This window comes from Lepisosteus platostomus, chromosome 15, assembly GCF_059453375.1.
Source record: "Lepisosteus platostomus isolate fLepPlt1 chromosome 15, fLepPlt1.hap1, whole genome shotgun sequence".
NCBI classification, from domain to species: Eukaryota; Metazoa; Chordata; class Actinopteri; order Semionotiformes; family Lepisosteidae; genus Lepisosteus; species Lepisosteus platostomus.
In genome coordinates, this window is record NC_142625.1 from 26221998 (window position 1) to 26328155 (window position 106158).

At 45.9% G+C, this 106158-nt stretch overlaps 5 protein-coding genes and 4 long non-coding RNA genes across 11 annotated transcripts; 6 read left to right on the forward strand and 3 right to left on the reverse strand.

The window, feature by feature from the left end:
* Positions 1–19549: 19549 nt before the first annotated feature.
* LOC148648400 (uncharacterized) lies at positions 19550–25162 on the reverse strand. Its single transcript, XR_015926718.1, has 3 exons — positions 24893–25162; positions 23313–23832; positions 19550–20249 (listed from the first exon to the last, which is right to left on the reverse strand). It is a non-coding gene; the product is annotated as an uncharacterized LOC148648400 (long non-coding RNA).
* A 51-nt stretch (positions 25163–25213) lies between these two features.
* Positions 25214–27288, forward strand: LOC148648401 (ciliary microtubule inner protein 1-like). Its single transcript, XM_088607846.1, has 4 exons — positions 25214–25366; positions 25781–25862; positions 26819–26917; positions 27071–27288. The coding sequence occupies exons 1-4, from the start codon at positions 25299–25301 to the stop codon at positions 27224–27226; spliced, it is 405 nt and encodes a 134-aa protein (XP_088463972.1). The 5' UTR covers positions 25214–25298; the 3' UTR covers positions 27227–27288.
* A 6737-nt stretch (positions 27289–34025) lies between these two features.
* Positions 34026–35693, reverse strand: LOC148648402 (uncharacterized). Its single transcript, XR_015926716.1, has 2 exons — positions 35531–35693; positions 34026–34470 (listed from the first exon to the last, which is right to left on the reverse strand). It is a non-coding gene; the product is annotated as an uncharacterized LOC148648402 (long non-coding RNA).
* chmp4ba (charged multivesicular body protein 4Ba) lies at positions 34470–41622 on the forward strand. The gene is made up of 5 exons (XM_088607827.1): positions 34470–34822; positions 37929–38106; positions 38880–38994; positions 39141–39267; positions 39681–41622. The coding sequence occupies exons 1-5, from the start codon at positions 34639–34641 to the stop codon at positions 39746–39748; spliced, it is 672 nt and encodes a 223-aa protein (XP_088463953.1). The 5' UTR covers positions 34470–34638; the 3' UTR covers positions 39749–41622.
* A 1616-nt stretch (positions 41623–43238) lies between these two features.
* Positions 43239–54583, forward strand: ahcy (adenosylhomocysteinase). Its single transcript, XM_088607830.1, has 10 exons — positions 43239–43397; positions 44424–44614; positions 45390–45465; positions 46792–46944; positions 47704–47816; positions 48155–48362; positions 48545–48632; positions 48953–49070; positions 50867–51061; positions 54033–54583. Exons 1-10 carry the CDS (start codon positions 43370–43372, stop codon positions 54162–54164), a joined length of 1302 nt encoding a protein of 433 aa, XP_088463956.1. The 5' UTR covers positions 43239–43369; the 3' UTR covers positions 54165–54583.
* Positions 54584–58224: 3641 nt separating this feature from the next.
* Positions 58225–85047, reverse strand: asip1 (agouti signaling protein 1). Of its 2 annotated transcripts, XM_088607849.1 has the most exons (5): positions 84919–85047; positions 71879–71963; positions 64914–65083; positions 63262–63317; positions 58225–61697 (listed from the first exon to the last, which is right to left on the reverse strand). In XM_088607849.1, exons 3-5 carry the CDS (start codon positions 65065–65067, stop codon positions 61524–61526), a joined length of 384 nt encoding a protein of 127 aa, XP_088463975.1. In that variant the 5' UTR covers positions 65068–65083; positions 71879–71963; positions 84919–85047; the 3' UTR covers positions 58225–61523. The 2 variants fall into 2 exon arrangements, with proteins under 2 accessions (XP_088463975.1, XP_088463974.1); XM_088607848.1 differs by lacking the exon at positions 84919–85047 and having other exon boundaries at positions 71879–72177.
* LOC148648406 (uncharacterized) lies at positions 63127–79592 on the forward strand. The gene is made up of 3 exons (XR_015926717.1): positions 63127–63248; positions 75996–76131; positions 79126–79592. It is a non-coding gene; the product is annotated as an uncharacterized LOC148648406 (long non-coding RNA).
* On the forward strand, positions 85030–94510 carry LOC148648407 (uncharacterized). The gene is made up of 2 exons (XR_015926719.1): positions 85030–85127; positions 90383–94510. It is a non-coding gene; the product is annotated as an uncharacterized LOC148648407 (long non-coding RNA).
* Positions 94511–94607: 97 nt separating this feature from the next.
* eif2s2 (eukaryotic translation initiation factor 2, subunit 2 beta) lies at positions 94608–102146 on the forward strand. Of its 2 annotated transcripts, none has more exons than XM_088607844.1 (9): positions 94608–94767; positions 95980–96160; positions 96621–96721; positions 97172–97316; positions 97631–97731; positions 98692–98840; positions 100271–100327; positions 100573–100658; positions 101656–102146. In XM_088607844.1, exons 1-9 carry the CDS (start codon positions 94753–94755, stop codon positions 101829–101831), a joined length of 1011 nt encoding a protein of 336 aa, XP_088463970.1. In that variant the 5' UTR covers positions 94608–94752; the 3' UTR covers positions 101832–102146. The 2 variants fall into 2 exon arrangements, with proteins under 2 accessions (XP_088463970.1, XP_088463971.1); XM_088607845.1 differs by having other exon boundaries at positions 97172–97304.
* Positions 102147–106158: the final 4012 nt, after the last annotated feature.

The following is a 106158-nucleotide window of genomic DNA, read 5'->3' on the forward strand; positions in this document are numbered from 1 at the left end:
TTCATGATTAGGTTATTTTCCAGGATCTCTATGGCTCCTGTAGTCCGAGCTGGAGTTCAGGACAGGGCTGGGGTCGTGACAGAACGACAGAGCTGGGGCTGGGGTGCTGCATGTTAGAGACACGCAGAGGCCCCCTAAGCTGCAGGAGAGAGCTGCAGACCTGAGAGAGACCCCTGAAGAGATTTTAAGCAGGCAGAAACATGCTTTGGAGACAAACAATTCCTTGACGACTGCAGCAAGAGAAGCCTATTTATCTTGAATACATTCAGCAAGAAGAGCTGTGAGTGCTGTAGTCCTGTACATACAACAGAGAATTTATCACGGTAGAACTCCAACCTGTCAGAGGTCACCGACACCTTATAAGACAATCAAATTCTTAATCCAGTTCAGGAACGTAGTACTGGTGTCCTCAGATACAAGATCAGCGATGCTGTTCTTGGCTGGTTACTGCCTTGTCCAGCAGGTGTGTCCTGTTGGTGAGGCTGTGATGACCTTCTCCACTGTTCTGGTGATCCAGGTCTGACTCCTGGAGTTCAACTGCCTCCCCTGCAGTAGTTCATCTCTGTGCAACAGAGCCCAGCCACGGTTCTGGAGACCAAACGACTTTTCATTAAAGCAGATTGCACTGCTTCTCAATTAAATCCTTAATTGAACTAACAATTTGCTTAATCAAATGACCACCCTAATTTTCTGTAACTAAAAAGCTGCAGATTATATGTTACTTGGAAGCACTTGTAAACAGAAACTCCTCAATCTCCAGAGGTTTAGGAGCTAAAACCAAGTTCCTAAATCCTAATTTAAAACCATTTCCTAAGTCCTAATTAATCAAATTATCAGTCGGAATAAAGGAGAACCCACCCTAGGTCTGTAAACTGTGTGCCTAATGATGAGTATGTGGAAAGGCAGGCTGCCATAGCTGATACTGCATTTTCAGTTTGTGTTTTTTCCAAGAAACACACAGTACATGAAGCACAAAACTTTTGGGAAGATATTTCTGATGTGCTTCAGAAAGGGGAGTTTTGCATCAACAGGGAAACAGGGAAACCAATACCTCTCTTCTCCAGAGTTTCATCTGTCTGACCGACGGGAACTCCTGGGAGATATCCAATGGCCTCTCATCTCTTGTTTTCATTTCCTTCATGGAGTTTCGGAAAACTGGACAGCTTTCAGCTCCTGGGGCGGCTGGAATGTTTTGCAATAACCTCCCTGCCTCTGCACAACAGAAAGAGGAGAGTCTGTATTTCTTGCTTCACAAGGGAAACATGCCGATCATGAAGGAAGACAGAAAACAGTGCCTGTCGCTCAGGTCGTAATTTGATCGGGAATGTGGATTTACGGTAAAAAAAAACTTTAAAAAATTCTCTTTTCAGTCCCTGATGAATTATGCAACTCTGCTGGGCTCCAGCTTACCAATTCCCATCAACAACCTTCGAAACACTTCCCTCCACTCCTACACACACACACTCCCACACAAACACACTCCCACACACACACTCCCACATACTGATTAAGCAGAAACACACTGATAGCGCTCTCACCATGGTGACAGATAACCATCCAAATATAACACTATTAGACATTTTTCTATTTTCTTGTTCTTCATTCGATACTATAGATCAGGAAACTGTGGCAGTTTTGGAACTCATATCATCGTCAGTGAAGTTCCCTGTTCTTCACAGCTCACTTCACTCAGACATGAGAGGATTATAAGAAAGGATACAAATGACGGGAGGCCATGTGGATCATCTGACCTGTTTGGTAGTTAGTAGAGAATTGATCCCAGAATCTTATCCAGCTGTTTCTTGAATGAAGCCAAAGAGTCAACTTCAACTGTATGGCTAGGTAGCTTGTTCAAACTCCCAGAACTCTTTGTGTAAAGATGTGCTGCCTGGTCTCAGCTTTAGATGCACTTCTGTGTAGTTTCCACTGGTGTCCTCTAGTTCATATTTCCCTGTGAATTCTGAAGATGTCCATTAAGTTCAATTAGTCTTCTCTGTTCAAGACAGGTGCCACCAGTGTAGGACATTCCTTTGAGCCTGGGCCACTTTTCTCTGGACTGATTCCAAAGCAGTGATACCATTTTTGCTGCATTGTAACCAACACTGGAAGCACAATATTACTGGAATCACAATACTGGGGGCACAATAAATGAAATTAGGTTCTACCAGTGAGTTTGACATTTTTAACATAATATTTCTCAATTTAAATTCTGCGCATTTACCTTTACGTTCTTGATCTTTTAGGCTACAGCCTTATGTACCACAGCATCATGCTGTCTTTATACATTTATCTAAATTAATTCTCTCTATTTTGTAGACGTTGGGGGGTAGGAGAAAGAGAAAGAGATTTCAGCTCTGCTGTGTTTAGCAGAATGGAATCTCCCCTCCGCTGAGTTGTGTGTGAGAGAGGTCTCTGTACCTGGCACATGGAAGAGTTCAACAGCTCCTGTGAGCAAAGTGCAGCTCATGGAAAAAAAAAAACGCCCTTTTCAAACCTGACTGGAACACAAATAAAGTCCCTGCCGATCTAAGCAGCCAGAAATTCTCCCCAGCAAAAACACAGCTGTAGGAAACAGAGAGCACACAGAAACTAAAGAGAGCAGGACTGTTTCCCTTGTCTTTTCCTATTGCCCTCGGTCTTTGTTCTCTGTTTTAACTCACAGACAAAAGGGAAGCCAGCTGAAGGAAGACATTTATTCTGAAGACACCCTTCCTGGGGTCCCACACAGCCGGTCTTAGGGGGTTCTGGCGACAGACAGTTCATATACATTTTCAACACCAGAAATCCCAACTGTTGATTCCCGATAGGAGAATAGGCTCATCCTGAAGGACAGGAGGCCGATCTGAACTGTTAGAGATCTAGTCTTAGATGGCCAGAAAAGAGAACAAAGTAACAGGAAATGCATGGTAAAATGTGAGGAAGATACAGGGGGGTTCCCTAAAGCTTCAGTAAGAAATCTGTAGCTCCAAATGGTGCAGTAGAAGCTCAGTAAAGAAACCATTAAACAGCAAAAGTATAGATAATTTCTTGTGCTGAGATTTGTTAGAGGAAAAGGCCAATCAGTCACCCCATCTTCAAACGTCCAGAAAAATCTCCAAATACTTCAAACAGAGTCTGTGCTTGTGATTAATATCCGAGCTGCACCAGACTCTATCCTTGGGCATGTCTGTTGAAAGATCTTAATTAAATGTTCTTTAATAAAGTTTGACACCACAATGTCTTCATGGAATGTTTCTGAGAAATTCACAGACGAGTTTTAATCAGACTCTAAAAACAGGCACTTTTGGCAAAGTCCTGAAATGCAAGCCTTCTGGAAAGATGTTCACTCCTCCTTTCTACAAATGTTAAACTTTAGATTTTGAAACAGATCTCAGACAATGACACGGGAGTCTGACTCAGAGACACTGCTGGATATTTTTGTATATTTACCCTAAAAATGACTGGTTTTGCTATGAGCTTCACAGAACTGAATTGTTATTTAGAAAGCATTAATATTTGAGCTAGCCTTGGTCTACCACAGCTAAGTAAAGATTTCTGGTGAGTGTCGTCATCTTTCGCCACTCAGTAATAGGGGTTTAATCATTTTACTTGCTATATGTAAATATCACAAATCTTTATGTTTTTATTATACTATACATTTATAGTTCAGTACAGGCAAGGGAATTCATTTAGTAATTTACGAATGTAGGTATTAATACTGTAGGTGACTTCACATGGCTGCATTCATGTACCCTTATTTATTCCACAAGATGCTGGGTTTCTCCTAAGTGAATTTGCCCCTTTGGAGGAACTTAACACCCGTGCTGGACAAACTGTATACTGTACGAACATGTACAAGAGCAACAAAGGTGAGGGAGGTGTCCTTCTTAAAAACATGAAACAGAAGAGCTCTTTTAAACTTCCCCAGAATAACCGTCAGAGTTACATGTTTTCCTGCTTTGTCTGTCTCTGAAATGACGGTGCCATAATGAAACAGGCAGACTCTCTTCCTGTTGTAGTGTATGTTTACAGTATAGAAATAGTATTGTACACATAGCTGAGCTTAGGTCTTACACACACTTTTCCAAGAGCAGAACTGTTCTGCTCTTTTCTCTCATTGTTTTTCCTTCTTTATGCAAAAATGCAAATCCTTGGGGAAGACTACTGGAAATGTGACCATTTCATGTTAAAATAACAGCTAATCCCATATTGAGTGCCTTGTAGTATGAGTAGCAGCCTTTTAGCTTTAAGGATGTGTTGAAAGGAAGAGATGAGGTTGTTGACAGGGAGTCAATTAGGCATGACTGGTACATGTGACAGATCACTTCCTGTTGACAGCTCAGGTAGAGCTTACCTTGAGCTGTTCTGATTAGTTTTTGAAGACTCTGATCAATGTGAATTGAAGATTGCTAAATGACAAACCTGGTTTCCTCTGCATTAATAACACTCCGACTTGTAATAATAGTAGATATCATTAGTGGCAGTCTTTAGGTAAATTGTTGGTGCTCATAAGATACGCGTATCGTAACTCCTAATTGTGTCTGAGATGTGTAAGACGTCTGCACATCACTGTGTACGTGGATGTTTAAATCGGAAGGCTGCTTTCTGCATGGAACTGCTGTCCCCTGGGTTTAAATGCCAGTAAGAGAGCATGTGATTAGACTGGCAACATCACAGGTGCTGCATGGAATAACAAGGGAGGCAGCAGCCACCTCTTCTCTCACAGCCCTGGTGACCTGACGACTGCTGCTGTCCCCATCCCAGATACTACATCCCTCAGCTCTCGGGCACGGCACTGGTAAACTGTTTCAAAGTACTGGATGCCCAGCATGGGCAGAAGAGCATTCATCTTAGGTTTAAATATGAAACAGCCTTGTTTTAGAAAGACAGCTTTAAATTAGTGTGATGTAAACGTTTATGAATATACTCACAACTGTGGCTTTGCATTTTCATTGAGTTTACTTTGCAGGGAGTATTCTGTGACGTCTAATTCATTATTGTATAGCACAGCAGTTCTGATTATTTCAAGCACAATATATTCTCTGTCTCTGTCACTGTGATCATTTAAACAGGTCAAGTACAACTTAGCCTGTGGGTAACAAGCCTTAATCGTCGGAATGTTGGAATTCACCCTTGCCAGGAGTAAGTGATGGACTGAACTGCTTTAGCTTAATTTTTCTTTAGTGATTCTGTTTTGACATGAGCTGTGAATCAAGAAGCAAACAGGGATTGGGTTCAAAAGCTAAACCTGCATCACATTGACTCGATGCACCTGCAGGTTCCTGATGCTCTTTTGGCCTGTTTTTTCCCTAACTTTCAAGAACATAGTGTACCGCTGCACTTCCAAAATAAAGTGAGACTCAGAACAAAGGAGAGGAAAGAGGCAACCTGCCCTGCTGCTCCCTTAATCTCTTGCAGCAGATGTGCCATCTATAGACGCGAGTGACACAGCTGTTCGACTATGCAGCTCCTCAGACTGCACAGGGCTGCTGAATGGCACCTCTCAGATATGTTTGGATACGAAAGCCAGCCGCTCTCACAGTTATCCCTTTCAACACGTCTCTCTTGAATTGTTTTTTCCTGGTCTTTCAGTTTTCTATTGGTGCTTTATAATTTTCGGAGTTCAAAGGAAATTAAGTAGCTTGAGTCTCTAATAAGAGGAGGCTCAGCATGAGGGTTACAGCTGAGAAGATTTTAATGACACTGAGCACTTCAGTGCTTGTTCCCTGCTCTCTGCGTTTCGCTGTGCAGAAGGATGTAACTTCTTCTTCTGTAGTGCCGTCGTCATCTGCAACGCTCCACACCAGCTGCACAAAGTCTTTAAAGAGCAACAGCGACAGTTCAGGGACCCGGGGACCCCGTCGGTGTCGTTCCTGGGGGTCGTGGGGGGAGGGGCATTTTTCCAGACGTTTTCCATTCGAAACGGACACGGTTCGGGAAAATAAACTGGCTGGATGTGTTCTGAAATGAGCTGCCAAGCGCTTCACTCTGGGAGCAGTCACATGAGAGCAGAGGCAGACGCTAGCATCTTCTCTTGTGATCTTTACACCTTCTTCCCTGCTGTTAAGCAAGGTGCCCCTTTCCCTGACTCTGAGAGGCGGCTGAGATGCTTGCCCATTCCGGAGGCAGATGATAATAGCTACTCCCTCATGCTCTTTTCTTGTGTTGCTGGACGTTTCAGCTTTTGAGTGCCTTAATGAGTTTTGACAAGCCTTATTACATGGTTTGTAACTGGCCTCAGTGTTTAGTACATGTAAGAAATGCCATCGTTCAGTCAGAAGTCCAGATCTTTTATTGAAGTATTATTAACAGTGTACTACTGTACAACACATCACTCTGCGTCGTATGCATGAATTCATTTTTTTGCCGTACAAAAGAGTGTTGACTTAGTCAAATTAAAAGTAAAGGAACTAGTTTTTAAGACTCCTTCTGTGAGCACAGCCACCCATCAGCAGTGCAAAAACACGGTAAATTCCCCCCAAAAAGCAGCACATTGACCATGCGAACCCTTAACGCTACACAGCATGTCAGCTTTTAATTGTGAATGTTTATCATCGCAAATCCCTCTGACAGAGTTCAGCTGGACCGGTGGGGGAGGGAAGCCCAGGGTAATTTGTAATTTTTCCAGTCATCGAGGCCAGACTTTGCAGAAAGAATGGCTCGATTTTAGAAAGATGAATAATTCATATTTATACCCTGCAATAAAAAAATAAAAGATCAGAGAAATGTACTGCTGTACATCCAGCCTCTTAGGATTTCACCCGGTTGTGAGTGATTAAAAATAAATATATTTTTGTATGGTTCAGTCTTGTACTGTGAATTCAATTTGAATGGTGATAGAGTAACAGGAGATTTCAGCATCATGAAAAATGTCCTTCTGAATTTAAGCAGGGATTAAAATATGTCTAATTATTCCCATCGCAAAAGAATATTACATTAAAAAAGATGTTAAGGTTTGAAGTGTCTTACAGCAGAAGGCTGTGCACTTTCAAGAAAAATTAGGAATTACATGAACAATTCAACTGGTCAATAAATATCTATTGTGAACCCATGGGGAGAAATACACTGTTTAGTTTTGCTTTCTATAGGTGGGAGTGCTGAGACAGTAGCATTCACACAGTGTAGTCTTGACAATATTTAATTGATCAAAACAGGAAGAGTCTAAAAATGGCTGTTGTCTTTTCCCCTGGAGACACAGAATGTCTTAAATGGCTTGATCCTCCAAGCGACCAGCTCCTTTCGTTTTCAACGGTAGGTTCCTTGCAATCTCTTTTTGCCATTTTTCACTCTTCCTCAAAAAGTCTTCTTTGTTGGCTCACTTGAGCCTTAGATCTTTTTTGCCTTGTCTCAAGATGAGCTGCCAAGCCTCAGTTTACCCCCTTTTATAATCCCCCACTGGCTTGTCTCCTCCCCCTGCCCCTCCTTGCCCCTCCTGCCCCGCCATGCCCTGACACGAAAGTGGATGCTGAAAGACGTGCAAAACCTATAGAAGGTTTGTGAAATAGTTTTTCACAATCCAGCGATTAGGGTCAATAGGCATTAGTTTAAACGCATTAGCCATGTCAACTTTGCGAGTTAAGCGTTTTGCCTTGCCGCTGTGATTAATTATGTGGTGTGTTCAATAGTTGTGGAACATTAAAAACAGTCAGCTCTACCTACATCACTGACCTGAAGGCATGGAGACTGATAGTGTGTGTCCCCACGTCAGCCGTACATGTGGAGGAAGCATCGAGGAGCTTTTGCGTCCACTGAAATTGAAGTGGAGAGGCTTTGATGCCTCCTCGGCAGACAGCGAAGCGACCTCAGGCATCCTGTGAAGTGGAAGAGGAGAGAGGAGCAACAGACGAGAAAGACTGAGGGCAGAGGCAGAGAAAACCCGGGAGGCTGGATGCAGGGAGGTGTGAGAGAAGGAGTAGTGGGGAGGGGGTGCAGAGCGATGCAGGAAACGGGTGGCAACAGAAGGTGGTGTTTACCGTCCTGGAGTGGTGGGAATGGTGCTGGGTGCCTGGAGATGACAACTGTCTGAGCTATTGGGAAAGGCAGAGCTGCCCAGTTCAAAAGGGTGAGATCAAGGAGGAACACGATGGCGTCTGCTGCAGGCAAGCAGGCTGGGAAGCCAGTGCACAAGGTGTCACAATAAGCAGAACGTGCAACGCAGAGGTTATAAGAAGCTAAAAAGAGCAGGTGTCAAACAGAGGAAGCCAGAGATGAACACATTTCTTATGTTAAGGAAGCACCTACTTCTTTTCATTACAAGCGTTTTCCATTATGTCTGGACGAGATGCAAACGAGTTAAAAAAGTTCTGAGCTGTGCTGTCTATTGTGAGGTCCACAGACATTGCTGTTGCTATTATCTTTGATTCAGTTTTGCGCCCGATGAGGAGATAACAAGACCGCTTTTAAAAAATGCTATTTTCTGTCCCCTTAAGGCCGAATTTCAAATGGAAACTGCACATTATTGGGTTTTGAATTGATTGCTTTTATTTTTTAAATCTTATAAAAATAAAAGCTTTGAAAACCCCTGTTTTGTGTTTGCTTTTTCAGCCTTAGAAATCTAATTGAAATCTCAGAAGGAGCTGGAGCTTTGTGGCATATTAGTGAAGGACTTGCCTCAAAACAAACAAACACAAGAAAAAATATTCTTTTCTTCCTGCATAAATATATATATTCTCAAGATTCATGCTTCGAGAGTCAAATCTCCTTGAAGAGGGTGACAGGGTGAGAGAGCAGCAGTCTGGCCTTTGATGAGCAAGCGTCTTCAGAATAAGCATTGAATCACTAACCCACAAGGTAGAAACTAGGTAGAAAGTGCATTTAAAACTGAGGGCAGCAGGTACTTCTTTACACAGAGGGCAGTGGGGGTATGTTGTTGAAGGCAAAACCCTGGGTTCATTCAGGAAGTGGATGAAATTCCCCAATCAATTAGCTACTAATAGCCTACCGAACTACGTGGGCCAAACGGCCTCCTCTCGTGCGTAACATTTCTTATGTCCTCTTTCTTTACCCAAAGGGTGGTGGGAGTGGGGAACAAGCGGCCCAGAAGCTTGTTGAAGCCGAATCCTTGGCTTCTTCCGAGACACTCGGTCCAGTGAATCATCTGCTAAGAACGTCAGGGGCTGGGCGGCCTCTCCTTTGTCGCTGCTCTCACGACAGCCCGCAAGGGTGTCACGCTCGCCTCACTTTCTCCAACGTCAAGCAAACCGCAGCCAATCAGGGCCGGACTCTGGTGCTCGTAGGCCCTGGGCACTTTCACTCGGAAACGTGCAAGAAGAGGGGTCGACTGACATGATGCACTTTAGACTCTTCTCATGCTAAACCACGTGATTGATGGGGCAGGTCAAGCGACCGTCACTCCGCTCCTTCTAGTCTCTAGAACAGCCGCTGGAGAGCGCGGGATTATTGATGAGGAGCACCTGCAGTCGATCGCAAGCAGGTTGTTTCAGATCGTTTGTCGTTTGTCGTTTGTCGTTTGTCGTTCGCAGGCCCCTGGCACTGTGCCTACTGAGATATCCGTCACTGCAGCCAATTTTCCCACGACCCCGTTCAAACGCATCATTTCATTATTTATTCAATTTAATTACGTCATTGGATTTCCCGTCCCCATCGTTGACTTCGAGGCGCGGGGGTAGGCGGTGCCGTGCTGTCATGTTCATTAATATTGTCCGCCGCTGAGCCCTCTCTGCTGCCGGAGCTCTCGAACCCGGGACCACCCGCGCTGCCTGTCCTCCCGAGCCGAGCCTCGATTAGTGTCTCCATCTCTGACGGGCAGAAAGACCACACTGTCTATGACAATGAACCGCTGTCGTTTTTTCTCGAGGCAGTAGCATTAGTTCAAAGCAAATCGCAAGGCCGTTTGGCAGAACTTATTAAAATACCTGACCTCTTGGGTGCCGGCTGCGTTTGCTCAGAAAAATCGCGACTGACTGCTGAAGGCGACATCTGAATGTTAATGTCTTCGTTTATGGTGGACGTTGTTGTTTTTTTTTTTCAAACAGGCTACAGTAGGTTAGTGGAACGGTCAGTTGTCTTGATGAAGTTTGGCTCTTCCTTACTGTCGTGTCCTAGCCCACAAGGAGGCATTCGGACAGTGTCAGTGTCCCCTCGGGACAGAGCTCCTGTGCGTCCCTTGGCCTGTATTTACACAACCCCCACTAAGAGGGAGCCAGCATCGCCCCCCTTTGAAGGCATCGCACATCCTGATGAACCGCAACTTGAAAGCAGAATGAATTTCTCGCACAGCTCCTCTGTAGGATTAACACCCGCGAGGCGCGACGCGCCGCGATTTCTGTCGCATTTTTGCATTTCGTTCCAAACAAAAACAATGTGCATGAATCTTTGGGTGCTCAAGGGATCCTCAGAAGCAAAGAAAGAAACTTAAAATGTTCATTCTCGTACATGAGGAAGGCAAAAGGAGATACAGCGGGTTTCAGGTACGCGCATCTTCAGAATCTCAGCTCTGCTTCCCAGAAATGTTTTGCCCTCAGTGAATGTCCACCGGTACAAATTCTGTTTAATTTGAATAAATTCGGTACAAATTCTGTTTCCTTGGCTGCAGGAATAGCGGAGAGGGGGGTGGTCTCCAGACAGTAGCCAGACATGCCAGTCCATCACACGGAGGTCCTGCAGTTTCTCTCTTCTCTATATTTAAGATCATACCGGATCTAAAACAAAAGGATAATTTTGCCAAACAAGAACATATAGCAGTTTAAAAACTATAAACTACGTAGTTGCACTAATATACTAAGCTTAAATATTTTTGGTGAGTGCATCCTTTGGCTGCGCGTAACTTGTAAAAATTGTAAAAATAACAGCACACAATTATGTTTTAGAAGGTGTGAGAGATCTTGCAAGGTGGATCTGAAGTGCGAGACGGACACCTGGACTGTCACCTCAGGAGGCAGGTGTTTCTCTCGAACCCCGAACTGAGATCCCCAACACCCGCCCGCGGACGTCGCGCTTGTGAACACGGTATCCCGCAGTCAGGCGTGTGCACCAGGGGAGAGGCGCTGCCCAGTGGTGCCCCGGACCCAGCAGAGCTGGGGTGAACACAGAGCCAACAGCCTGTTCTCACCCCGCAGCGGTGTAGCAGGGCTCCAGTGGCTGCACGGGCCTCAGGCGGCTGATCGAGCAGCTGAGGAGCTGGCTTGCAGGGTAGCAGACGTCCAGGCACATTTGCAGCCACATAGCTATGAATCAGCTTACAACCTACTAAAGAATTTACAAACACTTTTTTTTTTTAATCGGGTGTCTTTATGCAGAGGAATGCTGCTGCCCCCAGCAATGGGATCCCACAGCTATAAGCACAGACATTCCTCTGTAAATAATATTTAGCCCATATCAGTGTGTGTAATTAAAGTGCCGAGATGCAGCACCCAGAAGTCTTCCGCAAGCTATTAAAGATGTAATCACAGTAATTGCAGACACTCCTTACAATTATGGGGGCAGCGAGGGACTACAAGACTACATGAGAGGAAAGGTTTGGAAAACGCTGGATGTGGGGGGTGAGAACTGCTTGATTGCTGCAAAAAAAAATGAATGCAAGCATTGTGGCTTGTTTCATCTGCATAAAAAGGAAATCAATACTGTGTTATAACATGGGTGATTATAGGATGTTGCTCTGTCTCCACCCTCAGACCCCCTTGCATAATAACAGTGATTAAAGAAGTCAGAGGTATAACACGTTATCTGCTATCATTTCAACAGCATATTGCTTTATTTACTGAGGAAGAAACATTTCAAGCTGCAGGCATGGGGTGCTTGTGGTGGCGTGGTCCTGCAGGCTGCAGAGATGAGCTGTGGTTTATCAGGATAATTCCTGGGCCTTGAGCGGCCTGGACAGTGCGAACTTTCACACCCACAGGGCAGCGCGCTGTTTGACTCAAAAACTGGGTGATTGACCCCAGATGTCAGCTCTCTGAAATGTATTGCTGGAGGTTTTGGGAATCTGTCTGGCGTCAGTTTAAGACAATCATCAGTAAAACTGAAACAAAACAAATGTTTTCATTTCTTTGCTCTTTTCTTTTGGTACCAGCAGTGTAGCTTGTTAATAGAATTTTAAACTGGCAGTCATGTTTATCACTTAATTTCTATGTAGGGACTCCCAAATTGTTTATTAACACGCCACTGCTACGTCATGGAGAATTAGTGAAGGGTTCATGACATCTGCTGTGGTGAAAGAGCTGTCTGTGTTTCTGCCAGTCCTGGGCGTAAACGAGAGGGCACTGAGCTTACTCTCCAGGCCCGGCTCACCTGCCCCGTGTTAGTTGGGCCTTGAGCCACACGTAGGGTCCGATTCAGAAGGAAAATCGAATAGTTACTGATATAGTGGTGGGGCTCGTTTTCCTGTTGTGGGTGTAGCTCTGGTACTGGTCTACTCTTCCCCTCCACAGTGAACCAGTTTGCACTGCCAGGGGTCAGTCAGTTTGCCACTCCCCTCCTAGACATTCCCCCTCCTGGAAGGACAGAACCAAGTGAAATTGCCTGATCCTGCCAGAAGGAGAGCAGTCTCACTGGTTTGTTCCTCGTCCTCATTCCTTCTCCTTCAGACCATCATCGCCCTGATAAGGTGTTTTGTGCTTATTACCAGCAGGGGGCTTCCGCAGGGCACCCCCTGCTCAGTGCGGTGACACTGAGGGAAACTCAGTCCCTGGTCCCTGTGGACAGCTGCTGATCCCAGGCACTGCAGGAGCAGGACGTACTGTAGCTCAGCCGTAGAGTGTGGTAGCAGCCTGGGCCGGTCTGGGGTTCTGTCTCCTTGTTTAGACTGGAGGGAGGGGAGGAGTGCTGAGGGCTGTCAGACATCTGCGAACTGCACAGAAAGCTCTGATCAGCTTTCAGCGGAATGAAAATGGCTTAATTATGAAAAAGATTGAATGAATGTGACATTTGGCAGATGCGTGCAACGAAAGCAACTTATATTTGTACCCGTTAGCACAAGGAGGTGTTTTTCCTGAAGTAAGGTGCCTTCCTCAGGGGTACCAAGGCCCTCTAGTCTGGTACCCAGAGCCCTGACCCCTCCTTTCTCTTGCAGCTTCTTCTGTACTGACTTGGTGTGTATTTTCTCAAAGCAATCTTCGAGAACCACACGGCAGCCGGCAGAGCTCCTCAGCCTGGGGAGTCCTGGAGAGAGTGGGGTGCATCTGCAATCCTGACTGCGGATTCTAATTTCAGACACGCCGCAGGCAGCTAGAACGCTCCTGCTACTTGATTAATGTTCGCAATTTTGTTTCTTCTCTTTTGTGAAAATAAGCCCAGCATATTGGCAGATTCATTTTGAACACAGCCCAGAGTAAGAAAAGCCTTCTCCTCCTGCAGAGTGGCCCTGGTCACGTTGGCTGGCGACGAAGCCCTCAGCCTCCTGGGACCCAGACACTGACGGCACTGAGCCGCAGGCGGGACTGTGTGGCTTTGGCCACTGCTGCTCTCCCGTGTCTGAGGCCTGTAACAGCCCCTGTAAGACAGGGGAAAAATGGACCAGAGGGGGCCGGCATCGCGGCTCGCTCTGCGCCTGCAGGCAGACACACAGCGCGCTGTCCCGCGGGCCCGGCCGCCTGCGCTGTGCGCACGTCTGAGCGGAGGGAGGTGTCGCTTCAGGACAGAGGCTCCATCTGTCTCCCGCCCCCGGCCGGGAGCGCTCTGCGGGGCCAGGAGGGAAGAGCAGCGGAGGAGACTTCGGAGGCTCCTGGTGCAGCTCCACATGGCCTCGGAACAGCTGGGCGAAGCTGGCGGGAATCGGGAGTGACGTCGCCGTCACGGCAGTGAGCACCTCGCTTACACCCTGCCCCTCTCCTCCGGCTTTCGGGAGCTCGCGGTTGCGATCTCCTTTTCCTTCTGTTTGGATTTTCGAGTGGGGATCTGCGTCAGTGTGTTGGCTGCAGAGGACCGGGTAAAGGTCAATTCCATGCTGAAAGCTGGAAGAGAGAAACACAACGATTTCGATGTTGAGCCTTCATGTCCGAGGAAAGCTCAACAGGCGATATGGTGTGATTCTTATTTCCATTTTTCAGCATGAAATTAACCTTTACTTGCTCCAGTTAGGATATTCGTATGGGGAGACTAACCTTTTCACTGCCTCCACCAGATGCCCGACAGACACCAGGCTCTCAGCAGAGTAAGGCAGCTTGAATCCATTGAGCTCCAGTCCGGTTAGAGGCTCTCTCTGAGAACCACCTCGTTATGCACTGGAGCTCTGTGAGGAGCCTGGGTCAGCTCAGCCCTCGGCTGCTGTCCACTCAAAAGGTTAATGAGATGACTTTCAAGGCCTTTTCGCTCATGCAGAATGTGATCCACCTTTCCTAGCCTGGCTCCACATTAAAAACACACATTTTAGCAAAGTAATGTTACTTTTCATCACTGTCGTCCATTTTTGCAACTGTTTTGCATTTTTGCGACTGCCTCTATTTTACAGCTGATTTCAGAACATGGGGAGCAAATACAGTTCTGTGAAAATGTTTGAATGTCTCCCTGTTAGCTCTTCAGCTCTTTGGATTATTTAATAACCGTCCCAGTAAGCTTTTGCAAAGATCCCCTGCAGCAGACAGAGGGACTGATCAGACAATCCTACGCAACTCCCGCAAGCGATCCTGCATTGTTCCTCATCAGACTCCTGTCCTCTCCAATTCCTGCAAACGCCGTCACATTAACTAATCGACCAATCAGACATTTCCTGCATCACCGCACCCACTTCATCCCGAAATAGTTAAGCCCTCACCACCTTCTCCTCAGCGCTCAGTATTGGTTTTCACCAAGTGGAGCTCCTCAGCTCTGTCTCGAGATTTCACCTGGCTGGTGAGCCTTTGGCTTCCTGACCAGCAAGCCTGTCTTTGACCGCAGCTCTTGAACTGCTATTCGGATAAGTACACTCAAATTTTCCTTCTAACTTCCCTTTCTCTCTCTCGAGATCTATTAGTCACCGCATAAGGTCCTATAATTTAGCTGGCTAGTGCCGTAACAACCAACTTTTACATTAGTAACTGCTAGTGTTTTACACATCCCAGGCTTTCCAGAAATTAGGCTTTTATGTGTTCCACTTTCGTGGAGTTCTGGGCAGTGCTAATATACAGCAGCCAGTCATTCGTTTGTCACCAGATCTCCATGTTTTCCATTGCGGCCGTCCTGTTAAGGTTTATTTTCTTCATGTACAGCTCATTCAAGTTTTTGGCCTGTCCTCTAGACAGGACTTTCTGAGTAGCCTTCCGTCTGCTTTAGCTTCTCTCACAGCTCTAAGGACTCATTATTCTTCTGGATTGAAGTACCATGACTCAGTTTCACAGAAAATAATGCCAGAGCTTAAATGTTATATTGCCCTCTTAATGGGGGGGTTTCCATCTACAATAACCTGTTCAATAGGTTTTTCTCACATTGCAATAGAAAGAGCTTCACAGAATGTCAGGTGAGGACAGTTTCAGTGGAGAGCTGACTTCATGAGTGTGGAAAACTGTGAGCATGGGCAGTCAGCGAGCAGCCCAGACTGCAGTGGAGCAAGACAAACAAAGCCCAGAAAGAAAGAAGAAGATTGTGTGTTTAATGAACAGAGAAGATAAGTCTAGTATGGAAGCTGAAGATTTTAAGTCATCCACATCTTGAAAAGAGTTCGTTTTTATGTGGTGGTTAATTAGTCTGCCTGTCTTGTGTTTTCAAACTAATTAAGTTGTGCTTTCGTTTTCAGGCTGCCTCAGACAACATGTGCACTTTAGCATGTATTATAATTATACCTGTATACAATTACATAGATAAACTGACAGATAGTCAGGCAGGCGGAGGAATTAAATTAATAGGATCAAGTCGACTACCTCACCTCTGCATTGTAACTCCAGGGGCCGGAGAGGGAAGGAAGTCAGTCTGGGATTTATCCCTGGGGATCTGGTGAAAATCCCAGAAAGCCAGCTACAATATGTGCTCCTCCATCGTGTGTCCTCTCTGAACTCCCAGAGCCAGGCAGGCTGGTGTGGTAGTGGGAGTGGATTTAAATGAATGGGGTTTAAAACCTGTGGTGAACAGGCTGAAGTGCTCTTCAGCGTTGTGGTAATGTTCTCTCCCTCTGAGCCCTCCAAGCACGCAGGGCTCAAATGCTTCTGTGAACTCGCAGCAGTGACCTCATTGTGAGGTTTATCACCCCAGTCCAGACCTAATCTTTTAGGGGGGATTCTTTCAGGCATTTAGACCCACCCAGCTTTGTGCCATCGGGTCATCGGAAAAGCACAGAGGCCATGTGTCTGAATCTGCACTGCCTCTCGTGCTGAAAGGGGGTTCTGCTGCAGCACCTCCCTGTCAGCAGGATAAAGCTGACCTGTCTCAGGCCGAAGTGCTCTAAACTAGCTCATGCTCCCTCTTAGTGGATGAACAATGAAACGCTTGATGTAATTCTGCTTCACAAAAATAGGAAGAGCTGACATCAAAGGATCATTAAGCTTCAACGCTGAGGACGCTTGACTTCATATGAATGCTGCAAAAGCTCAGCTAATCACACCTTCACTGAAGGGGACAAAAATGAGCTTCCCTTGCCAGTTGTCAGATGATATTAATAAGCTGCATTCTTCAAAATTCTCTATAATTGATGACTGGCAGAATCTGTCAGGGGATCACTGGGGTTATGGGGAACTGCCCTGGTGCTGAGTCATCTGTATATTGAGTGTTCTCCTGACTCGGCATCCTTCCGAGATTCCAAGAGGAATGCGACAGTGAAAGATGACTCATCCTTGCCCAGGACTCCCAGTTGCATTCAAACTCCACGCAGGGAGGGACCAGCCTGGAACCATGGGCTTGGTGCTGATCCGGCCTCTGTGAAGTGGGTTTGTGCACGCTCAGGCAGGCCCAAGGTGGATGTGTGAATCTAGAGCACAGGGGCCTTCACCTCTAGTTTGCCTGATGGGTGCTGAGGTGATCATGTATGTTTGGCAGTAGAGAGTGCTAATTGTGTTTAAAGATGACTCATTTGTAAATTCTTTCATTACCAAAGGATCTGGACTGGGCTCTTGGCCTCTTCTATTTTGAAAACTTTCTCTTGTTCTTAATCTTATTCTCATGTTCTTCTTTATCGTGTCGTTAATCTCATTGTGCATTAATTCAGGAATTTATTCATCAATGAACGATGCAGTTTATCACTTCAACCAGACATTCAAGTATTAAGTCATCAGCTCATGAATGGGAAAAATGACAGTTGAAATACTCTATGAATATCCAATCTTTTTGAATTAATTTAATTTGTCAACAGATGAATGAAGTAAATGAATGGATGAATTGGCACATGGATTGATGAGTCAACAAGTGAAATAATAAATGATTTTGGCACAAAAGGTTCTCCACATGTCTGTGCTCTGATTTGTTTTGGGTTTTTTTTCCATCTTCAGGGTACGACGCGTCCGTGACTAAATCCGTACAGGAAATGAAGGCTGGCAGAAGGAATCCGGTACGTCAGGGGGACGCACACCATGCCAGCTGGGGAAAGAGGCGCCCGGGTCCCCCAGCCTGCGGACGCAGTGCATGTTGGACCAACAGTTGAAGCCCTGGTGCTGTGGAGATGACTGCTCTGTGTTGCACGCTGGTTTATACGTTAGATCTACAGAAGCCGTGTTTGGCTTTGCAGTGGTCGTGAAATCGTTCTTGTTTCCTGGCTCGTGTGCTGTTGTCAGAGACGGGAGCTGGCCTGACTCACGCCCCTTTGTCAGTGACTTTACCCACATGGTATCTGAAAGCTGATTACAGATTGTCTGTCTAAAGTACAAAAATAACAATATGCAATCTCTCAAGCCATCCATTCCTTTTCTTTCTCATTTCTTCCTCTCGCTGATGTGTACATATCTATCATGTTTGTTTCGTTTGTATTTTTTTTTTTTTTATTTTGACAGGGCATTCCAATTTCCAGACTCAAGATTAGCTGCCAGCCGGAGACTAATTTTCCATCTGAATATTTGCTCTCCGGCTTGGCACGAGGAGGGGGAGCTGCGACCTTTCAGAGAAAAGCTGTCATGATTCTGGAGCGCGGCTCTGCCAGCCCTGCGGACTCGGTGAAGGGAGGGCTGAGCAGATCCTCTGCGGCGCTTGCAGTGGGCCTGGGTGCCGCCCGCAGTGGAGAGGAGGGCTGGAGCGTGGCTGCTCTGTCGTGATGGTGTAAACTTCCTGTTGCTCTCCTCGCTTCTCAGACACACAGACCAGACGGTCCGGAACCGACTCCGCCTTGGAGGATGCTGAAAGATCACCCCGGTGATTCATTAGAAAACAAACAGACCTGGACCGGACCATAAGACAGTCCAACCAGTTATTTCTATTAGAACTCACTCGCTTGTGATCCAGGAGTCAGCTGGTGTTTTGAAGGGTCCCGGCCAACTGGTTCCAGTAGGACATCCCAGTTTCAGGTGCTGATCTCTGTCTCTGAGCCCAGTGCAGAGCTGCTCCTCCTGTAAGGCATGACTCTGTGTCCTGACCCCTCCTCTGCACAGGGAACAGGGCCCGTGGCTGCTCTGGAAGAGCTGCAGGGAACCACCTCGTTATGCACTGGAGCTCTGTGAGGAGCCTGGATCAGCTCAGCCCTCGGCTGCTGTCCACTCAAAAGGTTAATGAGATGACTTTCAAGGCCTTTTCGCTCATGCAGAATGTGATCCACCTTTGCCAGGCTGGCTCCGCGGTAAAAACGCAGATTTCAGCAAACAAAATGTTACTTTTCATCACTGTCATCCATTTTTGCTTCAATTTTACAGCTGGTTTAAGAAGATGGGAGCAAATACAAATCTGTGAAAATGTTGGAATGCCTCCCCGTTGGCTCTTCAGCTCTCACATGATGCGACTTGTATTTTCATCTTGTCTGGAAGCTTCTGTGAAAGTTCACCCCAGCAGACAGACAGTGACCAGACTGGTACCTCAGCCCCCAGACAGCCTGTGGGGAGGACAGTATCAGGAAACAGCTGAACAAACAGATCCCGTTTTTACTCGGCCTCCTGCTCCGGTCTCTGTAGCTGCATTGTAGTTCAAGAAGAGGTATGATGGGAATGAAGGCGACAAACAAGCCATGAGAAAACAAGAGAAAAGCCCGTCCCACAGACAGGCTCCTGCGCCTGATGCAAACCACACAGCTCTTGTTCGTGCTTCCTGAAGTGCTTGAGAATCTCCATTAACCAGATAAGATAAGTGATATACCAGACCAGACAGAAACGTATATTTTCTTTGTGATGATAGTAAAAAAAAACATAAAGGAGCTAAAATTGCAGGGTTGGAAGCTCAACACATCTCTGTCCTTCTGTCTCTGTGTGAGTCTCTCTGTTATGCAGTGCAATTCAAAGGGCTTCATTGGCATGACAGGTAAATTACACTATTCACCAAGTACACTAACAGACAATACACTACAGATGCAGCAGGTACATAGCACTGACAAGGGTAGAAGAAAAACCTATTCTCTCTCAGTCTCCTGTGTTTCTGTAGGAAATGGTAGAACTCTGTACAAGACACTTGGGATATTAGCAAGAGTCCACTAGGTTCAGCGACAGCTGCAGACCATCCTTGATGTTTTGTGGCTGTGCAGGACAGTGTAGCCACTGAGGAGCTAATTCAACCCATTCAAAAAGCTTTGGGTCTGAAATCATTCTGCACTTTTCAGGCTTTTTATTTTGTAATTTCTACCTATTCAGCATGGAAAATGTTACACTGCCTATGGAGGAAGAGCCTGACACTGAAACTGAGGCCTTTATGACAACTGAAAATTAGTCAAAGTTCCTTGAATTGAGAGAGCTTGGGCAGCTGATGGGAGCTGAGTACCTTTCTTTGTGTCATTCGGGAGCTGACTTCTTTGTCACAATTCATGCCATTAAGTCATTATGCAGTATACACCTCAAAAACTTTTGTGCTGCTTTCTTATAATAGCCAACTCCAGCACTAGTTACTGAATGGTAATGGAACTTAAATTATAGAGAAGGGTGAAGTTTTACCTGTGGGAGTGCTAAGACACAGTGATGTAATTCCCCGGCCATTATGAGAGACAGGAACAGAGTTATTAAAAAAGTATCTGTTCTGTTTAGCATTCGGAGTGCGGCTGTCCCTGGCAGCCCAGTCAGATTGAACCCAGCACAACGCTGTAGCCTGCCTGTCTCTCTGCTCTCGCAGAGCTCCCTGCTGTCAGCAAAAGTGCTTTTTTGTTCTTATTTTGGTTCGGTTGTTTGCTTGCCAGTGCGACGTGCTGCTCCCAGCCTGCAGAGCTGGCCTTTGCGTGCTGGAGAAATAATGACCAGCCAGGTGTTATGGCCCGCCATCGTCAGGGCTGCATTCGTACCATCGCAGCCATCCTGGGGAGAAAGAGCAAGAGGAAGGTGAGCCCTCACACCAACAAACACAAGCACGCACGCAGTACACTCACAGTTCACACACACTCACTGTACACACACAAGCACGCAGTACGCTCACTGTACACACACAAGCACACATGCAGTACGCTCACTGTTCACACACACTCACTGTACACACACACAAAAACACACACTCACTTCACACACACAAACATGCAGTATGCTCACTGTTCACACACACAAGTACACACACACATGCAGTACTCTCACTGTTCACACACACTCACTGTACACACACAAACACACGCAGAATGCTCACTGTTCACACACACTCACTGTACACACACACAAAAACACACACTCACTTCACACACACAAACATGCAGTATGCTCACTGTTCACACACACAAGTACACACACACATGCAGTACTCTCACTGTTCACACACACTCACTGTACACACACAAACACACGCAGAATGCTCACTGTTCACACACACTCACTGTACACACACAGACACACATGCAGTACGCTTACTGTTCACACACACAGATAAACATGCACACGCTATATGCTCACTGTGCCCACACACAGACCATGTCCTTGCTCATGTGGTGTGACAGCCCAGCATGCACAGGCCTGCTCCTCATCAAGGCAGTGTGCACTCAGAATGACCTTTCCCTAACTGGTCTCCATTGTGCATATCACAGCCCCAGAACCGTGCTGAGCCTGATGCTGACACTCAGATCCACCCTCGACATAGTGGACAGTTTTGTGAAGAGGGATCATCATAAGCAAACTCTTACTCACTTTAGCTGCTGCATGGAGGATGAACCCTGACAGATCACGCCCAGCTTTTCTTCTGCCTGTATTTAAAAGCTGACATGTAACATGACGGCACAGTAGTACAGTGCTTAGCATTGCTGCCTCACACTTCTGGGACTCTGGATTCAATTCCTGGGGTGGAGTTTGCATGTTATCCCCAGGTTTGCAGGGGTTTCCCCTGGGTGCCCCAGTTTTCTCCCTCAGTACAAAGACATACTGGTGGGTTCATTGGCTTCTGGGAGTAACTGGCCCTGGTGTGTGTGTGTGGCCTGCGCTGGACTGGCGTCCTGTCCTGGGTGTACCCCACCTTGCGCCCACTGTACCTAAAAGGCCCATTTGTACCTAAAAGGTCATCAAGTGCAGATAGCCAGGAGATCACAGACGCGCAGTCAGACTGGCAGTCACAAAGTACCGAGGTTGACACCACTGTCCAGAGTCTTTGTTCTTTTTGGCTTTGCTCAGGTCTGAGTGTCAGTTCCTCTTCTGACCACATGGTGGACAGTGAGAAGCTGAACCTGTGCTGTTTTTCTACAGCACAGCACGTGACCTCTCACAGAGGCCTTGTACCTCGTACCTCTGGCGGCCTGTCGCTCACCTGGGCTCTCCCACAATCCCAAACGCTCTTTGAACATAAACGCACGTCGTATCGGATTCTTCCTGGGACGGGTGGGTTTTTTCCCTCCTCTGCAATGAAACAGCTTTGGTTCCCCAGGGGTTCAAAGCGTGTTCCGCAGAGTGACGAAGGCAGGAGCCCAGCGCCCACGTCAGGGGCTTTGATCTCTCTCCACGCAGCCCTGCGCACAGGGACAGAGCCCCTGAGCCAGAGCGCACGCCGGTGTTCACCGAGACTGGGCGCAGCGATGACGCAGAGCCCTCCAGCGTCTTCAAAGACATTTCTCTGACACCCCAGTCGGAGCAGAGCCAGCGGGACCCGCACATGTCTGCTTGAATGTGGCGTGTTCATGGTCTGGCCTGCCTGTGGTCAGCTGACCTCACTGCTTCTTCCTTGAAGACCCACCTACGATTTCAATTAGCGGCCTCATGGCAATTAATCACTTGATATTGCCCTTGACGTTGGCAGATTAATAAACGCAGGCTCGACCTTCCCACAGTTTCTAGCACAGGAATTCTGACCCATCTGTCTGGCACGACTCTTCGGAGAATTAATCCTTTGCCCAGCTCCGTGCCAAAGTGGCACATTGTTGTCCAGGCCAGCACTGGGTTGGGCCCAAAGCGATGGTCTTTGACCACCCCCGCATCAAAGAAGCCTTCCATATAATAGGGCTTTTGTGTCTGCATGTTTTTTGTGAAAGCAAAAAAAAAAGTTTAAAAAAAAAAATTAAATTGGAATCTGCTGTGAGTTTGGGGGCAGACTTTCGCGTGAAAGACTGTTTGAGGAGCTGGGCCTGTCCTTTGTGGGGGGAGAGAATTGCTCTGCTCCAAGCCCAACACTGCAGCTGCAGCCAGAGGACATCCTAGCTGGAGAAGTACAACCCCCACTCCCCCCAAAAAAAACTTCATCACCCACACGGGTGCACACAGATCTGAGCCTGAGCAGAGGGAGCAGGGACTGGGCTGAGAGGCTCGAGGGCTCCCCCTGTGACGCCCATGCGGAACTGCGCGGGAAACACAGAAACCCACCGGGAGAGGCAGTCATTACCGCTAATCAGCAGAGGTGGCAAGGAGAGGAACCCCCGGGGAGCAGAGGGGGAGGGAGCTTAGGAAATGGCTTGCAGCAGCAGCAAGGCAGGAGCACAATCAGCGGCTCAGAGGTTTGAGCATGCAGACGCACGAGGGGGCTGTGCAGAAGCTGCTGAACAGACCCATCTTCCGCAGCAGTCCTCTGGGTCTCTGCGGCATCACAGGCACATTCAAGGTCATTTGCTGCACTTAAAAGCACTTGGAACCTAAATGCATTAGTTGCAGAACGTTGTATGGTGGTGCAGAATGGCCGCTGTGTGTCTCCCAGGTGGGGCTGCTGGTGCAGAATGGCCGCTGTGTGTCTCCCAGGTGGGGCTGCTGGTGCAGAATGGCCGCTGTGTGTCTCCCAGGTGGGGCTGCTGGTGCAGAATGGCCACTGTGTGTCTCCCAGGGGGGACTACTGGAGCAGAATTACTGCTGTGTGTTGCCTGTGTGGGGCTGCTGGTGCAGAATGGTTGCTGTGTGTTGCTCGTGTGGGGCTGTACCTCCCTCAATGAGGATGAGGCGGGTCCCCTTCTATGTTTGAAGTGCTCTTACCTGTCACGTGTTCCTGCTCTCCTCAGACAGCTCCCTGAACTCGCGCTGCACTCGAGAAACGGCCTCAGTGTAGCGGAGAGAAATCCCTGTCTGCCGAGGCTGGGGAGTTCACTGGGAGGTGAGCAGCCGAGGAGTGACTTTGACACACACTTAGGAGTAATAATGTGCACTAGCACTTTTCCTCCATGTCTGTCCTTGGCACATACAGTATGATTTAAAGAGCTGTCGTTCATGTTTTCAGTCTGTAAATGCATGAATATGAGATGATCCAGCTTCCCTTGTTAGCTAATTTGATCCTTTTGTAAGAGAAGTTGGTGGAGCAGTAGCCTGCTTGCCCAGGGCGGGGTTACAGAGAGGGCAGACTTCAGCACAGAGGGGCCTTGGCCCTCAGCAACGGCCGGGCCCGGGGGAGTCAGCAGGAAACCCAGACACCTGCTCTTCCCCTGGCCCCTGTGCAGAGGCTGGGCCGCGGCGTGGTGGCTGGCAGTGTGCTCCCCGGGCGCTCGCTCTTCATGAGGGTCTGTCAACCAAAGAGAAACAAAGAGACAAAAAATGAACAGCCTGTCCGTAATAAACAGGTTTTTAAAGCATCCCCTGAGGTGCACTTGAGGAACCAATAGCTGTTCAGCTGCAGCCCACATCCACAGGGCAGAGTGAAAGGAAAAACTGCCATGCTGGGTGTTTTATTATCTTCTTGAAACCCAACCTGGCAGTCAGCTTCAGTAAGGAGGTCAAGTCAAGATCCCTTCCTTTCCCTTTGCCGCGGGATGAAAGGGAACAGTTCTGGACTGCCGGGGCGCAGAGCTCCTCCGCGCTGTCCTGCAGAATCCCCACCCCGTCTGCGCAGAGGGAGCAGCCCCCACCCCACCTCGTCTGCGCAGAGGGAGCAGCCCCCACCCCACCCCACCCGGTCTGTGCTCTGGGCTTCTTGGCTACTTGTACAGCTTCCCTGTGCCTCTGCCAGCACACCTTTAACCTGAGCAGGAGAGTCAGCTCAGAGCCCTCCAGGCTGGCTTGAAATAGCGTTCCCCACACTGCACGTTACCAGAACACAGAACAGCTCAATGCAACACAGCCAAACAAGCAGGCCACCCCAGCAACCCATCCAGCCGTTTAAGAGAGAGATAGATCACTTTATTGGCCATATTCAATTTCTTGTCTTAGGAATTTGTCTTTTCGCAAACCCCAGTCTGCTCTCCATGAGACACACAGACAGGGAGAGAAGCTTGGGGTCAGAGCGCAGGGTCAGCCATTTATACGGCGCCCCTGGAGCAGTTGGGGTTCGGGGCCTTGCTCAGGGGCCCAACGGAGTAGGATTCCTCTGCCGGCCGCAGGATTCGAATCGGCAACCTTCCAGCCACGGGCGCAGATCCTGAGCCACAGAGCCACCGCTCTGTTTCTTGTAGGAAGCCAGGGGAATGGGTTTCAACAACATGGCTGGGCTGCTTGTTCCACACTCCCACCACCCATCATAAACATAACACCAGCTAATTCAGCTGAGAACAAATTCTCGTTTACATCGGCATCCTGGAGCGTACCCATGTAGCATTTACTGGAGCTACCCGAGTGAAGTGCAGTACCTGCTCACTGCTGGCTGCTATTGAGCCCTCTGCCGTCCCAGTGTAAGTGCAGTGCCCTGACCACTCCTGCACACTGCTGCCTTGAACCTTCCCACTGAGCTACGTTACCAGAGAAGGGAAGAGGTCAGATTATCATGGATGACCGTTCTGCACGTAAACATGTGCCATTACAATTGTAGCCATTACATGCTTCACACAACGTACAGCTGGCCTGTGCATGTTTGACACTCTCTGCGTCACACTCCAAGCATGGAGCAGTGCTCTGACCTTGTTACCTGGGAAACAGTAACCATAGGTAACATTAGGTGAGGTCACACAGCGTTCTGTTGCCAAGGCAGCAGTAAACAGTGCAGCTGATCTGGCCAGGAGCATGTGGGCTGATACACAGAGGGGCTGATGGACAGACATGGCTGCCACCAAAACTCCCGCAAACCCAGCAAAGGAACAGAACTTTGTGGCCCAGGATCAGATCTGGTAAAGCTATTTTCAGTCTCTCTGAAGGTATACATTAAAACTAAAGACTAAACTAAAAACTAAAGACTTGTGATAGAGCCGTCCTATCTCCAAGCATAAATAAGCAAGGGTGTAGTACAGCAATGGGGCATCTTAACTGGGTGTGTTTTTAGTCTGTTTTGTCTGTTCTGTTTGTTTGTTAGACACCTGGACAAATGTGTAGAGTAATGTGTAGAATATGCAAAGTCATGGTGAGAGCGAAGGCACTGCTGTTCTGCTGGGGACTGTGTACTCACGGTGCAGTGGGACTGACATTGCTGCGTGTGCGTGTGTACAGTGTATGTGTACAGTACAAGTATGAGCACGCGTGATTGTGCAGGGACTGTACGTGTACATGGGCACAAGGGCCACACTCTGCTTTTTCTTTTTCTTCAGGAAGTGTCACGTCAACATGGAGCTGGAGGCAGCTAAAGTCTGGCCCAGCAAGTGGGGGTTTTTAACAATGTCCTACCATGAGGTGGGTACTCAGCTGGAAAATAACAGGATCAAGATGGAGAGATTTCTCTTATCTGGCTTCAAGTAACGAAAAAAATAAACATCTCTCCCCTTGTCTCAGACTGAAACTCAGCTGTGTGGGCAGAAACAGCTGAATGTGCCCCCACTGTAAGTGAAATGATCTGTGAGAGACACTGATTGTAGTGATGTAGCCTCACCGAGTCACATCATGTAACTTCAGTAGCCCGCAAAGAATTTCCTGCACCTGCAGTAAGGTCTTAATTACTGCAGCCATTTCTAATGATCTGTAATAACAGAATAGCACTCATGAACCCCGCAGCAATTATTGACATCAGATTCATGGTTTCCCACAGTTTTCTGCTTTGGCCATGACTACACAATACCGCACAGTGTTTTGCGCTGGTTGTGCCGGGTTACACCGCAGTAGTAAAGATTTCCAGGGTCAGGACTGCCTGTGGGCATTCCCATGTGAAGGAGCAGACTTGCTCAGACTGACTGAACTCAGAGCAGGTCCCCGGTGAGGCCGGTGTGGCTTCACGAGCCCCTGACCCAGCGAGCACACACACACACACACACACACACACACACACACACACACACACACACACACACACACACACACACACACACACACGTACCGTACACGCACGCGCGCTGATCTTGAGGTCCTGCTCAGAGAGAGGTGACTGACTAACTTTCCATGCAATGTCTCCAGTCTCTCTGGTCATGAGGCCTCCCTCTCTGTTTTTACACCAACTACTGTCTCTTATCAAAGCCAATCGGCCTTGAATGTGTTGGTTTTACTAGCATTTTGACCACAGAATGTGAAGCTCTTTGTGGAGTGGGGAAGGTCCACCCCTTGTTCTGGGCTCACTATATGAGCTCAGTGTGTCTGGCCCTGAGCTCAGTGTCCCGGGGGTGCAGGGCTCACTCTGCTCTCTGTGCCGTCTCTCCCAGATGCTGCAGGATCAGACGCTAAAGAAGGAAGGAGTCAAACTAGAGCTGCCAGAGCATCTGCAGACACGCCCCACCACTTCTCCAGAGAAGTACTTCCAGGTGCCCCATCTCTGCTCCTCCAGTGTGAGACGGTCCTGACTGCCAGCCTGCTCCGCGCACCTGGCAGTGTCCCCTGTCCTGGGAAAACAGAAACCTTTACGGTCACACTGACGCCTGACCTCTAACCCCGGCTCTGCTGTGCGCTCTCCGCAGGTGGGGGCGTCTCCAGCCGTGCCCCCGACGACGCAGGGTCTGATTGGCTGGAGGTCCACTGTGCCCGAGCTGCAGCTGGAGCGTTTCGGCAAGGTGCACCACGGCAAGAGCAGCTTCCTGAAGGAGCTGGGCTGGCCAGGCGACGCCTGCGACTGAGCGCCCCCTTGTGGCACCCACTCCACCTCACGCCTGCAGTATTAAAGAGCAGTTGCACCACAGCTTGCACCTGACTTTCTGGCTGTGAGAGTGAGGGAGCTGACCGCTGTCAATTCAGTCGTCTGGTGCATGTGTGGTCTGTCCCATTTTTGGACTGCTAGCATCTTTGTTATCATTGTCTGTTTCTGATATTTATTATTATTTCATTCATCCTGCCAGACAGGGAAAATCGCCTTAATACACACATTATGTATACAGTATGTGTTTGTGTATGTTCATACTTTCTGGGGATATTCTATACCACGCATCATTCCTGCAGACCAGAGAGCTGTGACACTTCGGGATTTTACACTAGCTGTGACTGACGCTGACCTGAGGAGAGCTTCCACTGCGTGCCAAGCATGCTTATTGCTGCGATGTGTCAAAGCACGGGTTTGACCCACTGGCGGTGGGTCTGCTGTACCGCAGTACGGCAGTGGGAATTCTCTACGGGACGATACTCACCTCCACCTACGGACCTCCACAGGGAGTGTGAAGGAGGATGGGAATTTCTGGCTGGATTTCGTTCTGGTGCGCTAAGCGGCGCCAGCCAGTGTGTGGGGCTTCTGCAGCAAAGCACAGTCGCTAAAGTCACAGTGCGCCTCTTGGTGCCTGAGGCTATTTGGGAAAGGATCCCCCAGCTCTTTAAATATGAGAGGGCAGTCACAGCACCCACTATTGAAGTACAGCACCCTGCAGAGTGGCACGCAGCAGCCCCACTACAGAACAGATCTGGGTGGCAGGGTCAGTGAGGAACTGGGAGTTAAGGGGGATCCTTGTGCAAGCATGGACTGTGCAGCCATTCCATCAGAATGGAACTAGTTTAATGTTTCATCCAAAGGAAAACACCTTCTACAGCAGAGCTCCCTGCCCTGCTCCTGAAGGCCCACTCGCTGCTGGTTTTCATTCCAAGCCCAGCTGAATTGCTTACATTGTAAATAACTAAAATAATAACTTCTTTTCTGAAATGTTTTTTGAAACGCAGTAGTTAAAAGGCAACCTCTAACCAGACCAGAAACCAGTCAGTTCAAATCAATCTTATTGTTGGGCGAATTAAAGGGTTGAATTGTGTGAGAACTCAGACAGAAACAAATACGGCAGGTATGTGGTCCTTCAGGACCAGGATTGGGAACCCCTGTCCTACAGCACAGCGCCCCCTGTCACCATACTCAGGCATTGTTTTACAAACTCTGGACTAGAGGCAGGAGCACCACCCACTGGTCCACCAGCACCACTAGCAACAGCAATCTGACTTTCCCTGGTAGTCTCCCATCCCAGCACTGACCAGAACCAGCTCTGTCCTGTGCAATTTCTTTTGCTTTCTGTGGGTGTGCAGTGGGTTATACGTGTATACTTTAAATGCTGGAAGCACATCTACAAAATCTGACAACAGTGGTCTTAGGGGTCAGAAAATGATGCGTCCTTATCTTTATTCATTGTGTAAAACCCAATGTCACTTGCTCACTGTGCGCAAGATTTTTCTAGTGAGAATCGAGAGAAAGCAACAGAAGTCTGATGGTTAAAATAGTTACAACTGTGCATGACTGTCCCTAATGGTGGATGATTTCTCATTCAAAACTGTAGCTTAAAATTGCCAACCGCGAACCCCAGTTCTAGCATGCTATTTTATTTTTATCCTTGTCGTGTTTCACAGTCGTCTGCCCAGACCGCAGGGCTTGCTTCAGCGTCACAGTTTCACCGAGAGGTCATGGCCCTGCAGTCCTGCTCCTTCAGCTGTTCAAACACGCTGTCCGAGCAGTGTCACGAACCGACCCCAGACTGGGCAGTGACGTCACTGGGAGATCTGCACACAGACAGCAGGACAGAGACTGGGCAGTGACATCACTGGGAGATCTGCACACAGACAGCAGGACGGAGACTGGGCAGTGACGTCACTGGGAGATCTGCACACAGACAGCAGGACGGAGACTGGGCAGTGACGTCACTGGGAGATCTGCACACAGACAGCAGGACGGAGACTGGGCAGTGACGTCACTGGGAGATCTGCACGCAGACAGCAGGACAGAGACTGGGCAGTGACGTCACTGGGAGATCTGCACGCAGACAGTGGGCGGGGGGGGGAACGGTCACTTCTGACTTCCAGCCACGTGCTCGGGAGGACATGACATGCAGCTGCTCAAGAGAGACGCACACGTCCGTTTTTCTGTACCTGCAGCGCGAGGGCCTCCCAGTGACAGTCATTCTGTTTGCATTTCCTGAAATGTAACTCCACAGGGGGTGAAAGCAGCCCCACGACAGATAGTCTGGACGCTTTCAGATGAGTAAATATTAGGATTGGGGTTGTAAAAATGGCACAGTTTCTCGGGAGAGACCGCCTTTGAGAGCCACATTTTCTCAGACGCAGTCTTTCGGTCTTCGCGATCGCGCACACCGAGTGTGAGAGAGGGGCGTGAGTGTGTGTGCGCGACAAGCCTTGTCATGCTGACTTTAATGAGAGAGTACAGCTTCACTGACATTTACACAAACACGTGCTGCTGCGTGCAACTCAGCAGCACTTCTCGGGGGTAATCAGTGGTAAATGTGTTTCACATTGGTAAATCTACTGTTATGAAATTGGAGAGGCAGCGCTTATGGGAGGGGGAGAACAGAAGGACATTTCGGAGGAAATAAAGCCGATTCTGCAGCAGTGATGGGAATTGACACAGCTACATTGCAAGAAAAGGGAGATTTACCATCCTTAGGAATAATAAAGAACCTTTGTCTTTTCAAAGCTCTTTGTTAAATATTTAACATGGTGCTTTATGGGGAAAGTGCAGTAAAGCATTGTAAATTAACAACGGTAGATGGTACTGTAGAAGGACTTTTACCTTCTACAACTTTCATCAGGTGTCATGGACCTGACAGCTGTTAACATAACATAACATCACTCTATTGGCCATATACGATTTCTTGCATTAGGAATTTGTCTTTTCATACCCCTGCTTGCTCTCCATGAGACACACAGACAGGGAGAGAGAAGCCTGGGGTCAGAGCACAGGGTCAGCCATTGTACAGCACTCCTGGAGCAGTGGGGGTTAAGGGCCTTGCTCAGGGGCCCAACAGAGTAGGAGTCCTCTGCCGGCTGCAGGATTTGAACCAGCAACCTTCCAGCCACAGGCACAGCTAGGGCTGTCCTGGAGCAGCGCGTCCTCACTCTCACCTCACCTCACACCCCCGGGACCCCTCACCCCACACTCCGCCACCCCCGGGAGGGGCGGCAGTGCTGAGGCTCCTCCCCTCTGAGCTGCCTGAAACGTCGCCTCATGCCCAGCAAACCCAGGGCACCGGACTCTCCCTCTGATGAGCTCCTGTCCGGCCCCGCTGTGAGTCTCTCTGCCCAAGACGCGGGGGTCCGGCTGGTGAGCTAGCTCGTGACCTTCACAGCTGACGGCGAGGGAGCGCGCATCACGGGAGGTGAGTCAGCCAGCACGAGCCGGGGGCCGGGGGCCGGTCAACACGCAAATAAAGACTAACCGTCGTCTCTGAAGACAGGGACGCGAGAGCTGTCTTCGTCACGGGCTGCCTGGTGAAAAACGACCCGCGCAGATTCCCGCTCCACGTTCTTTCTGACCTTCTCGCCTTCAATGACGTGCCTGTGCAGCCTTTTACCGGGTCATTCCCGTGCTGGCCGTGCAATTCTTCAAAAAATAAGCCCATCCGGACTGGTTTGCGCCTTAATAAGAGGAATTCTAGCGCTCCCCGCAGAAAGGCCCCGGCAAACTTTCACATCCGTAAAATAGATATTTCAGACATGCAGACATAAGGAAAGCGGTTTGGAAACGGCACGGGGAGATTTGCAAAATCGCGAAAACGTGTCAGATTCAGTGTACAACTGTGATGCGAATAACAGGCCACCGCAACACAAGAAAATAAATTCATACCTGAAAACTGGAAAACGGCAAAACAAGAATTCCGTTTAAACCAGGAAAAGTGCTAAAAATAGAAAACGGGACTAAAGAACAGAGCAGATGACCTTTTAACCGGTTTACCGCGCTCCCAGTCCTGAGCGCCGGGAAGCAGTTAGTGCCGTGAGAGCAGGTCCTCTAGTGTTGTTAAATTCGTCCGAATACGTGCTCGATACGTGAAGTTAAGGAAGAGTGATGCTGCAGGCGGTGCTGTCTGGTGCCCCAGATCTCAGCGAGGTCAGGCGCCGCTCCGGTCCCGGATCTGCGTTAGTGCAGCCGCAGACGGGAGACTCGGCAGTGACGTCTCCGCTGTCGCCTGCTTGTGCACTGTAATAATAATAATAATAATAATAATAATAATAATAATAATAATAATAATTACCGGAGAAGCGGGCACCCTTATTTGTTCTGTCACGCAATGCCCTCTTCTTTTAATTTTGATGCTCTTTTTTAGAAAAGAGTAAAAGATTCTCGAGACAGAAGAACGGACAGACAGCGGTGATGTGGGCAGGTCACGCAGCGGAGGGGTGAGAGACACGGGGGCTGCGTGGGCTGACTGTCCAGAAGTCCTCCGCCGAACCCTTCGCAGCAGAGAACTTTCTTGAGGTCCGACAGTGGAACAAACTCGGGGCACCTCCGCCCCCCTGCCGGGGGAGCAGCTGCTGAGATTGAACGGCCCCCTGATCATCCGCATCAACCCGACGCCTCCCTCCCACTGCAAGGAGACTTGACTGAACTATTTAACAAGGTCCTGAAAGGTGTCGGGAAATTGACCCAGACGCGAAGAGGGAATGTGAAGACAGTGGAAAATGGAAAGTCAAGGGGTGTTAACTTAAATTTCCCTCCTGGGGGAAGAATAAAGTATTCTGAATTTGGATTTAGAACTGAAACATGAGCTACTTCTTTACACAAAGGCTGGCAGGGGTCTGAAACAAGCTACCAGGCCATTCCGGCGAATCAGATGCTCTGGTATCCTGTAGTTAAAGGCTGGCTACCTACTGTGTAACTAAATCAGCTAAACTGGCCACATGGCCTCTTATTTATTTCTAACTCTTCTTCTGTTCTTTGGAGTGTGTCCAGTGCAAGACACTGCGCCTCTCAGCTTGTCCTCTCGCTGGCCCAGAGACACAGGGATGGGAGGATCCGTTGATGCAGAAACAGGACCCTCAGGGAATAACTTGATTGTTACCTGATACATGTCTGCCATTAGGAAATTACCAGTCTGACTGGCTTGTGACCAGCTGGGCTCTTCCAGTGGGTCCAGTCCTGGTCCCCAATGGACTGTGTGTCTGCAGGTTTTCACTGCAACTCAGGTCTTCATGAGCCACAGCCACTCGTTATTGGCTTAATTGGGCATATTTTCCCATCAACTCCGGCGCTGCTGCTTTAAAATGACCTAGAAGACCAGTGTCAAGGACCAGGAGTGAACGGCTCTGCTTTGCACTGCGCAAACCCCTACAGCCGGTCGTATGGCCCCCTCTAGTGGAGAACAGGGATATAGCTCCGCACTGACAAATTGACTTTTCTCACGGCTGTGCAGCTTCAAGGCGTGAATTTCAGATACTTGTCTTTCTTACGTTTTAATCATCGTTTAAACACTAACTGTTCATTTGTCAGTGCCATTCCATTTGTTAAGTCAGACCAGAAACCTATAGCGGACTGACTCGGGCTGATATCGGGTTGTTGGTCCACTCAACACCCGCTAACGACCAGCGTTCGGGACGAAGCGGCTCGTGTCGTTGGATGGATCAGAACTCCAGTCCAGCCGTGATTCATTCTCAGGAGATTTTTCGACCAGAAACTTTCTTTTAATACTTTCTCATAATCCTCTTTTGCATCGCAGACATCCAAGCTTGTCGACACTGTAGTGCGGCGAAGACAGCTGCCAATGTTCATATTTCACCAAGGCGGATTTTAGACGCTCTGTGTCATCAGAGCATCCTCCTGGAATAAAAGACAAAGCGAGGAAAGAGAGAGCCGACAGACCCCGCTGGCTGCCGTCTGTCTGGGTGATGGCGGCGGCCCGAGCCCTCGCGGAGCCGGTGTGGAGCAGCAGCACCTGGGCGCGCGGTCGGTCCCGACCCAAGGACCCGGCACACTGGACTGCAGCAGAGCCGGGCACGACCCTCGCGGTGCGGAACCTCTGAGGTCCACTCCTTGGTGAACCCTGGGACGGAAACCATGGGCTTCGAGCGACCCGCAGAGCTGAGCCCGCTTGTTCCGGATCCGTAGTAAGGACGTGGTGTCAGTTCTGCCCCACGCACGGCTGCGGTGTACTGGCACATTCCTCTGTGTCCCCCACGCAGGACTCTGAAGAGCGCCCACTCAGAAGGTCCCGGGACAGGTTTATCGTTTTCCATCGGTTTATCGATGGAAAGGGTGGGGACTGATGGAGATGGTGACATTTCCTTCCTTCGTGAGGTGGGGAGGAATAGTGTGTATTAAACAACAGAGCGAAAAGAAACGCTGCGCCGGAGGCCCGTGGGCGGCCTGACCGCGACGCTTTCACGGGCGTCAGTGGAGCCCACGCGTGCCGCCCTCGCTGCCTTTGCCGTGGAATCGTCACAGCGCTGTCATTAACCCCAGTGGGTGCCACTTGGGCTGTTCTAGTTTCAGACCTGCCAACGTGCACGGCCCGGCGCGGGCTGCGACCTCTCGCGGCTGGGCAGATGGAGCCCCTGTACCAGCACGCCAGCAGTGGAGACGTCAACGGCCGCGAAATAAAAGTCGAGCGAATTTGTGCCGTTTTTTTTTTTTACTTTTCACCTTTCAGCGAGGAAACGAATCTCTCCCCCTGTTCCTTCAAATTAGAAATATGCTTCGCACGTCAGCTTTCAGAAGAGGCCGCCAATCCCTTCTCAAAGCAAACGTTTTTATTATAACAACAAAAATACATACAATACAAACAAGAGTTCATATAACATATCAATAACATCGTAGATACTATGATACTATATATAATACAATTACACTTTATGAAAAACAAATAAACAAGGTAAAAAAAGATAAGGTCCGCACAGCTTTCACGTTCTTACATTTCGATATAGTCTATCCACACGCCTTTACATCTATTTTGAACTGTTCAAAACATAGGAGACCATCTCACGTCGTGTATATAATCACGTGCGTGGGCAATAGTGAAGTCAGTTACAAAGCACGCCAGGCCACTTCAAAGGCACCGATCGCTCGGTCCGGAAGTGACGATCCCTCTAGGACGCTCGGGAAGCCCCGCCCCCGGGGGCCCCGCTGACGCACGCCCGCGTGACCGACGCCCCGGTGACGGCGGTGACATCACGAGGCCTGGTCAACAAGAGGAGGAAGAAATAAACACAACAGGGCGAGTGACAGGCCTGCAAGCACCGAGTCTCTCCGAGCGACCTGCGCACTCTTCTCCCTCCGTGTACAGCGCCGGGGAGGCCGCGGCTGTTTTTTTTTTCGGCGTCGTTTTAGCCCTTGTTTTGTTTAATAATGTCTTTGTTCGGGAAGATTTTCGGGAGCGGGGGGAAAGCGGGTAAGTCTCCGAGCCCGCAGGAGGCGATCCAGAGGCTTCGCGACACGGAGGAGATGTTGACCAAAAAGCAGGAGTTTCTGGAGAAGAAGATCGACCAGGAGCTGCTGACCGCTAAGAAACACGGCACTAAAAACAAGAGAGGTAAGGGGCCGGGGGAACCGGCAGTTCGGGCTCTTTCGCTCCTCGGAGCCCCACAGTTTACGTGGGTGACATGAGGGGCAGTTCTTCACTCCGTTAGTGTGGGGGGAAAAAAGTCGCGATGGGGGTGGTGAATTCGAGGGATGAACCTTTTAAATTAATGACCCTGTCTGGCTTCGGTCGCGATCCGATGAGTCCTCTGACACTTGTCGCCGTTGTGTCTTGCGGCGGCTGTCTGGGCGTCATCGGGCAGAAACTGCTCCGGGGTCGGGAGAGACTCGGGCAGAAACTGCTCCTCCCACCCCGGGGACCGACTGTGGTTTATTTTCAGAAACTTCGGGGCGTCGGCGGGAATGGACGACTAGATGAGGACTGGGGTAGAGATGCGTTTCCAACACTAGGGAGTGTGGCGACTGGGGTGGGGTGGGGTGGGGGCTCGCCCGAGGTCTTCAGGGATACTTATAAACCGGTGTGACAGAAACGAAATCTCCGAGCCAGCCGATGACATCATGGTCGTTGTTAACCAGAGCTTCCTGACTCGACCCTGCCCGGCTGCGCGCCCTCCAGCCACGGCGATGGCGGTCCGTTTCAGGCCGGAGATCGCCGGTGGGTGTACTGTAGTTGCTACCCCCTGCCCCCCCAACATTAAAACACACCTCAGCGCGACAGGAAGTGATGGACTTGCCCCCAACACCGTCCGCATTCCCTCACCTTGTTCCTGAAGTTCCCTACAGTTTCAGGAAGTAACCTTCGTGCTGGAGGTCTGTTGTGCAATGGAAGTTACGAGGAAACGCAGGTTTTAGAGGCCATTTTTATTTTACGACTCCTAAAAAGGCTGCCACCCGTCCTGTTGCTGAACACTCACAACACCAGAGTGAAGAGGGAACTCGTTTTATGTTTTGGAAAATCGAAAAATCTGCTTAATGTGTTTTATAATCCTGGTTTCCTGCCAGTAATTCAGGGCTCTGGACTCCAGACCGGAGGGTAATGGGTTCAGATTCTGTCTGTTGTGCCCTTGAGTGAGTTTTTTTTTTTACTTGGGTCACTCCAGTTAACACCCCGCTGTATCAGTGGGGCTCTGGTCGTCGGTGTACGTGACAATCTTTTTGTTATGGACGTACCTGGTCAAGGAAAAGAAATAGTTAAATGAAATGTCGGAAATAATTGCTTTTTAGATCAACAAAAGAAGAGGTACTTGCTTCCCCATTGCTGTCAGTCTTCAAGCATTCTGTGCTGAATGCATTAGAAAAATGTTAATTTTCAGTCCAGCTATATTGAGTTTTTTAAAGTTGTTTTTTAGTTCAAGAGACAAGAACAGTAGCTGATCTGAGCTGCACTCTGCAGTTCTTATGGCTGCAGTTGCATTATATTACTGGTTTTTATTTGATTAATTATCATATTCTTATATGTCTGACGCCAAGATGATGCGTGCCATGCAAATACTTCCACCGGAAAGATAGGAGGGGTGTGTTTTTCCCTCTTGAATTGCAATTATAGCGTTCCCAACCCCTCCCAGATTTAGGAGCTATACTTTCATCGAGCTCCTCTGACACAAAAAAAAAAGAAGTAAAAGCAACACTGCTCGGATCTTGCTCCTTTGTCCAGTACGGTGTACAGACCCTCTACAGGTGTCGGAAATCGGGCTGTGTGGAGGAAGGACGGTCCTGAGATCATGCCACTGGCGATTGGATAATTCTGTTCTGTGAAGAGAATCTGATACGTCTGCTTGTACTGTAAAGGTGTGGGCAGGTTACCACAGATGAGCACGTCCCCTGCGCAGTGGGCCTCAGCCGATGAGATGACTTCATGAATGTTAATGCCTCTGTACTGCCTGCGCATGTGCACAGAGTGCTGTACCTGGCATTAGCAGTTGTAATCTCTCGCAGGGGGGTCCCTCTGCACCGTTGGGGTTTCACTAAAAGGGCATGTTGGCAGAGCTGGAGCCCTGCGCGTAGCCTGTCCTGTTCCTCTGAGGGAGCTTTCTATAGCAACAGAGGGCTGGAGCAAACCAGCCAGCCGGCTTCCAATGAGCTGCAGGAACCTCCAGCTGCCTTAAACCTGTCCTGGAGGAGCCGGCTGAATGTGGGAGGGAGGAAGACGGTTCAATAATGATGATAAACTTTATTTTATATAGCGCCTTTACAGGTGGCTTCTCAAAGCGCTTTTCAGAACGACGCCAAAAAAAAAAGTACCCCAGACTTGCTCAATGAGAATACACAGTGAGAGGAGACAGCAGATGGTGGTACTGAATACAGTAGGAGCCGAGGGTTAAATAACAGAACCAGTTGAGTAAGGGCTCTTCTAACAAAGACGGTTTTGAGTCTGGAGTTGCTTCAATAAGGAAGAGTTTGGTGGTCCTCAAGTGAAGGATGATGGATTCACGAGCATGCTTGACCATTGATGTAGCTCCGTCTCCCCTTCCCACCAAGCACTGAGTGACTGATCTGATACGTTCTTCACAAATGCTTTTACAATTCATATCCAGTGTAGTTTTGGGGGTGCAGTGAACGGTGCTGTATTTTGTATTATAGCAGGGAAAGCTATAGATGGGAAAACAAAGGCCGTCCAAAATGGTGATTAGGAATATCACCCTTTCTTTTGCTGTAAATTGATATGCTCTCCTGTCAGTAATGCTGCTGCTCTGCTCTGCTCTGTGTGAGGCCAGTGAGACCTGCTTGGCAGTCACTGAAGCAAACTACCTCAGTACAGGAAGCACTGCTCTTGATGGTCACAAGGACAAAAACCAACACAAAGCCCCAAGACTTGGTGTGAGGTTTGTTACTCTAGTCATGCAGTCCGCAGGATTCTAAAGGAAGCTGATTTTCTGTTGCTGAAGGCAAATGTCGACCAAGCTTTGAAGTAACTTTAAAACTCATGCATGGGCAGCCTTATTATTTTTAAAATTGCAGACTTTTACTTTTAACTTATTTCCCTTCTCCTGAGAAATGCTGGAAAAGAAAAAGACCTCAAAGCAAAGAGATTGGGCAGGGGAAGAAATGTTGAACTGAAAACGCATGTTAATAAGGTACTGAGTGGTTTAGAGCGCTGGTGCGTCCTGCGCTGAGCATGCCTTGTGCTGATCGGCCTGTCTCCCCTCTCCGGCGTGCAGCTGCTTTGCAGGCCTTGAAGCGCAAGAAGAGGTACGAGAAGCAGCTGGCGCAGATCGACGGCACGCTGTCCACCATCGAGTTCCAGAGGGAAGCGCTGGAGAATGCGAACACCAACACCGAAGTGCTCAAGAACATGGGCTTCGCGGCCAAGGCCATGAAGGCCGCCCATGAAAACATGTAAGGGGTCCCCACCTCCAGCCTGCCGACGGGTCTTACTGAGCACCTGCACACAGCCGGTGCCTCTCTGCGCTGATGTACCGCGAGTTGTGACAGTGGGGTACAGCCCGCTTAAATCTGCAGTCAGCTGTCAGGGTTGAAGAGCGTTAAGCGGCCCCATTTAGAACGCTTGAACACTGGGGTGAGCTGTAATGTAGTGGAAACAGTACTTCAGTTAAAAAAAAAAGTTAAAAAATTAGGTTTGTCTCAGGATTGTAGACTGTAGAAGGTTTACACTTAAAAATGGTTACAGAGCAACAAGTCACAGGATTCCTTACTAGTTTTTAGAAATCAGGATGATTGTAGCAGGATGAGAGCCTGTGAGGTTGTGTATGTCTGGTGAAGATCAAGAGTTTCTCAGAGGTGGTCAGCCAACCCAGCACAACTGAACTGGGCCAATTTTATTTCTTTTTTTGTACTGTAATTTGATGTGTTGGACAAACTGAAAGGGAGAAGAATATAAAAATGTACATACTGAAAGAAATGTAGAGATAATCCAATGAAGAGTCTCCTATAAATGATAAAAACTATTGGGATAGCAGTGGGAATAGCTCTGTGTCAAGCAAAGTTCATGTTTCCAGATTCCTGGAGAAACTATACTCCAGGTTACAGAAGTTGCAGACCTGCCTGAGGGGATGTAGTGTTAGTTCTTCTGGAGTTTAGTGTTTCTGATGCACACAGTGACGAAAGAGTAGACATGGGCCTGACTGGCTGCCTGAATCGGTCTTCCTCAGGGACATCGACAAAGTCGACGACTTGATGCAGGACATCACGGAGCAGCAGGAGCTGGCTCAGGAGATCTCGGACGCGATATCCAAGCCCGTAGGATTTGGGGAGGAGTTTGACGAGGTAAGAGAGAAGATGGGATTGGGGTCACTCTTTTGTTTTTCTGAAGCCTGGGCTCTGGCACCAAGAAAGATTTAGCGCTGCACTGCTCTGATGGCCAGATGGATTGTTGTGTTGACCCTAATGGGCTCGGCTCTTCTCTTTTCCAGGATGAGCTAATGGCAGAACTGGAGGAATTAGAACAAGAGGAATTGGATAAAAACCTCCTGGAGATTGGTGGCACTGAAAATGTACCGCTGCCCAACGTACCCTCCACGTCGCTACCTGCCAGACCAGGTAAAATAACAGGCCAGCTTGGGTATCAACAGCTTTACTCTTTTTAAAGTTACGAAAAACGGATTGCCTCTTGCGTCGAAGGGTTTGAATGCAAATCTGTGTTTTACAGACACAGGTCAGGAACTAAGCATATTGAATTAACTTCAATTCTGTTCCGCTCCTCTGGAAAACATGACCTCATGGAGCATTTCCAGACCTAGATACTGATCTGTAAGAACAGATGCTGGAGGTGTAGCAGGTATTTGAGGAAGCAGACCTCCGCATCAATACTAACCAAATCGTAAAAGTTATCTGTCGGTACGTTTGTGTCCTGGTAATTGACATCTCTGTACTTCATTATCAAGTACAGTTCATGTCTGTGATATGAGAAATTTTGTGCTTGTGCTAACAGCCTTTATTAATCTGGTTTTCAGCAAAGAAGAAGGAAGAGGAAGATGAGGATGACATGAAAGACCTGGAGCGCTGGGCTGAGGCTGTGTAGTCCATCTTGGCATCGTGTCAACATCAGGCCAACGGATAAAAAGAAAAAAGAAAGAAAAGACTTTGTCAGCTGACACAGTGGTTGTATCGTGTTCTGCTGGGAGAAAAAAAATCTTAAAAAGAAAAAAAAGATTAATACTCCAATACCTGTAGCTCTTAATATCATCCCAAAGCAGTGAAGGGGTATAAAGGCTTATCTTTCAAACCATCTTCCATCTTGGGATAAAAGAACCTCTCCTTTCAGACGTCCGTGTACTCTTGCAGATCCCTGACGAATTCACTACAGTACACCAGCCCTCATGCTTCGAGACTCTTTGCTGCACTCCTCTGCTCGTTATGGAACGTCGTTGCTTTATACTGTGCACATGCGTTACTTCAGTGCACAACAGCAGTAGATTTCTCAACGCAATATCCCTGCTCCACCTGCAGCTGTCCCAGTCCGAATCGCAGGCGCTGCAGAATTGTGCCCAGCCAGCTCCCTGATTGTGTGATGTAATACCGCAGCGGTCCTCATTGCTGGTTCTGGAGAGAGAGCCCTGTGGGTATTACAGAGGAACAGGCCCACTCCATAAGTAAAGGCCTGGACGCTAGTCATAGGGGGGTTGCTTGGTGAAATGATTCAGTAGGTAAGGAGCTCAGGTGGGAGGACGGCCCTGCGGCTCTCTGTTGCCAGCAGTGAGGATCCCTGGTGTGACGGTTAAGGTGCTGGTTGTACTGGAGAGCTGCAGTGCAGTGGAACAGCAAGCTTGCACGTGACCTAATTCCTGCCTCAGACTTTCCAATATTCTTATTGTTTCTAAATCGGATTACCGGTGAGCGGGGAACTGGATGCCCACTGTTGGTAGGGTGCAGCTCTGGAGTTAAACTGGCTAATCGTGTTTCTGCATTTTCTTTGATTAGACTTTTTTTTTGTATTCCTTCAGAATATTTTTATGCTATAATAAAGTTTCAGGAAGGACGAATTTGAGATTTTCTAATTGGCTTTTTTATTAGCAAGCTTTTAAGAGTGGAATGTGGTATTTTGTCAGGTTGAAATACAGTCCTAAAAGGATTAAAGGGGCTAGGATTATTTAAATTTAGGGGTTTCAATGAATTAATGTTCCTTAACATTTATGTAGTTCCTTTTGGTATTTAATGGCAGTTTTCGTGTTTGCTTTTCTGAGAAGGAAATATCTATCAAAATATTTATAGTTTGTAAGAACCTATTACAAGAGAGGTTAGAATACAATGACATACATGCAGTAACTGTATTTAAAATGAAATGCACAGAAATACTTGAAGGTATTCCAGTATACATGCAAATTCAGGTTTTTCTTTATTCTGTCAATATTTATCTTTTCTTTTTATTTCTGTGCCCGCCTACCTTTATCGTGCTCACGGTACACCAGAATTAAACTTTTGCCAAATATGTCATTTCTTGCATTTTACTTAATCATTCTCTATGCATGCGAAGACTAAAGTTAATGGAGTTTAAATTACCTGAGCAGGTGCCCCGCACAGAGAAACCTGTCCGACCCAATCTGTCTGAATGATATTGGTTGACATGGTTACATTTTTTTGTCATTAGCTCTTAAGCTGCTTTGGGGAAAAAATGTTTTTGTAATGACAAAGTAAAAACTTGTGGTTGTTTTAACCATAGGCAAAAAAAGTTAGTTGATCAGTCAAACTGGCACGAAACTGACAAGTGTTTTCCTGCTGAATGAGAGGGATATTACTGTTGAATTAAAACAAACATGCTGTACATTTTCTACATGGGAACTGCAGTGTAAATTGATATTTGCGAGGTGTAACACAAGCAGTAGCATGTATACATTTATATGTTTTAATGATTCAGATGAATCTATTATCTGAATGGTCATTAAACTTCTTGATTAATTTTTTGTCACTGGTCTTAATTCTCAATTAAGATTCAGTTACGTGTATTTTTAAGCAGTTCGTCATCTTTATATAGCTGGAATAGCTATATAAAGAATGCAGATGGACCTTTTTTATGCTTATGGTTTTTGTGACGTACTGTGTTAAGAGATGTCCGATGGCCTCACTCTAGAAACCTTTCTTTGCTTTAAATGCACTTGCTGTCACATGCAAAAACACCACAGCCTCCCTGTTGAAAGCAGGTTCTGAAAGCGTCTTTTACATTTTCCAGGGTGGGTTTTGCATATTTAGCATGAGGTCTCAACGATGTAGCAACAGCTTGGGAGTGGAGCATTGTGGGACTGCTGCTTGGCTGCGCGGTGTTGCCCTTGGTGAGAACAGGTTTGTCTTCCTGCCTGCCATCGTCATCCAGGTAGTGCTCTTATTCTTGGAGGATTTAAAACGGGGGAAACGTCCCCAAGGGTCAACTCAGGGTAAACATGAGTGATTCGAAAGGAGAGAACTATGGGTCAGAGGAAATGAAAAACCGCATTGCTGTTGGAGAACATCAAGTTGCAACTTCCTCCAGACCATCATGAGGAGATAATTTCCCATGATGTGTCAAAACTTAGAGGAGGGTCGATACCCCCTGGTGTTCTACAGGTTGTGATACGACACTGTACAGTTTTGGTTCATTTGAACAATCTTTTCCTTTTCCCCTGATTAGAAACCAGGAGCGCAGGCTGAATTCATTTCTTGACCCTGATTTTGTGGCAGGTACTTCCAGGCTGATCTTTCAGACCTTCGGGATTGATGACTCAGGTAGGTCTTTCCAGCTCCTAAGATATATATATATTTTTTCCTTCTTCTGTTCCCGGTTTAAAATGTGTGCCAACGTTGAGTGTCTGCAGCTCAGGGTTTCTCAACACTGGCCGAGGCTGGTGTGGAGCGCCGGTCAGGCGAAGCCCTGAGCTTCCACGCCTGACGTGACTTCTGGAGGCGGGGCCGGGAGTCGCAGCCCCATCTTTGTCTGAGCTCCGCTGCTCCTCCCGGCCAGAGGCACTGCCGTCCCGACAGACTTTGCTCCCTGTTTTCACGTCTTGCCGTGTGTTACCTGTCCCTCTGTAGGGTAGCAGTAGAGTATTAGAACTATTGCCAGAGATGCCCTTATAATCAGTGGGGAGAGTATGCTTATATAACAGTAACTGTAACCGTAAGCAAATAAAATATCAATAACATTTCCCCAATCGTCACATTAATTACCAAGGTGCGTGAAAACTAAAACTATCAGAGCTAAATATATGCAATCCCAATTCTTAATATGGATCTTCTGAAAACATTTTAGTTGGAAAAAGTCTAACAGGTAAGCACTTGCAAAGAAAACGTCAGAAGCAGCTGAACCTTATTCAGCTCGGACCAAAAATACTTCACTGTACAAACCTAACTAAAATCACCTTATCAGCGACAGGAGTCTAAAGCGCACACTGGAACATCCGCCCCGCCCACTGACACGCGTGGCCGCCTATTGGCTGCGGCGGTCGCGAGTCGCGGCCTATCCCGGCGCGCTACCCGCCCCACCTCCAAGCCCCGCCCCCTCCCCGCCTTACGGAAAGATTTGAATATGCAAATGAGCTCCTCATAAATATGGAAGCAGGTGGCTGTATTTGTATCCCCGCTGGCGGCCGCCCACTCTTCCCCGCTCTGTGCAGCCGGCAGTCTGTGGCTCCTCTCCTGCTGTCTCTCGGACACCCGCGCTCCAAACACAAACATGTCTGAAAAGCTGCCGTTCAAAGTGGGTCAGTATGCGTTTAAGAATTATTTTCCTATGGCGCGGGTCTGTTTTTGTCATGCTTAACGTGTTTTCGTGGGGACAGGAGCTATGCCGCTAGACTGACGCGCAGGTGTTATGAAACATCGAAAAGCGCTTGGGTTTTTTTATTTTCATTTCAGTCCCTTCGTATGCCTGGTAAACCAAGCGATTGCGGCGTTCAGTATCCTTTCAGGCATGCGTTATGGGCACTACTGCACCGGCTATACAGAACAGATTTTTTTCAGCTTTAAAGAAACTGTCCCGGGTTCGCTCGAACAGAAGATCTTGTGCTTCTCTGGATGAAATATTTGAAGAAGTACATGTACTGCATGTCGGTGAAGCCAAGTTCATTTGATGGACTTTTCTGTGGCACTAACTCCATTCGAACAGACAGCATGGTTTCCGTGAGCCGGATCTGTCGGAACCCCAGAGCGTGTCGGCACTTGTAGTTCGGCTGATCGGCCGACGCCCTTGCTGCGTGCCGGCCTCCCCTCGCAGAAAAAACTACGTCTCCTAGAATGCAGTGCGCGCTGATTGACAGCCGCAGCAGAGATTCTATTTATGGCCGCGCGAGCGGGCGAGCAAGCCCGCGCCCACGTGGGCCGATGCAGTTGGACTTGGGACTTGAGCGAAATGACCAATATGCGTGATTTAATAACCTTGCACAACGGCAGAGAGAGGAGAGAGGAGGGAGGTGGGAGGTTATGCGAGGGCAGACTTCTGCACTGGAGCAAAGCCGTGGTATCAGCCGGTAACGTCACAGTCTGCCCCACAGTGAAATAAAGTGATTGTTTTTAATGGGGAAAAAAATCTGAGTAGCTGCTTGGCGTGTCTGTGGGCTTGGGGCTGCTGTCCCGGCCCCGTGGCCCACAGTTGGGTGGGGAGCCTGGCGGAGAGCAGGGGAGCACGATGAAGGCATTGCTCTGCAAACAGCAGTGTAACAGGAACTTGTGTGCCATGCAGAGCCAGTCTCCATTTCGGGGTCCTGACCTTCTTCTCCTCCCCCACACAGCTGACATCAGCCTGGCGGACTGGGGGCGCAAGGCCATCGAGATCGCGGAGAACGAGATGCCGGGGCTGATGAAGATGAGGGAGCTGTACGGCGAGTCCAAGCCGCTGAAGGGCGCGCGCGTCGCTGGCTGCCTCCACATGACCCTGCAGACCGCCGTGCTGATCGAGACCCTGCGTGCCCTGGGGGCCGAGGTGAGGTGCTGGCCCCCTGTCCGCAGGCTCGCCGCCCTGCGTGTGCAGCTGCCTCCTGCTCCTCCTTCCCCCCTGCAGCAGTCTGGCAGCTCGATGTGTTGGCGTTGCTGGAAGGGGATCGTGCTGCAGCTGCCTGCTTGCTTTGTCTGTCCTTCGTGCAGCCCATGCTAGCAATTTTCCCCCGGTCCTGGTACATTCCTGTGTTTTTTTTTTTTTGTCCTGAAACATTTGCCTGAGTGAGCAGGACAGTGCGCTGGGAGCGGGTCTGGCCGAGGAGCCGGTTGGGCAGGTTAGGGCGAGGGCAGCTGTGCTCCGGGCAGGTGCAGCTCCCCGCGCAGCTTCTGCAATGGCTCAAAGACACCTGTGCAGACACTCCCGGCTTCGCCAATTCGGGAGATTTTAGCGGTATACGGTTCTTCCGACCCGTCGTTCCTGGGCGAGGGCGGCAGCGCTCCTGGGTCCAGGTCTGCACCGCGCCGCGGGCCACGGGCTTCAGCCAGCCGGCCCAGGTGCACCCTGCCCCCCCCGTCCCTTCGGCTCCTTCACCAGGCGCAGGACCGTCGGCTGCGGGTTCGGCTGACCCCCCTCGTGCCGGGGCCCCGGCTTTCTCCCGAGGGAGAGGGTCGATCGGCTGGCTCCGCGCTCGGGGCGCCGTGTCGGGTGTCAAGTGTGGGCTGTAGGAAGGAGGCTGGCGGTGCGGTGCGCCCGCAGCGGGGCCTCGCCGCGATGGGCGCCCGGTCCGCGTCTCACCGGCTTGTCCGTCTCCGTCCCGCAGGTCCAGTGGTCCAGCTGCAACATCTTCTCCACGCAGGACCACGCCGCGGCCGCCATCGCCAAGGCCGGCGTCCCGGGTAAGCGCTCCGCCTCGGCGCCGAGCTCGCGTGGACCAGGGCCCCTGCTGCCGTCGGGGAGGGAGTGCACGTCTGAGGTCTGCGCTGGTCTCCGCTGATGCAGCAGGAGCTCTGTGCTCTCGGCAGATGGGGGAAGGCTGGGACTCCCTGCCCCACCCTGCCCTGTGGGCTCACTGTCTCCGAGAGCAACTCGAGTGACTTCTAACCTCCCTTCCTGAGGCAGCTGAGTGACTCGGCAAGGTTTCCTCCACTCGGCACAGTGGCCTTTTCAGGGGTTGATAGCTGGGCCAGAGAGCTGTTGAGCTGTCTGCTTTGCTCCAGGTGAACCCTGCACTCCGTCTGACCCGTGACGTTGTCCTCTTCTGAGTGCCAGTGAAGGCCCAGGCTCCTCGAGGGCTGACCAGTTACTGCCCCCAGAGCTGTTCATGTTTGAGCTGTAGAGAAGCTTAACGATTTCTGTCCATGAGTACAAGAAGAAAGTCAATGATTTTTTTCCTCCCATTATCCTTTAGCCAGAACTGTCATTGTTTCCACAGGAGCTGAACTGTCCCAAAGGTCCAATGTAGTTAAGAGTGTGAGGTGTCAGCAGGAGGACTGAGGCTATAGGACGCCAGTTTAAACCCTCCTATACTGCTCGAGTGAAAGAATCGTGTGTGTTTTGGTTCTGGAATGCAAACAGGAGGCAGTGGGTGTGGGCGAGGTGCTCCGTCAGTCACAGTTCAGCTTGCGCTTTGCTGCACCACTCGACTCCTGCTTGTGAGAGTGAACCTTCTTGCAGCGGCAGGGCAGACCTGGGTCTGGAGTGGGAGGCGGCCAGGGCTGGGCATTGAGGGTGCAGAGGTGTCCTTGTGGCTTGTGCTCTTGTTGGGAGGAACGGGACAGTTTGGGGGGGATCACCGATGTCTTTCGGCTGGGCTCTGTGCAGACTAGAGCTCTACAAGGCTGTGTGCTTTGGGAGGGACTAATCTGAAACGTTAACGATGATCACGATGGCAGTAGCAAAGCTGAAAGGGACATCGCTGGTGCTCCAGTGAAGCTGTGCTCGCAGGTGACGGGAGCTGGTCCACACTGGAGGGCTTCCTTTGCGCTTAACAGCAGCTGGTCAGGGCAAGGCCGAACCAGTGAATAAACTCAATGGAGGTTAAACCTGCGAGTTTCTTGTTGTTTGCTTCTTGTGGCAGTATATCGTAGAGCCACCTGTTGCAATGTCAAGGTGTGAAGGTCTTTAAGTTTCCCAGAAGCCTTTGTGCTGTAGTCATCCTCATGACAACCATACAGTCGCTAACCAGCATGTTGCCCTTCGCCCCTGGGCCATGTCCTGCGCAGTGTACGCCTGGAAGGGAGAGACGGATGAGGAATATTTGTGGTGCATCGAGCAGACCATCTACTTCAAGGACGGGCAGCCCCTCAACATGATCCTCGATGACGGGGGTGACCTCACTAACCTGGTGCACAAGAAGTACCCCAAACTGCTGGCAGGTAACCCCATTTTCTCTCCTGGTCCAGAATCATTTTTCATGCATCTTCCATTAGCTCAAGAATAGCATGCAACTGCTTCCTGTGTGAAGCTGGTTGCTGCCTGTCGAGAACTAGGTCTAGAATATAGTCTGAATATGCAACAGGATCCAGCATCCTCACCTCAATATGGTAACATTCGCATAAACTGCAGAAGACCCTGCTCGAAAAAGTGTGATTGTCTGGGGACATGCTTGTGCTCTTAGCAGTCAAGATCAACCGTTCTTGATCCTCTGGCTGTTTCAGTTTCCTCTGCTCTGGACCCCTGCTTTTGCTTGTTTGATCTGTCTGCTGCCACCTTGTGGTGGATGTGCAGAGCAGAAACCGGTGCTGGGGTCTGTGGTTGTAGCCCCTTGTCGGCCACAAGGTGGCAGCGTTGCTCTGCTGTGGGGCAGAACCAGGAACTGGCCGACGTATTCGATTTTAGGCAGCGATAAGGGTTAGGGTCATTCCTGCTTTTACCAAGGTCTCCTGCTTGTTCCTATGGCGTTTTCCTCCTAATACATAGGAATGCATGGCAGGTAGGGCGCGAAATCGCTGCTTCCTTGACGTTCTGTAACAGTGTGCTGCAGGATTTGAAAACGGGCCATGTGAACAGCTCTTGAAAGCAGTGCCGTCCGTGACTGGGGTTGTGGTGCAGGTGCACTTTGCCCTTTATTTATCCTGGGCTGATGGAGATGCAGAATCCGTGACTGGTCTGGTCGGCTTCTTTGCGGTTTCCAGGGATCAAGGGCATCTCCGAGGAGACGACCACCGGCGTGCACAACCTGTACAAGATGCTGAAGAATGGAGAGCTCAAAGTGCCGGCCATCAACGTCAACGACTCGGTCACCAAGGTAACTAGAGCGCCCCCCCCTCCCTCCCTGCTGAGGTAGCAGTGTCCTCTGGGCCGAGATGTGTGACCAGTACTGTAGGAGGGTCAAGCTCATTGTTGCAAGCTCAAAGTTCTGGTACGTGGTACGTGTCGGTGTGTTCTGTACCAGCGCTGAAACGGACTGGTCTGCCTCTCCCGTCTCTGTCAGTTCTGTCCTGAGCCTCTGCTGTCTTCGGCGTCTGACCGCCTGGGTCAGAGAGCCGGAGCTGCTACTCAGCCAGGCTCTGTCAAAGCCACAAGGGCTGCAGTGGGCCTGACCTGCATGAACTGTCCTCTGAGAAGCCCCCTCCTCTTCCTCAGAGCAAGTTTGACAACCTGTACGGCTGCCGCGAGTCCCTGATCGATGGGATCAAGCGCGCCACCGACGTGATGATCGCGGGCAAGGTGGCGGTGGTGGCGGGCTACGGTGACGTGGGCAAGGGCTGCGTGCAGGCACTGCGGGCGTTCGGCGCCCGGGTCATCGTCACGGAGATCGACCCCATCAACGCCCTGCAGGCGAGCATGGAAGGTGAGTCCCCGAGTCCCCCCCCTCCCTACCGGCTGCGTTCCCCGCCCCAGGGTCTGGCCCGGCCCGGTCGCTTCAGTCCCTTGGCTCTGTCTCCGCTGTGGGCTCGGGGTACTGGGGGGAGCCCTTTTGTTTTGGGGGTTGTCAGTGAAGCCTACAGGTGTCCTGTGTGTCTCTCGCTCCAGGGTACGAGGTCACCACGATGGATGAGGCGTGCAAGGAAGGCAACATATTTGTCACGACGACGGGCTGCGAGGACATCCTGCTTGGCAGGTGGGTCGGGGTGGGGGGGGACGTGGACGGGGGGGGGGTCGGGGTTCTGTTGTCTGTTTCAGTGGCTTTCGCAGTGCTGGCAGATAATGACACTGGCAAATTCCCCAACACCTCCGATACACCACGCAAGTATTGCACCCGTTCGCCGGCGGACATGTTCCTGGAGTGGGTGCTGAGCAGCTGGTTTTGCGCCAGTGTGACCTTTGACTCTGTCCCTCTCATGGCTGTGAGAGGGCGAAGGTCAGGGCCTCCGAGAGGTGCTCCTGCTCCTCTCCGGCTGGAAATTCACCCGGACGCCGGTCCCGTTTCTCTCCCGCCAGGCACTTCGAGCAGATGAAGGACGACGCCATCGTGTGCAACATCGGTCACTTCGACATTGAGATTGACGTGAAGTGGCTGAACGCCAACGCTCAGGATAAGGTCAACATCAAACCCCAGGTGAGTGGTAGGGATCTGCGCCTCAGGGCGTGCCAGCCCCCTCTCACGGGCTCAGAACCGAGCCCTTGGGCCTGTCGGGCCTTCCTGGTGCTCAGACTGCAGCTCCTTTGCCAGAGGAGAGGTGGTGGTGCTGGATAGTCCAGGACATAAGATTGTTGGTTTCTGAGTTTCATCCCAGGATGGCGGCTGAATGTTCGTTTTCCTCAAGAAAAAGCTCCCTGATCCCTAACCGTCCTAGAAGGGAAAACAGTGTCCCGGGATCTGGGGGTCCGGACCCTTTGAGGCAGGGCGGTGCGGGATGATGGGATGTGGATCGGGTTCTGGCAGGCTCTGCGGCAGGAGGTGGCCAGCTCCGGCCCGAGTTCCTCCCTGGGATCTGCACCGAGGCCCGGCTCGCTGGGACCGGGCAAGTGGGGCCTGAGGCTGTCCCCAGATCGGGGCAAAGGTTTACAATCTAGTGCGATGCCAAAACTTTCCCCAGAATGGGGCGGCTTCATCACAAAGATAGATAATTGAAGTTTAGTAAACTGGATAAAATGAATTTACATCTGCCTTTTAAACTTTTAAATGTAGTAGTACGTTTGTTTTTCTAGCAGTTGCCACCAACCCCAAATTGCTGAGGATGAAATTTGAAGCAAAGCACATCTTTTAAGACCAGTGACCTCCAATAGTCATATTGGGTGTAGTTACCTTAGCTGCCACAAGAGGGAGGTCTAGGCATTTATGCATAAAGATCTGATGTCTGAATCAGTGCCTTATTTGTGAGCTGTTCTTTTTTTAATTACAGAATCTGAAATACTCTCTTGCATGAAATCTGGTGCCAGCTCTGAAATGTTCATCTCTAAACTGCTCTGAAATGCATTCGTTTTTTTAAAAGACCTTGGCAGGTGACTTTCCCTGGCAGCAGAGGATAGTGACTTCAGCTATAAAACACTGCTGCCTTTATTCTGGGCTGTGAGCCCCATAAATGAGGGGAGTTCCTGGAACACAGGAAGTCTGTAAGGTTTTAAAATGAAATTGCTCTCCTGTTTTTAAACCAGTTTCTATAAAGAGGTGATAATTGCTTTCACTGGGCAAGTATAATGACACAAGGTGCTTTAAATTTGCTTTTCTTGTATCTTTAGTGTTTTGCATTGGCTCCAGCACTCAAAATCAAGTCAATAATGGCTTGCAGTTGTATAAGAACTTAAGAAAAGTTACGAACGAGAGGGGGCGATGAGACCCATCTGTGCGAAGACCTGCCCCCATGTGCTGCCGCGGAGTCCTCTGGTTTTCTCTGCAGCGTCAGCGGTGCGCCGGGTCGGCCGAGCGCTTGTATCGGCTCTCGGTGCAGCTGTCTCTGTTCGAGGCGGAATGAGCTCAGTTCCTTCAGCCTGTCAGTCGAGCTGATCCCTTTAAGCCCTGGAATGTATGTTTGTTCTCTGGATTGGTTCCAGACCAGCAATATCTTTTCTATAACATTCTGACCGAACTTGAACTCACAGTCCTGAAATGGCCGTACAAGTGCATTGGAAGGTTTAAACCTGCCATCCCTTGATTTAACGCTTTGAACCGCCTGCCTTCACCGACGTGGCCGGGTAGCCTGTTCCACACTTCCAGGGCTCCTGGGGGCGAAGAGCCGGTCTCCCCTCGCAGCGGGACCCCGGAGCTCCTGGCTGAGCGGCGATCCGTATCGGTGTGGGCATCGGTCTCTGCCGTGCTCTGGCCATCGGATGAGCTCGTTCGGGGGGGCGGGCTTTAAGAAACCCCCCCGTGTCCAGGTCTGTTTCCTCTCATCGCCCCTCTCTCTCTGGCAGGTGGACCGGTACAAGCTGAAGAACGGGCGCCACATCATCCTGCTGGCGGAGGGCCGGCTGGTGAACCTGGGCTGTGCCATGGGCCACCCCAGCTTCGTCATGAGCAACTCCTTCACCAACCAGGTGCTGGCGCAGATCGAGCTGTGGACCAACACCAGCAAGTACCCACTGGGCGTCTACTTCCTGCCCAAGAAGGTCAGTCCTGGGGGGGGAGAGGGGCTGAAACAGAGGGAGAGCAAGAGCACCACCTGCAGGGTCTGCAGCGCTGGACCTCCATTCCTGGGCTCAGGGGGCGCCCCCACCGAGATGTTGTATTACCTCTCCTCTGGCAGCTGAAGGACAGGGCAGATTATCGCTGTTTATGGTTTTGGCGGTGGTGTAAAAAGGTTCTGTGTTTCAGACCTGTGTGCTTTACCCCGATTGTCTTCCCCCCTTGGTGCAAGACCTCCCGAACACGCCTGCAGATACTTCTGAGCCTGTTTTCCACCTGTTTTTTATCTCCAGCCTATTAAGATATCAGCGGCACAGAATGTTCTGTTTGAAGCCTGCTGGCTGAAGGAATCTGTATGTTCTACAGATGTGCTCGGCCTGCCAGCTGTCTGCTGCGGCCTTGGAAATAGTGGTGTGCCCTGGAGTGGCTCTTGCCCCACCCCTCTGCCCCCTGCTGTCTTTGCATGGTCAGCAGTCGGGTGCTGCGCAGGTCCACCCCAGCAGCTTGCTCTTCCTCCGTCATCCATGAGGGGGCGCTGTCTGCATCCCCCGAGTGCACCACTAGCTGTATTGGCTTGCAGAGGGCGATGCAGAGCAGATGTACTGCCAGCATGTTGGACTGGGTCTCGGGTTGCAGCGGAACAGCCAGATGCCAGCCTGTGTGCACCCCGCTCCACGCCCAGTGTGAGGGGGATTGTCTTCACAGGGCAGTGCAGGGAGCAGGGTGTGGGTGACTTTGTGCACTGCTTGCCAAGGAGTAAACTCCAGCACAGGTGTTTTTTGAAGATCCCCGCAGAAGGACAAACCCGCAGCCTTGCACACCCGGTAGGCTCAAGGGATCGCAGGGGTGTCCGACTGACCTCGGGGGGCTTGCGCACAGTCAGGAGGGATTGTCCTGCCTGCCCCTCTGTTCGGGGACGTACTGTAGCTCTGCTCTGTGGGGGCAGGGGGCAGGGGACAGGGTGGGCTGGCCCGGGGCTCTGGAGAAACATGTCCAGGTCCTGATGGGGGGCACTTCAGGGAACTGGCATGCTTTGACTTTTTTTTTTAAATCGAAGGCATAAAACGTAATCCTCCATAATTTATAAATGGCTTCAATATTTTGGCAGGCCAGAGTCCCATCTTTTGGAGTTATTTCGCAATATTTCAGATGTGACTTGGGGGGGAGGGATGTTTCACAATGCAAGATGTGCCAGTGTTTTTGTTGTAACTGTGTATTTGAAACCACGTAAGCGTCTATATTTGAGTGTTACTTTACCCATCAGCGCTTCTCCAAGTCTTCAAAGCTCTGCGCAAGACACAAGCTCTCTTTGAGACAGTAATTAATAATTCACTCCTGCAATAAACCATCTGCAGTGTTCTTGGCCATTGCATCAAGCAGGGGACTCATAACTGTTGCTTGCAGTGCCAGATTTATGAATGATTTCCCTGGTGTAGTTTCACATTTGCAGTCCTTGGAGACCACTCTGTATAATCCATGCTTGTCTTGGGCACCCTCTACCAAATACACCCGCTAAAGGCAGCTGGAGCCGTGTCTCAAACCTGAGCTGCTGCTCACTCGCTCTGTAAGAGGCTTTGAGGTTTTTACCCAGACTGTACCCAGAGTGCAGTTCAGCCAGTGAGCCAGAAAGAGTCTATGTGGAGTCTTCTCTAGACTGCTATCATGACAGAGCCACAGGGGTGCACTAGCACAGGGTTTTTGGTACTTAGATGTCTTTGAAATTACTAGGGAGAAGTCAGTAATGGTGAAAATGTGGATATGGCACCACCATGACTAATGGGCAGATTTCTCCAGTGACTTGGTTGACCAAGTGAGTGAGACATGTACTGGTGTCCATTAGACAGGTGTGTTGAAATACCGTTGTTTGCTGCGACAACATGTCTGCTTCAGTTGGAGGCCTGTATCACCTTCTGATCAGAGCATGTCTTCGTTATTGATCCCCGTGTACTGGCGTTCAAAATGCCACCTTTCCGATGACGTGGCCCACTGGAGGGCACATTTCCCCCGAGCGACCACTAGATGGCAGAGGGGGTCAGGTCTCCACCTTCGGCGGGGGGGTGGGGGTGGCAGCGGAGAACAGCTGAGGAGATCTGTCTATATAAGGAGCCGGACCTGCGTCGGCGTCGGGGCGCCCACGGGCAGCGGCTCGAGTGCGTTCAGTTGCAGCGCCGTTTTAATTAGAAGTTGGTTGAAATCGGATACAGGCTCAAGTGACGGGAGAACAGGGCTCCTGCAGGGTGAGCGTGGAGCCCGGGCGGACGCACGGCACTGTTGGGGCTGCGGCGAATCGGAGCGGTTCCGCAGGCTCAGGCTCCTCTCCTTGTACCGCCCTGGGGGTGGGGTGGACACACGGCTTGCAGACCTGTCGTGGCGGACGCCCCCGGTTTCCGTGAGGGCAGCAGTGGCCGTGGCGCGGCTCGTGGTGTGTCCGGGGTCGTGGGTCATGGGCACGCCGAGCCAGCCTGCCGGTTCATGTTCCCAATCTCGGCACAAACAGCCTGTCGGGGCTGGAACAGCAGAAGCTCTCTAACGAAGACCAGACTCGGATCCACTGGGACGAAGAGGCACAACCGCGCTGCACGCAAGCACAGCCCGGAGCGCGGAGGGGCTGGGGAGAGGCCGGGAGAGGCAGAGGGGCGTTAGGACCTGGGCTGTGAGGGGTCGTGAAGTTGCCCTCTTAAAGCGCGAGAAATCATCTGAACTGCAGAGCAGGATACTTCCTGTATTTTTGATCTTGGTGAGGGGGGTGGAAACTTTTTCAGCATTTGGGCTCGTGTTAAAGAGCGTGCTTCCGAGCAAAACACTGCTCCTGGTTTTGCTGGCCCTGCGTCTGTGCAGCCCGGATGGTGACGACAGCCCTGACCCTGATGCCCGTGTGCAGGAGGTGTGTTAATGAACGGTGCGCAGGTCTGACGCTCACGTTCCTCCTCTCTCTCCCTCTCTCCCCTCCGGCAGCTCGATGAGGAAGTGGCCGCCGCGCACCTGGATAAGCTGGGGGTGAAGCTGACGAAGCTGTCGGAGAAGCAGGCCAAATACCTGGGGCTGCCCCTCGCCGGGCCCTTCAAGCCCGACCACTACCGCTACTGAGCAGCCCCCCGCTCTCCCGCAGCCCCCCGCTCTCTGCGCTGCGCCTGCTGGGCTGCTCTGAGGCATTGTGGGAGGCAGGAGGAGCGCTGGTCTGGCCCGGGGGGAAGACGGGACGAGGAGGGACCAGCTATGCTGGGGAAGCACTTCCTTCAGCCTTCACACTGGTGTTAAACTGGGAATTTTCTATTGGATGTTCTAAGGTATCCCCAAATGCAGAAATGAATGCCGTTTTCTTTCTTTTCCTGGACCTCTCACTTTGTTTTAATTACTGGTATCGTCTGAGTTGAACTGAGACCGACGCTGGGAACGGTTGTTTCAAAGCTACTGCCATTACGTCTTAAGCACTTGTGTAATGTTTGCCTTTGTTGTCAGTCTCTGTCAAAAGAAGGGGTGTAAATAAAGGCCACGTTATGCAGTAATGAGCTGTTTCTTGTGATGAGAACAACTGGAAGTTCCCTGTTTTTAATAGCTTTTTTAAAAAAAATAATTCTACAGATGTTCATCCTGAAAGTCAAAAGCAGTCTGTTTTTTTTAAAAAACCTTTTTTGACCTTTTTCTATCCCAGCCTGCCATGCAGTGTAGTGGGCAGGCGGGCGGTTCTGTGGGACAGCTGGCCCAGGCTGGTCAGAACCAGGTCGGGCCGCCCTGGATCTGGCGCTGCTCAGGGTTCAGGTGCCCGGTGCGGCCGCTCGATACAAACCGGGTGACCCTGGTGTCCCTGGCTCCCCTTTGAAGTTGGGCCGGGACACCCCATTAGTCTGTGAAGGATCAGCACTTCCTCTGGTAATGGGGCCAAGTCACGCAGGCAGCCAGGGGTGTTACTACCCCTGCAGTTACCCAGGCAGCCTCAGACTTTCCGCAGCGCAAGCTGGGACAGAACCTGCCGCCTTCTGAAGGTTTTTTTTATGAAACTTGAGGACTTCTGGTAAGCTCCAGTCCTGGGGGTGACATTAAAACTTCACAGGCCGGTTTAAAGACCTCTGTGGGCAGTTGGCTCTGCTGGAATGGCTCCGGGGTTTCTTGGAGCCTGGGCGGAGAGGGGGGCTAGTTACTGCGCGGTTGAGGAGAACATGTGGAGCCCTCCCAAGGCCGCGCCCCGTTTTTCTTGGTCTCCTAGCGAGAGAAATGGAAACTTGAGCAGGAGCCTGTTGAAAAAGCAATTCATTTTTTTGGGGGTATGGGTGGAGAATGGCTTGTTCCTCTCGGGTGAGAGTCGCCAGCAGGTGGCGCTGCCCTGCTGTGTTTTGGTTGTTCTGTCCCAGGGCGGCGGCAGCGGTGGCGCCTATAGGGAGTGGGAGGGGGCATTAAGCCGTTTACCCGAAAGGCCCCAGTAGGCACCTGGGGAGCGGTCTCTCGGCTCGGGGAGCCCTGTGCCGCCTGCTCAGATGGGTTGGGGAGGGGGGGGGAGTATAAGTGGATCTGTGGGCCATTACCCAGGCTGGAATAATTTACCATGAGTGCAGCCGTCCCCAGAGACCCCTAAACTGCTCAGTCCACCTTCAAGATATCGCCGCCCAATGGGAAACAGCTGGTGCATCTGGCACCCGGCGTGTCATTTCGCATCTCGTGTTTTGTTTTTACTGCCCGGGCTCAGGCGCTGCCAGCTCGTTAAGGCTCTCGTTCCCCGGCCCGCTTTGATCTGCATTTATGACGGCTGCTGTGCACGGCGGAGTGGGGCCTGGGGGGCCCGGGCGAGGCTCTCGGGGCTGAGCCCTGAGCGGAGACGTGTGAGCAGAACTGCACGAAGATGTGTGGGTGAACTCTGTCCTTCTGACCAAAATTCAGGAGATCGTCCTGCACTCTTAAGAGTACTGCATGGTGTGGTCATCTGCCATAATGAAGTCCCAAGACCGCAAAGGGTCCACTTGCTCACACCCCCTGTAGTTATGTTTTTTTGTAAGTCGTCCTCTGACACGGATGACACTGACAAGATGCCCCCAGGTGGTTCAGGCAGTCTCATGTCCCACGAGTTGAATTGTTCTACAGTGTTTGACAGGCCTCACTTGTGATTATCTGCAAACTTGACTTGCTCTTATACTGAATGATCTAGATTCTGTTATTTTAAATTACAGTGAAAGTACAGGGGTCCTAGTACAGATCCCTGTGGTACTCCACTAATTACATCACCCCAGGCTGAGCAATTACACCCTTATCTGTACCTGAACCCATTCTCACTCTGAAGGCACATTTCACTACATGCCACCTGTGATCTGAGAACTAATCTTTTATGAGGAACTTTATCAGATTGCCTTCTGAAAACCTAAATATGATATTCTCTATGTGGTGTCCTTTACTGTTGTTGCTTTTCAAAGTTTAACACAGTGGTTAGGCAGGGCTTACCTTTTCTAGGTCCATGTTGACTATTCACCAGGAACTGATTTCCACAAGCTGCCAGCAGAAGGAAATCCCTTTGATCTTGTCTGACTCGTTTCCCTGTGCCTGAGCAATTCGTAGCTCTTTAATGCGTTTGGTAAAAGATTTAAGCACGTTGCACTGCAAGTTGAGATAGGGCTGATCTTGTGTACTTTCTAAGAATAACAAACGGAAAGAAGCCCTATAAAGGGATATTATTGTTGCTTCAGTCTGCGTGGACTGGAGTACATGATGTTCTGATTTTGCCGCTTTAAGTGTTACAAGGCTATAAAAGCAAACCCTAAGGTGCTGTAACGGAAATAAACACCAAGAGAGATGACCCCTCACTTAACATGGGATTAGAGACTGCTGTGTGCTGGAGAAATAGATGACAGGACTCGTTTCATAAACTCTTTACTGGAGTTAAATGTGCCTGTTCGTCAGAGGTAGTTGGTCAGAGGCTTTAGCAAATCGGAGAATTAAAGGGCTTTAAACAGGAAAACAACACACGTAAACAAACAGAAGTTTCACTGCTCTTGGCTAAACTGCTCGTGGCTTCCTGTTGGGTTTTTTCCATTAGCGCGATGTCTCCGGCGGGGTAATTGTTGCCACACTGAGGCACAGGGAGGAAAGAAGGTCAGGCTGGTTCGCTCACGTGGGGGGGGGCAGCAGAAATGGGCTCTCCTCGCGCTCTTCTCAGGGCAGGGGCAGACCCCCGGTAGACGCACACGTGCTCGGGTCAGCGCAAGGGAGCAGGAGCAGGAGGCCACTCAACACAGTGCGCGGGGGGCTGTGAGGCGCGAAACCTGGCGAGTATCGGGCGGTTCCTCGAAGGCAGGCCACACCTGGGCAGACCCAGAGAACTGTGCGCTCAGGTTTCCTGCTTCCCGCCCTGAACACATTTTCTTCCGCCTTGCCAACCTGCGACACACATGTGAAGCAGGAGGGAGGCTAGCTAAAGGCCACTATCGCTAACGCTGTCCTGGATGTATTTTTACCAGAGGAGCCCGAGTCGAGCTGCTCGTTCGGAGTACAGGCTGTGCTTTGTGTGATCACGCGGGCCCCCGCTGTGGTGATCGGCATCGCTGCCTCATGGTGCTGATGCCCTGGGTTCACTCCCAGACCTGGGGTGCTAGCTTGTGGAGTTTGTGTTTTCCTCGTGTTCACATGGGTTTCCCCCCTCACTCTGAGGACGTACGGGTGGGTTCGTTCGCTTCTGGGAAAATTGGCCCTGGTGTGAGTGTGTCTGTGGCGGTGTGTGCTCAACCATGGACTAGCGTTCCTCCCAGGGAGTATCCTGCCTTGCCCCCATTGCTTGCTGGGGTAGGCTGCCCCGGAGGTAGAAGAAGCAGGTGGATGGACTCTTGCCGGGAGAGTGACGGGTGATGTCACTGAGTGACACACCTCTTCTCCAATCGCCTGTGAACTTCCAGCCCTCCCACGTGCTGCTGTGACGTGGGCTCACAGGGACGAGCAGGTCAGAGAAGCCCAGCAGCCTTTCCTCATTCTGCCCGTCACGAAATCAGCTGCTGTTGCCAGATACTGTTGGTATAGATTAAAAACGAATGAGCAATTCTTAGTTCTTCCTCCAACCTGCACATGACAAGGATTTGTAAATCAAGTGCGATGAGCTGAGTTCCATACATTTCCATGTCCTGCGACTGGATTAATCCCGTGTGCAACCACTATCTCTCCTCAGAAACTGGAGCATTAAACAAACATTTTTAATAAAACTCTCTTTACTGAGACATACAAGTGGAGGAATATTTAAAATATAAGAAAGCACTTACATTTTCACAGGTATTTCTTGGTAAAAAATACAATCTTAAATGAGATATACATAAAATATTTTGTAAAATACAGATAAACATTCTGCATGTTTTGATACGTCTTGATGCTTCATAGCAGTAAATATTTAATAAATGATCTCAGGTACACACAGACGCAAACGAAATGTAAACCAAATCTCTGATTACAAGCACAGGAGTTAAAAATAGGAATGGTAGAGCTCCAATAGCACATACGGTATATAGAGAACAAAATAAAACCTCTGATGTACATCCCGATTTATTTTTAAACCTAAATGCTGAAAACACATAAAAAAGTTATCAAAAGTGCTGTTGAGAAATTGTATTTCCAAGGTTATTCATCGGCAAATACAATTAAATAGCCTTTGGGAAAGATGGATTAGAAGCTATATTTTCTTAAAACTGCAGACAGCCATTGCTATCCTCCTAACATATCATGCTAATGTACGCCACTTCTTTGCTTGTGAGACAGGGGAATCTTCCAAAAGGGGCACGTTTCACTCCCAGGGGTTGGGACAGCCCTCGGAATGGACAGTGGGAACTACAGGAAGTGCATTTAAAACCAAGAATGTAAGGCACTTCTGTTCCCAGAGGGTTGTGGCCATCCACCGTTGCGATTGAAGCCTTTACATTGGCTTCATTCAGGAAACAGCTGGATAAGATCCTCAGAACGATGAACTGCCACCTGCCAAATGGTAGCCAGCTGAGCTGAATGACCTTCTCGCATTTATAACCTGTCCCAATTGTGGGTCTTCTGCTCAGTCTGAACTGTGCTGTTAAGCTACCAGATCAGAACACATTTTGGGGGAGTGTGGACAGGTTACGCGCTCCCTGTGCTGTACGGTGAGAAAGTCCCAACCCTGTTGTATTGCGGACTAGCTCTGAAGGCTCCTTTTCTTCTTCTGCTTTGCCTCCGAATCCGGCAGAACTCGTATGGTATTGATTGCGTTCCAGGAAATAGGTTTATTGATCCAGCACAACAGTGACGTAGCTGCCTTGGAATTCATAGCTTGAAGGATAGCACGCTCTAGCGATCTGGTCCGGCCCCAGGCTCAGAACCTCGGAGAGAACCAGGTTGCTATTGCAGGTGGTGGTCTTTCCTTTTGGACTGAGATATCCTAACCAATTCCTAAATTCACTGTTCTGTCTGAGGTGCTATCCTCTAATTAGATGTTAAACCTTGGTCCTGACCAAATTCTACTCTGGGCTTGAACTATCTGGTTTCCCTGAAGTTCCCCTTTAATTCACCCGGTGCAGCAGTTTCTCACTCCTCCCCCCGATCTGCTGGGCAGTGGGGCTGCTGGTGCAGAATCTTTGGGATGAAAGGCACTATATACATGAAATTAAATGCATAGCAGCAGTGCGGCAGCTCCTGCGCCCCCAGAGCTGTGTGCTTGTGGACACCTGGGGGTGTCTCAGTGTCTTACATGCCTGGTTGTTCAGTCTTTGAGAGTGCAGGAAGAGTAAAGAATGGTGCCAAGCAGACAGCCCCCAGGACGGAGAGACCAGTGATTTAGACTGCGGGACAGGAAAAGGAAACCAAGCGCAGTCTTGGTATGAACCTGAAGGCAGAGCTCTGGTGGGAAATATTGAAGTGAGAGAAGGGCACAGATGCTGTGGAGCCGGACGGGACACTGGGGGAAGAGCTGGGCTCACGGACAGGGACACCGAGCTCGGCGCTCCAGTGCGGCTCTCTGCTCTCGGCGTGCGCTCAGCCCGTCACAGGCTGGGGAAGTCGAGCGAGGCCGCAGGACCAGGGCGGAGGCGATGACGTCGCGGCTGGGGAAAAGTACGGGAGTCTCGGGGCGCTCGCTCCCCAGCTCTGTGCCTCGCTCCCTGCTGCTCCGAGACAGGGACACGCCTTTCCGCACTCCAGACAGATCTGTTTAGTCATTGATTTCAGTGTTTGCCTTTTCACCTCTTTCCAAGTTTTTTATCTAAATTTTTTTTTATTTTTGCGCTGTTTTTTGGGTGTTTTTTATTTACCCTGTAAAGTGACCCAAACACTGTTGAGCTCCAGGGGCCCCGGATGAAATCGTTGAGAAAACCTGGCGGTCCGGAGCCCCTGCTGGCCTGGCGCCGGTCTGAGGACAGGGGGCCACGCAGACGCTGTGCGCCCGCCCAGGAGCAGGACCAGCCTGTCGGGGCAGAAGCTGTGGCTCGAGGCCCGGTGGGGTCAGCAGCCACACAGCGGCCCGCGCGCTGGAGCTCTGCGTTCTCAACCCCTGTCCTCAAGCGGGACGCTCGTGGGATTGTGTCCTCGCGCGCGCTTTAATGAAGACGAGTGCGGATTCTGGTTTCGTGCCCCCTCTCGGGGGTGTGCTTCAAGAGCGGGGGGTTACAGGACTGGCGGAATGGCTCTCTAGATTGTCTCTGTGAGGCGGCGACCCCTGCTCCTCTCGGTGCAGACAGCCCAGCTCGTCGAAGGGGGAAATCAGTCTGAAAGCAGCAGGTCTGCCTGTGAAGGTGCTGCTGTTTCTGTTGCTTTGGGACACCTGCTGTCTTCCTGATGGCGGTGCGGGGGCAGGTGAAGACGGGCGTCTGCGGGCGCTGGGCAGTGGAAGGCTCAGGGCAGTCAGCTCCTGGCCTGTGCTCAGTCACGCTGTGCTGCAGCTTGGGATCAGTGGTCTGTACGGTAACGGCCGGAAGTCAGTCCTTCAGGAGCTGTCCGTCGGGAATAAGGCCGCTCTCCGAGGGTGGAAGGACGGGGGGCTGTCCGGGCCCTTCCCACAGAATCGGGGAGCAGCTGGAGCAGATGAAGCCCAGCCCAGCCCAGCGGGCCTCTTCGGAACCAGCGGAGATAAAGCTCTTCCAGGAAACTGCTGCAGGGGATCTTCAGGTCAGTCAGCCATGAGCCGGAGGCCCGGCCTTTCCTTCTCCAGCTTTTTAAATGATTATGGGTATGACCTGTGTCTGTGTGGTGCTTCTAGCTATCGGCATAAATGAGCTGCGGGCTGTTTTTAACAGGCCTCTGCCTACCTGCCATATTAACCCAAAGGATGTGTCTAAACCCCCTGCGTGGGTGTACGTGGGGTCTGTGGGATTGGGGGACCTGCACAGAAACAGGGTGCACCCCCCAGGGCGGCTGTCTTGCCTCTGCTTTGCCATCTGGGTGCCACCTCCGGGCACAAGGAAGGACACGAGCCGGAGGGGGGTTTGCGGGATCACAGTTCTCCCCCCCCCGCACACGCTCGGACCCTCAGCACTGCGGGTTGCCCACGCGGCAGTAGCAGACCGTCTTGAAGAGCCGGCAGTGGCAGAAGGCGCAGGGGTCGCAGCAGGCGGCGCCGGGCAGTCGGCAGCTCCCCCAGACCGGCACGCAGTTGGCGGGCGGCGGCGGGCGCGGCTTCCTGCTGCGGGACACGAGCCGGTTCTGCGGAGGAGAGGGCGGGATTACTACCGGGGGGGGGGGGGGGAGACATTATCATTTATTAATAATACAATACGCACAGTAAGCAGCACACATCAACATACAACAATATTATACAATATAAGTTGCAATATTTACAAAGTATGCATCTTGACTTAGGGAATCCCAGACCGCTGCCAAGTATTCAGATCCTATTTTTTGTGCACCGTCTTTATTATTAGAGTTGACTTTCCCCAGTTTTAACCATCCCCAGGAGACACCGCGGGGCCCTGGCCTAACCTGTCCCTCAGTTTCCAAGGCCGTCTGTCTTCCAGGACTTCTTGTTTCTGATTAAAATCGTGCGATTGTCTTTTTCTTTCAGGAGCTTTCGTCCATCCATGCATCCCTTGGTCCTTCCTCTCCCTGCTTTTCCCAACGGGGCGGGCGAGCCGGAGCCTATCCCGGGGAGCGGCAGGGCGTGAGGCGGGGTACACCCTGGGCCGGACGCCAGTCCATCGCAGGGCACACACACTTACACTAGGGCCGGTTCTCCCCAGACGCTAATTAAGTCACCTCGGGTTTGGACGGTGGGAGGAAACCTACGCGAACACGGGTGGGGGCCATACAGACTCCACGCAGACAGCACCCCAGATGTGCGGATTTGAACCCGGGGCCACAGCCCTTGCCGACCGCTGCCGCCGGGGGCTTTCCAGCTCTAGACACGACAGAAGCTGCACAAACACGAAGAAACAAAACAGACCCGAGTTCTGTAACGCATGCAGCCGGTGCTGTGCAGCCGGCCTGTGGGTTTGAACGAAGATTAATCCGGACACGAGAGACCTCGAGACGACTTCCCACCGTGTGAGTTCAAGACGTGGAATCGGTATCCTTTACTTAGGGCAGATTCCCACTCAAAACGTGCTGAAACATCAGAGAAATGGCTCTATGCTGGGGGTTTTTTTTTTAAGAAAAGGAAAAGGGTTCGCTTTCTGCCTATGACGTTTATTTCCATTTTTTCCCACGTTTTTGAAAAAAAAAACTCAGTAGCTTTCAATGAAATGTCAGTGTAAAGTGAGGGTCAACGGAGGTTCTTATTTGGTCAGATTCATGTTCGGAGTCGTGTCTTGTCGGAAAATGTAACATTCAAGATGCTGTTATGATTATTATCTTCTCTTATTATTACAGTAAGTGGCGAAGCGCGTTCCCGTTATTCCGATCTGATCTGATCTGGTCTGGTCTGATCTGCTGCGCAGCGGGACAGTTTCTACAGTGGCGGTCGAAACGGGTCCTTTAGTCAATAATAAAGGTAATAAAGTAATGAAGGGTTTTGACAGCCTTCTGGATCCTATGCGCTACACAAATACAACTGCTATTGTCTTCACCGCTATGGATAGTAGTAAAGTTATCATTTTCAAATGCTTCTCCTGAGCTGGACAGCGCCCTGTCGGGCAGTACTGTACCGCATGTTCGCATGTGGCGTATTTTCCAGCTGAAAACTGGAAGGGCAAATCTTCTCCTTTCTTTATCATCATTGTTTGCCGCAGATCACGCCCGCCAGCAGAGTTCAAAGTGCAGGTAACGAACATACTTTCATTGTTATCTTTTCCGTCGCTTTTCTGTGGTTCTTCTTTGTTTTCGGAAGCTCTGAAAAAAACGAAAAGTTATTTTAAGGGAATAAGGTTATAACGCTTGTAATGCGAGCAAAACGTAACATCGCCAAACCCATTTGTGTGAACTATATGTGTGCGAGTATCACAGGAACTCTTTAATTTCTGAAGTGTCATCTAAATGGGACCTCTGTTCTAAATCCTTCAATCCTGTTTGCTTCCCATGGAGAATTAAATACCTAATGGTTTTGAATATACTGTAGCTCTTACAGTCTTTACCATGAGAGGTATTCCTGCCACATTGCCCACAGATTCAAGGGTGTTAATTTGCACTGTGCTAAGAGTAAATATGCAAAATTAGCTTGGGTTAAAATCTTGCAGATGTTCTTGGAGTTCTGTAGTTAAAGCACAGTCTGGGTAGCTGAGGAGGTCATTTGGCACACACAGATCTCTTCTAAGAAAGTTGAATACGGAACGAGACACACAAATTGTTTTGCCAAAGATCAGAGGTTGGAACATCCATCCATCTATTCTCTAAACCTTTTATTAAGTCAGGGTCAGGGTACGCCCCGGACAGGAGGCCTGTCCACGACAGAGCAGCGTACGCCCCGGGCAGGAGGCCAGTCCACGACAGAGCAGGGTACGCCCCGGGCAGGAGGCCAGTCCACGACAGAGCAGGGTACGCCCCGGGCAGGAGGCCAGTCCACGACAGAGCAGGGTACGCCCCGGGCCGGAGGCCAGTCCACGACAGAGCAGGGTACGCCCCGGGCAGGAGGCCAGTCCATGACAGAGCAGGGTACGCCCCGGGCAGGAGGCCAGTCCACGACAGAGCAGGGTACGCCCCGGGCAGGAGGCCAGTCCATGACAGAGCAGGGTACGCCCTGGACAGGAGGCCAGTCCGTGACAGAGCAGACACACACTCACACCAGGGACAGTTTACCGAGAAGCCGGTTAACGTACCAGGATGTCTGTGGACTGTGGGAGGAAACCGGAGCACCTGGAGGAAACCCACGTGAACACGGGGAGAACATACAGACTCCACACAGACAGCACCCCAGCTCTGGAATTGAACCCAGGGCTGCAGCACTGCGAGGGGTGCTAACCACTGCCCCAGCCTGCTGCCCAGGTCAGAGCATCAGAATATTTAACTTTTCAGTCCCGATTGATTCATTGCTACCATGCCGGCTCATTTCTGTCATCTTGTGATGAAGTCTGCAGCACAGGAGTGACGTGTTGGGGCACAGCTCTACACAGCTTGCTACAAACTGGGCTGCACAAGGCAGTAGCGCATTGCAGTTAGGCTCAGCTGTGGATCCAAATAAGTTTTATTATGGGCTGTCGATCTATTAATTAATGTGTAATAGCATAATTTTTCTTAAAATCACTTAAAAAAAAAAACGAATGTCCAGATTAAGTACCATGAAAAAATAGTATAGAATGAAAAAAGCACTTAAATATTATTGTATCCATTAAAAGGCAGTTGGGAGTCTGCAAAAACTTTATAACTTGACTGTATAAGCAGCCTCTCACAATCACACCCTCCCCACCCACCACCCCCCGGCACACACAATGGAGAAACAAAAACCAACCCATGTTATCCCGAGATCGGGAATTCTGGATTCTGTCAACTGACCTACTATGACAACGGGTGGGACGTCTGGCTGGTTGTTCTCGTGGAGGCTAGGTGACGTCGAATCATTCGACTGTTCCATTACCATGTGCGCATAGGCCACAAGCAAGCCAGCAGAGCTGAACACAAAGCAGCAGAGCAATGTCACGGAGCTCATGTTAAAATGCAGAGGCCTGGAAATAAATAGCAGAAATAGGTTGTCTCTGAAACGCTCCAAAAGTGGTATTGGATACATCTGTCTTAATGTAGCATTTAGTTAATTACAGATATGACTATTTCCTTATATCTCATTCATTGCTACATTTAATAATTTCTAAGCCCTGCACAGAGTTTGGGAGAAATATTTGACCAACTAAGCCTCCTGATGCTGGAATAATACTTAAAACCTTTTAATGCGATCTGACAGAATTGATTCAAAATGTGTTTATGCCCTTTGTTATCGAAAGTTGATTTTAGCACATAGAAAGATGCAAGGTTACATCCAAGATTTGTTGCATAAATGAATGTAGGTTCTTAAATCATTTGATCTTAATGAAAATGTTATTTCTTTACTTGTTTTATATTAATTTAACATTAAAAATAATTCAAAGAGATAATAAATGTATTAATTGTTTTTGATATTTTTTATTCTTATTACTACTAATCCTGATATTTAGTATTGTAGTGGTCTTTTTCTATAGCAGCTTTCTCGTTGAAAAGGACATTTGGAGTCTCATCAGGACTTGCTGTATATTGCTAAATGCAGGATAAAAGTAAAAAATGATTTATTAGTTAGGAGACATATTTCTGCTTTTAACTCTAGTGACTTAAGCTAAAATAATATTCCATGAAAAAAATCCTTAAGAAAAATGTATAGCAGAATACTGAAACAGATGAGTTCTCCATTTTATTTCCACATATATATTCCCTTCTAAGACTGTAACTGCTCTTTAAATGTTTTGAAAATATATTATTCCCAGCCACTGCAGCTTTTGAAGGATTAACATTGGTTCAGAACGGATGTGTGTATTGGATTTCTAAAGCAACGATTTATACAAAGTATCACTTTGTTTAAAAACTAGATGTTCTTACGCAAGAAATGTTGATGCATACATTCTGTAACATCTAGACTGAGGCATGTATCATATCTTGCCATCTAGCCACAGTGTTTTAGAATTTTGACAGTAAAAATGTACAAATCACTCAGGTTTGTTTACCACCAGAATATCAGATGTGCGATTCATCTGACAAGACAGCTGAGGAACAGATGCCATCCACTTTGATTTATTTTGAACATTTAACTGGGTGACTTTGATCTTTTATTTGCAGAGATGCATCAGGTTAGTCATATATATCTAGACTAAAGTACAACATTCTTGAATTACAATTTAAAACCTGAGCAAAGGTAACACATTTTAGTCAGTGTTGATTTAGGGATTTTATTTACTTTGCCTGAGTTGTAAAAATGCACACAAAACTATCATTTTTTGTCTGAATTGGGAAAAAAGGTTTGCTTGCTTCAAGATCTTGATAAAATGTAGCAGTTATTTTCCATTACATTTATTCAACATTCTCAAGAGTTTTAAAAAATGTATTCTTTGACTGGGGTTTCAGGATTCAGGAGAAATATTACGTGACATGTAAATAAATGTGGAAATTTCCCTAACATTCTAAAAAAGGGATACAGTTTAAAACAAATTGTTCCATCTGCATTTACTCTTGAAAGCAGAGATTGCTGGTTTTAATGAGAAAAAGAACTTCATCTATAACACAAAACAGCCACAAATGTGCCTGCTATGAACTATAAAGGTTTTGATTTTTACATCTAAAAAAAATACTGGAGGTAGTACAGAAGTGTTTGCAGCCAACAGCAAACATTTTTTTAGTTTGATAATGCAGTTGATTCCCTTTCCAGACAGAAATGGACCCCAGACTGCACTGTACACGGAGTGTAGTCTGTTGTGCTATAAGCGCTGTACTGTACGTGTGTATTCCTCAGGAACAGAAAGCACAGAGAATGCTGCAAAGGAGCACTTAACAGAACTTAATGTCATATGAAATATTTGAGATTATTCTTGCAAAATGAAACAGCACAATAAAGCTGTCATGTGAGGACAAATAGTTTCTGTGTTGCTTTGCACTCTCACACTGGCAGTGCTGTCCACTCGAAGCTTTCATACAGTATGTACAAACAAACCTAAAATATAGTGTATGTAGAACATATACAGTAAGTTTCCTACATACACATATGGCATATATACACTTTTGTTGGTGATTGCTCTAATATTTTTTTAAATTTTCCATTTTAACTATGTATTTTTTTAATATGATCAGTAGCAAAATTACTTTTACAATGTAATTAGAATAAATACATATTATATGTGCTTAATATTTTTTATTAACTTAATTCAATAATTTCTGTTGTAACTTTTACTTTACTGATGATGAATCTGCTAGAATAACTTTTCATTAATAGTACAGTAGCTTTGCCTGGTCGTTGGATGTTTCTTTTTGCAGCATTATGCAGTGTATAAACTCACATCATCTTTCTCACACAAAGAAGTCCTTCTTTATACAAGAATCTATTATATTAACATACCAGACACACCCGAGTCCTTGTAAGATAGATGCAGAAGATTCATTGTGAGACATTTAAACTTTAAAGAAAGAATATAATTTGTTATTGAAACACAATCAAAACATTCAGGCAAAGAGAACTTGATAATTAAGAAATATTACCAGTTTATTGGCTGATGGGGTTATAGAGCACAGATTAGTTTCTACAAAATAATAAACTTTGCTTACATAAAAAAACAATAAGAACTTAACACTGGTCATAGAAACTTGTTTAAAGTAAATGTTGCTTACTCGACATGGTACTTTCCAGATTATTCTTTTTGTATTTCTTATAATCCAGGCGGATATTTTCCTTAATATTCTCTACTTTATTCTGTTAAAAAAGGGGATTTGTAAATTTCTGAGAGAGTTTACTGCTTTGCTGTGTACATTTGACAACAATCTGTTTATAATGGAGTACATATGTATCAGCTAAAGCATTATTGAAGATCTTTGGTAAAACCCCAAGGGATAAGATAATCTTCTTGAGATGTCAAAGAGCGTTCTGCAATAGCTGGTGATATAAATTTTCTGTCAGTCAGAAAAAAGTAGCGCTCTGAAGAAACATGCTTGGCAGGTTGAAGAGAAGTTGAAGTGGACCCTATTTACAGTACCAACATAAAAAGCTTGTACACAAAAGAATTACAAACACAAGCTGGCCACAATCTGTGGCACAAGATAGTACAGTATCTAAAACAATCTACATGTATTTAACAGCAAAATATCTTCTGTGCTATACTTTTCTGTTGCTCGTCATTGCAAAGCAAGACAGTTCAAGTAAAGTGAAAGTTATGATAGATTAAATTGCGATAAAGGACTTGTGATTTCTTTATGGGTTTCCTGAGAATGGGTTTCTTTGTGTACAATTCACACAGCTAGTTGCCTCTTAATTAGTTTAGTATTAACTAACATAATAGTATTATGTCCAAAGTTCGTATTAAATACTGTGTTTAATTTATGTTTTTCAGTGAGTCACAAAAATCCATTTAGTCATAGAATAGGCAGAAAAGTTTTACCCTCTCCTCCCTCATTCACACAGCTAGAAGTTATAATAATTCATTTAATCTGTATAAGGCTGATTTTGTGTTCTGAGTAGTGTCAAAGAAAATGTAAATAACAGTACATGTTGAATAAGCTCACCCGTAGTTAAATATAGACGTTACACACTGTAACACAGGTAATTGTTGAAAGTAATACTTGGGTGTGCTTGAATAATAGATCTTAAACACCTTAAAAATGTGGTGGAAGCAATCAAAATAATCTTCCTATTTCAATGTCTGTGTACCAATCGTCCTGTTTAAAATGTTTGTAACTGTTTATAACTGTTTGTTATAGCGCAGTAGTTTCCCGGGTTTCGGGAAATACTGGGTAGACAAGGAAAGAAATGGTGAGTGGTTAATATCAAGCTGTGATTTCTGCCATACCTAATAATTACACTTACATGTCCTGAGATAATTCATTATGATGAAAAATATTCATTATTGTGACACAGTTTCTAAAATATTCACAGTAACGAGTAACTTGCTTCTAATTATAATATTTAATATTATCAAGGACTTTTATTGCATGTATTTCTCTATAAATCCAGTTTATACGTTTATTTTCATTGTTAAAACTGTACTTGGCCATGTAATGCGATCTGCACTAACGAGGTTATAGCGGTCGCTGTTTTAATGATTTTAAGCCATTCTGTGACAGGTCAACGATTTACAGGAGTATTTCTGTTCGGTTTTAGGAATTCTGTCCCTGTTTTCAGTAAATGAGCCGATTTTGCGTTAGAATACGAGACAGCGTTTGGCTAATGACTTCCCTTGTCTTAAGTCGTTAAGTTCGGCTTCCTGTCTTAACCAAAGCTGCACTATAAACAAGAATTAAAAAAGAAACCATATATATTTTTTTGTATGTAGAGCAAGATCAAGTACAAAGTTTCTTTGTCTTATCGGACTGTGTTTTCTTAATTCTTTAACACATCCTCACTTTAAATAAATATTAAAAAACGGAAAGGGTAAATGCATTTTCTGGCACATGGGTCAGACATGAGGTCTACACCCAGCATCATGCACTTACAGTACAGTACATGACTACTTATGAGCATGACCAGTGTTTTTATTAGATTCTGTATAACTGACAGACTTTGAATTGTTTTCGTATTAATTTGTGGTCAACCCCAAAAAAAATGTTTTATTTTTCTTCTTTTATATTTGAGCCCGTTAACATTCATCTCGGCACACCGGACCATCTGCCCAGCAGCACCTTCGCCAGTGTAGTTTGCTGAGTTACACTTCCCACACCGTGCCTGTACTGTATGTAGCCGGAACGGTAAAACAGCAAGCATAGAAATGAACCAACTCCGTTGTTTTTTGAGATTCATATTGATTACATAAAGCTTAAAATAAAACCTTTAAAAGAATAACACAATGTTATTGAAAACTTGAGGAAAACTCAGTTTTTTGAATATTTAGAACATACAATGTTATAGCATGACAGATCTATTTTAATGATAAAGTTTCACATGTTTCCCGTAGGATTTCTAAGCTGTGGTAAGAAAATTAGTTTTTTTTCCCCCTTTTGTCACAGTAAACATTTGTATGGGAGAGAGAGCATTGGTAATAATGTCATTGCTCAGTTAACAGTGTTGATTTAAGATGCAAAAAAAAGTTATGATGAATAAAGTAGAAATGTGTTTTATTTATCTGTTTTAACAAAACATTTTTATGCGTTCAATTAAGCACCGGAAATATTTGAATTACAGTATCTTTATTTTCATTGCAAAATTATAAATTTGAACTTGAGAGACTTCCAAAGACTGGGACAGCTAAGGGTTATAGGACAAGATACAACTGAGAACTGAAGAAAAAATGCGAGAAATCAGAACTTTTTAAATGTACATAAATGCAACCTGAAGGCTTCTGTACTTTCTGCACGACAGTATACTTTGTCTGTGTGGAAAAACAAATGTCTGTTTAGTGGGTGCCAACTAGATGCTTCTGACACAGCTCTCCACCCATCCATTTTCTAACTGCGTCATCCAATTCAAGGCTGCACGTCTCACAAATGATTTCAATAAAAATGTTTTTTTTTCTTTAATTTTTAAATCAAGTAAGATTTTTTTTGTCTCCCATACACAGTGCTCCCATGCACTGGAAAAAAAAATGTCATATATTATATTACTATTTCTTGGTAAACGACATATGTGCCTAGATTTATAAATCTCCTTTTACATTAAAAAAACACACAGCTCTTCGTAGATTCTGATTTTAGTTATATTTACAGTACTTGCTCACTGTCTTTCACTTATTGTATGAATTACTCTGATATTATAAATCATACATCATTTAAATGCTCCCATTTCTTTCTAAATGAGAACACAATAAATTCACTTTGGCTTAAAATTGTAAAAAAAGCTTTTAAATGTATTCAAGAATTAACAATCATTACAGCTTGCTAAATTACCCCGCCACAGAAAGCAATTGTTATTCTCCAGAAAACAATTTAACTTTAAAAACGATAAATACCCAATAGTTACTCTGCACTGCTGATGGTGTCACAGAATTTGAAACACCTTGTAACGTTCCGAATTGTCCTTAAACTGGATTTTAATTGGTCAGCATAATAATTTCAGTGAAATAGTTTCAATCTCATAAAATATAGTGTGCTACAAAACAATTATAAGAAAATAGTTTTATTTATAGTTTTAGAATATTAATTTGTAATCTTTTGGAAGTTACAGTATGTAGTTTCTAGTGACGGATTAACACCAAGCCACAATCGATTGATTTGGTCTCTGTTTCTTCTAATACAAATTATTTTCTATGGAATACATTTTGAGCATTATTCGGAAGAAAAAACAACAATCTTTGCAGATGAAAAACCTGAAATGAACAAGCGCTGCTGATGATGGTAGTTTATTTACCAGTTTCTTTATGAATGCAAAAGCCTGTCAGCCTTGAATAAAAGGTGTGAAGACACCCACATGTTGATGATTGGTTATATTAAACTGGATACTATGGCTATAAAAGTTTATCTTTTGTGGAACTTTAATCATATAGGTCCTATAAGTCGGTCCATTTCTGTTTGTGCACAAGAGACATGGTGGCATGCACTTTATCGTAAGCTTTTAGAAATCCCTTTCAAATAATGTTTAGTTTTGGACGATTTTATATTTCCCTTGTGAATTACTGGCCAATGTTTGACCTCTGAGCCTAGCTTTGATATTTTTAGAAGAAACTGTTACCTTCCTTGACATAAAACACAAGTATAGTTTTGTGCCTTGTTGGTCCTGATTAACCCCGTAGCATTCCCCAACTAATCCTTCTTTGATTTGTTTTACAATGAGAGAAAAAAGAAAAAAGTATATAAGGCTTAAGACATACCTTTCTCGTAGTCAACAGTTTATCAATATGGTCTTACAATCTCTTTACTCCCTTGTTCTCAAGCTGCAAATTAGAGCCTTTTCGCCTGTTAAACGACAGAAAAAATAGGGCAAATCATGTAGTCGTGCATTTTTGAGAAGGAAAACCGAGACACGCAAGTGGGGGCGGTTCCACACATTTTACAAAAAAACCCTATAGGTTAGAGCAAAGGGTCAGTGTTTTTGGTAGTGATAATTATGAGAATGGGAAGTCTTTTCGTTTTTATCTGATTATTCAGAAAAGGTTCTGGAAAGTGTTTTAAGATCCTTTTAAAATCACAGAGCCTCCCCATTCCCCTATAAATCTCAGTGCTACCAACTGATTGGGTACTAAAACAGAGTCTGGCCATTGTGGTCCATAGTCTGAGCTTCCAGGAATTAAAAACTGTACAGACTGGTCATTGTAGAGGTCATTTTATGAATCATATCAGTCAGAACGCAATGCAATTGGTTATACAGTGTTTCCTTTATATTAGGAAGATCACTTTGAAAACATTTTCCTCCAGTCACAAACAGTGATTCACCTTTTTACTGGCCAGGGAATCTATTTTTTCAAATCAATTTTTAGAAATATAACTAAGCCTAGAGTAGATCAAGGATAATTGGGTTGCAGTTACTTTTATAAGGGCTATGGTGGAGCCACACTTCTAACTGAATTTGCTCCTTAAAATCTTTACTTTTTGTGTATTTTGTAATCAGAATATCTTTTATCTCCGTTTTAATTTTAAACACATATTGTATTTAACAATTCTGTATCTTAAGTGATTGAGCTAAAAGTGAGGTGCAGTAGTAGTGCAATCCCCTTGACATGCTAAGAGTGTATGTTAGAAGTTTCTGAGAATCCTGAAAATGCTTGCATTTATCCATTATTAATGTGGTTTTGAGCAGAAAGTTTCTCAGACCTTCCAAAAGAGAACTGGCCGTCCAGTCCATTTTCTCGGGAGTTTTGCACAGTCATTTAGTTTCTTTGCTTTGTATGTTGGCAGCATTGCTGGGTTTCTAATTTGTTTCAGTCACATTTGCTTTGTCCTCTCGTCTGTTGACTGCAGATATACTGGTGCCTTGATTATTAGTGGTTTCAGTTTGTCTTCAGTCATGGGCTGTTTAAAAAGTTTGTTTGTAATGTTTAAGAAACTTTAAAAAAAATTAAAATAATACCAAACAAAAGAAACACAGCAGTGCTCTATATATGCATGCTTTGTAGGCTGTATTCAGCCTGAGATGTTGTGGTGCTCAACCCGAGACCACTGTTATGTCAAATGTCCTTTCTAGGAGACATACAGCAGTTGTCTTTGACATGCATGGATAAATGATGTTCCTTTTAGTAGGACAGTTGTTTACATCTCTAAACGTAGCAGCTCCGACAGTAGGTACTACTGTGTTGGAATTGTGTTCTCTCATTTAAAACAAAGGTCTGTTTTTAAGATCATTAGAAAGTCTACAAAGGAGAGTAGGACATTTAGCAGAGCAAGACTCTTTGATGGTTAGAAGTTAATTGATCCAAGGATCTCATCCATTCATGTGTGGAGAGAAACCATGATGCTGGCTTCAGCAACGTGTTTGGATAGATTGGGATTTGTTTTACAGGGTTACCCTGGAAGATTTAGACTTTGTACAAGTTTTGTGGTAGTGTTCTGTGTTTTGATATGATTTACATTTTCAGTATTTGAATACTTACCGTGTATAAAATAAGTATATAACATGTTTGTTTAATGGCAGATGATATATGTGATTTATGGTAGTCTAAAAACCTGTTCCCAGCTCTGAGGTCAAGAGAGTCATGTGTTACGTTGCTATCTTAATGCCACACAGGCAAGCTGCTTTCTTTGAATTTGGGTAATTTTGTCTTCTGCAGGAATTACATTTGATGGTTTTATGGCAAATTAAATTTCTTTGTTTTTTTCAACATTGGTGGTCAATTTTGATTTTAGAATATACTGAAACACACGTTAAAGTTTGAACAAATTGGAAATGACACATTTTATAATTCCTCTGTTTTTTTAAAAGGTTAACAGGAAAACAGTAGTATTTTTTGTTATTTTCTAAGCATGAACGCTAAGGATTTTGGTTTTCAAGTGGTAGGATACATTCTGTGGAGTTATGATGAATAAACACTAGAAAAGAGGTTAACATGTTAGTTTAAAAAAGTTATCACCATGTTTATACATTGACTTAACAATGATGGCTCAAAGGTCCCAGCTTTGTCAGGCAGAGTTTAGTGCTTGCCATTCATTTAACTGAATTGAATTATTTTGAGTTCACAAACTCCTAAACCATTTAGCCAAAAGTGAAGTGGTTTATTATTATTTTGTCGGTACATCTTCCCCTGAAAAAAGAAGAAAAACATAATGGTTCATCAGGGACTAGGGCATTTTTGTGGTGTGTATCAAGGAGAAAGTCTGTTTATCTTAATGGATATTTAAACTGACACATTGGCAAGGATAAAAACTCAAAGAAGAGATCATTAAGGCATAAGAATTTAAAAAACCTTGAATGTCTGCTGAGGGCAAAAATTCTTTAGTTAAGTGCTAACAAAAAGAGAGGGCTATAGAGAACACTGTCAGGCCTGATGTAGCTGAAGAAGGGAGAGGTGAAAAGGCCACATCAGATTGCTTCATGCTGTGAAAAGTCCATGTGAAAATAATAGCAAATTTGCTTGTTTTCTATCAGTCTCATTAAAAATCCATTCCCTGTTCTGGTAACAGTAATTCAGGATAAGGGTGATTCTCTCAGGTTCTGAAGAGCAATAAAAAAGCAAACGAGCTGGACAAAAAAACTAAATAACCAATTCTGAACAAAAATAAGTAATCATTATTTTTAAAGTGATGTGATTAACTGGTATCAGCTGTGTATGTAACAGGGATCCTTTGATGTCACTGAAAGTGGGTGACTGTCCTATGGCAGGAGGCTGAGCCTTTCAGCGCTGTGGAATTTTCCACACTCGGGGCATGGTGCTCTGTGGCTCTGAAACCAAAGCTACCTGGGACTGGCCATCTTCCAGTCTCCAAGGGGGAAATCCCCAGTGTCACACGTGCCAGGGTGAACGTGTTGATCTGGGCATGGGTCAAGGCTGGAGAAGGCAGTCCTCTAGATCAGCACAGTTTCTTAGACTTTACTTAACTTTTAAAATACTGGAATATTAAGTGCTGGCACAACTATGTTCGGCAGCAGGACCTGTTCATTCTCATCAAATGTTTCAAAATGTACCCTTGTTAATATGCAGTTTGCCTGAAAAAATTAAACTCTGAATCCTGAATTAAACCATCAGCATTAAAGAGCTTTCTAAGAGAGGCATATTTCACCGATTACAAAATCAGATTAGGGGTTTGTATATGTTATTTACCTTACGAAATATTTAAATAATGAAATGGAGTATATCACAAACACAAATCGTTTATATCAGAAACACAGAGTAAGAGATACATATAGGATATTTCTTGAAATAAATATCTAGTAAAACAAAATGCAGAAACAGGAAATAACAAAATCTTACAGATACTTCAAGCCCAGAAACGATTTCTTTCTAACACCACATGATTTACACGTCGCCTGGTGTGAGGCTGTTGCTAGTTCTATAAATGGTGATGTATTTGAAACTGATCAGTACTTGCCAACTACCGAACTAAATTTTCCAGAGTTGGAATGCTGCACTGTTTGAATTACATATGCCGCTGTTGGTCATTCTTGCCAAGGAGTGAAAAGTTACAAACTTAAGGGACAAAAATGCACGAGAAAGCAAAAATTAATTTGAGTTTACATACATATCAAATCAAATATTTTACTATTTGTTAATAAGAAAATAAGAAGGGAAAACGTAGATGGCCAAAATACTACATGTACTGGGAAGCAATAAAGCAGGAATGCAGAGTACCTTAAAGATCAGTTTAGGTGTTCTGAAAGGTGCAAAATGTCATTTAAGGAATATTATTCCGACGCTGTAGATTAAGTTTCTGTTGTTGCAGCATTGTGTTCTCATCAATCTGAGGTGTAGAAACCATGTTTGTTGGTGAAAGCGTTTTTTTTCAATATGTTTTGTTAAATTCACAGAGTTCTGGTACAATTTGACTGTTTTACCATAGAAACCAGGCTGATTAAGGATTATGAAGATTAAGAAACAGGTATAGAAATGAAACAGCTGAGACACCAGGTCCTGTTGCCGTCTTCGTCTGAACCTCTAATATGAGAAAGAAAAACAGCAGCCTATGGTATCACCAGGTAGGTCTCATTATAGTGTTCTTCATAAAATCATCTCTGTTATTTCTCTATAAAGTCATACAATCAATCTTCACCCACGATAGTAGGGTCAGGAAAGTCAGTAAAACTTTGTTGCATTTCATTGGCTAATTTTGTTTCCTATTTTTTCCACTTCTTTTCCCTGACCAGAGACTTCAAAGACATTCTATGGAATTTCAAATTGAAAACAAACCACTGTTGTGAAAGTAACAGTGGGGTAATAGATAGCAGGCAAGCTATAAGTTGTGAAATATGTTATTAATAAGTCAGCTCCAAGATGTATATTTATTTAGCTTTCTCATGTCAAAAGGAGCTGCTTTATGTAACAACCTTGAATTATCCAATTTGATCTCACACATTTGAGGTCGGTTTATCAAAAGGTCAGGGTTGTGTTGTTTTCTTTTAGTATTGTGTTTTAGACCCAGAAGCAAATTACCTTTTTTTTGCTCACAGGAACAATTTACTCCCATAAGACAACAGAAATATGACTTGATATCGGAACACCGTTGCAAACCTCTCAGTTTAGCTTGAAACTCACAGTAAGTTAAAATACGCCAATAAATAGCTTGCAAGACTCAACACATTCTTCACCCATTCATAGTACCATTTATAATACTAAGAATGTTCTTTTAATTTTTACTAAAGCTGCAATGTCACACACTGATGCATCAGGATGCAGTTTCTAAATGTAGCCTAATCATAGCTGTGGGTGTCTACATCTTTACATAGAAGTGAAATAGAAGGGACTTCTGAGCTGCTGTTTATATTATTAAATATATATACAGTACATTATTATATGATATATTATATGTGTCTATAAATCTTATACAAATGCAATCGTTACATTTAGAAAAGGAAGAACGTGGATATCAAGGAAACATTTGTCTTGTCTGAATCAAGCCACCGTGTGCCAGTTTTAGTCCTGGCATTTTAAAATTCTTTAGACGTTTTCGTTTCACTTGGAGCTATTAAAAAGGGTTTCAAAGTTAAAGTTTTAGTTCATCACTTTTTTATTGATAATGCAAGTAATGTGTATGATCAAAATGAATCTGTAAGTTAACCCTAGTCTGTTGTTATATAATTTTCCACAGAAAATAAAAAGTAAATATACAGTACAGTAGTCAACATAAATAATTTACCCTTTGATAATAAGTTTTCACAGACCAGCTTTATCAGTGACACTGAAAGCTGCATTTAAAACATCAGCAATAAAACAATGATGGGAAAACATGATCTTCATATTACTGTAAGATGCTGAGAAAGAAATATCTCATTTGGAACATTTGCCTAGCATTTACCTAAAGACAATTCTGAACATTTAAAAAAGTGGGAAATATTTTTGTATTTCTATTTGGAGGTCTATATAACAATTTAAAAAATATTCACGATTCTTGTATACAAAAAGATATGGCTCTCCTGATTCCCTGAAGCGGTCTGGTCCCAGATGTGCAGATGTACAGTATTGTGTGCTAGAGGAACATCTCTGTATTATGGGTATGAATATTAAATAGTCCTTGTTCAAGCACAATGCTACAACTTCTTATTCTGCCTTTCATATAAACTACAACTACAAACAAATGAAAAAGAAAGTCTTTTATATTATGCAAAGGTTTAAATGATTAAAAAGGCATTCGTTTCAGGACATTTTGTGCAAAAGTTTCTTTTGAGATAAAATTATGTTTAGAATGAAATAATTATATAATGAACTTATCATTTCTTTTTTTTTAAATGAAGGTCTTTTTTTCCCAATTGTGACTGCTGTCTTTGTCTTTATACGCATAACAAATGTGGATTGAAAAGTTGTACAACAGTTCTGTCTCCTGTAGTGTTGTTTTTTAATTAAATAATATTCATAAATCTATTTACAATTTAGAGGCCTTTGTAGTTAGTAATTAGTTTGAAATTTTTGATTGGTATTTTAATCACTATTTATTGTTTGGGGATTTGTGGCTGGTAGTCAAATGTGGATTGGGAAATTTATAGTGTGATATAATTGTTGACATAATTTAATATTAAAGGTAATTTTAAACTCTGTTTACCAAAGAGAAACACATTCGGTCTAAAACAGTAGAACAAATCTCTTTCTCAAGTCAAGTTTGTGCTCTGCCTGTGGTTTCCCTGGCGTCTTGAGGCTGTAGGGCTCTAGATTCATGAGGTGTCAGACTGCTCTCCTGCTTTGAACAGCTTGTAACAGGAGTCAAAGAGCTGGCAGATTCTGACATTATAATACAAGCACTAAAATAATCAAAAGTGGTGCATATAACGATATGTAAGACACATATTTAAATATACATTTGTATTGCTGAAGAACATTATTTTAAAGAATATCAGTATACTACTTATCATGTTGTAATGCTTAGGAATGTTATTATTTCTTGTTCTGTTTTATACCATTGTTAGTAATCCTTTGGAATTGGAAGAAAATTCCATCTTTATTTCAAAGAACAAATTTTAATAAATTCAGGTAGCTTGTCAAGTTATCGCTCAAGGGTTTAAATGTCTGGCTTCTGTTTCCTTTTCCTTCTCACTCTGAATAAAGGCCCTGAGCAAGGCCCTTAACCCCAACTGCTCCAGGGGCGCCGTACAATGGCTGACCCTGCGCTCTGACCCCAAGCTTCTCCCTGTCTGTGTGTCTGTGTCTCCATGGAGAAAAGCTGGGGTATGCGAAAAGACGAATTCCTAATGCAAGAAATTGTATAGGGCTAATAAAGAAACATTATTATTATTATTATTATTATTATTATTATTATTATTATTATTATTATTATTATTATTATTGTTATTATTATTAAATACTTCATTGTTTTAAATGGTGCTTTTTAACTCTACCATTTTATTTATTATCTGCAAATTTAAGGAAAGTTATTAAATCTTATTTTACAAATTGGTTCTCCAGCTGTGTAGGTTTGCCTTTAATCTCTCTCAGCATCTCTCACAGTAGAGGGTGGTTGTGTTCCGTGATCATCTTTTCTGCAGGACCCACAATGCCTGGTGAGGCCGTATCTGAGCCTGGAGCTTGTGTCGGGTGTCTGGGTACTCAGACAGCATGACTGTCCCAGGGAAGCTGATATCAAGTGATCGTGGGACTCCAGCTCAGCTCCTGGAGGGCCTAGCGTCATCTTTTTTTTCTACCTGAGCTCTCAGATAGCTGCATAATTAAAAGGCTTCTAACTAGACTGCAAGGTGTTTCATCCTACAAAAGCCAGACCTCCCACCATTGCAGGCTCAGCTTTGGAAGATGGATGCCCGGAAGCCCGCCTACCAGCGAGCCCAGGAATGGCCCGACGGTATCGGCTTCACCGTGGCGTCCTGACCACCTGCCCCCGGGGCTGGGAGCGCCTGGCCCCGTTACCCCTTTTATTCCCCCAACCCTTCGCCGGATCCCGCTCCGGCTTTTAACTCCTGTCTTGTCTGTCAGAATGGATCACCCGGCTTTGGACATTGGCTTTCTCAGGATATTCTCACGGACCCCCTTTGGACTTGTTTGCCTCGACCACGGCCCCCCGAACACCGGCGCACCTTGGACACGCCCCCTGTACTTCTTCCAGCCCCGATCCCAGTCTTCTTCCCCGTGCTAGTCTCACTCCCCTCCGGAGTCTGCCACCTGCATAGGGTGCATTTGCGACAGAAAACAGAAACAGTGAACTCTCCAGGAGCTTTTGAGAGTTTGAGACTCGTGGCCCTCATGCATGTCTTTGCTTGTGAGAGGACAGTAATGTTAGTTCTTCTCTTTTAATAGCCATTGGTGGCTCTGCTAGGAGGTGGAGAGGGCTTAGTGTCCGTCAGCCTCAATATCGTTAGGCACAATTAGAATCAAGGTACGATGATAAATGAAGTGTAAATATGTGTAGAGGGAAAGAGTAAGAGTGCTTTGTTTATGCCTAATTGAATTCGAAAACCCTTTTACTGTATTGAATTAGGTTAATCTAATGTTAAAAAAACCAAATGAGTACACAAACTCAGATATGCAAATACTTTTGCAAGACTTTTGTTTGTTTAGAGCTGCAGAGCAAGCTTAAGAGGCCCATGACAATATCTTTAGTAGTCATCTCATTGATACTACTGTAGTTGCTATTTAAAAAGTTTATTTTCTTAGTGCTTATTATTTAACAAATGTGTAATAAGTATTGGAAGATTACATCATAGTTGTTTTCCTGAAGAAGCCGTTGTATGTCATAAAGAGATAGCTTTGAAGAAATGCCAGCAAATTCAATTATTGTATATCAGCCATGAAAGTGAAAATTTCATACAATTTTATGTCTGCCAAGTCCAAGACTAGACATTTACAAGATTCAGTGCAGTAATACAGCAAGACTTGTTCCCTCTTACTCGAAAGGACTGTGGCAATGTAACACAGAAACGTCCTGTGCTTGCGATGGAAGTAAACGGTTATTTTAATTGCTCTGCCTTTTGCTTTAACATTCTTCCTAGTTGTTCCCCTTGAAATGTTTACTAATACTGTGCATGAAAGGAATGTACAGATTAGAACTAGGAGATTCTCCTGGAAATGTGACGCTACACCGCTCTCTGGGATCGATTTAAGAAAATAATAAATTATGTTTTTTTCTTTTCATTTCTACTTTGAACTTGTTGATTGATATTCAGCACAAATGCTCACACCCAGATGACCCGAGGCATGGAAGATAGCTCACTAGGCCAAAGACCAGTTGCACAGCACTATCTCAGAATGTGCAGAAACAAACAACCTTTCTTAAGTTATTCTATTTTTAAGATGTACGCATTAGTGTAGTGGGTTTTCTTCATGCCCCTCCTATAATTTATAGGAATTTGGAAGATTTAAACATGGCTTAACCACATGAAAGGACACCATTACAGTGAGTTAAACATTCTTCTACAAGTCAAATAATCATTTCTGAATTTCTGACTCCATTGAACTTAAACACACAGACATGTGACTGAAATAAGGATTCCAAAACCCCCCAGAGCTGATCATCTCTATTACGGTTTCCATTGAGGGTTAGTAATTTATTAGTACTTGATGATAAGTTGCAGATACTATTAAAAAAACACGTTGGTCAGTTTAAAAAATATGTCAGGGAAAATATTGCATGAAGTTTTTTCTTGTTTACAAACCTGTTCATTGTAAATTAATTGGAGAAAACATTATATTAAAAACTCACAGTTGAGAGCGTGACAGAGAATTGAACAGTAGAGTTGTTTTGTTACATGTACACTTACTGCTGTCTTCAATGAAATATTTCAAGGCTGTGCTTGGAGATGCAGAATGACGTGAATCCTATTTAGAACCATCTCACTGTTAAAAGTGTCCCTTTGGATTAACTGTCTTCTTAATAGCTACCAACTGCAACTCAGATGAAAGTGGAGACAAAAAACAAAATCTAGGACATCGTTTTTCATGCTTCCACATGTGCCGGAAAAGGAATCTGTCTGAAATATGCCTTTATCACTGTGTTTCAGTAACAATCCATTGGCATAGATTTAACCAACACACTGTATTTAAACAATGGCAAGAGTTATAGAAAGTAGAGATTCTGTATTTTTATCTAGACTTTGTCAAATAAATTTCTGGTACATTATCCAAAAGGTGGCATCTTTATAGTGTTCACTTAACTCTTAACTCTCAAACATAGTGCTTTGAGAGATAAAATTAAATTAATTGATTTTTTACCCATTAATTAAACTTTAGTTTCACCTTCCACTAATATATTTTTTTTACTTAAATTAAAATGAATATGCATTTAGAATGGTCATTTAATGGTAATGATTCAATACTGGTTTAATTGATCATTTTGACTTGTGAGATAATGCATGCTGGTATAGTGAAGATACACTGTAGGAGCTTGGTGTAAGATTGTTTCTCTGTATCATTTATAGTCAAATCTTGAGAGGCTCTGCTGCACACTTCTGTCCTAAACTAAGTCAATAGGAGACAGAAGGACAAGACAAGGAACAAACAAAATGTACCCCACACTGTAATTAATGATCAACATTTGTTTCTCTTTTTAAAATTGGTGAAGAACAATATAAAGTATAGTTTTATTTGGTAGTACTAATTAAAAAAAAATAAATGGTTCCCAGCACACACTGTATTTACTTACAAACGAGCTTCTATAGCATCAAAGTAGAAATGCAAGTAACCAAAAGAAAAAAATATCGTATTTCACCCAGTGAAAGTATAATTATCCTACGTTTGCAAAAATAGAAATGTAACTGACACTGCATGAGCCCTTCCTTCTATAGCATACAATTACTGTAACAACCTGGGACGCAGCTGGGTTAATGGCCTGCCCTGTACTGTGTGACCTCCTGCTACATCCAGGGCTACATCCAGTAACCTCTTTGCCTGAAAAAACAAGTCTGCCTGATGGTCCAAATAGCCCTCTCTTATCTGGAACCATTCAGTTTGAAGGATCATTTAAATTTAAGGCTAAAGGAGGCAGTTCAATAATCGTGTGAAATTTGCAGCTTCTTTGACTTGAAGCGGGTTAAAAATGGTATGCTTAGGAAAATTCCTGAATGTAAAAATGGTTACCGTATGTACGTGTTCTGTGTTTGAACTATATTAATTTTCTTCTAGTTTAGCAGCCATTATATACAGTATATTATATACATGTTCATTTGTCATCCTTTCCAGCCTGTTGTACTGCTGCCTAAACTCGAAGTCTTCATCTTTCCACCACATATTTTTGGAGCTGCTCAGTTCCTTCATCTATTTGAAGTGCTCTCCCTACAAGCTGTTTTGAATGGGAGCTGCTGTGTTCCCCTATTATACTCCAAACATTAAATTAGAGCAGACCCTTTTACACATCAATAAATATTTATTCATCTAAATGTTTTAACATGTTAACTCTATAATTTTTAAAATAATTTCCAGGTAGACATTTCATTCAGAAGATACATTTCCTGTGTAATTGATATAATGAGACAACAGCTTTCCTCCTCTGGCATGCATGACGTTCAGCCCAAGATAAGTCAGAGCCCAGTGTAAATGGCGAAGCTCAGCTCAATATGCAGGACGCTGTTTTGCTGCTGTCACTCCTGCAGATTCCTGAGCACTACGTGTCCTGCCCTTAGCATGTGGGCACACGAGAGACCAACCTTACAGCGTGCACAACACTGCAGCTCTAAGAGCTGAGGGGTGGGAGCACAGAACCCCGAAATTATAAACTGAGGCTGTAACGTCTGAGTCTCATATGTCAAAAAGCTGATGCTTATCAATTGTATTGCAGTGTTTAGGCAGTTGTAAAACAATGAGAGAAAAATAATTTTTAAAACTCTTAACTTCTTTCTCATGAACATTAAAAGGTAAAGGTTGTGCAGCACATTTTAAGGATTACTGAGGTTTTTGTATCTTAATGTATCCCATAGAAGCAAAACTTCTAAACCAAAATATCAAGACATTTGTTCATATGATTGTGTGTAAAGACAGTAAGAGATAAATCTTACTTTTAGCCTTTAGATTTTAAGATGTAATCCTTAGTTTGCTTCATAAAAGCAAAAAAGGGTGCCTTTCTAAAAGCATTATTGGAAGTTCCACACAACGATTTCACAAAAGAGCCGTTTTTGTTTAGTGTTTGAAGTGGGAGCAGAACCAGGACATGAGATTATGTGTTAGTACACATATGCGTCTGCTACAATCTTTATTTTAAAACACAGATGATAACACATCAGGGTTAAATTGTTTGCAAAGATCCTACTGGGAATTGAGAAGGTGATGTTAAACCTACAGTACACATTTATCGAGTTTCAACTTTCAGATGCTTAATACTATTTGTATTGTAGGAGGAAAATGCCTTCAGTATATAGTATGATGGAAAAAGATGTTTCGGTTACTGCTGGCAAAAAGCTATTTTTTCAAGATTAAAATTATAATTAAACTTTAAATGTAAGGATAATTTTGCTTCTATTTACACCTTTATTTGCATTTTGTATGTTTTCAGCAATTAAGAATATTTTATTAGAGTTAAGATAAATTTGTGTTTTTTAGAGATCATAAGATGCACTGATGTTTTTAATGGCACCTACAGTAAGTAACTGTAACAAAGTATGCAGAACTGGAAAGAATTGTTTCTTCTAAAATAAGTACTTAAATAATTAAATGTCATTAGTTAATTAGTTAAAATATTATAGTCTTATTTAAAAGAAACAAGAGGTATTGGAGCTGTTATTAACAAAAAACATTTAAGTACATTGATAAAGAGAATAGAAGAACACAATACAGAGTTTTAAGAGTTATTTTTCTGATATTTAATTTAATACTAAAAAACAAAAGCGAGCCAGGACACCTAACTTCTAAAAAGAAGCTTGTCAGGGATTACTGTTCTAAAACTATTTTAATAAACAGAATGAATCTTGTTTCTCAGAAAAGCAAAAATTGTACTTGGACTCCATTCACTATCCCTATGAACGACACTAGATTTCTGTTTGATATATTTACAAAAGAAACGCAGACATAATTTTTAGAACTCGCAACACTCGGATTCAGCTCTTCTCAGATTGAAGAACTATTTTCTTGCATGTACAGTGCTCCACGTTTGAGACAAACGTTATAACAAAGAAGATATTATGGTATGTGATCACACACCAAAATGTCAGAATACTTAGGGCATTTGTTCAGTTCAAGTTGCTTTTCTCTGACCAAGCATGTGTTCAGGATTTTCCATTTGATCTATAATTAGATTAAATATAAGTCCAGTATGCTCAAAGATGAGTCTTACTTCTGGCAAACATGCCAGAAAAAAAGGTGTCCATGCAAGTTCAGCGGACGATCCAGCAATTGTGTCTTACCTTCTATAAAGATGAAAGATAAAGCTCCTTTTACCTCTTCTCTGCTGGGATTCGTGAAGGTGGATCTGAGAGAAATTTACAACACGATTTTCAGTATGAAGCTCCTGGAGGCCCCCACACCCTGCATCACCAACCCAAAAAAGGGTGTGCTGGGCTGGGAAAGCTGATCCGTCCACACCTAGGGTCATCCTTTGCCTTCTGCGAGAAAGGTTAGTCCCATTGAGCCTAAGCGTAGTACTGAACTTTCCAGTTCAGCCTTTGTTTTAAAGGTGAAAACAATGATATATGCTTCCTTTTTTCTGATTCTTTACTGACATTTTTAAATTAGAAATGCTCAGAAATGCAGCAACAAAAAATATGTATCTCTTCCTGTACCATGGAACAGGAAATTAATACAGAGTATGCACAATATGTCCGTTGTTTAGCGTTCCTATGCTTTCACAAATGTTTTTAGGATTTAACTCTTCAGCTTCCAGAAGCCTGTTTTGAATTGTCATCCACATGTACCAGAGCTTTACCTCGACAGTCTTTTGAAGTGTGTTTTGATTGCGTGTTTATTGCAAGCACTATTGGTGTCTTCAACTTGTTTTATTCTCCAACATTTGTCTGTTATTCTTAGTAAGTTTACATTCTAATGTATTTTAGGTAATTACCCTTAGCAATTACTTTCTTTGACAGATTTAATTTAATTCATTATCTTTCGCAATCGTCTATAGCAGACAACCAACATTCTGATAGTAATTGCCTCTTTATAACTTTGGCCTTTGTGATGCCTTTTCACTTTTCATTTGTTTGTGACAATCATAATTATTTCTAATGAGTAATAAATGCATCACAAAATGCAAGCATACTGTTTTATATTATTTTGATACCCTTGATTTTTAAAAAATTGCTGACTTTGGGAGAGAAAACAATATGAACAACTCAGATCATTCAGTTATCTATTTCTTCTTTTACAAAAAGGGTTGCTTACCAGCAGCCTAAATATACCCAATTCAGCAAATACTTGAGCTAGTTAATAGTACATGAAAAAGATCACAGAGGAGCAAAACTCTCAATTCAGATGCATCTGAACAGTTTGGTTGTCTGTACAACATGCTACGATGGTGAAGTATGGAGAGATTCAGATGTTTGTGTGAGAAGCTGTATGTGTGACTTAGAATCTCTTGCAATGTTTAATCGATCATGTGGGAATAACAATGTTAAAAATGTTTAAAAGTGACATGAGACTTACAGAAGGTGGAAATGCAGAGGAAAGAGAAGAAATGAATGTTGGACACTATGAATTAGCTTCCTCCTTTTCACTTACTGTACCTCAACAATATAAAAGAAAACATTTAATGAAATGTACTGTGTCTCTTGAGATTAAAACAAATGAAATATGATAAAGAATGCCATTGTGTCTGTCTTGCTTACCAAAGACCAAAGACTGGCTTTACAGCTATTTTCAGCAGAGCACCATGGTCAAGAGGGAGTTGAAAGTAACTTTGGGTGAAGTTTAGAATACTTGCTCGTCTTAGATAATGTGCGGATTTGTAATAGAAGCAGTCTGTTTAGGAGATACTGTCTTTTGTAGTTGAAATTTTTATGGCCACATCACATGCTGTAGGGTTACCATATTTAAAATCCTGGTCATGTCTGCCAGCCTGAGGGGGCAAAAAGTCTCTTTTCTTATTGTATTTGTTCCAAACATCCACAGATGTTTGTGTAACTGTGTTGTACTGTTTTTCAGTCCTAAATACACTTGCATTTAATTTCCATTAACAGTATGACCTCTTATTGTGATTTTCCTTGAAGAGCTTGAGTTTGGGCTGACTTTGCCCATTTCCTCTAGGTGTTTTGAATACCTTATCAAGTTCCCACAAGCCACTCATAGTTCCAGGCTCCAGAGGTTTTTTCTTAAACTCTCTGTCCAGTCCAGGAATTACTCTGGTTATTCTTCTCCTGGAGTTGTGGTTTCCAATGTCTTTCTTGTGGTGTGGTGTGTGGAAAGCTGAAGTGAAAACAGTGGTCTGAGAAAGGTCTTAGAAGCATTACCTCATAATTATCATCTCTCTCTAGGGCTTGTCTGCTGATCGCCATGCTTCCTCTCTCTTCTACACAAGCAGAATGTCACTTCCACATATACAAGCAGCCTTTCAAAAAGCAGCCGTCCCCATGACGATCTCTACCGTATCTCTTACATACAGGGGACAGGTTCTCTAAAATCAAACTACTGTGTGAAACCTAGTGAGGTGGCGTGAATCACATGGACAGGATGGGCTGCTGTGATCAAGCAAGCATGTAGTGTCTAAAAGAGCTTATTACTCACATTTACTGTATACAACTGCAGTGTGACATTTAAATATTCTTCGCCTTTATTTGTGTCATAGGATCAGGGAAGTTTCATATGCATACAGTATAATTATTACATTTTTAAAAGAAGTTTTATGCACAATTATATCTGTCTCAGTATAAGGGCCTGCAACATTTTGATTCACCACAATGACTAAAGCAGTGACACAAACAATGACTAAAGCAATATGTTTGTAATAAAAGAACAAGTAAACATCAAGAAATATATTTTTGCAAATGTTAACCTGTTGTAGTCACAGAACCAGATATTGTGCTGGCTGTACAAAAGAAATACATTTCATTTAACACTCCTTATCAAAAATGATCCCTTGTATGTTGTTTTATATGTTATTGTAAATATTATATTTTATTCCTTAAAGTAATGTGAATTGTGCAAAAAGAACCTTAATATAAACTCTGTATTTTAAATTTAATGTATTTCATGTAGACATTTGCGAAACATTTGTTACTTCCTGTCAATTCAAGATACTATACTACCGTTATTTAATAAAACTATAATCCTGAAGTGAAATTAAAAATTGGAAGAAACTGGCAAACTTAAGCAAATTGATTTACAATATAAAGAATCCTACTGTACAGCATGACTTTAATCTTAATATTGGGATTGTGACAGAAAACGTTCAAAGGTAAGAACTGTAACGTCTGTAGCATCTTAGCTCCTCAGTGCTGAGCCACGTTTACAGACCTTACAAGAGCAACTGTACCTTTACCCCTTTAACAGGAAAGGCCCTCCCATGGTTCTTCATAATACACAAGAATACAACCCAATTCAATTATGAGAATTTCAGGCCAGATTGAGAAAGATGCCAGCACGTTCATTTCTACAACGTGACTTGGCAGTTTAATCCACACATTAATATATATGTGCGTATGGATAATTACAGGGTTTTCTTATATCTGTGTAGAATCGTCTGTTTGAGAGTTTTCCATCTGGGTTCTCACACACGAAAGATGAGATATTTTACTTCGTAAGTTTCTGAGGCTGTACTTCAAAATTTGGCATCTTGAAGTTATGTTTTTAACGTACACAGTTAAGAACAAATCCTTGTTGCACAAACGATGCTCACTAGCCCTGTGTTACATCATGTTTTCCAGTTATTCATTCCAACTGTTTTGTTTTACAAACATTACTAAAAAGTTGCAAAGATACAGGTAAAGGTTTATTCCATTCTTTCATAGCTGAAACATAGCTCGAAATACAATTACACCTCCTCTTTACTGAGCCCCCCTCTCCCGACACTGTAGGTAAATTATATGGTAAAGATTCATGCATCTCGCTGCACACTTGCCTTCAGCTTAACTCTCTTGACACAGTTAACAAATGCTTTTTTAATGAGCATGCTTGTAATCAGTTACAATTCAATGTAAACTGTTCTAGAGATATGCACACTATGTACACTTGAAGTGTCTGTTTATTACTGTTTCCAAGCCTTTGATGTTAAATGCTCGATTACATAGCGTTGTTTTCAACAGAGATTGTGGTTTCTTTTTCTTAGAGCGTTTTCAGGGAAGCTAGCAGTGTTGACAGTTTTTATAACTAATATTATGTGGTTTCGCCTGTGAAAATGCGTCACTGTTCTAGATTAATATACGAGTCTTGGCTGAATGTTTCAGGAAGCCAGATCTGTGTCGTAGAGTCACTGACGTTTGCAGGAAAATACATGGAATAGGCCCACCTCACCATGTTTGTTCCTTTTGGCCACCTTCACAATAAACACACCCTATACCTAAATCAGAAAACCTTCAGGAGAAATACTGTTTCACTAACTTAAGGCTCTTAAGTGGCTGTCAGCCAATTGCTTCATGGATCCTAAACTAAATTCATGGTCTTTGCTAGTACTACCCATTATTTCATGGGGTTCAAAATGACCTCATGCCTGAGGTTGCAGAACATAGTCAGGATCAGGTGGATGTGATTAACTGACTCTGTAACAATCAGTTGAAAAAGATTGAACCTTCTCCTTCAACCCTGACTTAGTCTTTCAACCATTCTCAGTTTTCACTGAAGTGTGTCTTAGTGATAACACAGGGACATGTTCCCACTCTCTGAAATATCATCACCTGCTGTGTCCCAGATCCATCACTCGGTTCGTGATTTAAAGTCACATGGTGGCTGTCCAGGCACTACTGGAGTTGAGTGCTCATGGGTCAAAATGTTACATGTCTATATGGTTTAGTTTCTTATCTATGTTCGCTGCAAAATAAAAGCTTAAACACAGGACATTTAGAAACAACTGTTTTGTCGTCATTTGTAAAACAAATGGGACAGTTGTGAGAGGCACAGGCTCTTGAAGTATTTACCATGGCTTTCTGTAAAACAAACAAAAAATCATTTAGTGCTTTAGGCAGACTTGCTGATAAACCTGCTTTATTTTAACAAAACATTTCTGTGCATACACAATAGTTTATGACATGTTTGAAACATCATAACATGATTTATGAAGTATGATTTTTATTTCAGACTTCATAAAATGTTAGTATAATACTGTTATGACTCTCAGAAATCATTTCCACAGATGTAAGATAAGTAAAATAGAAGACATATTCAGGAATTTACTGTTAGAATGAATTCAGTCTGAAGGATGGCAGTTTAGATCTAGTTAACCAAAGAGCTGTGCACTATTTCTTATAATCTTACATTTTTGCTCTGATATAGTTACCCTGTGCTTTAGTCCTGTCTAATATCCATATGTAATGGATATTTTTTTAAATGAATTTTAAAAAACAAAACAGTTGTGTAATCGAATGGGGTGTTTTTTTAAAAATTTAAACTACCCTTACTAGTTTTAATTTACTTGACATACAGTACCAGTTACAATTTGAGTTTAACAATTTAACAAAAAAAACGCATGTATTCATGTAGAACAAGTTATATTGGATCCAAAAGAAAGGTTTATTTTACTCAAAAATATTTACCACATCTGTAAGCAGTATCTATATTTACAGAGTGTGGCTATTGTAAATACCAGAATTGCTTTTGGTTTCCTTTACATAATTACATTCTGTAGCAATTTCCAGGATTCTTCTTTTTTCTATTTTTTTCTGTTAGAATTTGCAACTTTTTTTAAAATGCAGAGAACTTAATTCTTGCATTCATTATTTATTGCAGTGACAGTGTTGTTATCAGGACGAACCATTGCTTGAGTGCTCCATTCCCGGTGAGTTTGGACAGATCACCAGACTGGATACCTGCCCAGCGGCCTCTGAATAACACCTGATGAGGGGCTTGAAAAAAGTCAGTGACACAAACCTGGGAACTCACAAACGGTCACAACAGAAACTGGGAGGTGCTTCAGAGAACTTCCAGCTGACATGGTGCTTCCACCTAGCAATATGAAACCCTTACCATAAAAAGGGACTTATGAAAATTGGCAAAGGAATAAAAGATTTTGCAGTTGTTTTCTTAGCATATCTGTTCTGAAGACTACTGTAGCCACTGCAAATAAACTCCAGAAATCAGCCTTCTATGTAAACACACAGTGCTTGAATATTGCGGTGTTATGTTATCAGATACACAGATTTACAAAAAATTTTGTGAGAACAAATTGCCGTCCAAATGAAAAACTCTTTGCCCTTTTAGAACATAAAAGGCTTGAGCTCTTAGTCCTAGGGAATGACAAGCAGACCTGTGAGGATTACTTTTATCACATGCAATGAAAGCATGCCTTTGAATTATAGTGAAATAGAAGTAACCTAGTAAATGCTTCTGCATATCAGGCAAGACTCCCGGTGGGACCTGTGAAATTGCTTTGTATACTGAATAGCATTTGATTGGAAAGATGTATTTTGTTGTTATTTTAATCAGAATTTCCAGCCATTACAAACTTAATAATTTAGGAGATCTTATTGCAAGTTCATTTTTTTAAGTTGACTTAAATTTAAGATGACTCATAAAGGGGGAGACAAATGTTCCATTCCATTCATTCCAATACCTGTAATTTTAATTAGAAAATCACGTCTGAAAAATGTGGATGTCTCTGTCAGCTGACAGCTACAGTATGAGAAATACTGCATAACTGAAGACCTGGGTTAAAGGGTTACTTAGTGTTCTGCAGGATTTATAGCTCAAAGCAATACTTAAATGTAGTTGTCTCCAGTGATGTCTATATCATAGGGATGCCTTCTTGATTACTGTCATAAGTAGCCTTTGTCAGTTCGGACTGATGGGATTTATTCTTGCTTTATCATTTTAGTTAGGATCTGTTAAAAATCAAGCCACAGTCCTCTCTCCTGCTCTAATGATGCTCATTTATCTCTGTTGTTCTACTCCTCAGCTGAGTGAAGACTCTCTGGTTAAAACTACATAGCACCCTGAATTATCTCTTGCTGACAACACCATGATCATTTACTTTTAAGAATAATCCTTGAGAGTTTGTGAGTCAGACCTGTAATAGTTATTTGATTTGTCACTGCTCAGCTGCCAGGAGAAAATATAAAATCTTGTGTAAAAAGCAACACTGTGGCTTCAAAGGCTTTTGTGTCCTTGGTTCGATTCCGGAGGCAGCCCTCGGTGTGAAGTTTGCATCTTCTCCGCGTGGCCACATGTCTGAGCTGGTGGTGTGCCGGTTTGCTCCCTCGGGAATCTGCAGTTCTTTTCTTTACTCTCTCTGTGTGGTGATGGACTGGTACTCCAGGAGTCATCCCAACTTGCCTATTGTCAGCTGGGTGAGGCTCCAGTTTGCCATGACTGCACTGGACTTAGTGGTCATTGAAAATGGACTGCAGGATACTGTAAAGTACTGAACAATTCTTCCGTAAGCTGAGAAGAATCGAGGAAAAGGAATTTATGCTCAATATCATGTTTAGTTCAAAAAGCCAGACGTTAGGTCCGCTCTGCAGCACAATTACCTCTGGGGAAAACACTACACCACAGTCACTCAGACAGGGGTACAATGTTTCACCCCGCTTCCACAGTACGAACACCCCTGGTATATCCCGCCTGCCCTTGTGTAAAGAGGGAGTTCAGTCTTAGGACTTGAATGACACACTGCAGTGTGTGGAACTACTAATGTAACCAGACTGGGACCCCTATCATCAGGAGGAGGGACTGCCACTGGCAATATAGTGTCAGCACTAACACAGCAGTGCAAACCCAAATATTTAGGGTAGCTATAAATATGAGCAGTATGTACAGCATTGAAAATTTTCAAGGGCTGTTTTTCTAAGTTTTTCTTAAGAATTATGCAGCTATGCAGCCAACCTAAACCATTCCTGATTTAAAAAAAAAGGGTTTTTAAGACATGCGCCATAATTACAGGAATATGTATTTTGTTTGAAAAAGTAGAACACTCCACTTTAAATAAAGCATCTCAGTTCCCACGAGCTTGACTTCCAGCTCTTTGCACTTACACAGTACATTCCAAAGGCAAAATACACATGTGCTTTCTGACACACAGAGCGCCTGCACAATATCATCTCACTCTTCATATGTCAGTGGTTTTGAGCACTGAGCTCCTTGGTTCACAGACTGTACTATAAGAGGCAAGCCCCATAGGAAGCTATGTGCAATTAAAAACATCTGGAAACTGTGAGAGCCTTGTTTGAAATTGACTCAGAGAAGACAATTTCCAATGGCTAACAAAGCAGTTTTTTTACTTGACGTACTAGCTGATGTTTTCTGTCAGAACTGATGGTTAACATTTTAAATATTTTTGCAGATTACATTTAGAAAAGAAGGAGCCTGTTGAGCAGGTGACCTTTTGGCAATCGATATATATTAGAACAACTATATGTATAAATATGTTTTAATTCATACATAATTCTCTGTTCTAACTGATAACTCTGATACTTCTGATTCGGCTGATGTTTTTATGAAATATATGTTGTTGAAGCATATATTGTTTTAATTAAAACCATTCATTTTCTAGCCCCTTTATCCAATACAGGGTCGCAGGGGAAGCAGCACCTGTCATGGCAAGCAACAGGCACAAGGCCGGCTACGCCCTGGATAGGACGCCAGTCCATCACAGGGCACATACATACTAGGGCCAATGTTTCCAGCAATCAATTAACCTATGTCTTTGAGCTCTGGGAGAAAACCAGAGCACCCAGAGGAAACCCACATGAACGTGGGAAGGACATGCAAATTCCACACTGACAGTGCCCCAAGAACTGGAGCCAGGACCCCGACTCTGCAAGTACCAACTGTACTAACCACTGTGCCACTCTGCTGCCATCCATTAAACACATGCTAAATATAGATACCTCGACCATCTCCAAGATGGGTCAGAAGTAGAATATATATATATAAGACCTCAGCAGTATCAGGCATGTTAGTGGAAGTACAAGCCCCTGGCTCTGTGCACAGAGTGTGAGACCGCTACCCTGGCTCTGTGCACAGAGTGAGAGACCGCTACCCTGGCTCTGTGCACAGAGTGTGAGACCGCTACCCTGGCTCTGTGCACAGAGTGAGAGACCGCTCCCCTGGCTCTGTGCACAGAGTGTGAGACCGCTACCCTGGCTCTGTGCACAGAGTGTGAGACCGCTACCCTGGCTCTGTGCACAGAGTGAGAGACCGCTACCCTGGCTCTGTGCACAGAGTGAGAGACCGCTACCCTGGCTCTGTGCACAGAGTGAGAGACCGCTACCCTGGCTCTGTGCACAGAGTGAGAGACCGCTACCCTGGCTCTGTGCACAGAGTGAGAGACCGCTACCCTGGCTCTGTGAACAGAGTGTGAGACCGCTACCCTGGCTCTGTGCACAGAGTGTGAGACCGCTACCCTGGCTCTGAAGCCCCTGAGCTGCAGCCAGTCCCTACGCATAATGCATGATGAGAACAGGAATATTAGACATACAGCACAGTAATTGCAGTAAAAGATCATGAATGGCTGCAGGTGCAAAACTTATTCATAACCAATTTGTTCATCAGGTTTTATTTTTTGAATGTTTTTAATGTAAGTGTCAGAATGTTCTTGATTTGTTTACCAATCATTGCATCAGCGAGATGGGAGGAAATGTGGAATAATGCTCAGGAATAGGTTTCTTAGAAATTACTGTTGTTGGACATGTGTGGTAAGGGAATGGTGATTTTCAGGCCTACCACAGATTTCACTGGAATAAGGGATGATGAAATAGGCTACATGTTTGTCACAACTCCCATGTTGGCAATAAGACATTTAATTTGGATGCATTTATTTAGTAAAACAGGCTGATTTTTCTTCTGTTCAGGGGAATCTAAAATAATTGAATATTACATTAGCTTATTTAAATAAAGATGCAAAAATGCAACCAAAAAAAACCCCCCGCAGATTACTCAGAAGAACCGTACAAGCAGCATCTTCCAATGTCCAGGAGCGCGACAGGAAAGAACTACAAGTCCCGTCTGCCGCGCCGCGCATGCGTATTTGGGCCCGGGGCAGCGGCGCCTGCGCGGGTTTCGAAAGCTGACGCAAGCAGCCCGAGGCGCTGAGCGAGAAGAAAAGAGCGAGGACGGAGCAGCGCGAGCGAGGAAATTCGGACAGGGGACGACAGGACGCGAACATGTCTGGCGACGAGGTGAGTGGGGAGCGGAGAGTGTCGTTACGCCGCTGCGTGTGTGTGTGTTGCCTGCACCCCTCGGAGGCCGAGTGAGGGAGGTTGAGTAGCGGACCCGGCGGCGTGAGGCCTAGTCCCCATGTGAGCGAGCGGCCGCCGGCTCCCCACGCCTGCAGAAACCACCCACACGCGTGTCTTCCTGGCTGCACTCACTCACACACACACACACGGGAGAACGCAGCTCCGGGAAGGCTCGCCTCTTCGTGGTAGATTTACAGATGAGCTGGGGGGGATTTCCTACACGTTGTCGGAGAACCCAGGGTCGTCTCTCGATGCGAGTTACACGGCGTTTTTGCACTCCCAGGCGAGCAGGCCGTGGCGTTGAACACGTCCCCTGCCTCTTTTGGCAGTTTAGCAAAGTCATTTTCCTGCGTGTCTTCCCGCCTCCCCTCCCGAAACGCCCAAGCGGGGCGACTCTGAAGCCCCCAGCAGCCTGTCGAGAGGGTGTGGGAGCCGGGAGGTGTTCGTGAGCTCAGAAATACCGTCTAATCTTCAAAACCGGGCTGTGAACATACTCCCCTCCCTTCTTTTTGTACAGAACAAGATCATCATATCAGTGTAATGTTTCCACCAGTGGCTGTGAGTGGGTGCCCCTCGTGTGTGCCAGGCTTGTGTATTGTTAATTCGGTGTGAGGCTGCTGGGGAGGGAGGGGGGGTGACCCCTGACATCCGACCCTTGTGTCCCGAGCAGAGCAGTCTACCTGCACGTTGAAGGGTTAATAGGCCGGTGCGCTGGAGCAAGTCCCCCAGTGCTCACAGTCAGCTCTGTGGATTTCACCAGTATGAAGGGTGAAAGGTGAACCAGGAGAGACAAGTATAGACTACAGGAAAGAGCTCAAAACCAAGAACATGAGGCTCTTTTCACTAATAGTTGTGGGAGTGTGGAGCAGGCATGCTGAAGCCGAAGCTCCTGCGTACCAGCCGGGCGGGGTGGGGTGCTCTCGTTTGCAGCCTTTCTCGTCATGACACTGGGAGATGGAAACGGTGATCTCTCGGGTGTTGCTGGGATTCCCGATGTCTCCTCTAGTGGGGCGCCCGCAGCTGGTGCAGTGGAGGTGTGCTGGGGCGCGGTGTCAACTCTTCCTGTTGCCGTGTGCAAGCCGTGGCCGGTCACGGCCTGCGCGCCCCCCCCCCCCCCGCCAGCCCTCACGGCGCTCTGCCCTCTCCCCGCAGATGATCTTTGACCCCACCATGACCAAGAAGAAGAAGAAGAAGAAGAAGCCCTTCATGCTGGAGGAGGAAGGGGGCGACGCCCCCAGCGAAGACACCCAGCAGCCCGAGGCCAACGTGGCCGAGCCGGAGGGGGGCGAGGACAAGGACCTGGAGTTGGACGAGGACGAGGGCAGGAGGAAGGGTGAGGGAGCGTCCCTGCCCCCCTGCCAGCGGAGGAGTGGAGCTGGGATTGGTGTTCAAGAATATTCCCACTAACGTGACCTTCGCAGCTCTCATGCCTGTGGCTAGTTAAGACGCATACATATACACGGCTGAGTTAGTTTGACTCTGTTGCTTCCTGTATACTGTTGACCTGCTTCTATTACAAAAGCATACATTCATGCTTTAATAAAATTCTTAGCATCTGCTATGGGACAGATTTAAATGATCAGTTGTGATTTTAAATGAGCTAATGGTGTTCGATTTGGTTGTTTTCAAACCCAGTTCTCTGTTTAGGTTGTTTGTTTTTTTTCCACTATGCCTTGGAAGGGGCTGTTATGCGTTTTCTTTCTCGGTGTTTTGTCGAGAGCAGAGTCTGAAAGCGTTTTGGTATTCTTTTCAGGGTCTTAATTTTTTTTTCCCCCCCATTTGAAAATTTACAGAGGTGTCAGATGATCTCGATGACCTGAACTTCTTTAACCAGAAGAAAAAGAAAAAGAAGGTTAAAAAGACGTTTGATAATGACCTTGAGGAAGGGATAAAGGTCAGTACCAGAGGAGCACCACTGTGCGTGTTCACATGCGACATCCGAGAATCATGACCAGAGAGGTGGTGCTCCCAGTTTGTGATGAGAAACTGCTCCCCTCTTTTGTGTTAATGTTGTGCATTGGAATAGCTGTTTGTGTTGAGCACCATGAAACTAGAATATCTGTTGGTTGTATTTGTGACTGTCAGGAGACTCAAAGCCAATTTTATTCTTAATACTTAATTTGCGAGTTCAGTGCTGTGCAGAATTCAGCCTATGTTGTAAAGGAGACTTGGCACGGTTGATTTTTGACATGCAGAGCTGTAGTTTGCTGTGGTTTCCTGCCTTCATATATCGGACTGGAGAACCAAGTCCCAGATACAGAAGCAGGCATCACGTTCCCTCTGGCCTGATCAGAGCTTGCGTGGGGTCTCTTACTGTTCTCGCGCTCCACCCTGCTGCCCTCAGGAGTTGAAGATTGAGGGGGAGACAGAGGCCATAGAGGATGATGACCTGGATCTGATGCTGCCGACCAAGAAGAAGAAACCCGTCAAGAAGGTGGAGTTCCAGGACGAGAGCGAGCTGCAAGACCGCGACGACGGTAGGTCTGACTGTACGTGCGTCTCGCCGGGAAGTCTGACACGCACTTAAACATGTGGAAATTTCTGGCCAATTGTCTTTTGAAGAGAAACACACGTTGTTTTATGCAGTTATAAGAGAGGGTGCGAATAGCTATTTTGTTTTCAGTTACGTTACTTTTTTTTACAGCAGCGCTGACAGTGCTGGTTTCTGAGATTTGTGCCTTTCAGCCGGTCCCCGGCGCTCGGCACGTCTTGCGGTCACCTTGCGTCTTCTGAGACGCCCCCACAGAGGGGGGGGGGGGGGCTGTGTGAATGGGTTAGGTGATGCAGCTGACTGTTTTGGCAGCACCCGAGGACGAGGACGGAAAGAATAACGACGGGATCACGTTCAGCGCGCAGACGGGGCCGTCCTGGGCTGGGACGGAGCGGGACTACACTTACGATGAGGTAAGGAGCTCTGCCCACCGCGGCGCAGTGCCCACGCCGGCTCTTCGTATCCGCGAGCGGCAGGCGCCTCACCTATCCGTTTTCAATTCGGGTTTTAGCTTGGGTTACGATACACCGGGGTCTTTTTAACCCATGTTTTGAGGAACATGCTTTTTATCAGACATTCAACCCAGACTCTACTTTTTGCTTGGTAAGAAACCTGAAGACACTAAGTGTATGGCTGTTAGCCTCACCCCAGGGTCCTGATTAAATACTGCTCTGGGTTTTGCAAAGTCTGTCTCCTCTTAATTTAGGAGTTTGGCAGTTTAAAATAGTTTCTCACTCCTTCCCCTGATCTGCTGTGCAGGGGAGCTGCTGTGTTGCACGAAGGGGTTCCAATCCTGTCTGTAAAGTGTTGTGCGATTGTGTTTGGAGCGGTGGGGTGGCTCGGTGGCTCAGGATCTGTGGCTGGAAGGTTACTGGTTCGTATCCTGCGGTCGGCAGAGGAATCCTACTGTGTTGGGCCCCTGAGCAAGTCCCTTAACCCCAACTGGTCCAGGGGTGCTGTATAAATGGCTGACCCTGCGCTCTGACCTCAAGCTTCTCTCTCTGTGTGTGTCTCTCATGGAGAGCAAGCTGGGGTCTGCGAAAAGACAAATTCCTAATGCAAGAAATTGTATAGGGCAAATAAAGTGATCTTATCTTATCTTTTGATCCTCGTTATAAACTGTGAGCAAATCATCGCCTGAATCTTTTTTTATGCATGACTTCAATCAAGAACAGTTATCCCACTAAACAGGAATAGTATAGGAATAGGAAAGTACGAATCTGGAATTCAAACTGGGTTAATATTGCAGTTCAGGTTCTGAATCCCATGCAGCGGGCTGGATGCTCTCCAGGCCCCCGAGAGCTGTACAGGAGGTAGGAGGTAGGGGCCGCTGCCTTGCGCGCCTGTCCTTCATTCGATGCTCTCGTCTGCAGCTGCTGAACCGCGTCTTCAACATCATGCGCGTGAAGAACCCCGACATGGTGGCGGGAGAGAAGAGGAAGTTTGTCATGAAGCCGCCGCAGGTGGTCCGTGTAGGGACAAAGAAGACGTCTTTCGTCAACTTCACGGATATCTGCAAGCTGTGAGTCCTTCCCTTTCTCTGGTGCAGCTTGACCGTTTAACCAGTTTTTTATTATGGACTGTGGTATTCTCATCTGGCCTGTTAAAAGAGGCAGGCGTTTCAGTGTGACACTTTACCTCTAAGAATGACAGTGCAGCACATATCGAAGCATGCTGCAGAGAGACCAAGGCACACGTCTCTAGTGTAGCGATACCTCAGTTTAACGGAATAGCTTTGTTCCATCTTGTTGGTTCACTACCTGGAACTTAACCAGAGACACCAGGAGGTGTTCCAGCACTTGTGTAGTAGGAAAATATAATTTTCAAAAATAAAGGAAATGGGTTTTAACACATGAACATTGATGTTTAGATCTGCTACTAAGGTCAGTTGATTGCTAGATAACCAGGTGTGGTGCGCCAGGTGTGGGCGACTCACGAGCATCTTCTCCGATTGGCCTCCAATGATGCGAACAAACCCCTCTGCACCCTTTCTGCTGATGCACCCCGTCTCTCCGTTTTTAATATTTAGAGTTGCTTCACATGATTTCTTGGGTTTGTTTTTTCAATACTTTTGCAAAGAAAAGATGAGCGTTGTTCCCAGAGCGCTAGCAGAGGTATTTTTTCTTTTGCTGAGTAGATACCTTTGTTCAGGGCACCCTTAAGAGCTAGAGAATTTAAATTAGTTGCAAGTATCAGCCACAATAGTATGGGTACAGCAATGAAAAAAGTTGCTGATTAAAACAAAAGATCTATAAAAGATGACTGGTCGCCAGATTATGGCACAAAGCCTACTGTAGGGAAATAAACTGAACTGTTCAAAGTCATCGTACACAGCCCAAGAAACGCAAGCTGTCACAATTAAGGAAACAAACTTTCAGCTGTTTCCAAAAACAGCCAGTCGTCAGCTGTGGATTCAAATACAGTGAGTAGACCTTTTCTAAGGATCATTGCTGCTTTAAACTAATATGTTCTGTGATTGAAAAGGGAGTCAGATAATGGAGGTTAATTATGTACCTGCCTTTGACTGCGCTCCCTGAATAAGACGGGTTGAAAGTAAGTTCTGCTGGCTGCCAGTATTAGTCATTGTTCATGTGTTTGCCTTTTTGCTTCAGTGTGCTGTTCATACGTCTTTGTCTTTTATCTTAGACTTACTGTGTGTAGGAAAAACGCATCTTTTCCGCATTTCATATCGAATTGAAGTGATATCATGCTGGTTTGTTTGCAGTCCACTCTCTGACCCTGCCCTCTAACCCTCTGTGAAATGAGCTTATTGAAATATGGACGTTCGTGTAAGCGGTGAAGTGGAAGTGTGCTGCTGTGCGTTTTGATCCATACTCCCAACGCCCATTGTTTGAGAATGCCGAAAAGCAAAGGGCTATTATTTGTTCGGGATGCGGTCCTTTTCACCAGAGCTCACTCTGACCGCTGTTTCCTTTTCTCTCTTGTTGCTAGATTGCATCGTCAGCCCAAACATCTCTTAGCCTTTTTATTGGCTGAGTTGGGAACGAGGTAAGTTACTGCTGCTGTGTGTCTCCTGTTCGTCTGTGATCTGGGGAAAGAGAATAATGGACTAGGAGTAGAACCTCAAGTCCAGTCCACTCCTTGAGGGAACTGCTGATCACTGATCCCCAAATTGGTCATTCCTGTTTGTCTAGAGAAACCTGTGACAACCTGGCTTGGCCAAGAAATTCTTGTTTTCCTTTTATACTCTTAATGATGGGTTGGATTGATGCACGTTTGTGTCATCTTCACAGTGGTTCCATAGATGGAAACAACCAGCTTGTGATCAAGGGAAGGTTCCAGCAGAAACAGATCGAAAATGTGTTGCGAAGATACATCAGTAAGTGCGACTTCAAAGAAACGTATTTGACTTGACATTGTTTTTATTTTATTATAAGTCCTAAAAATGCTGATAAGGAAAGCTGTTGTGCACTGTCATGCTATGTTTTAGAAGTATAGACCTATATTTCATGGTATGTTTGGCATTTTGATTAAGCCAGCTGTCCTTTCCTTAACCCTTTTATGGTCTGTGGAGATTTAAAGTCCTGGCAAGACTTTGACAGTAGTGGAAATTAGTGATTTGAGGGCTCATAAGGCCTGGTGGGACAGCAGAGTTTTTGTCTACTGACATACTACAGGTGGACACTGGCCAGAGTTAATCTCCCAAAGAGCCAGATGTGAATTTTGTGTCCCTAAAAGAGAAATTTAATCTCAACTGATTTTTTCACACTCTGCAAAGTATGAATAAAAAAAAAGAACAAAAGAACAGCTTTTATAATTTTACCAAACATGGTTTTCAATGGGCGAGTCATTGGAGCTGAATCTTATCGATACACCCTGCTCCTCATCCTTGAAAAATGTAGAAAACTGATAATTGTATGCATTGAAGTAATCATCATATGCACACCTTGTATAAAACAAGCCTTTGACCAGCCTTTAGTTAGCGTATTCAACATGGATACTTTCACCAGTGGTGCGGAGAGACCTGTCCTGTTCCCAGAAAATATTCTATATATATAAGTAATATATAGTGCTCTTTTTCAAAACGAAATCAAGCCATGAAGGCAAGGCTGAAACAGCGCTTGCTGTCGTCAGAGGGACTGGATTTGGAATAGCAGGCTACCAGATTAATTGTGACTCGGTGAGAACTGGGATGCGGTACGTTCCTGCCAGAGTTTGGCCTGGATGCTTTTGAAAACCCTCGGCCGGGTTGTTTGAGGGCTAGCTGCCGCTCGTGTGTGTGTCGTCCGAGCGGCCTGACTGCGTGGCGGCCGCAGAGAGGCCGCCAGCCCGGTGCCCCTGGTGTCTGACGGCGCTGTGCCCTGTGTGCCCCGCAGAGGAGTACGTGACGTGTCACACCTGCCGCTCCCCGGACACCATCCTGCAGAAGGACACGCGCCTCTACTTCCTGCAGTGCGAGACCTGCCACTCCCGCTGCTCTGTGGCCAGCATCAAGACCGGCTTCCAGGCCGTCACGGGCAAGAGGGCGCAGCTGCGCGCCAAGGCCAACTGACCCGGCCGCCCCCGGGGCAGGGGCGCCTGATGGGACTCCTTCTCCAAACTGTGCGGGTGGGCCGGCGCCGGTGGGAGCCAAGCCTGGCCAGGACGGGCCCGGTGGTGATACCCCCCCCCACTCCAGCGGTCCTCCGCCCGCCCCGCATGCTACACCACCGCCTGTGGTCACCTGGTACCCCCACTCCCTGCAGGCTTCAGCAGACCTGGGTTTTTCCTCCCCTCATTGTTTTTTTTTTTTTATTCTTAAAATAATCACATTATTAAATCTCGTTACTTCAGTACTTTATTAAATCAATGTGAATTTACAGTTTAACGGCAATGGGAATTTTTGTCTCCTGGGTTAATTGGAGAGGTTGCTTTTGCACGTTGTCGTCGGATGCATTTCATGCGGTCTGCTCGATACTGCTTTGACCCCTGGAGTGTCCAGCTCATTTCAGCTTTCCCATGTTCCTCTCTGCGGTGCTGGGAGCTCCTGGTGGACGATGAGAGCTCATCGACACATCATAATACAGCACTGCTTCATTTGCTGCTTAAGAATGATGTGCATTTTAGATGTGAGCTCATGTCCATAAAAATTTGGCTTGGTCAGGAGAAATGCAATCCTGCTATGGTAAACATAAGTCAGTGTCATTCAGGTGTAAACATGCTTAAAAAGAAATATCTACTGATTTTTAGTCATTGGTGGGGAGTGTTGGAACGGACTTAGTTTTCAGTTTGACTAAATGTTTTGAATCTGGGCAACAGTGTCTTGTGGCTGAGAGTTTGGTGGTTAGTGTTTGAGAAACTAACATGCATTCTCACAAAAAAAAAACCCTGAACACAGTCTTTAGCCAAATTATTTTCATGGCCCTTGACGTGACATGATTCCCAAACTACACTGCCAGATAAGACTGTGCTCTCACCACCACTCCAACATAAAGGAATAAACATGTGGATGTGCCAGGGTCTGGAGTTGCTAGGACAGGGCTTATTTCCTGAAACAGCAGCACACTGAGCAACAGCTTTAGCACCTCTTGGAAAAATTTAGTGAGTGTGTACCTGGCGTATTCCCAAATTAGCCCTGTGAAAATAAAGAAAATTCTCTTTGGCTTTTCCCGACTGTAAAGCTTATCTGCATTTATTTGTGTTTTCACTGCTTCTGGCTGGATGAGCAGAGAGGAGACTGGCTGTTGGGAAAGGTGTAATAGTTGGGATGTGTTGGTGTTCCTATTTTAAGAGCTGCTCACTGCCCAAACGGCATGGCCTAAATTCTCATTAATGTCACGGTTTTAAACAAAACCCTGCCCCAGACAAAGCTGATGCTGCTGGCTGCCTGCTCACTACCTGTGTAAAACTTCAAATCTACAGCACAGTTCTGACCTTCTGACCTGGAGACATTTTTGTGGTAAAAGAAGAAAGCCATCATGTTTCAATCTGTTGGTGGGGAGGGGTTGTCTCTTCTCCCAGCACATACTTTGCAGTTTTTGAGTGGCGTAACATTTGTCGGCCAAGCTGTAAAATTCCGGTATCATCTCCACATTCTTACTGGCAGCACGGGAGCATTTAAGCTCTTACCTCTGTCGGACCGTTTCGTGAGCTTTTGCACTTGGCACCTCTGCTGGTCCAGAAAAGCTTTATTCAGAAACCAATTCCAGATGGCCATCGTAAATTTACCTCTCGCATGTTTTATTTCAGAGTTGTGCAGGAGTTTTAAAGCTTGCTCTTTCAGCACAGGGAAAAAAAAAATCCAATTTGAAGTAACGTGTCCAGAGCTGAACACGTGGTGTTTGGTATGCTGACGGTCTCCGTCATTTCTCCCCTCACAGAGGGCACTTCAGCATAGCTCAGTCTTCGTGGTCAAAATGTCAGGAGACGTCTGATCTGGAGTTTGTGGGGCGGGCAGGCTAGACCTTGGAAGACGGTGTTGTAAATGTGGGCTTTAGCAGGAAAAGCACAGGCTGGACTGTGTTTCAAATCTAATGTCTAATTGACTCAGGGCTTCCTTTAGGAATCGGTCCTGGGTGGAGGGGTGAAGACAGCACCTGGATTGTATGATTTCTAGTCCTCCAGCCCCTTTTTATCTTACAGCTCTTCAGAATGCTAGCCTGTTCTCTTGCCCTGTGCTTGTAATTGCAGCAACTAAAAATCCCTTTATCCCAGCTGGGAAATTGGTTCTGTACAGCAGTTAAAAGAAAAAAATCATTTTGGGTTCCACTCCAGTATTGTTGGAGGGCTAGGTTAATCTCCGAGTCATTCCCTTTCTGTCTTAAAGGTTTGGGGTGTAATGGTTTTGTTGAAATACTGTGTGCAGATCTAGAGAAAGCAGGCCTCCTGGGTCCTGCCTCTTGCAGTGAGCTATTTAAACTGGGAGAATTATGATCTGTTTTGCTGCAGAAACGTTTTCCTTAGTTTAGCACATTATTCTTCTCAATTAAATGATTTTTCAGGCAAACAGGATGCACAAGCTTTTTCAGCTCTGTAGTCTCCAGACCCACAGAAAAGTTTTGGCAGAACATTAAGAGGCAGGAGCTCCTGTTGAATGTCACTGATCACTCTTGGTAGTGATTCCTGGTGGGATGACTGGAATTCTGGTTCCATTTAGCCTAGTGGACTGTGCTGTGTGCTCACTTGTGTAACGGCACACTGTTTCTTTTGTGGTAAAGTGGTGACATTTTATCTCCTTTTCAGTTTTTATTACTGAAATAAAGCACACAGCCCTGCTGCACTGTCTCCAAGAGCCCCTTTCCAGATGGTGTTCGTGAGTAGCAGGAGTGTCTTGTTAGTTTTAGAAAGCCAGTGGAGTTGGTGCATCAGTCTCGGCCATATTGTTTCTGGTTCGTAGGATGACTTTAGTTCTTTGTGTTCCCCTGCATTTAAGCTTGTTTCTATCAGGGGGTTTGTGTTACCAGTTATTCTACTGGGGAAATTATCAGTCGCCCCTTTTCTCACAAATCCCACCCCTGACTGATAAACTGCACCTCCAGTGATGAGTTGGAGATAATCTTAACAGATAAGGTTAGGGGTCTCGTGCTTAATTCTGGAGTGTTTCTGGTGTTTGTTCCAACTTGAGCAACCAATTACCTAATTATTTCCGCACTTAGGTCTTTTTAAGCTGCTTTACAGCTGATGGCTGAAACCAGTCCCTTCATTAAGGGCATGGTTAACTGTAAATTACTTCCCAGCCTGCTAAAAGTGTTACATTATTAACCAGTTAAAGAATAAAAAGCTGGAAGACGGCAAACCCTCCAGAAACTGAAAAGACCTGTGAAAGACAAAACCCAGTTGAAGTGATTTTGCTTCTGGGTCTTAATACAAGCAGTTGTACCCCTCAAAGGCACTGAGTGCCACAGCCCTGGCCGTGAAAGAGTGGAGCTCCGTCCTGGGCCTCATGTGCCCTGAGCTTACCTTCGCCCCCTACAGGCACTGCTGTGTACAGACTGCGTCTCTAAATATATTGATGGATGTTTTTGTAGTGTCAAGATTGAGTCAGTTTCCTTTAGAGCCCCTTAAAAGATTTTTTTAAGGTTTCCAAAAGCTTTAAAAGTTCACTTTTGCTTTTTCTGTGTTCTGAAAAGATTTAATGAGCAGAGTCAGGGGGCGTATTCCAGCTTGTATTTAAGAAAAATGATCAAAGCCAATTAAATGGACCCGTGTGCGCTGGAACTAGAACCTGGTGTGAATGTTTTTTTTTTTAATGTGATTTACATTTTAACACAGTTACTCATTTTCATTTTTCAATCAAAAACGCCAAGCAGATTTATCAGTTGGGTTCTTATTAAGTGGAGATAAACATGCTGTTGTCTACGAACACAGAAATTGTGGAAAGCAGAGGAGGCCTGTGCTGAATGTGATTTAACCTGCATAGGAACATACTGGATTTATAGCCAGTGTATTCTAACTTTATTTATGTGTTGGTTTATTTCTCACATGGTCTCTGTTTACATCACGCTTGTATTTGTAATGTACCACCTGGGATTCTGATCTGGTTCTCTTCTTTGCTTAATACTTATGCGCCCAGTTTAGCTGCTTGCCGTTTGTATACTTGCATGAAGACAATTCGGCCTATAGCAGTGAACACCAAAGACATTGGAATTGCCTACTTTCTCTTAAAGTTGTGTACAACTTGCTCCTAGTTCATCAAGGAAGGCGTCTAACCCAGCTGGAGACCTAGGAGGCAAATATAGGATTTGCAGAAAGTGCACTATTTAAAAACTGGCTGCGTTTCACGACCAGGGCCAGTCAGTACATCCGCATTATCGTTCCTCGATTTACTGTTTGTACTACAAATGCATCAAGGAATTGAACCTGTGCTGGTGAAATTCCATAGGTACCCTGCGGACACAGAC

What these genes read in the sequence shown, in the direction of transcription:
- LOC148648401 (XM_088607846.1), top strand. Translation starts at nt 25,299, where the DNA reads ATGGCTGCCACCAAAACTCCCGCAAACCCAGCAAAGGAACAGAACTTT. An exon ending in GTGGCCCAGGATCAGATCTG is followed by an intron (nt 25,367 to 25,780) that starts GTAAAGCTATTT and finishes CTTTTTCTTCAG; the next exon opens with GAAGTGTCACGTCAACATGG. An exon ending in TAACAATGTCCTACCATGAG is followed by an intron (nt 25,863 to 26,818) that starts GTGGGTACTCAG and finishes CGTCTCTCCCAG; the next exon opens with ATGCTGCAGGATCAGACGCT.
- chmp4ba (XM_088607827.1), top strand. Translation starts at nt 34,639, where the DNA reads ATGTCTTTGTTCGGGAAGATTTTCGGGAGCGGGGGGAAAGCGGGTAAG. An exon ending in CGGCACTAAAAACAAGAGAG is followed by an intron (nt 34,823 to 37,928) that starts GTAAGGGGCCGG and finishes TCCGGCGTGCAG; the next exon opens with CTGCTTTGCAGGCCTTGAAG. An exon ending in GTCGCTACCTGCCAGACCAG is followed by an intron (nt 39,268 to 39,680) that starts GTAAAATAACAG and finishes TCTGGTTTTCAG; the next exon opens with CAAAGAAGAAGGAAGAGGAA.
- ahcy (XM_088607830.1), top strand. Translation starts at nt 43,370, where the DNA reads ATGTCTGAAAAGCTGCCGTTCAAAGTGG. An exon ending in TGCGTGCCCTGGGGGCCGAG is followed by an intron (nt 44,615 to 45,389) that starts GTGAGGTGCTGG and finishes TCCGTCCCGCAG; the next exon opens with GTCCAGTGGTCCAGCTGCAA. An exon ending in AGGTCAACATCAAACCCCAG is followed by an intron (nt 49,071 to 50,866) that starts GTGAGTGGTAGG and finishes TCTCTCTGGCAG; the next exon opens with GTGGACCGGTACAAGCTGAA.
- asip1 (XM_088607849.1), bottom strand. Translation starts at nt 65,067, where the DNA reads ATGAGCTCCGTGACATTGCTCTGCTGCTTTGTGTTCAGCTCTGCTGGC. An exon ending in CCCACCCGTTGTCATAGTAG is followed by an intron (nt 63,318 to 64,913) that starts GTCAGTTGACAG and finishes CGTTTTTTTCAG; the next exon opens with AGCTTCCGAAAACAAAGAAG. An exon ending in CGGAAAAGATAACAATGAAA is followed by an intron (nt 61,698 to 63,261) that starts GTATGTTCGTTA and finishes TCTCCTCCGCAG; the next exon opens with AACCGGCTCGTGTCCCGCAG.
- eif2s2 (XM_088607844.1), top strand. An exon ending in GGGACTACACTTACGATGAG is followed by an intron (nt 97,732 to 98,691) that starts GTAAGGAGCTCT and finishes TCTCGTCTGCAG; the next exon opens with CTGCTGAACCGCGTCTTCAA. An exon ending in TTCACGGATATCTGCAAGCT is followed by an intron (nt 98,841 to 100,270) that starts GTGAGTCCTTCC and finishes TCTTGTTGCTAG; the next exon opens with ATTGCATCGTCAGCCCAAAC.